This window comes from Acipenser ruthenus, chromosome 8 (assembly GCF_902713425.1).
Source record: "Acipenser ruthenus chromosome 8, fAciRut3.2 maternal haplotype, whole genome shotgun sequence".
Classification (NCBI taxonomy): domain Eukaryota; kingdom Metazoa; phylum Chordata; class Actinopteri; order Acipenseriformes; family Acipenseridae; genus Acipenser; species Acipenser ruthenus.
The window spans coordinates 15,251,935-15,370,938 of record NC_081196.1 but is presented as its reverse complement, the minus strand read 5'-3'; the positions used below and the strand labels follow the sequence as shown (position 1 = coordinate 15,370,938).

Below are 119,004 nucleotides of genomic sequence, written 5' to 3'. Positions count from 1 at the left end.
ATTCAGTAGTGCCACAACGTTTCACTACTTGTGTATTTATCCAAATACTAATTGCCTAGTCTAACATTTGGAATGTGTAACTTCTAAAATGGTCTGTGCAGGGCATTTTGTGAAAGTGCAGTTAATTTGTTTTTATTTCATTAAAACGTTTGACGTCACCCTTTGATCTTTCAGTGGATTATATCTACAAATCGTCTAACTAAAGTGGCAGTGTGGCTTTGAAGAGAAGGGGAGTGCGGGGCAGATGTATTGTTGATAAAGAAATCCACACTGAGCTACGAATCCACAGAAAAATGGATTAGTTAACAAACCAGTCACAAACAAATCATAAAAAACTGTCTTTTTAATAAGCAGCAATTATAATAACAATTAGCTATACTTTTATACTGTTTAAACATAATTGATTTCCAATTTCAGCACACAGTACAGTACAATATATTTTCTTGTGCTTCGGAAATAACTTAGCTTTCTTTTTATGCAAACCAACTCCTGATTTGGCCAAAAGTTTCATTTTCCCATCAAGAACACTGCGAAAACTTTCAAACTCTGGGTCATTTAACAAACTTAAAGTGCGTCTCTCAGTCTTGGAAAATGCTGTATACACATTACAAGTTTGTATAGTGAATTACCACAGTACTCCTCTCAGTTACATGTTCTTACTTATGTCACAAAACAGCTAAGGCTGTATGACAAAGTAGCATTATCCATATTGACTAAATCTCCACTAATTACACATCTCAGATTTAAAGTCAGCTTTTGAATTCCTTTCATTTAACCAAATTTCAAACAGATTAACAGCCCATTTACATTTTGCGGGAGTACTTCCAGAAAATCGATCCCTTGCACAAATATTAACTTCATCCATTTTAGGTGCAGCAAAACTCAAAACCTAAGGTTCATGGGGTATTAAGGTCACGTGGTAGGGGTGTGAGGGTCAATGAAGACAAGTTACGCACGCAGCACTACCTTGCGAGAGCTACGCTGTGGGAGCCTTTGTTCTGCAGCAATATACTCTTGGAAGTCGCCACTAGAACAAAATAAACATTTTGAATACTATTGACTGGAACATACGAGCACTGTAAAAAAAAAAATAATAATAATAAATACATTTAAATAACTATTTTAGGTGGCTCATCTGGCAAAGTAACCGGCTGCCAGCTGGAAATGAGAAGACTGTGTATTGATTTATGTATTGATTTATTTCAATGTTTATTAATGTTTTAATTTTACCAAATATATAATTTTCAGAAAAATGTATGTTGCTTTTTGTCCAGTGGGGACCACAAATAGCGTTACTCTCATCAACCAGTATCGTGAGGAACTGTACTTCCTTGCGCCAATAGGGACCACCATGAGAGTTACACTAACGAGTAACCAAAAATTTTCAGAGCTCAAGATCAGACTCGGAATGATAAAGAGGAGTCGAAAAATCTCCAAATATAACAAAGTCCCGAGACTTCTCAGCTGGCTGACTTAATCTTTCAAAATACTGCTTGTCTTAATTAATCCTGCAGCATATATATGCATATATATATATATATATACAGTACTGTGCAAAAGTTTTAGGCAGGTGTGAAAAAATGTTGTAAAGTAAGAATGCTTTCAAAAATAGACATGTTAATAGTTTATATTTATCAATTGACAAAATGCAAAGTGAGTGAACAGAAGAAAAACCTACATCAAATCAATATTTGGTGTGACCACCCTTTGCCTTCAAAACAGCATCAATTCTTCTAGGTACACTTGCACACAGTTTTTGAAGGAACTCAGCAGGTAGGTTGGCCCAAACATCTTAGAGAACTAACCACAGTTCTTCTGTGGATTTAGGCAGCCTCAGTTGCTTCTGTCTCTTCATGTAATCCCAGACAGACTCGATGATGTTGAGATCAGGGCTCTGTGGGGGCCATACCATCACTTCCAGGACTCCTTGTTCTTCTTTACGCTGAAGATAGTTCTTCATGACTTTCGCTGTATGTTTGGGGTCGTTGTCATGCTGCAGAATAAATTTGGGGCCAATCGGATGCCTCCCTGATGGTATTGCATGATGGATAAGTATCTGCCTGTACTTCTCAGCATTGAGGAGACCATTAATTCTGACCAAATCCCCAACTCCATTTGCAGAAATGCAGCCCCAAACTTGCAAGGAACCTCCACCATGCTTCACTGTTGCCTGCAGACACTCATTCGTGTACCGCTCTCCAACCTTCGGCGAACAAACTGCCTTCTGCTACAGCCAAATATTTAAAATTTTGACTAATCAGTCCAGAGCACCTGCTGCCATTTTTCTGCACCCCAGTTCCTGTGTTTTCGTGCATAGTTGAGTCGCTTGGCCTTGTTTCCACGTCGGAGGTATGGCTTTTTGGCCGCAAGTCTTCCATGAAGGCCACTTCTGACCAGACTTCTCCGGACAGTAGATGGGTGTACCAGGGTCCCACTGTTTTCTGCCAATTCTGAGCTGATGGCACTGCTGGACATCTTCCGATTGCGAAGGCAAGTAAGCATGATGTGTCTTTCATCTGCTGCAGTAAGTTTCCTTGGCCGACCACTGCGTCTGCAGTCCTCAACGTTGCCCGTTTCTTTGTGCTTCTTCAAAAGAGCTTGGACAGCACATCTGGAAACCCCTGTCTGCCTTGAAATTTCTGCCTGGGAGAGACCTTGCTGATGCAATATAACTACCTTGTGTCTTGTTGCTGTGCTCAGTCTTGCCATGGTGTATGACTTTTGACAGTAAACTGTCTTCAGCAACCTCACCTTGTTAGCTGAGTTTGGCTGTTCCTCACCCAGTTTTATTCCTCCTACACAGCTGTTTCTGTTTCAGTTAATGATTGTGTTTCAACCTACATATTGAATTGATGATCATTAGCACCTGTTTGGTATAATTGTTTAATCATCACCTGACTATATGCCTACAAAATCCCTGACTTTGTGCAAGTGTACCTAGAAGAATTGATGCTGTTTTGAAGGCAAAGGGTGGTCACGCCAAATATGGATTTGATTTAGATTTTTCTTCTGTTCACTTTAGTTAATTGATAAATATCATCTATTAACATGTCTATTTTTGAAAGCATTCTTACTTTACAGCATTTTTTCACACCTGCCTAAAACTTTGGCACAGTAATATATATATATATATATATATATATATATATATATATATATATAATTATATAGGGATTTTGGGTGAAAGGGCTCAGTGATTCACGAGGCTTCTCTTTTCCAATCACTAGAAATCTGTAACTTACCAACATTTACCTGCACTGCACAGGACAAGCCATATACAATTGGTCGCGGGACTCTTGTGGTTCACTGATGTTCGCGTGGCGAGGCTTCATATTTTGCTTGCTTCATATGAAGATCAAACACTAACCATTTGAATAACCTGAAGCCTCAAACAAGCACTGAACCATGTGACTCAGCTGAAGCCTGAATAAAACACCAAACCATTTGAATCATGCGAAGCTTGAATCGAACACTAAAGCACTGGAATCACTTGAATCATGAATCAAACACGGAATCGTGTGGAATCTTAATCAAACACTGAATCATGTAAATGTAATCATTTGAGGCTTTACGTACCAGCAGGGAATTGAACCCTGTTTGCACACTGAGCAGCGGTGCTATCTCTAAAGCAGATTACAATTTACCCCTCCACTAACTGGGTAAGTAATGCTTCCTAGTAGTAGTCCACGTCATGTTAAAATTGATTGTGAGAGGACATCATTTCAGGCTATAATTATATCAATAAAAAAATTGCAAGCATTGTTATTTTCATACTGCCTGAAACAGTGTACTGTATAAATTGGACAGTGTCAGTAAAACCTTCCTAAAAGGAACCAAATGAACCCGCCTTGCTTTGTGATGCTATTTGCCTCATTTGATTCATGTAGGGCCGAGCCTATCATTCACATCACTAACATATACATAAATCCCATATAGGAAATACATGAATTCTGCATTTCTCAATTTATTATGATGATATTATTACACTGAAATATTATGTTAGTTCTGTTACATTTTAGTAATGCCTTGACTTTAAAGACACTGGGTTGCGCAGGTCTACCATTAGATGGCACTAAAGAGCATGAAGCGCTGCGTGTGATTTGGATCAGTGAACATTTTAGTTAAGCAATGGTTCAAAGGGCTCAGTGATTTACAAGGCTTCCCTTTTCCCATCACTAGTTTATATACACCTGTGGTTACAGCTTAACCAGCTGCACCTGTCCAATTGTTTGGAAACTGGTGTCCATTTTGACTCCCGACTTCCTCTGTGGGTCCAAAATGGCAGCCAGCAAACACTCATCGCGGTCCTAAAGTTGTGGTAGTGCAGGTACACCCCATCACAAACACTGAACAATATATTTAAAGTAAATAGGTTATACCCTGATTAATACGTCTAATACTGTTTTATAATCCTATTTAGAATTCCTCTTCATATTTATTGGGGGGGGGGGGATGATCTATAACAAGAATTATAAAAACTGCCGAGCTCCATTTTTTTTTAGGGCTTGAATTGCAGGTAAGTGCTTGCTGCTCAGATGTATTTCTTTGTTTTTGTCTAAAATAACACTTTGGGTGTAGGGCTGGGGTTCCCAAACTATTTTTTATTTATTTTTTAACCTGAGGCCAACCTGTTCAGCTGCATTAGACAAAATCTGTAACACTGTAAATAAACTTAATCTAAATTTGTTCTTTTTCATTTTAATCTTAGTTTCTCTTCATCAGACAAATCCTTAACATGAATTTCTCATGCGTGAATTATAATTTTATTTACAGTCCCCTTCTAGTTTTGCATTGAAAATACAAATTGTTTGGTATTGGAATTGTTCTGAGAGCATTTTTTTGTTTGATGCTACAGCGAGCCTGGTGTTTACAAGAAACTGCACAGATTTTCTACAGGTTCCAAAATGAAAAAAGCTGATAGCAGATCAGAAGACCAGGTGGGATGAGCTTCTCAGCACTTATTGTGTCCACCCACCCATCTGCTTCATCTGAGATCTTTATTCAAGACTAATTAGTGTCTTGAAAATGCCAACACGCTTTTATTTTTAGAGTTCACTTCCTACTGAGGAAGCAACAGCTAATTGTTTATGAAACAGTCGCAGACGAAGGAAAACTTTCATCCTTCATTAAATCCGACCAGACTGCCTCTGTCAGGAAGGCTTTTTTGGCATGTAAGTACTGTATCACTTTAATGCTAACTTTTTCTCCAGAATGTTCTGGTTGTAGCTGTTCAAAGCTGCAGCTGCAATCAGGTTCCATTTTACACTGAAATATATAACAGTCCTTGGGATCTGTTCACTGTATTCTTTCATTCTTTTGCCATCTGTGTGTCTGCTTAATAACATACTTGACAACATTTGGAAACTGTTCAGCGGGACGCTTGTCTCCAGGAGGGGAGGGGTCATACGCATCATACACACGTGAGGTGTCATATGCAAAAAAACACTCATTATCATATAATAGACGTATCCCCCCAACTCAACACGACACGACCATCATGACAGTAAAAATAGACTTAATGAAGACTTCTTAACTTTGTATAAGTTAGTGATCAGCAGATGTGTCAGCCGCACGAAGAGCACAGCGTGTGGTTTTTACTAACTCTACTGTGCAGAATAATTTTTTTTTTTTCTATGGGTAAATATCGGGACTTTCTTCCTATGCATCGGGACGTGGGACATTTGCTAGGAAATTGGGACTGTCCCAACCATATAGGGACTGTTGGCATGTATGTAATAAGGACCACAACATTTTTTTAACTCAATAGATGCAACAACTGTCACTTTAGACCCTGGAACTGCAAATAAAAATCAAATTTTATCAGAAAATCGAACTGTTGTGCACTACACAGATGAACCTGTGAAATCCCTGTACAGTCCCAAGAGATTTGACACCTTGTATGTGCTGGGGTGTGAGGAGTTCAACTTTGGACGGCACTACTGGGAACTGGTTGTAAAAAGACAGACTGGGAGATTGGAGTTGCATGTTCTTCACTGCCCAGGAAAGGGAAAACCTGGCTGGGGAGAAATAACATTTCATGGTCTCTGGATTGCAGCGGAGGCCAGTGCACAGGATGGCATAATAATCCGATTTAAAATTGAACATGAACTCCAAATTAGAAAATTGGTGTGTATTTGGATGTTGGCTTTTTATGATGCTGAAAAGATGACTCTTTTACTGTATTATAAAAAAGACATTCACAGAAGCAGTTTATTCTGTGCTCAACCCGTGTAACTGCAAGGGAGGGAATTGTGCATTTTTAATAGCTCTCTAGCGCAACGGTATTCTGAAAAATTTGAATTAACATAAGATAGATGTATAATGCAATGCATGTGTACCAATGCATTTCACTATGACGATACAAAATAAAAAGGCAGTAATATTGTCCCTGAGGTGTGTGTTTGCTTTTTGTTTTGTTTTGTTTTGTTTTGTTTTGTTTTGTTTCTTGGTCTGAAAGTGCAAAATGATGACATGATACTGTAGCGGTTCACAGGCAGTAGAAAGGAAGAAGACAATATGCTTGATTCAAGTTCAATTGCTTTAATTGCTCAGACCACTGCTCTGTCTGCTTCATTGCAATCCTGGAACAGTAACCAGTTTTGAGAACACACACACACACACACACACAATTGGCGGTGCAGCGCCCTCTTATAACGTAGCTCTGCACTTGTATTATAATCGGGTTCCGGAGCTTACACACATCCCATTGGTCCTCAGCCGCACACCAGGACCAATGGGCACAGACAAACAATAGCCAATAACCGGGGACACAGAAAGCACCACACGCGCAGGCTACATTTACACATAGACACAGACAGTCGACCAGCAACTTCAGGGAATACAGAGGGGGAAAGGAACACAATACAACGGGAATTACAGTACAGTACACAATACACAATTACATAGATGCATGGAACGCTACATTGCCCCCACCTTAGTCTCTTTTTGTCCCCAAAAAGTCTACAGGGCGCAATGCCCAAGAGTCCAGCTCCGTAGTTGGGGCGACGCCATGAAATGCATTTCCAAGCATTCAGAACAACCCCTTAAAATGGGCCCAGCACATCAATGGCCACCCTCTCCATTGGTTCACATAGAAAAAATCCAGGAAGGAAATAGGAAATCCAATAGAAAAATCCTATAGAGTTTTGGAACCTTTCCAGTTGGATTTTCTACTGCATTCTAATAGGATTCCTACAGGAATTTCTACTGGATTCCAATAGGATTCCTATAGGATTTTCTACTGGATTCCAAAAGTAGTGCTATAGGATTTTCCACTGGATTCCTTATTGGATTTCCAACTGGGTTTTTTCTATGGGATTCCAACAGGATTTTTTTTATTGGATTTTTATCAAGATTCCTATTAGATTTTCTGTAAATAATAATAATATAATAATAAAAAAAATAATAATATAATTCATTAGGTTCTCTATAAATCAAACAGTATTACACATCTTCAGAGCAAAAACATATATTGCACCAGTTGACTTTCACATTTCTAATGTTATTTGCAAACATTTTTTCTGGAGAACTTCATTTAAACACGCACAGAAAACACACAAGAAAATCCTACAAAAAGTGTATTATTAATATTATTTATTAATTTATTAATTTAATCTTCAGAACTCAGTTTCCTTTTTGATATTTTTTCTTCATCACTACATTTTTGAGAGATGGCTTGTTTGTTTATCTTTTTTCCATTCCTGTTTTTGCATTTATGAAATCTGCAAAAAAAAAAAAAAAAAAGTCAGCACAGGGCAAAGTGGAAGTTCTTGGGCAAAGTTATATATATGTTTTCATTCCGTTTTGGAAATAGGGCTTTTTCTTTCATTTAGTACTAACACATACATTTTGTATGATTTGTATCAAAATTATATCTTAGTTTTTTTAATAACATTTTCACATTGAAGCACAAGTTGAGATATATGAGAAATGTTATATTAAACATAATTACAGAGGTGCTGTGTGATTTCTCTGTAAATAAAAGTAAGCACACTACTAAGCAGTTAAAAAAAGGTTTAACTCACGAATGATGTCTGCAGTTTTCCCTGAATCCAGTGGTGGCTTGGCTTCTTTGCTTCTAAAAGCATCAGAAGTCTTTCCTGTCAAGCTGTGTGTTGCTAGATTTTTCCGTCCAAAGACTGCGCAACACAGCTCTTTGGCCGTCTTCTTGGGATCCCCCCAGGAGTACTGCTCCAACGTGATACTTGTAGACTTATCTTCACCTAGAAGTAAAACAACACTGTTATTTAAAGTGACATTCCTTGTATTTGCAATTACTATTTTATTGATTTTTAAGCAATAAAATAACAATAAATATTTGTCCATCTGCTTGAATGGGATTCATAATGTTATAGTATTTCATAGTGTTTTACAAATGTCATAGTTATTGGTCATATGAGATTTTTTTTATTTTATATGCTTGATATTGTTTTTTTTTTTTTTTAATATGCATTAAATTAGAATAAGGAAAATTGTTAACAGCTAATATATATTATAATCGTAAAATAATCAGTGCATACATACTGTTTTATTGCTGATTTTGATTCAAGATATCTAGATTGTCCAGATTCTGGAACCGTCTTTTGGTTGCACTTTCCAACTCCTTCTCCAGGAGCTCTTCAGGTTCTTCTTCCATTAGTGCAGGCAATCCTGCAATGAATAAGAGTAAATACATAGCAAAGCATGTAATCCCACAAGTACTACTCCAAAAGTACTTAATATTGATATTTTCCTATGAACGCATGTCATGTAACAACCTGCTGAACTGTGATATACAAAGTGTGCCAGTAAGTTTAATAAATAATAGGTACAGAAGTGTATAAGTAGTAAATTAAAGAATACATCTTATTTACATTCTCTCATTATACATTCCACTGTTGTTTATGTTTTAAAACATGTCAGAAATTAAATATTAGGAATATAGTAATGCATTAGTTTATTATGCCGCTAAACTCAGATTGACTTACCTTGTTGTTTATTGATTTTGTTATCAAGTGCACCAATTTTTTTTATAAAGGCGGTTAACTAAATCTTTCAGTTCCGCTATTTCAGATCCCATCTTTTTTTGTTTTCAGTTTTAAATCTTAAAATGTTCTTTTTTGGTGCATTCATCACACTGAGTAGCAGATCTCTAGCATGAGAAAAGAAAATATGGCTTAAACCCTCTTTTAATGCTTTGCTTTTGCCCACAAACTCTTTAAAGTATTATAAAAACATTTATTTTCATTACAAATACTGAAAAAATGTCTCCTGCAAACTCTCTGAGGGTAAACATTTTCTCTCAGTTTTGTAAAATATTGATATTGATGATAAGCTGGACCATTTTACAAAAGTGGTAACTGTGTCATATTGGTAATCAGAAGTTAAGGAAGGGCCACAATAACACTGACACATGTTTAAATTAGAAGTTGAGTGGTTATTTTGAAATCAACCAATAAATATACACTTAAAAACACAAAACAAACAAAAAAATAATTTGATTATTAAAACAGTTCTCTGTAACTCATCCTACTTGTGTATTAATTGTGTCCTCCTTAGGTTTTTGTACAATCTTCTTTGCATTCTTGCTCTTTGTATTCATAGCATTTGCAATCTTGCAACTCCTAAAGAAAAATTGGTTGATATTAGTATAAGTTGATAAACCTTGACCTTAAAAAAAGTAATAAATCAAAACATGTACCAACCAGTATTGGACATCACAAAAAACATATCTGTCCAAAATAATTGCATATGTTTCTTAGTTTTAGATGTTCAGATTTATTCACTTGTAAATTAAAATTATTTTGGACAGACATGTTTTTGCGATATACAATACTGACAGTTTTACGATGTTTCAGTTTTACAGGGTTTTTTTTTTTAAACTAATATATTGCCTATAGTAAAACTGAAAAAGATGAAAAAATCCAACTAACAAGAGAGATATTGGAATGCATATAGACACACTTACTATTAAAGACATTTTAAAAGAACAGATTAAAACTAAAGTGCGAGAAGAAGAAACAGAAAGGAGCGATTTCCAGGTAATTTATGTATATTATTAAATATATCAAATGTCTCATTTGAATGAGTTTCTTTTGTTTTCTTTTTTTTTTTTGTGCTGTGGCATATGCACAAGACAAAGATAAATAATTACTGTCTATCTTCTAATATGTGTTGTGCAGGTAAAAGCAAAAGTTAGTCAAAGGCCTGGACCAAATCAAGGTTTGACACACCCGCTAATCGCAAATTACAAACGTGGTATTGATGGCGCCTTTTTTTTTTATTTGTCTGAAGGTTATTCCTTCTACCTCAGAGGGAACCCGCCATTAATACTGGGTTTGTAATTTGCGATTGTGCGAGTCAGTATTAGCTCATCTTCATCTTCTTTAAATATGTTTACCATCCCCAAACATTATACATGGTTTCAAACCTATACACCGTAGTTTAAGATACAACGGTGTTAATTGAAACCGCAGGATGCACTCCAGTAGATACAAAGTCGCTATTCAAACAGCAGATTATCATAACTCAGGTACCACAGTGACGCCTAGCTGCAGTACGCGCAGACAATAAAACTGTAACGACTTTTTTTTAAAGGGATTCAAAACATTAAGGGGTATCGGTAGGTTTTTATACACGTGTATGTAATTAGCCTATACATTTGTACCGTCCGTATTGTATGTATTTAGCCTATACATTTGTACCGTTGGATAACAAATATTTTTTTTCCAGGCCCCGTTAAGGAACATCTCTATAATTATAGACAGTCAGTAGCAGTAGGAAAGTTAATTATTATTATTTTTTTTAATAAAAAATACATTATATATAAAAAAAATTATTATGATTTCCATTACACGAGAGTAGATGTTAAAACCTCATGCTGATTTGAACTCGGCTCTCGCCAAGATAAGCACCAACTAAGACGTAGGTTTACAATAAACTAATGTGATCCATATGTGTCTCCATCCATTTACGTTTCCTTCCATATGATGATGTAGAATATATATATAATTTTATGTTAAACAAGATGTGTATGTGTACAGTAACGTTACAATGTGTAGATGTGTTTAGCATTGTTTCACACACACACTATATTATTATTTGTTTATTTAGCAGACGCCTTTATCCAAGGCGACTTACAGAGCCTAGGGTGTGTGAACTATGCATCAGCTGCAGAGTCACTTACAATTACGTCTCACCCGAAAGACGGAGCACAAGGAGGTTAAGTGATTTGCTCAAGGTCACACAATGAGTCAGTGGCTGTGCCGGGATTTGAACCGAAGACCTTCTGGTTACAAGCCCTTTTCTTTAGCCACTGGACCACACAGCCTCCATACACATATAATATACACATATATACATACACACACTCTCACTAGATTAGAACAGAAGCAATATTTGCACAATCGATAGTGGAACTTCTAAAACATGAAGACTGACCCGCTATCTAATTTAAATCTATACCTTTAAATCTAATGTTTAAATAATACTCCACTCAATTTAAATAATAATATGGATATAAATAGATCTTAAAGTAACCTTACAGCAAATCCAACAGAAACTAAAAGAATCCAATAGGATTATAGATATTGGAAAAACATGAAATCCTATAGGATTTTTTGACTAGGGCGAGGCCGCGCACAGTGATCAATTTTTCAGATTTATATCGAAAAATGTAGCTGCACGCCAACACAAACAAGTCGCATTCCTTCTCAGCGCCAGACAAATCTCTCGAATGCATAAAATCAGGAAGTTTTATACCAGGTGCTCAGCTTCTTCAAATTATCCAATTTAAACCTATGGGGGCTGAGAACAGGAGAGCTTCAACGTGCCAGTGGAATCTGTGCTGAAACTACAATGTACAATACAAAATAAACGTGCTTTACACAGGTGTTCAAATAAAAAGAAACTAACATTAAATCAAAGGTGATGAATCAAAACATGATTAATATAATCTAAACTGTTCACAAACAGTGCCTAAATAAAGTGACTAAAGTTTTCAATTGTTCCTTTATTATATACATGGATGATGTTCGTTTTCCTATATAATAATATCATAATGTTTAGCTAACTGTGTTGCAAAATTAATTAAGCAGCGTTTTGTTCAACAAGTTAATTAAGATATAAATCATATAGCAATATGTACTATTCCAACTGCTAAATACAAATGTGGCGCTGCATATATTTTTTAAAATTATTTTTAACCTGTCTTCTGTGATCACTTGCCCTTGTCATGGACACAGGATCCACTGACAACCTCATCCTTCCGTAGTCCTAAAGATTTTAACAGGGTCACCACCTTGCCAAGTCTTTGCAACCCCCCATAAATGGTGCCCCTGGCTAACAGTATACCTTTTCATGAACTGATTTATGTGGGGTACTGTATAATAAACAGCGATCTATTTATTTTAACAAATACAATAATATGGAGGTGAGAATGCAACAGACTCAGTTGATCTCTACCAACAGTTACTGTTAGTCATGGAACAAAATAGGACACTACTGAACCGTATTATTCTTAATTTCCACGTGAAGCTTATTTTTTCGGTCTTATTTTTTTTAAGAGAATGTGAATAAATACACAAATACTAAATTTAGTTTACTTGTTATGTTATACAAGTGCATTCATTGATTGCCGTTTACAGGAATCATAGGTACTTCATTTTTATTGTTTCTTTCATTACCTTAATTCCTATTTCTAATGCAATGCTATGTTTTTATTCTCAGTATAGGTCACATTTACACACGTTTCTCAGAACAAAAATCAAACCAGGTGATTTTTTCTCGTGCAGAATTCATTCTAGCAGTGATTTACTAATGATCTGAGAATGCTGATAATTCATCGGCGTCGATTGGCTTGCTAAATACAACTTCAACTAAAACGCTTGAAGCGTCACAGTTTAAATACCCGCGCCTCTAAACCACAGACATATGGCTTGATTTTTTTGTTATCGTAGTTGTAGTTTGGTATACTAGTGATGTTACGGAGAGGGCGGGCAATGCTGCCTTTCTTCTTATTGATCTGGGTCTTGAGGCTCACACAAGCTCTTGCCACAGCTCATGATCGCCTGCAGGATGAAGCGGCTGCAAATTCCATGTCAGGAACAGGAAACTTGGATCGTGGAGGGAACTTGAGTTTAGCTACTGATTTAGCCATTCCTTCTGCTGATCTTTTGTCTGAACATGATTACTTTTCAACAAATAGAAAAGGTGAACTTTCTGAGATTGCCACTGTTGATCTGCAGAATAACCAGCAGTCTCATGATCATGTGTTTGCTGAGACTGAATCTGATGCTGCAAACCATGGGCTTTTTGATTTCAGCCAACATTATAGGTATGATGAGGATGCACTTGAACAGCCTATCTTTTCCAGTCCAGATAGTGATGACTTCAATTCTGATCGGACCAAGTATGTTGTCCCTTTTGTTGCTGATGAATACCCTATGGCTTCAGAATCTGAAGGCGATGTGGAACATGCACTCTTTACTGATCAGAGTAATGACCCTGATGTTGACTTCCCAGAAGTCTTTGCATATGCTGATTTAGTTACTTCACCTAAAGAGAATGTGTCCAATACACTTGTGACAGAAATGGGTATAGGTGAACTTGGCAATGAAGAGTTTGATTCTGACAACTATACATCTGGTACCTACTCTGAAACCCTAGGCTATGATTTTGCCTTGTTTTTAGATCTTGAAAAGGAAGGTAATGATTCTTTGCCTCCTGAAGATGTAGTCAATGGTGACCTTCCTGGCATGCATGCTTCTTTTGACCGCTCTGTGCTTACTGATATAAATCAGGAGTTGTATGAAGCTCTTTCTCCAGCTTTCAAGATTACCAGTGCACGCAACTCTCCTGATCTCTCTGGAGGTCACATGTTGCCAAGCAGCGTCTATGATGCCTCTATAGGACCCTACGGTGTCTTCAATCTACCTATTAAGAACCCAGGAAACTCTTCTCGCCATAGCACAGTGGCACCGGCAGATACTTCAACAAGTGAAGGAGGGCTGACCACCCTGGTTTCGGCAACTACATGCGGTGTCGCCGACATGGCCGTCAAATTGTTTGGTGGAAGGTTGACAGACCTCAAATTGCGAGGTAAGGGTTTTGCTTAGCCTGGTATCAGTTTAATTCTGGAAGAGGCATGGTTATCAAGTCTCATTAACTACTTTCTTCACCCTTCAACCCCCCCCCCCCCCCCCCCCCAGTCGCCTTTATACTTGTTGAAGTCAGCAAGATTGCTCGGAGATGCAGGTACACGGTATTGGAGAAAAAAGGAATTGTCATCTTTACAACTGCCTTCAAAGGTTGCAGTGTGAAGGCACGGGTAAGATTTAGATTCTTAACTTAGTCTGGTGATACTATGCCTTAACACATGAACTTGTTGGCCTTTGTACAGTATAAATGAAAGTGAGGAAGTAAATGCCAGTGCACTGCTGTTAAGCCTTGTAAATATACAACTAATTCAACTTCTTAAATGTTAATCTCTTTTGGGGTAATTGTGTTTTATATTAGAACTAATACTATAGTCTAGTCTAACTACAGAGCATCTACTTTAAACTCCATTGGTCTTTATTGAAACTATCTGTGCTGTGGTTGAAAGATGCAATCATACAGATGTTGGCTAGAACATTCCCATTCAACTTGACGTTTTACCTTTGCTTGCAGGGTGGGCAATATGTGTTGACCCTGATGTGGAGAAACCACTATGTGCATATGTCCTGTCCAATTTCTACACCTGATAAACCTATTACAATCTGTGGTAAGAGTAGCATGACCATCAAACTCCCAGCAGGACCAATAGAAGCGCTTCGTGTAAAAAGTGAGTTGTTTCTGCCTGTCACTAAATGGCATCTTACTTTGGAATGTATGGGTGTATTTGCTTTACAATATAGCTTGTTACAACTCCTTACTTGTATTTGGAACTGGTACATGTAGGCTACTTCTTTCAAGCAGTACATGGTCTTGAACATAAGGATTATAGCACCCCTGTCCAAAAGTACAAGTATTGACTTGTGTTGTGGTCAATCGTAAGATCTGTGGGTAAGATGAAGTAATATATATATATATATATATATATATATATATATATAATTTTTTTTTGCAAATGCTTGGTAGCAATTCTGAGTAATTGAACACACGATTTATTCTAGTCTGATTCCTTACACTGTTAATGTGAGTGGGTGTACCCATAGAAGAAGCTGCGCAATACAGGAAGATCAGGAGATCTCACCAAATTTCTTCCAATTGTAGATAAATTCAACAAATGGGTATCCATTTACGGAGTTGCTGTTAAATGCAAATATCAACTGTTGAGTGATTCAGAGGGAAGGATCACTTTCACTACTTCCTACAATGGATGTCACGTGAGGAGATCGGTACGTGTATCCTGCTTTCCACCAGTATAGAAAACATTATGCTCTGTATACAGGCTGCATTGTAACCTAAGAAGAATGGACCAATACAGTATTTCACCTGTGTGCCCATACAAAATGATGGTGAAATATAAAATGGGTTTATTTTCATTCTTTAAATATTGCAACTAGAATAGCCTTCCTACCCGTAGGAACAGGATAATGTGAAGATTTTATAACTCCAGAACAACGCCAGTGTTTCTGTTTTGTTTTCTCCCCCTCCTAGATGGATCGTTATTTCTATAACATCTACTATCAAATGGCTCCAGGGAAGCTAGGACAGGCACTCATGTCTTGTAGGACAGGAATTAATGTTACAGTCCCACCTGAAGAGTCCTTGCCATCAGTGTTTTGTGCCAAGTCTGGCATGATGATCAAATTGCCTAAAGGAAGTCTTAACACAGTCAAAGTGAGAGGTGAGTAGCATCTATGTTCCTGTGATGGTAATTCTGATAGTCACCCCTCCCTCCTTACCAATCTAGACCTGTGGAAAGTGACGTTGTAAACCATTCACATCTTCTATTGCATACAGTGCTTGGCTTATTGGCTATAACTGGAGTAATGCATCATTTCTGAATTCTGTAACCATTAGAATTTCTAGTAGTCACGTGTATTAGTTCCAACACCGTAATCCTCCAGCAGTCCTTGTCTTGTATAATATGTGTTTTATAAAAACTTCCTGTTCCATGAACTTTTCATGTAATTGCTTGTCTTCTGCAGATGGGTCTGGCAAGACAATACCTGTGGATAGTGTTGCCAAGAACTGCAATTATCAACTCTTTCAAATGAAGACTGGACACATCATCTTGATTGCTTCCTTCCAAAGCTGTCAAATTGCATTTGTGGTAAGAATATTAAGTCCCCCCCCCCCCTCCCCTTAAAGAGTAAGTAACAGTGTTCTGAAATATAGCATTCTACATCCCACGTGTTGCTACAACCGTTTAAAAAAAAAAAACATACCTGTAATCCGTGGCAGTTCTAGGCATAAGCATACTAAGCAATTGCTTAGGACCCCAAGCAGTTCAAGGGGAAGGGGGAAGGGGGAGGGCCTTAATTCGGGTGGATTTTTTTTTTTTTTTTTAATCGCAACTTTTGTATTTTAGTCCTTTTAGAAAAGAGCACTGATTCAGACCAGTACATGAACCAGTCAGAAAACAAATATCAATCGGCACTTAAATTTGAGACATTGGCGGTGTTTACATGCGTTTTAATTGTGCTACTATAGATAGTATAGTGCATTCATGACGTGTCACGCGCAAATGACGCATGATTGTGCTCGTTCCAAAAGTGCACGGCAAAAAGTGTGCGACTTAATTGTCATTACACTTTGGCCTAATTAGTCCAATAAGCAGTAAATTAATGCATTGTGTATTACCATGACATGTCTGACATGCTAATATTTATTATTTTTTTTACACTTGCGTTTTCATAATTTAAACCCCCGTGCTTTTCTCCAGTCCAGTAGACTGCGCTCACACCCTCCCTGGTTACAGTAAATTGTGGACGACAACTGGCTTGTTAACAACATGGCCCGGCGCAAATATAACCTCGTATCCCAGTTACATCCGACCATTACTTCTGGAAGAATAAGTAATCTATTCGGCAGTGACTGTTTAAATGTAGGCTATTATATTTGTGCTTGAATACTGTGAAATCCATCCGATGTAAACTTAACTGTTTGCTAGACAAAATATCTCTGTTTGGACATATGGAGTGACCTAGCAAGTGAATGGGAGAAATGTGTACTTCTGAATACTGCAGTACAGTTTATAGACAATGTGCGGTAGATTTGTGAAACGAAAACCGCATCGTTTATTTTAAATAGCCTACGGTAACGTTATAAAATATGTGAAACTTGTTTTTTCTTTTTTTTTTTTTTTTTTTTTTTAAATTCAGGGCCAAAATAATTCAGTATGGTGTTAAGCACCAACCGTCTCTTGGCCATTTCGCCAGTAGTAGGCCTATAACGACATGATACAAATATATATGTATACAGCACTGTGTAGAAATACATCTTGCATTGAGAACACCACTGGAATCGGAATAGTTAATTATGCCATACAGTTCACGTGCAGTCAAGGTTTTGGTAAGTAGCATTTTTCAAAACCATATCGTGTGCAGTATTAAAATATAGTATATTGTGTATTTGACATTTTTATTTATATTATGTGTAACACGGGCCATCGTTTAACCTTGAAAAAATAACAGTACCTGAAGCAGATATACGCGTTTATCATATGCACAACAAAGTGTTATAAAAAAAACGCATTGTTTTCAAAACTGTCCAAAATATTTAGTACCACTTGCCAATCTAAAACTTGTCATGTAATCAACGTTTAATCGCGAACAGTGCGTTCAATGCACACATGACTAATTTACATATTCAATAGATACGTTAAATAAGCCCTGTTTTAAGTGTCATACAGTTGGGCGGTTACTGCAGTCTGTCTTTGGGATACAAAAGTACATATATAAAAACAAAAAAACCTAAAAGCCCAGTCTTTAACTCGTTTTATTTCCTGTGTGCGTTCGTGCCTGAAAATCGATATTTATTTTTCAGTGATCCGATTTAAAGTGTTTGTGTTACTCAAGTACTATTGGTTCATTTCAAAATACAGAATGTCTGGCCAATCACGAACCGAAGTATTGCCATGCGGTCTAATTTGACAAGCTGTTCCGTCTGGTGTGAATAAGTTTTTAGCTTTCAATGCAGTGAAATACGGATTGTTGGCTCAATACTAGTACATTCCTAGCAAAGGGCTATCGAGATGAAATACCGTCAGATTAAAAACGCAAAAAATGTCTTGCGACTGAGCTCTCTCCAATTTCCCTGCCATCAGTGATCTGGGTGGTAACAAATGGACATCAATCACACTGATACTAGGTAGTAAGCGTTTTATTGTTTGTTTAATTCGCACCCGCACTGTACGTTTGTCACCAAGAGTTGGTAAAAATACATGATTTGCCATTTGGTATCACGGAATAGTCCTATGTCACTTGAGTGATTGATGCTAGCACTGAGGCTTCGTTGATTTTAATTAATTGGTAATTATAATAAAATGATTCCAACAACTAGAAACCTGTTTGAGGGACTATTTTTATCCAAAAGTAAATATATTTTTCCCGTTATAATACTGTAGCTTTTATGATTGTATCCATCACACACTCCAAGGCTTGTGCGTTTTGTTGTATTATGTTATTGTACAGACTGTTTGTTTGTTTTTATGGTTTCATTTTATTATGACCGTCTCAGATGGGGGTACGCGGTCTACTTTTACCTTTTTGTGTTTTTTGGTTCTTTTTTGGAAAGAGGTATGCAGCTTAAAGATTGAAAACCTCGGCTCTAATGTGATTTGGTACAATGAATAGCCTCTACTCGGTGATACACCAGCATGACTGACACATTTCCCAATATTTTCCCCAAACGTTAGTGAGTATTGTAGATACACCTTGGTTGTATCTACAGCTTTACATTTATTATTTTTTTGTTCAGAAACAAAAGGTCAGTAAACTCTGGCAACAAACAAAAATAAGAAATGGTAGTTGGTTCTGAGTCAATTATATTGATCCCTTCACTGAAGAAAAATGTCCCCCTAATGATAGGGGGCCACATTGACCCTCCGTCTGAGTCCTGGAGCATACACTGGATGAATGTTCCGCTGACGCTTTTGACGCAGCACTCTTGGTGTGAAAAGCCCTTTATTGTAATCTACATACTTGAACATGCTGCTTACAGGATGTAAGTCGCATAGCAGGTGCATGCTGAGCTGACGTTTTTTTGTTGTGATGCGCATCAGTGGGCTCTTGTGACCAACATCATTTTGAGAAGCGCTTTGAAACCTACTTTAAAGTTCTTGAAGTGTAAAGTTGTCTGGATGCTCACCATGAAAAGAGAAATTACAGGTATGTTATTTAAACTGTTGTAGCAACAGGTGGAGATGTGTAATGTTGTATTTTCAATGAATATTAAATATTGCTGTATACTTCCAGCAAAGTACTTCAGTACAAGCAATAATGAATATGCAAATAACTACATTTCCTTAAACATTTCTAATACTTGAATAGAATTTGGTAGCCAAGTGTTTGGGTGGTTCACTGATGCATAAGCTTAGATGGGCTAAATGGCCTCGCCTCCTTTGCAATTGTCTAATGCATGCTTTTAATATGCCGCTGTCTCATCCTTCTCTTGTACATGTAGAATGGAAACTATGTCCTGGCCATTATCTATACAACTTATTCTGGAGGCTTTGCATCAGTGCAGATAGAATGCCCTACCAGTGGAGAACCAACAAAACCCCCTCCCTCTACAAAACCCATTCCTCCAACTCCTGTCTGCGGAGCTTCCAGCATGATGGTGGAGCTGCCTGAGGGGCCTCTGGAACAAGTCAAGATAATGAGTGAGGATTATTTAGATTTTATATGAAATACATACATTGTTCTGGTAATCTCATGGAAACTTGTCTACTTTGCAGATAACTCTAATGGGCTATGGGTAGTTGTCAAGGATGTCCCAAAGAACTGCAACTACACACTGATGAAGGCAAGAGGAGGAAACCTCTTCATAACCTCCTACAAGGCCTGTCATGTCAGGATACTGGTAATGACTAACCCCAATTTGATCTGGGAAATGAGATATAAATAAGTAGGGCCCATAATATTGGGTTCCATGTTCTGTGCATATTTAATGTATAAAGGCATTAAGATTATGGAGGCTTTTTAATGGTTAACTTGTCTTTTAGATATTATTTAAGCATCCAGATCTGCTGTAAAGCAAATGAAAGAATAATCAATGCTGGGTGATTTGACTTCTTATTTATGATTCACAGTTTGGTACAATGCATCAGATTGATTCTGGTGTTGTACCCTGAAATATTGGGCCTTCTAAATTCTGCCTAATTCTGCTAGTTCCTGTTTGCTTGACTCTAGGCTATGTGTGCTTCTTCTCCTTGCTCTAGACTAAAAACTATGTCTTGAATATACGCTACATGAGGATGGGAAGTGCATTCTTTGTGAATATGAGATGCCCAGTAACAGAAACCACTACAGGGGAGTCAACAAAACCTGCTGTAGTCTGCAGAAACACCAGCATGATGGTGGAACTGCCCAAGGGATCTCTGAAGCCAGTGCAGGTCATTGGTGAGTTGGATAGTGATGGAACAAATCCTTTTTGAGGGTGGAGTCTGATCAATATAGAACACTTCTCTCAAACCTTTGTTTTTTTAGATGAAAACAGGTTGGTGGCTGTCGGTGATGCACTCAAATGTGGGTATCTCGTGGTAGAGAGAGGAGGAAAGATCATCTTTACAGCTGTTTATGCAGCCTGTGATGTAAAGATTGTGGTAAGGCATGGTTTAATTGAACTTAATTTGTATATAGGGGTATTCATTTCTAAATGTCCCGAACAGTGGAATTGTAAGAATGAGCAGCAGTCAAGTTATTTCATACCTCAAATAGCAGTGTTTTAGCTCGGAGCCAGTTGCCCAACGTTTCGATATGTTGTCCATGTCTTTCTCACGGGAGCATGTGTTTCGATCAAAACATTGGAGGTATTTATAGATCTTTGGCATGACAACTACTTGTTTATTCAAATCCATGATTTCATCTTGCATGATGTAATGGTGTTCTATATATGATCTAGTTGAATATATAGATGTAAATAAAAACAAGTCATTTGTACACTACAATGCTTGATATTGACGAGGTGCTGACCCAGTATAAGGTAATTACATGTAATGAAAGTAGAGTCTCTATAGCAATGCAAAAGTTCAAAACTCTTTCAGCCAAACTTTGTTTAGATGGCTTACCAAAAGCTTCTGTAGAGACATTCATGGTTGCACTCGTGTCCTCTTGCTTCAAAGGGATTAATTATTCAACTCCTGGCTCTTTTGTTTTAATTCTGTATATACAACTCCAAACTACTCCACACAATAGAACTTGCAACATCACTCCTCTCGCACAGCATACAAGCAGGCAGCACTGCAGAAGAGCCCAACCAGCGCAACACCAACTGATCTCTAGGAAATGCTATTATATTTGAGTGACTTGGTACCCAACTAATATATATATATGTATGTCTTGGTATATGTGCTGATTTCACAATGTAGAAGTGGATTACAGTCCTTCCAGTCTTCAACTAGTTCTGTGTCTTACACTTTTTTTGTTTTTTTCAGGATGGAAGTTACATCTTGACCTTACTCTACACAACCACCGCTGGTAAACGAGGGTATGTGCACATGAGATGTCCAACAAAGGCCACTACAACCACTAATACGAAGCCAACAAAGACTACTAAAACCAGTGCTGGGGAATCGAGCAGGAGAGCTAGAAGAAGTGCTGGGGATGCAACCAAGACGACGCGAAGAGGCTCTGGGGATGCAACCAAGACGACGCGAAGAGGCTCTGGGGATGCAACCAACACAACACGAAGAGGCTCTGGGGATGTAACCAGGACGACACGAAGAGGCTCTGGGGATGCAACTAGGCCAACGCGCACTCCTGGGCCTGCAACTAGGCCAACGCGCACTCCTGGGCCTGCAACTAGGCCAACGCGCACTCCTGGGCCTGCAACTAGGCCAACGCGCACTCCTGGGCCTGCAACTAGGCCAACGCGCACTCCTGGGCCTGCAACTAGGCCAACGCGCACTCCTGGGCCTGCAACTAGGCCAACGCGCACTCCTGGGCCTGCAACTAGGCCAACGCGCACTCCTGGGCCTGCAACTAGGCCAACGCGCACTCCTGGGCCTGCAACTAGGCCAACGCGCACTCCTGGGCCTGCAACTAGGCCAACGCGCACTCCTGGGCCTGCAACTAGGCCAACGCGCACTCCTGGGCCTGCAACTAGGCCAACGCGCACTCCTGGGCCTGCAACTAGGCCAACGCGCACTCCTGGGCCTGCAACTAGGCCAACGCGCACTCCTGGGCCTGCAACTAGGCCAACGCGCACTCCTGGGCCTGCAACTAGGCCAACGCGCACTCCTGGGCCTGCAACTAGGCCAACGCGCACTCCTGGGCCTGCAACTAGGCCAACGCGCACTCCTGGGCCTGCAACTAGGCCAACGCGCACTCCTGGGCCTGCAACTAGGCCAACGCGCACTCCTGGGCCTGCAACTAGGCCAACGCGCACTCCTGGGCCTGCAACTAGGCCAACGCGCACTCCTGGGCCTGCAACTAGGCCAACGCGCACTCCTGGGCCTGCAACTAGGCCAACGCGCACTCCTGGGCCTGCAACTAAGACGACGAGAAGGGGCTCTGGGCATGTAACCAGGACAACACGAAGAGGCTCTGGGGATGCAACCAAGACGACGAGAAGGGGCTCTGGGCATGTAACCAGGACAACACGAAGAGGCTCTGGGGATGCAACCAAGACGACGAGAAGGGGCTCTGGGCATGTAACCAGGACAACACGAAGAGGCTCTGGGGATGCAACCAAGACGACGAGAAGGGGCTCTGGGCATGCAACCAGGACAACACGAAGAGGCTCTGGGGATGCAACCAAGACGACGAGAAGGGGCTCTGGGCATGCAACCAGGACAACACGAAGAGGCTCTGGGGATGCAACCAAGACGACGAGAAGGGGCTCTGGGCATGCAACCAGGACAACACGAAGGGGCTCTGGGGATGCAACCAAGACGACGAGAAGGGGCTCTGGGCATGCAACCAGGACAACACGAAGGGGCTCTGGGGATGCAACCAAGACGACGAGAAGGGGCTCTGGGCATGCAACCAGGACAACACGAAGGGGCTCTGGGGATGCAACCAGGACGACGAGAAGGGGCTCTGGGCATGCAACCAGGACAACACGAAGGGGCTCTGGGGATGCAACCAGGACGACGAGAAGGGGCTCTGGGCATGTAACCAGGACAACACGAAGGGGCTCTGGGGATGCAACCAGGACGACGAGAAGGGGCTCTGGGCATGTAACCAGGACAACACGAAGAGGCTCTGGGGATGCAACCAGGACGACGAGAAGGGGCTCTGGGCATGTAACCAGGACAACACGAAGAGGCTCTGGGGATGCAACCAGGACGACGAGAAGGGGCTCTGGGCATGTAACCAGGACGACACGAAGAGGCTCTGGGCATGCAACCAGGACGACGAGAAGGGGCTCTGGGCATGCAACCAGGACGACACGAAGAGGCTCTGGGGATGCAACCAGGACGACGAGAAGGGGCTCTGGGCATGTAACCAGGACAACACGAAGAGGCTCTGGGGATGCAACCAGGACGACGAGAAGGGGCTCTGGGCATGTAACCAGGACGACACGAAGAGGCTCTGGGCATGCAACCAGGACGACGAGAAGGGGCTCTGGGCATGCAACCAGGACGACACGAAGAGGCTCTGGGCATGCAACCAGGACGACACGAAGGGGCTCTGGGCATGCAACCAAGACGACGAGAAGGGGCTCTGGGCATGTAACCAGGACGACACGCTCTCCTGGGAATGCAACCAGGACAACACGAAGAGGCTCTGGGGATGCAACCAGGACAACACGAAGAGGCTCTGGGGATGCAACGAGAACCATCACTAGGAAGCCAACTGAGAAGACTGAAACCAGTGCTGCGGAGGGAACAAAGGCCCCTACATCTGTTGTCTGCAGAGCTTCTAGTATGGTGTTGGAGCTGCCTAAGGAACCTCTAAAACGTGTCCTGTTTCTAGGTGAGCTAAACTTTTGGTAGATATTGGAGAGGCATAATGTCTGACACCTAGGGGTCCTTCTGGCAACCTTCCCTTTTCTTTGTAGATAAATCCAACCAGTGGGTAGCTGTCATTGATGCTCGCAAGTACTGCAACTACACCTTGTCTCAGGGAATCGGAAGGAACTTCTTCATAACGCCCTACACAGCCTGTGATGTCAGGATACTGGTAATCCTTTTGATCAGATATCCAGCATCTTGTGTGATGCCAATTAAAAGCATGACAATCCATTGGGTATACTAATAATGTTTTCTTTGTTGTAGAATAAAAACTATGTTTTGAAGCTATGGTATCTGACAACTGGTGGAGAAAAAGGGTATGTGCTGATGAAATGTCCCACCAGTGCTGGAGAACCAACAGAGGCCCCTTCACCTACAACCACCACTAGGAAGCCAACAGAACCAGTGCCTATTGCAACTACTATCTGCAGAGCCTCTACCATGATGGTGGTGCTCCCTCCGGGACCCCTGGAAGAAGTCTTACTAATGGGTAGGTTGTGTGTGTTTGGTGGGGGGTATTTCTTTTAATTAGGGAGATTAATGTGTGGTACCATCTCTTTTGTAGATAAATCCAATAATCTGGTTCCTGTGAAAGATGCCCCCAAGTACTGTAACTATAGTTTGGTAGAGGGAGAAGGAAGGAACATCTTCATAACGCCCTACGTAACAACCTGTGATGTCCAAATACTGGTAAGATTCCTTGTCCTAATGTGTACATTTCTTTTAAACATGATTATTTATTACTTTGTCAAGATGGCCTAGCACAGAAATGACCATAATTTCTCATCGTGGCAGTAACGTACATCAAGTTCCCCACTATTTAGCTGCCTATTTACAGTACAGAATGCTGCCCATGCCCTCCTATAAAAAATACAATGAGAAATATATATTTATATTACTCTAATTGTGGGGCTGTCATAATTGCACAGGCTGTGTGGTCCAGTGGCTAAAGAAAAAAGGGCTTGTAACCAGGAGGTCCCCGGTTCAAATCCCACCTCGGCCACTGCCTCATTGTGTGACCCTGAGCAAGTCACTTAACCTCCTTGTGCTCTGTCTTTTGGGTGAGATGCAAGTGACTCTGCAGCTGATGCATAGTTCACACACCCTAGTCTCCTGTAAGTCCGCCTTGGATAAAGGCATCTGCTAAATAAACAAATAATACAAACTACCCATTAAAGATAGGAATTGATTTCAATCCTGTTGCACTGAAGCAGGGCTCCAGTATACAACAAGCTTGAAGTTTCTCAGTATTTAAACCACCAAGCAAAGCAGATTCATTCATTTCAAAACCAAAACAGCATTTGCTTCAGTGCGGTTTGCACCATTTGAAATAAAACAAAGAATTGGCGTACTAATAGAAAATACAAGCAAGCCATATTTTTGCCCAGAAGGAATAAACGGCTAATGCTTAACAACGGTATATTTCGAATCCCACTCCAGCCGTCAGTTGCAAAATCTGCACGTTGTTTTGTCAGTCGGCTGCCTACATCCCCTCTAACTGTAGAGTGACAAAACTATTAATGTTGAGGTCTTTTCAGCAAATGCACTGAAACGTTGGTGTTTTCTTGTAGCTCTGGATTCCAAAACTATGAAAAGGCAAGTGTAGAGATACCTTTTGGTGAGGGTTCCTTGTAGTGAGTTTTTTAAGTCGGTTTTACAAGCAGTGTAGATTAGTCCACAGTTAATTCTGTGTAGATACCTCTGCAGTGAATTTAAAGTGGGACGGACATGGTCTTCCCAAATTCTCTAATCGCACAGGAGCCTTTCATTGACTTATTCCCAGTCCTTGGTCAATGATTTGATCCAAGTAAAGGCTTAACATTTCATAGGTTCATAGCTCCACCCGTTTCCTGTTGCAATGAGCTTGCATTTAGTATACTTTTCAAAAGAATGGTTTGCCTCCTCGGAACTCTTGCAGAATTTTTTATTGTCATTAATTGTTCTCCCCAAGCCATTTCTCAAATTCATCCCAAATGTATGTATATTTAAATATTTGCCAATTTTATATACACCTTTTTATTTTATTCCTTTAACTGAAATTCTTGTAATGCTATTGTACAAAATGTAATTGGTCACAAGCATGTTCTCCTCAATTAAATTTGCATCTTCATGCATAGCTAGTTTCAGTGTGACATACCCTCCATTATCCACAAGAGGGCAGTTACTCCACATTGGACAGTTTTGAAAATGATGTGGGAGACGGCAAGTCTGATCACTTTGTATTCAGTCCTAATCCGGAATATTGTATGTTCCCTTGTAAACAAAGGACGACTGTTCTGATGAGTCTGCATTTGTTTAGTTTTAAGTAGCTGACCCTCCCAGCAGGGGTTTTTGTTCAGATTGTAAAACTGCTCGTCCCCAGATTGTAATCAAATTAAGTCCATTTCTTTTCAGATGGGGTCATTCTCTTCAAAGAATGGATCTGGGAAGGGGTTGAATCTCACACAGATTCTCGTAACACTCGAACTGCCGCGGTTATACTAGTACTTGAAACCACCACCGGCATTCATTGACAGTTGCATTTGAAACTTCAATATTGAAATGAAACTATCGGATACAACTCCAGTTTTATTCGAAACGCCATACTTAACTGAACAATTCAACAAGTTCTCAATTGCCACAAAGCACTAAAAAAAACAACTATATAATTTAAAAACTCGTGTGTAAACAGGTCTGTGTACATAAACGGTAAAAATGGAAGTAGTTTAATTTTTATGACGGTAACGTATGTTCTCTTGCATGTGTCAGTCGGTGCAGTAGCCTGCTTTGCAGTTTTCTGATCGATGTTTCTGCGGAAGCGCTGTGGCGAGCTTAAAGATTAATTCCCTATTGATTTTATTTTCCAAGGTGCATTCCTTGTAGAAAGTGAAGGAATTGATGGCTGCCAGGTCTGGTAGAGAGAACAGACTTGTATACAAAATATTGCAGGTTATATTCAAAATAAAAACATGCATTGTAAAAGGCAATCAAAATGACAGCTTTGGCGGTTCTATGTGGGTGGGATTATAACTTCCTTATTTTTGTGCTCCTGCCTTTCAAATGCCATCAGGGTATTTTAATACATGTATTTTGGAAAAGTCAAACGGACGACTGCATAACTTTGACACAGTAATTTCTATTGGTGGGGGGGTGGAAACCTCAAACTGGCAATGACTGCCGTGGCGGTTCTTGTGTTCGGGTGTGGGTTTTTAGGAAGTTTAGAATCCTGATAGTCACAGACCAATGTATTAACGAAAGGAATTGTATTGTATACTTTCTCCACCATGCGAGTACTCTAGCATCTTGTCCAAACTCCTCCCTTTCCTCTACAGAATAATTCTTATGTCCTGACCCTACACTATACCACCACTGAGGGGGTATTTGTCTCTGTGGGTATGAAATGTCCCACCAGTGCTGGAGAACCAACAGAGTCCCCTTCACCTACAACCACCACTAAGAAGCCAACAGAACCAGTGCCTATTGCAACTACTATCTGCAGAGCCTCTACCATGATGGTGGTGCTCCCTCCGGGACCCCTGGAAGAAGTCTTAGTAATAGGTAGGTTGTGTGTGGGTTATTTCTTTGTTTTGAATTGAGGGGAGTTTTAATGTGTGGTACCATCTTTGTAGATCAATCCAATGATCTGGTTCCTGTCAATGATGCCCCCAAGTACTGCAACTATAGTCTGGTAGAGGGTGAAGGAAGGAACATCTTCATAACCCCCTACACAACTTGTGATGTTAAAATATTGGTAAGATTCCTTTTCAGAACAAACTTCAGTTTCTCTATTGGTGATAAGAGGCCCCTTGTTTTATAGTTGTCAGCAGATTAGGTGATGCATCATGTTTTAGATATGCTTGAATAACTTTCTTGTGACTTACTCCTAGCATCTTGTCCAAACTCCTCCCTCCTTCCTCTGCAGAATAAGAATTATGTCCTGACCCTACACTATACCACCACTGAGGGGGTGTTTGGCTATGTGGGCATGAAGTGTCCAACCAGCGCAGCCCTACCAACAAGATCTCCACTCCCTCCCTTTGGGGTGTCTGTCATCTGCAGTGATACTTGCATGACAGTGGAGCTTCCTGGGGGACTTCTGGAAGAGATCCAATTAATGGGTGAGTGGGATTGTTACTTGGTCATTTGGATGCTTGAAATGGGGAAACATGCTCCTAAATGTGGCATTTGTTGTAGATGAATCCAATAACTTGGTAGCTGTTGCCAGTGCTCCCAAGACTTGTGGCTACAGTTTGGTGAGGGGAAATGACAAGAACATCTTGACTGCCCCCTACAATGCTTGTAATGTCAAGATACTGGTAAGCTGAGGGCAATTGCAGATTTCATACCCATTTGTATTACAAGTGATCAAAATCCTGTCAATGGTCCATTTCTGTTTGTAGAACAACTTCTATATCCTGAGAGTCCTTTACACCACTCTTACTGGGCAGCATGGAGATATACATGCCAAGTGTCCTGTTCCTGGTCTAGTACCACGTGAGGGTAGGTTTTTTTTTTTTTTTATTCCCGGGACAGTTTTTTAAGCCATTCCTAATGCAGGAGTGCTATGCTGTTGCTGCACCATTTTGCATTGACTTGACTACAATATGTGCCTCCTTGTAAATTGAGGATTTACCTACCAGAGATATCACAACCTAAACTACAGGGTCTCCCCTATACAACAAACCTTTTAAGTTTAATGTTTTTGCAGGTTGCAAGATACCAAGAAGTCAGCAGGTTGCTTGTGGTCCACCTAATGCTGATCCACAACTCTGTGTGGCCAATGGATGTTGTGTGGATGCAACAACTTCCCAGTGTTACTATCCTTTGGATGGTATGGCTTGGTTTTACTTTGATATAGCACTGCTCTTCTAATGAGCAGGACAATGGTCCTTCAACTAAACAGATTTCCTACAAGTTTCACTATTGCATGTTTTTTTGTATTTAATATAGCCTTTTCTCTGCTTCTACTTTTTCAGCATGCACAGCAGATGGGCATTTTGTGTTTGCAGTTTACCGCACCTCAACCAAGCCTGAAATAGATCCTGGTAGTCTAGTAATTGCAGGAAACCAATCCTGTGCCCCTGTAATCTGTACTCCAGACTTTGCTGTCTTCAAATTCCCAGTGACTGGCTGTGGGACACATGTCTTTGTAAGTTAATGCTCCTATGGGTATTGCAATTTTGACACTGCTTTTGTTACTACAAACGTAGCATTAGGACTTCGGGGCTTTACAGTCCATATTTAAGCCAGATGTTTAAGGGGTGGTGTGATAATCTGATGGAATACCAGTGGTTTTGGGCTGACCCACTTGATTGCATTACTTTTATCGGCTACAGTGTTCTCACCTCCACGCTTTCTTGTGCAGATGGTGGCAGAGACTACAATCTATCTTGCTGAAGTTCATGGCATGGTTCGAGGGACCGGGCAGGTGTATGGAGAAATTACCAGAGACAGCTCTTACCGGTAATATCTTTCAGTGGCTGGGAACAGGCAGCCAGCTAACCCTCTTGCTGAAAAGGAAACTTATTTTGCAGCATACATTGCTGGTTGCACTGAAATGAGGAACTCTGTGCTAACGGTCAACTAAATTGATTCTTTGTCTTCACTGTCTCCTCTCTGCACTGCAGCCTCCAGGTGGAATGTCGCTATTCTAAAGGAAGTTTGGCCAGCACTGGTTACTTGGTGGTGAACCCACTGCCTCCATCAGCAGCCTTGGCTTTTGGCTCACTTGGGGTTAGGTTAAGGATTGCCACAGGTAATTGAACTAAATTCTTGCTGCTCTTGCATTTTATTTTATAAATGTTGAGAAGGTTATGGTATACATGATGTGACAATGGTAATGTCTTTTGGTATAACTTCTCCCATTTAATCTTGTGGAACTAGGCCTATGTTGAGCATCAGTCCCATGACTGCCAGATGTGGATCTGGCTGTGGAGTCTCTTTTCTTTCAATGGGTTGTGTTGACACTGAAGTACATGCAATACCAGGAGTCCTGGTTATTCTACCGCACTTACCTCTCTTACAGACGCCAGCTACACAACTTTCCACCCACTGTCCCATCTGCCCCTGAGCTTCTTGCTTGGAAGCAAGGTGTATCTGGAAGTGCAGCTTATGAACCCTCCTGACCCCAATGTAGTTCTGCTGGTCCACTACTGCATCGCCTATCCCCAGTCCTCTCAAGCTGCCTGGGTGATCCTCTATGAAGGGTGAGTATCCTGCATCATTGATAGTGTTAATCCTGATTTTCTCCATTGTGACAAAGCAACATTTCTAGGGCTTTGTCCAACAGCATCTGCCAGATTATGACCAGTAACCAAATTGCTGATCTTATTTCTCTTTCCTTCTGAACTCAACCCTTCAGACACTTACCCACTCACCAGCTACACCATAACGTTTTGTATTTGAGATGTTCATGTAGGATTGTAATTTTAGCAACTGCTTAAGTGAATGGCCCATTAACCAGAGATTAAAAGATGGGAGTCTTTTTTTGCAAGTTGCTGTAACAAATGCCAGCTTTTTAGGTTGTCGCAGATAATCAGTTATAATACGGCTGTCATTAACTTAAATCCTCCCAGTTGGCAAGTGTCTGACTCCTCCATTCTGAAATACCTACCCCACAGTTGTCCAAACATCCTGGATTACAGCAGTGCTGCTGGCCTCCATGTCGAATACGATAACATGCCTGTATCCAAGCACACTCGACGCTTTGAAATACAAAGCTTCCAGTTCCTGGACTACAAGACCAAGCAGCATTTGGATGAGGATGTGAGTATCTTTGTTTTTTTTGGTCTAATTTTATACTCAAGCTTGCCTCCAAATGCGGATTCACAAATAGTATATTTTAGACTTGCAGACTTACAGTTGCTCTATCTAACTTTATTTTTTTTACTATTTAGATCTATTTTATGTGTTCAACTGAAGTCTGTTCTCCTGAACGCCGTGTTTGTAATGAAGGATGCTTTGATGGGAGAGGTATGTTCCATTTTAGGTCAAGCCTTCAATTATTGCAGCATGAAGTCTTCAATCGTATGCATTTCAGAGACTTTCCCTGAAGTATTTAAATTCTGCTCCCCTGGTTAACTAATTTGGACAATAGTTATACCACTTGATAAAATGCTGTTTTAGTTATTCCAGATGACTCCTTCCACAGATATGCCTGTTCCAGTAGATCTTGGTGTGGGAGGGCGCTGTGCAGGAAAGCCTTGTCCTGGGAATGTAGTCAAGCGAGCTGCTCATGGTGAAGGAACCTTCATTTTGGATGAGAATGTGCTCCATGAACAAACGGGTAAGTGATTTCTGAGATGGTGTGTTAAAGCAGTAATAATCCTTTTATGTATAGTTTATTTTTTTATTTATTTCTTAGACTCCCTTATCCAGGGCGACTTAATTGTTACAAGGTATCACGTTATACATTATTTCACATTGTACAGATATCACATTATTTTTACATACAATTACCCATTTATACAGTTGGGTTTTTACTGGAGCAATCTAGGTAAAGTACCTTGCTCAAGGGTACAACAGCAGTTTTCCCCCACTGGGGATTGAACACACGACCCTCCGGTCAAGAGTCCAGAGCCCTAACCACTACTCCACACTGCTGCCCTTTAAAGATGGAGATTATCTTGTTTTTGGCTTGGGCCAAAGTTCAAAAGCAACTCCAAATTGACTGGTATCTAGGTCTGGGCAAAGTGCCTGACCCCTCATTTGAGCACCAAAATCTCTTGCTTGCCACCAAATATCTCTTTCTTCCTCTTGCAGAGAAGCACTGGACACACTTCCATGGTCTCCTGGGGCTGCTTGGTTTGCTGGTCCCGGTATCTGTTGTAATGCTCTTCCTCAAAAAATGGGTTGTCTGGAAACTGTCAGATCCTGGAGAAGCAGTCTAACTTGAATAAACATAACTTGTTTAAAATTCTGTCTTGTGTTATTCACATGGGGGGGGGGGGGGGGGGGGCATTGACAATAGAGTAGAATTGGAGAAACTTCACTATTCACTTCCTGAGGGGCCATTCATTAATTGTAAACTGCTTTTGTACAGTTCATGTACTTGCTGGAATACCAGGAACTTTGGCTTGCTATGCAATTCAGCAGTGTCATATGGTGAAATCATCTGTATATGGGCACCTTCAACTGGAGTGTGGGGTTTCTCAGGTCTGTTTTGGGTGTTAGTGAATTTGTCAAAAGGAACAATGACCTGACACTTTCTGGCTACTTCATATACCTGAGTCTTTAAGTTATTCCAGTAAAAGTTTGTCAAAACAAGATGGTGGCATACACATGTAGTACACTCCACGGTGTGACACCAGATGGTGTAGAAAGGGGCAAAGCTCATCTTGACACTGGTGTGGTGTCGGGTTAATAAACTTGCACTCAATGACAGGGATGTGGAGACGGGCGCTGTGCTGCTAAAGACTAAAGAACAGAAGTTGTGGCTGTTTAACTGTACCAGTTTAGCGCCTGCACAGTGGCGTTTGAGTAGTGACCTGAAGCAGACTGCCGGTGTTGCAGGATTGTCTACAACGTGCACCGGTTCACGTACTGGTAGTGGTACTACATTGTTCTGCAGTAGATGAGATTTCAACTACGAACTACTGGTCTGTCTGCAGAGGCCTGCGTTTCCAAAAAATGTAGCCATCAGCTACAGACTGTAGACTGCTCTGCAGCTCCTCCTTTTATAATGAATCTCTTAAATCCTGTTTATTTTGAAATAGTAAAAGCTTTGTAGCTCTCTTTAGCCTATTCTGTCTTTTGTTTAATGCTTGCATTCTGATACGTATTCAAGTGTTCCATGTCTGGTCCTATTGGCTAGCGCTAATGTGTGTGACTCGGATCAGCTCTGTACGTGCATGCTTTAACTATAATAGGCAATGCAGGAGTTGTTACCTTCCAGATAACTGAACCTGATGACTGGTGTCCTGAGCTAAAAATATGTTCATATTGGATTTAATATTTACAAAGTCTTTTCCATATAAATCAATTATGTACTTCTTTTAGTCTTGTACATGTATACAAATACTGCAGTAGTTCATAAAAAGTGATTGGAAATGGAAACTGTTTAATGCTAACTAGAACACCCCTAGCAGAAATCCACAACTGCTTTAAAGAGTCATTCTGGCAATTGAGAGAACCTTTTCCCAACAACATACAATTGTCAATGATTGGCAACTTGCCAAAAGTGGGGGGGGGTGGGTACACACGAGTTCTGTTCAAATTATTTATTTTAGAAGAGGAGCCTCCCTGCTCACAACTTATTAGCTTATTTTAAATCACAAAAAACAAAGATTGTACTCATAATAGTATTAAACAAGTGTTGTGCCATATGTTCTATGCACAGGGTGACTTCTGTACACAAGATGTACTGGAATTGATGAATCCTTAACATTAATTTCTCATGCGTGAATTATTTACAGTACACTGGGAGCATTCTTTTGTTTGTTGGTACAGCGAGCCTGGTCTTTAAAAGAAACCGCAGATTTTCTGCAGGTTCCAAAATGAAAAAGTGAATTGTAGATCAGAAGACTGGGTGGGATGAGGCTGTCTTCTCAGCACTTATTGTGTCCACCCACCCATCTGCTTCATCTGAGATATTTATTCAAGAATAATTAGTGTCTTGAAAATGCCAACACGCTTTTATTTTTAGAGTTCACTCCATACTGAGGAAGCAACAGCTGATTGTTCATGAAACAGTCGCAGACGAAGGAAAACTTTCATCCTTCATTAAATCCGACCAGACTGCATCTGTCAGGAAGGCCCTTTTGTCATGCAAGTACTGTATCACCTTAATGCTCACTTTTTTTCAGGAATGTTCTGGTTGTAGCTGTTTAAAGCTGCAGTTGCAATCAGGTTCCATTTTGCACAGTGCCTTGCATAAGTATTCACCCCCCTTGGACTTTTCCACATTTTGTAGTGTTACAACCTGGAATTAAAATGGATTTAATTGGGATTTTTACCATTTGATTTACACAACATACTTAACACTTTGAAGGTGTAAACTATTTTTTATTGTGACACAAAAGTTAATTAAACACAAAAAAGGACATTTGTTGGTTGCATAAGTATTCACCCCCCTGAGTCAATACTTGGTAGAAGCACCTTTGCCAGCAATTACAGCTGTGAGTCTTTTTGGGTAAGTCTCTACCAGCTTTGCACATCTGGATCCTGCAATTTTTGCCCATTCTTCTTGGCAAAATTGCTCAGTCTCTGTCAAGTTGGATGGGGGACCGTTGGTGAACAGCAATTTTCAAGTCTTGCCACAGATTCCCAGTCGGATTGAGGTCTGGGCTTTGACTGGGCCATTCTAAGACATTCAGGTTCTTGTTTTTAAACCACTCCAGTGTAGCTTTGGCTGTGTGTTTAGGGTCATTGTCCTGCTGGAAGGTGAACCCCCGCCCCAGTCCCAGGTCTCTTGCAGACTGAAACAGGTTTTCCTCTAGAATGTCCCTGTATTTGGCTCCATTCGTCTTGCCCTCAATCGTGACCAGTTTCCCAGTCCCTGCCGATGAATCCCCATAACATGATACTGCCACCACATGCTTCACCGTGGGGATGGTGTTCTCAGGGTGATGAGCAGTGTTGGCTTTGCGCCACACATAGCGTTTTGCGCTAAGGCCAAAAAGTTCAATTTTGGTCTCATCAGACCAGAGAACCTTTTTCCACATGTTTGCTGTGTCTCCCACATGCCTTTTGGCAAAATCCAAATGGGATTTGATATGGGTTTTTTCCAGCAATGGCTTTCTTCTCGCCACTCTTCCATAAAGCCCAGCTTTGTGGAGCGTCCGGGTTATAGTTGTCCCATGGATGGTTTCTCCCATCTCAGCTGTGGATCTCTCCAGCTCCTTCAGAGTTACCATTGGCCTCTTGGTTGCTTCTCTGACTAATGACCTCCTTACCTGGTCACTGAGTTTTGGTGAACGGCCTTCTCTAGGCAGAGTCACGGTTGTGCCATATTCATTCCATTTTTTAATAATGGATTTAACGGTGCTCCGGGGGATGTTCAAAGTTTGGGATATTTTTTTATAACCCAACCCTGATTGGTGCTTCTCCAGAACTTTATCCTGGCCTTGTTTTGATAGCTCCTTGGTCTTCATGGTGCTGTTTGTTTAGATATGCTCTCTAACAAACACTGGGGCCTTCCAGAAACAGGTGTATTTAATCTGAGATCATGTGACACTTTAATTGCACACAGGTGGACTCCATTCAACTAATTATGTGGCTTCTGAAGGCAATTGGTTGCACCAGAGCTTATTTAGGGGTGACACAGCAAAGGAGGTGAATACTTATGCAATCAAGACTTTTCAGTTTTTTATTTGTAAATAATTTTCCTCACTTGGACATTATGGACTCTTTTGTGTAGATCAGTGACAAAAAAATCCTAATTAAATCAATTTTAATTCCAGGTTGTAACACCATAAAATGTGGAAAAGTCCAATGGAGGCTAATACTTATGCAAGGCACTGTATATCTGAACATAAGAAAGTTTACAAATGAGAGGAGGCCATTCGGCCCATCTTGCTCGTTTGGTTGTTAGTAGCTTATTGAACCCAGAATCTCATCAAGCAGCTTCTTGAAGGATCCCAGGGTGTCATCTTCAACAGCATTACTGGGGAGTTGGTTCCAGGCCCTCACAATTCTCTGCGTAAAAAAAAATGCCTCCTATTTTCTATTCTGAATACCCCTTAATCTAATCTCCATTTGTGACCCCTGGTCCTTGTTTCTTTTTTTCAGGTCAAAAAAGTTCCCTGGGTCGACATTTTCAATACCTTTTAGAATATAATAGTCCTAGGGATCTGTTTACTGTATTCTTTCATTGTTTAGTCATCTGTGTGCCCTGCTTAATAAGAAAGCAGGCCTTGTGGACACTGACAGTGTCCCATACAGATTAAAAAGCAGTTTTACTGGGTGTCCATTTATCCTTGTTGTTACATTCCGTAAATTCAGTTTTTTGCTTCCTCATTAAACATACACAAGATCACCCAAGAGTTAGACCTACTCCTGCTGCTCCTTGCAACAGTATGAAACATAAATACATTTAAGCTCTGCTATAGTTACGGAAGGGGGGGCACATGGAGTGCTGCATTGGCCTTTCTACAGGGTACAATTCATAAATAAAATAGACATTCACATAATCAGTTATTTTTATATGTATACAACTATATGTGGTGCATATTAAGCTACTACACTTACAGTATTGCTTCATAAATGGAGCTTCTGGGAAGTGGTTGTAAAAACCAAGACAGACTGGGAGATTGGAGTTGCATATTTTTCACAGCCCAGGAAAGGGAAAACCTGGCTGGGGAGAAATAACATTTCATGGTCTCTGGATGGCAGCGGAGGCCAGTGCACAGGATAACATAATAACCAGATTTAAAATTGAACATGAACTCCAAATTAGAAAGAGTTGGTGTGTATTTGGATTACACAGGGGAGATGTTGTCTTTTATGATGCTGAAAAGACGACTCTTTCACTGTCTTGAATACAGGCTGAGCACAGGCTGTTTTTATTACTTATGCCCCTACATCAATATAATCAATCTTCTACAAAAAATGATTCCATTTACATTGAGTAATTGGACAGTGAGATACTTTATACTGTACACAATTACATATTATCTTTCTAAATTAAAGTTTACAAAAGGTACAGTAGTAAGAACAAAACTACAGATCACAATAACAATTCTTACAAAAAAATATGTGCTCAAATTATTTGGGTTACATGTGTCTATGGTGAAAGACAATCTGGCAACTAGAGATAGGGTTGCCACCTGGCCCCATAATTCCAGAGCACTGCGAGACAGAACAGGATTTTGAAGTTGCCTTTAAACTGAAGGAAGTCAACATGTGAATTGAGCGCTAAACCTTTGCTAAATTGATTCTGTTGATTTGATTATCTCGAGGCATCATGACTGTAAGAAAAACATCAATAAAAAGTACTATGTAGACTAGAGCAATAAAGTGTATTTGTTTATATCCACTAGGAGCACTAGGAGTGTTGCAAGGGGACAGATCAATGGTACATTGTGGTGTGCCAGATGAATCAGTGAGAAGACATGTTAGAGAGCTAAATTGAGGCATACCTAGAACAAGCTGCTTTTTAATAAGGCTTTAATTCTACTACTTGTTTGTTTTGCACTAGTTTTGAAAAATTAACGGTGTGTTTCACACATTAAAAAAAATAGGATAAAATTACAAGAGGGGGTTGAAAATGACTGAAACAATGCTATTTAACTTTAAATCCATATTTTAAGGATACAAATAAATAACATTCTTAATATGGCATTATTAAAAGTGCTGTACATTCCTTAGTTCAAATTGTTAAACAAGCTATACATCTATACATTTTTTTAGTACTTCAGCTAAAATGCTACTGCTTAGATTCTACAAAGGACAATATTCACCAAGTATGTTAGCAATATCATTCATACGCTACTACTTTTTCAATTAAATTCCTAGTTAAACAGCTACTTAAGTAGGTAATGAATGGTGACTTTACAGTATTGTCCAAGTTAGATGGTAAATAATATGTGTCTGTGTGTTTTTCTAAATCTGTGTATATTTCAGTTGGCTGTTTGCTTTAAATATCCTCAATCTACTCTTGCCTAAAGCCAAATGTCAATATTTGTAACATAATTACTGCCTGACATATTATGGTGCTGAGAATATTTTAGGTCTTTCCTTGCTTTTTTACATTCATTGAGGATATGCAAATATTCTGAATAGAAGGAATCCTGCTGTAGGTCAGGTGATTGCAGCAGGACCATTGGAGTGAGTTCCTGCTACTACACATGGAATGATTAGATACTAGGAAGCACAAACAGTATATAGGGTTGCCATTGAAATATAAATTACAAGCAAAGACAAAAGATCTTCAAGACTGGTGATAATAATGCTAGTGCTAATACATGTTAATATTGGATTTGGTTAGCAACACTCTTTTAATGTAAGAATTAGCAGCATGCCTGTGGTTCATTTACATGACCATTATTAACATATACACATTAATAACAGAATAAATGTACATGCAATGTTAATATTACAGGTGTAGTTTGAGGTCCCTTTTTCCTGAGATTTTGACCATCTAAATCCTGGTTGGGATTAATATCTGGCTGTTGCACAGGCCCAGTCCCTGACTCCTCTAGTTCAATGGGGAAGAGCACTGTCAGCTTGATAGTACCCATCCCAGTCAGACACAGTGGCATCTGAAGTGATATGCAACACATGCACTTGAACATGTCCAATTGTAGACTTTAACCTACAAAACTACTCTGTTTGAGGCTTGGGAGCAGACTCCAAGCTCGGCCTGGTCAAAATATATTGAAAACAACAAGACTTCAAGTACCTCAAATATAATATGATACCTTTCACACAATAGGGCACACTGATTCAGAATATATATTAACACGTATATTTTAAACTAGGAAGTTATTCTACCTTTGTAACAAGAAATATGAATTATTTTTGAGAATACACAAAAATGATATCCAGAAAGATTCAACTTATTTTATGAATACGATATCCCTATCGATGGACAAGACCTAAACTTCTTAAAAGAACCATTCAAATGGTTTTTAAAAATGATAGAATACTTGCTTAATTTACCACCAGGTGGTGTCATTCATTAAACGAATGCCATTAGGGGTGTACCACAAGGGTATCAGAAAACATATTGCATTTAAAGGGGAGGTCAGGTGATTGTTAAATATAACGTATATCTAAATACATGTGATGGTCTTAATAGACTACTTTTATTATTAATAATGGAATAATTTGTTAAAAGGCAAAACTAGGTGGCACGAGTATGGCATAAATCAGATTTAGTCATCATTCAAACACCATTTGGACAAGTAGCTATAGTGCTTTTGGTGACAGTTTTTCACGAAACAATACTGTACACCTAACAGGCAAATGTATATAACATACAATTTATTAATATTAGTAGTAGTATGTAATTGTAGTCTTCTTAATACAGTACATCAGTGTATTTAGCCACAATACCTTACATTGAAACAAAATCTGACCTAAAAAATAAAACAAAGCCAAATGTTAAAACACACACATCTATATTTATCTTCTGTTAAAGATAAATATATTTTAAAAAGTCTTATTTTCTTCATTGCTTTCTTATACATTCACAGGTAGTGCACTTGCTTGAACTTCCTTAATGTGAATTTAAAGATAAAAAGGCAATATACAAATTCACAGATCAATTTTGTTTTAAAACCGATAAAAGCGCTAGTCAATTTTGAAATAAATTTAAAAAATAAAGTATAAAATCATAACATGTACGAAACCACCCAAAGCAGCCGCCGACATTATTACTCCGAAGCAAAAGGGCTGATTCCTTCCTGTTGCATGTCAATGTTATTGTTGCACGGTTAAAGTCATGTGATCGAGCTCTCCAATGAAAAGGGCCGGTGTGTCTTTGTACTGTATTGTTGGATTGCACTGTAGTACCGGTGTTTGAGTAGGAGCGTTTCAGCAAATTGTGTGGCTGTATTTGCGGATTGTGGCAACATTTTTATTGTAGCGAAACCAATTAGTCATGATATATGACACTGGCATTAGTAGTTGCTGATGAATAAGCGCCTAAAAACGGGCTTTGTTTCCCCAAATAGAATTCCCTTTGCAGACTGTGAATGAAATGCTCAGAAAGATGCTGCTTTGATGACTTCTCCACCTCTGAAAAGAAACTTCGTGCACCGAAAGTAACACAATGAGTACAAAGAGATGTTGCATTCTGCTTTGCACAAATAAGGTACGTGTACTTAACTAATATGTTATTGTTATTCGTTTGACTTAAGCTTAAGCGTTTATCTCTTATCCGGTATATTCCTTAACTGGCATGTATTTTAAACCTCTGGTTGAAAACCTTGTTACTAAGGCAGTGCATTTTCTTTGTACTGTTTGGTGCAGGAACTGTAGCCCGCATGTCACAACTTGTAACGTTATTGTTTGACACACCTGTCTGTCTGTCTGGCTGTTTTGCTTTTTAAACGTCGAGTCTTACGGCAAGATACATTTGGGTGCATCCAAATTTCATGATTACAGTAGGCCGGGGCACTGTGCTCGTTTTTATGTCCAATGAGTCTGATCACCAGCTAAATATATGTATCCGGCAGAAAAGTCGATTGGTGACATCAGTTTTTCATTTACTCAATATCGGTGTCCTACCGCCCCCTAAAGGCCAAAAAACACAAATCACGCGTATATTCGTATTCGAACATTGATAAAAAAATAATAATAATAATAAAAAAAAAGTAACTGTAGTGTGATAGATGCTCAGTTGGAAAACGTTTCTTTATTTAAATAAATAATGATTCACAAAGGCAGCTAAGAACCATATGTAACTAACATGCATCCCCGGCTGTAAATTCAAAATAAAAAAAAACACTATTTCATAATAGTATGGAATAACAATGCAATTTGTAATCAATTTTGATCAACAATTCTTCGTCTTAATGCAATAACTTAAGCTAAAAATGTTACTACCATGTTTCATGACGATTGGACAAGCAGTTCTCCAGATTGATGCACAAATGAAGTGTGACAGCCTCCACTTTATCCCTTTGGCAGGGGATTTAGTCCCCAGCAGGGGACAATAAGGGAAATAAAGTGATGATTCTATGAGGCATTTTGGACAACAGACTGTAGATTTGCTGCTGCCCATGGCGACCTTAACCTACTGACCGTCTTATAGCAGTTCTTATTTTTTCTTTGGCAAAATCTGTATAGATGTAATGATTCGTGTTCACAGATGAGGTGTCATTAGTTCACAGTTCAAAATCAGTCTTTCTGTACCGTTTTGTTCACGGAAATTGGTTAAATTGTTCACATCGGAGAAGGAATGACAATTGGGCCTTTGAGTTACTCCAGAAAGGGAAGTTCTCAATCAGATCCAGGTATCCAATGAGGGTGGGGTTGCGTGATATCCGATGACAAAGCACATGGAATGTATTGTGTGAAATAAGGTTTGAACTTTTGAGATGAGAGCAGATTGTCTTATAGGATTGTCTTTTAAGATTGATACTTTCAATCCAATCTATGTTGTTTGCTGTGAGGATACAGGGTGTGGCCACTTACAGGGTGTTCCTAATAAAGTGCTTACAATGTCAAGTAATATGAACTCAGTGCTTTGTTCTTGTTGATGCAGCTTGCTTGCTTGCTACCTGTATTCAGAGAGAGCATTATTGTGTGAATTGGTTGACATCATTACATGCTTCTGACCACACTGAACAGGAGTTGTCCTTTTCTTGAGCACCCATGACTTTTTGATGTCCTCGGATAAAGGTTATCAGACTGGAAAAAGCCAGATCTTTTCTTCATCTAACTACTAACTGTTGTGCAGTCAGTTTCATGTGATATTGTGCGGTCGAGTGGTGTTCTTTTTTTTTTAAATATAATTTTAGTCCTCGCCAATTATTTTTACCCCGGTTTTCACCCCAATTTAGCATGCCCAATTATTATCTGTATCCCCGGCTCACCGCTCGCAACCCCCCCGCCGACTCAGGAAACGGAGGCTGAAACACGCGTCCTCCGAAACGTGCTCCTTCCAAGCCGTCATTTTTCGCACTGCAGATCCACAGCAATGCTACCAGACCTATAGTGCCGGAGGACAACACAGATCTGGCGGCTCCGCTGCAGAGCCACAGGCGCCCTATCGGCCACAGGGGTCGCTGATGCGCGGTGAGCCGTGGATTCCCCTGCCGACCTAAGCCCTCCCTACCCGGGCAGCGCTCAGCCAATTGTGCGCCGCCCCCTAGGAACTCTCGGTCACGGTCAGCTGTGACATAGCCTGGATTCGAACCTGCGATCTCCAGGCTATAGGGCACATCCTGCGAGGAGCGCCTTTACTGGATGCGCCACTCGGGAGCCCCGAGTGGTGTTCTTAAAAAATTGTTTGGACACCCTGGGTAATCCTGCTCAGGTCTCGGGCAGTTAGCAGGACCAAAAGCAGGACCAATCAGAGGATGCCACATGGTTTCCCGTTCGGGTACCGTAGCTCCGCCCTTTTTCTAGCCGGCTGACTTCCACCTACCCACGGGAATAAATTGTCCTGCCTTTTAGTCCAGGGTACTCTGTTCCCTTTACCTAGTGCCCTCACAGGTCGGGAGGGAGATCTGACACCAAGCGTAATTCGATCTCTGTCACAGTCACATCCAGTTGTGATGATACTGTACTTGTCTTGGTGGAGTTTAAGGCTAATAATTCAGGATATCTTGGAGCCACCGATTTTAATTAACCAACTCAGGTGCATTTAAGTTTTTTCGATTAAATTTCACATTGTGCTTGTAGGTTGTGCTGATCTACTGTACTTTTTCATGGTACACATGTCAAACTTCTTATAGTAGTAATGCACTAATTACAGTAGTAATCTGGCACATATCCGCCCGTCACATATCCGCCATTATCAATGTTAGTTTATTATTGAACAGAGAAGATTAGTTCAGAGATTGTAGATCCCACCAAAGTTTATTGTCTGATAGTGTCCTGTGAGGTGTTCAGTGTGTTGATACGTATATAAATTCTGTTCGCCTGCGGGAAGCGTATCAACTTCAACCTTTGCCTCGATCCCTTGCCTGTCACTCAGCAGCAAATGCACACATCCACACAGCAGAGGGCTTCTCTGTCACAAGCATTAATACCCTGTATCTTTCTAAACAAGGGATTTAGGGGAGCGCCCTAATAAAAACTGAATCTCAAAACAATAATTGTGTGCATATAGCAATTGTTACAGATGTGTTTAATGGTATTTAAAACAGGATTCAGTCATCTGACTTTTTACATATCCACCCTTAGTCTGGTCCCACCGCAGTCAGATGTGCGACGGATTACTGTAAGAAAAAAAATAACACTAAAATCTAAATGACATTTTACAAACTTGCAAATGTTTTAAAAAAGAAATAAATAAAAGGTAGCTTTTAGTTTGCACTTAAAGCAGAGACCCAATCACAGGAGATTTTGTATTTAAGAATGAGCAAGAGTTCTGTTCCTGCCCCATTGTACAGCGACAGTGATTTGTGCAGGTGCATCATCTTAGAAATTGGATTTACTTTTGTTGTAACTGCAGATGAACCTTGTCCTCCGTGTGTTGTCTGTGGTAATGTACTGGCTAATGACATCTTGAAGCCTTGCAAACTTGTACGCCATTTGGAGATGAGACATACTGGACTAAAGGATAAACCACTCAACATTTTCAAAAGAAAATTTGAGGCATTAAATCAGCAAAAAGCGCTATAAGCCAGGATTCTACAATGTCTGCCAGGCGTCTTAAAGCTTCTTATGCTGTGTCATACCGCGTGACTAAACTTTGTAAGCCTCACAGCAAACCATGACAGCAGTGCTAAATGGACACACTGTGTGATACACAGAGGAGCCTTGTCCATGAAGAAAATGCCCCAGTCTTTGAAGTCAGTTATGCAGCAAGCAGGGCAGGTAATCAATTTTAGTTCTCTGCCTCTGCCTGCTGCACTTGTGTTCTTTCGAGTTTCAACAGCCATCCGCAGTAAATAACAAGGTCTGATTAATTAATGAAGGCTCTTTCTTTTTAAATTCACACCACACTCTGGTGAGCCTATTTATATACTCTTCTCAGTAAATCTCATGCTTCAGGTGACAAATCATTGCCTGTCTGATGTTCATTAGATAGAATGAGGACTTGATGTTCCGATGAAAATTCTCTGCCTTCTTAACTTATGATGGCAACTGTCAGTAGGCCAACAGCTGATAATGATCAAGTGGAACTGTTGCTTCTTTTAAAAAATACATAAATAAAAGTATAGAAGATATGTTATGTCAACCACTTTGCCACCAATTTACTAGCATGTTTTAGTCCTAGAAATATAATGAAGGAAATGCTTCTTAATGTTCTGGTATAAAGCAGGTCTGGATTTTAACCCCAGTCATCCAGAGACACACTACCCATTTTCTTCTCTGTAGAGTGACCCTCAACTCGGTATTCCGTTCCTGGTATTCCCTTCCTTGTTGGAACTCCATTCATTGCATAGTGATTCGACTCAACTGAAACTCACTGAATTGATGCAGTGTGTTCTCTGTCTGTAGTGTTATACTGGAGGAGAGGTTTGTTCAATATTGTTGTACTTTCAAAGGTGTTTCAATTTTATACTATGAAAAACACTTTAGATCAACACTTTTCAGGATATCGCTTTAAAAGTCAACAGATTTGTGTTTTTGTCAAAGCAAGTTTTTTGGGGGTTATCAATAAAAGAGAATCGCACCGATCGTGTTGCTTGATTTAAAACTGTTGCTAAAAAATGTGTGGTTTGAGAATTAAGGAAACAATACTTTTTTTTATGTGTGCATGGTTCCGTCGGAACGGGCCAAAATAAAATAATCAGATATGTGTCACACTCGTTTTAATCGTCACTGAAGTCAAAATGTTATAGGGCTGGATATGTGAGTGCTGACCAAAAAGCGGTTCCCACTTATATAATTGTATGACTTTGGTTCAGGAACACAGAAATGATAATTCTACAAGTTGTGTATTTCCTTGAACTGATGAACATGTATTGTTTTGAGTATGATATCAGCAGAATAGGAGGTTGAGGTTATTTGTACTGCTCTATTAGTATTGTTTGCAGTTGTTTAGGGGCAATTCCACGGGAAGGTCAACCCAGGGGTTAATTTTTTTTCATCATCCTATCATGATGAACTTACACTCATTTTACAGGAAATTGTCAACTTTTAGGATCTATAAGGCATTACCAAAAAAAGTTTGGATTATAGGAGTAATTCGGCAGTTGGATTATTCGGCAGTTACAAAACTTGATGTGAAACGTATGGAGTCATTAAAATTTGTACAGGTTACTAAAGAATAATACATTCATTTTAATATTTCTTTCTAACGCATACTGTGTTAGCTTAATGATGAGGGCAAACTGCAAATTTCATCATCACTCAATTTTGTAAAATTAATAATGTTAATAACGGCACTGACTCCCAGTACGTCCGACACCGAAATTTCATATTTATTTAGTTTGCTCCCGCTTTGAGTTTTGAAATTATTTCATACCATAGTTTCTCTGCACATGGGGTCCCCCTAACATATTTACCAGATTGATTGCTCACCGCAATCTACAGTTTAGCAGAAATCCTGGTGTCGGACACCTGTACGTCCAACACCATGTTTTAAGTGCTGCCACCTGTTGGTCATATGCAATCATTACTTCCTATTGTATCATAACAGCAATCATAACTTCCTGGTTTAAGCACATGGTTGAACAGGTGGTGTGATAATCCCCATTCATCCAAGAATACACCTTCATGACCCATATCCTTGAATCATTGAAGAACAAATTCCCTGCAATCACAGAAGTTAAGATCTGTTCAGATGGAGCCAGCTCACAATTCAAACAGCGGTTCCTCTTCTCAAACCTGCATTTGTGGGAGGAGAAGTTCAGCTTCAAAGTTAGCTGGCATTTTTTTGCAACATCACATGGCAAAGGAGTTGTTGACGGGATTGGAGGAACAGTTAAAAGATCAGTTTGGCGGTATGTTTGTAGTGGAAAGGATCAAACAGCAACACCATTTGACTTCTACAGAGTAGCTAAGGAGAGAAATCCAGGAATAAATATCCTGTATGTCTCAAGAGAACAAACTGAAAAGGAGAGGAATATGCTTGCGACTCACTGGGAAGGCACACTAGCAATTCCAGATACACACCAAGTTCACAGCGTTAGGCCAAAGGGAAAGTTTGCTTTGATTGTAGCTGAAACTTCTACAAGCAAGTTATGTCAGTTAAGAAGCTACAGATCTTCAAAGTGTCCAAAGCGTACCTTAGGGTATTTGTTTGAAAAGTTAGTGTTAAGTCAATAACTACGCCTGGCATTAACATATACATACATCTTAAAGTCAAATAAATCTCTGTTGCCAAAATACAGTGGTAGCCGTGGGAGACTTGTGGTGCACTAACGCAAAAATGTCAGATCTTTGCAATCCTTTTTTTTTTTTTTGACCAGCTTTGAATCTGCTGCACTTCATTAGTCCTGCCACTGAGGTGGCAAAATTAAATGGAAAATGCATGAAACAAAACAGCAGGAAGTGCTGTGGATTTACAGACTAAGCTTTAAAGACAACCATGCATTTTATCAGAGAGCAGTTAAACTGCAAATGGTTTGGAGTTATGCTGTGATGTTAATGGATTCGTTCATGCTCGTTCAGGCGGGAGAGTTTTATAGTTATTGCATTCAAATCAATATAGCAGGCTGTATACATACTCCCCATTTAAGTGAACAGGAGATGATCAATCCAGCAAGATTCTGAAGTAATCTGAATAATCAGCATGCTGAGCCAAGGCTTTCAGTTTTGTTTGTTTCCTTTTTAATGAACAGGATAACCTGCATGAAATGTCATTTTGTAAAGACGATGTTTCCATTATTGTTTTAATTTTGTTTTCATTTATTGAATAGCTACAATAGCAGACTATTTATACGTTATACTTGCCAAAAAAGGATTATTGCAACATAAGCATAAACCTTTACAAAATACCTGGATGTGAGCGAGGTCAGAGGCAGTGTTAATTCAGACTGCAAAACGTTCCTTATTTACTCTTCATGTGTATTGAATCACTTGCCGTTTCCAATTGTGCCTGAATCACCCAGGGATTCACAATCCGGAGGGAGAGGTGTAGTGTTTGCTGTAGAAAGCAGGGTGAGTGGGGGAAGGGTAGTGTAGTTACTGTGCTCCAAGAGAGAAAAATGCATTTTTAACTGTGTTGGTAATTATTATTTATTAATAATGAAGACCTAAAAACACAGTTCAAGCAATCCGTCAGACCACCTTTGATTCCAGTGCAATAGAAGTACTGATATTATTTTTGTTTTGCCAATCTTAATGATAAAGCATTAAATTGCAGTATATTAAAAGTGATCTCGTTTGCCACAAACAGAAATGTTTACTTGGAGCTTCCTGTGCATTGGTCCACATCTGCTGTACTGTATTTCATTAGATTTAGTTTAATTTCCTGTTTGATCAAATTATAACGTGTAGTATTTGGTTTTAAAAGATGGTCTTCTATAGTGACCTGATATTGGGTGTGTGACACTTGCTGGTGAAACATTGTATTTCAGTAGTAATCTGTGTCAAACCACTTTCTAGTCAGATAATTTAAGTATTGTGCATGTTTTACACTAACAATTTTACTAGTTTGGTAGCCAGCTGATTTGGCATGCATGTTTAGTGCTTTAGGAACACTAATTTGCTGTGAAAAATATGGTGTTTTTGAAAAATAGTGACTTCCTTCTGCTTTTTAATTTATTTTTAAAGAAGCAAAGGTTTTATAAAATAAACAGCTTAACAATCATGTGGACAAATGGTCTAATTAAGTGTGTGAAACCCAAGTAAAAACATAATTGAGTTTACTTGAGCATTACAACATTTCAATTGGTGTTGAACCACCTCCCACCCCTTAAGGGTTTCCTGGTTGTATCCAGCACAGCCATGCCAGCCGGTATTTTTTGTAAAGAAAAGGGGCAGCTGCACACAGGAGACATGATTGTTCAAATGAGACTAAATCCTGTTCATGCTTCTTTTGTTTCCAGCTCTGAAATGCTTTAGACTGATTCATGAAGGCTCCAGGGCTGTCACAATGGAGAAGGAGGCCAGCCAGCTGGAAAGAGACCATGTCCACAGCGTATACGAGAAAATCGCTCCCCACTTCAATGACCGCCGTTACAAGGCCTGGCCAAAAGTGCGCCAGTTCCTTTTGGACCAGGAGCCTGGCAGCATAATTGCGGATATTGGTGGGTGTCTTCTGTTTTATTTATTTACCAAAAAAGGCCTGATTTTTCACATTCTGCTTAGTTTTTTTTAATTTGTTCTACATGTAGCGGAAGACTGCTCTATAGTGTAGTACGTACAGGAGCTTTTTCCAGGTGAATAAAGCAAGTTGGAAATTAAAAGTTCAGCTGCACAATACTGGGAGCAGTGAAAATGTCACTGAAGCAACAAGAGTAGAGAGATAACATTCAGATATACGGTGAAGAGATAGTTTAGTAAATTACTATTAAGAGATAAGCCACATTTACTATGATAGTGCCCTTTAGAAAAGTATCACTGCCATTTTTGTTAAACTCTCAGTACAAAAGCATGTCGGCAGTGATGTAGCAGCATGTCTCAGGCAAAACATGAAATGGGTGAAGGTGAGCCTCTTTTAATACCATTTAGTGGATTGTTTCACTAAAACTACATTATTATTAAGCGGGAAAAACATACACTATTTTTAATCAGTTGTAGGTGTTTGTCTACAGTAAACGCTAATAAGAACACAATTTAAAGAATAAGAAAAGTAGAGAATAATAGCAGGATCATTAAAAAAAACTGACCCATTTCTCACTTGAAATGAGTAACTCAATGTACGGGCAGTTGCATTTCACAACAGGGAAAACGAGTACAATTGAAGACACAGCGTGATCCATAAATTACAGGGTGTCTCCTAAGACAGGCATCATAGGCAAGTATCATATATCATTCTAATTCGGATGTTCTCTGTTGAATCCAGTGGCGACACCCTTTGCAGCACACACCAACATATAAATCTATTTGTCTACCATTATTAACAATTATGCCTATGATTTCTGACGAATGGGAATTGTAAACACCATAAATAATAAACCTAATTATTCTCTAGAAAAGTTTTTGTGTCATGGCTGCCAGGTCACTTGTTCAATGTCTCCAATTTAACTTGTCATTACACTCTCTTTGGAGTAAATTAGTATGGTTACCATTTCATCAGAGGTTGTATCACTTAATGAGCACTTTTTGTAAAGTTTATATAAACTTTATTAAGTGTGTTAACATTGCATTTCATATTCCATCGACCTATGCTTTAGAAGTGTCGAGTAGAAATTCTGTTTTTCCTTGCATGAAGATGTTGCCAGATTTTCAAGATGTGGCTGATTTCAGCATTCTTAAAACTATTGTATTTAATTCTGCAGGTTGTGGCAATGGCAAATATCTCCATATTAACCGTGAAAGCTTCAAGATGGGCTGTGACTACTGCCTGCCTCTCGTAGACTTGGCCAGAGGTCATGGCCACGAGGTGCAGGTGTGCGACGGCCTGCGGCTCCCATATCGAGACGGCTGTTTTGATGCCATTCTTTCCATTGCAGGTACTTTTTGTTTTATTCATTTTCTTTCTCTTGCACTTCTGTGGCAGCAGCAACACAACTTTTCCCAATGGCAGCCTATTTGTTCACAGGCAAGGATCTTCTTTAGATCACAACACAACGGTGATGACACCCAGGTGAGGGTCAATGATGTCGATTTGGCTAACTTGCCATTCCAGTTCTGCACACACATTCAAGCAGCTGTTTTGTCGGTTGTTTCAATTGGAATGGCATATATGTCTATTTAGGTATCCACTTCTTATTTTTCAGATAACACAATAAAAAAAAATATATATATATGCATTTTATTTTGAAAATGTAAGTTTTTGGACTCTGTTTGAATGGGTTATGTTACATTTTGTTTTTGCTGTTTATCATTCATCTGAGGAACGTTCTTGGAGCAAATTTTCATGTACTGTGCTGTAATTGAGTAGCAAATGATTGCCTTGTACTCAATTGGCAACATACCTTTCACGTAATGCTTGCACTGAGTTACCAGGCTACATAGGATAAGCAATCTGTTCAAAGTCATCTGGCCATCGATGGCTGCAGGTCACCTAGCAACAGTTTACAGAAAATGCGTCTTTTATCAGGGAAGATATCATCTTGGTGTGCTTAACCGAAGAGCAATGGCAAAAGTAATCAGTTCTGTCTGCATGGGACATCTAATTAAGGAAATGGCAGGCAGAATGAACAGGGATTTAAACATTGTAGTACAGCAGAACCTTGGAGTTCCAACCACTTTGGGAATGGAGGTGGTTCATATGTCTCAAATATCTGCAACTCTGAAAATGGGTTTTCAATGGTTTTAATAAGAAATGTACACCTGCTGTCTGCACCCTAAATTTGGAGAATAATACAAGGATACAGCACAGTAATGCAATGCTCAGATTGTTATGGTTCTAAAGTCTTTAAAACAGTACTATAAATGGAAAAAGGCAACATTTAGGTTACCCTTGAAATTGTAACTGTAGCAGAAACAGATTTAAATGTCCTGGAAAACCTGGCTTTGCATAATGCTTGTTTTTAAGCATGTGCTTTGTTTTAAAATTCAAATGTTCAGAGTGAAATTCCCCAGTACTTGCTTTGAAATCTTCTTCACCTTTGTCTGGAAACATTTGTTGGTACAGTGATTTTGCCGCCTTCATGACCAGCATGGTGTTTTATAGGAGTGTCTATCTGTTGCATTGTACGCATGGCTGAGTGATTTGCATACTTGTGGTTGAAAGTGGGATGTTGGGTAGACCGGGCAGTTAACAAATCTGGTGTTTGTAACTCTGAGGCTGTACTGTATTGCATACTACAGTAAGGTTATATGACTCGCATTTATATTAGTGGATGTTATGTTTGCTCAATTCACTGTGTCTTATCTTCATAATGGACCAGTGATTTAATATTACCCTGCTTTCCATATTAAACAAGAGTCATGCATTTAGTAATTTTAAAATTGGGATCAGTTTGCATCATGGAAAAGCAAATTAACCTCCTGTGTATGCAGTTTGTTGATAAACCTAAATAGCTTAAATATTGTTTAGTTTCTTAAAAGGCTTTATGCTATTATGTGATTTCAGTTAATTGTGACTTAAAATATTTATTGTTTGCCAAAATAAACATGAAAAGATAAAAAGATACTTGGTCAATTTGAGGAGTGGCTGCTGAATAAAATAACAGTACAGGCTTTTTTATTAATTTGAAATGAAGGCAAGCTGCCTGAATTAAAAGCTACTCTGAGATAGTTTGGTTTTCATCAAACCACCATTGCTAGGCTACAGCAAAGATTCAACAACACAAGTAGCATCACTAATGGCATGACCCATATAAGATCATGACATCTTCTCACTCTGTGAGAGCTGAGGCATTACTGCAGATGGATTTATGGTTCGTTAGCAGAGCCAGAGATTATACTGCATGCATATTTTAGGTTGCTTTTTCAAAAGCCAGGAATATAAAGCCTTGTGCGCAAATATTTCTAGAAATTGTTTACCTTATTCTGATTTATTTATTTATTTATTTATTTATGTATGTATGTATGTATGTATTTAACTTTTTTGTTACAGTGTGTAAATAATCAAATTGATGCTATTATTTGCTGTTCCGTTGTCTAAAAAAGTGGTGGTGATTTTCTAAATTAAACTGAAAGTACCAGCAGTGTGGAGTAGTGGTTAGGGCTCTGGACTGTTGACCGGAGGGTCGTGGGTTCAGTCCCAGGTGGGGGACGCTGCTGCTGTACCCTTGAGCAAGGTACTTTACCTAGATTGCTCCAGTAAAAACCCAACTCTATAAATGGGTAATTGTATGTAAAAATAATGTGTAAAAAATAATGTAATTGTATGTAAAAATAATGTGATATCATGTAACAATTGTAAGTCGCCCTGGATAAGAGTGTCTGCTAAGAAATAATAATAATAAAAAAAATTCTAAAACAGTACAATACTTGTAAGAGAAAGCTGCTCTTTGAGGAGCTATTCAAGCATTAGAACCCTGATTCTGAGGCATTGCAATCTGGAAGTTGACTGCCTCTACAGTATTGGTACTTAACAGACAGACTAGTAAACTGCCATAAATACTACCCAGTTCTAACATACTGAATATCAGCATTTTGAATGTCCGGTAGATCCTGCAAATGGAGTTTCCTGATGGCTTGATGGAAGTTCTGAAGTTTACAGATAAAACTGGAGTCTTGCTTACTTACTCTGTGGGCCAAATTGTTTTATATTAATGGGTATCTTGGAGCAAAGGGTTTTATGAAAAATCTGTCAATCTGTTGTACATTACACCGTAGATGTAGATGAGGTGTATTCATGTTTAAGTGAATGCAGTTCTTACATTTTCTTAAGCTAATGCTGCATCTTTGGAACAGTTACTGTCTTGATCTTTAATGTCATAGATCCACAAAACCCTGGTTTTAAAACAAGAGTGTTAAAGGTGGCTTCAGGGTCGGCCCTTGCAGCATAAACATAGAAGTGAGTTCTCCCTCAATTTTTTAGCCCTAGCGATTAGTACTGGGGTTCCTTATGGTAACGCGCAAGGTGGCCTTGGCCAGGCCTTGTGGCCTTCCAGTTGGTCTGTAATATTGCCTTGCGACAGCTTTGCTATTTCTACCCATAAGGTAATGGTTACATTTCGTACTTGATAGGGAACGTTAGGTTATTATCATAACCCTGGTTCCCTGAAATAGAAATGCAACCATTAACCTTCACGGTCGCTGCATCCATGATTGCAGAAGTCTTGAAGGAACAATGATGAGATCTGTGTGTACAATCTGTCTATGCCCTCGGGGGCGGGCATGACTGCGTCACAGGCTCTGACAAGCAGTCTTTGTTATATCCATTCAGGTTACAGGGTCTTTAGGGATAAATACCCATGAGGTAATGGTTACATTTTTATTTCAGGGAACCAGTGTTATGTTTTCTGGGACGTGTCCTATTTTGTTTGATTAATTGACTCTGGATGTAGAGTGTAATGTAAGAGTAACGTTATTGTAAATGGGCGTACTAAGTGTTGCAGAGGGATATGACAAAGCTTATTCAACAAATCATTGAAAATAAGGCTGTAACCATTTTTCTCTTTTCCAGTAATCCACCACTTCTCCACAAAGGAGCGACGCATCCGGGCAATCCAGGAGATGGCACGCACTCTTCGAGTGGGAGGCCGCATAATGATCTATGTGTGGGCAATGGAGCAGAAGAGACGCAAGTTTGAAAAGCAAGATATCTTTGTCCCCTGGAATCCCAAACCCCCATCCACTCCGTCACCCGAAGATGTTCTGAAGAAACGGGAACAGGAAGAATTCAGTTCCTCCGGCTTCTCTAGCAGTGGCAATGACCACAAAGATGTGCACAGGAAAATCAAAAGTACATCCTCCGTGGGCAATAACGAGGACACAGTGTACACTTCGTTTGAGAAATCCTTAAAGTTGTGGCTCTTTTCTAGGTCGCTGGATTCAGTATTAGATTTTGGCTGCAACAGCCATTCAAGATCCCCTAAAGAGCTGAACGCATTGACTAATTACAGCCCTCAGTTGAATAAAGTGAGTCAACTCAAATCTGGGGGTCTGATGAAACAGGTTTCTAGCTTGTTTTGCTCAAGGCAGAATTCAGAAGACGACGAAGTCTTCCGTTTTCTGGGAGAGATCCAGCCTCCAAATCCTTCGGGGGACAGAGAATCGCAACATTTTCAGAGTGGCAACCCTGCAACAGAAGAAAAACAAGCCCTTTCTGCAGCTATTGTTCACGGATGTGGCAGAATACCCTTGCCTGATCTTGTCTCTCATAGGAAAGGTTCTGCATGTGAGAGAGAAATCTGTGGTAACACCCACAGTAACACATCAAAATGTAGCGAGCAGAACCACAGGCTTCAATTACTTAACCACACAGAAAGCCCTCAAGAGGATGGTGTTTTACCAGAGAATAAATGGAAACAAATGGACGGCTCTTTCCTTCGATATTATCATGTATTTAAGGAAGGAGAGCTTCTGGAACTCATTAAAAAGCACTTTGAGGAGCTTCATGTTATTCATACTTATTTTGATCACGCTAATTGGTGTGTGATAGCCGAAAAGGTTCAGGTTTGGAAAATTTAGGGTATTTTGAAAGTCTAGTTTTTATTTGTAATTTTTAATATTTTGAATCAAGCGGAATGCACTTGAATTTCACGTGCTATAATACAGCATTTTAAGTTGGTGCCCATCTTTTTGTTTTTATAAAATTGCTGCCTGTTCATTTAAATGTATAATTGTAATGTGGCACAGCCTTTTAGCAGTCAACATTTCATTTTACTTTTTTTAACATTGGGTTCTGTTGAAGCTTAATGTTTTGCATGAATCATGAAGCAAACCATTTCTGTTTGTTTTAAAAATGTTTTGTGATTTATTCCTATTGGCTGCTACCAAAAGTAAATAGCTGCGAATATTGTATAGGTATGAGTACATGTTACAGCATTGTCAAAACTTGAATAATTTATTTACATCTGTCATGCATACAACTTTGTTAAATAAACATGGATAGAAAGTTACTGTTTTTACTGTATAAAACTGATGGTGTTCAGATACTTTCTCCATTTGCTCTGTAGACATTTATTAGATTGTGTTTTTTAAAATCAGGAAGGCTTTTTATAAAAGTATTTATTATTAAACTAACTGTTAGTGATGTGAAGATAGAAACTCTAGGGTTCAGAAAGAAAAGTGCTGCTCTTATGTAGTCAAAAGTGTGGTCCAACTGTTTTTGTAAATTTTAAGTACTAGATGTATGTTTGTAACCATGTCCTTAATAAATATTTTTCTTGAATAACATGCCCAATGTCTGATGTTGAGGCCCCCCACCCCCCAATTGTGAATTCTCTAGAACGGTCAATGGAGTAATCTTGTGAAGACAGGAGTATAGTTCCAGGTCAAATAATGATGGAGCACTGGAAACACTTGCATAACACATTAACTAAGTCATGTGAATTACGCAAGCAGCACTAGTTACCCAGAACATCATTAAACCAGTACTAAGGGCTGAGCTAGGGTCTCACCTTGGCACTGACTTTCACATACACAGCAAGAGACAGATATCGTAACTGCTTAATAAATCACTGAGTACAGACAATACAATAAACATAAGGATAGAGAAGGAACATGAAGGTTAATAGATTTAATTTTTATTCGTTTGCAAGTGTTACATATTCTAATTTCAATTATGGAAAGTGTATTTCTTACATTTCAGAACATCATGGCTTCAAGGCCGTCCTCCATAAATTTCTTATAAATAGCCATAAATTTGGCTACAAAGGCTTCCAGGTGATAAATGGCTTTGTTGCCCAGCTGCAAACGATGCTCATAATAAGCTGCCATCTGTGCAACTTCAGCTTTCAGCTGTCCATCGCAGTTGCTCAAAAGTTCAGACAGCAGGCCCTGAAACAAGAGAGAACTTATATTTCTGGGACCATTGCAAGTAGAAAAGTATATCAAATTAATTATCCAGACCACAGTCCCAAATAAATGGTATTCTTCATCAAACAGAAACATGCAGTAGATTCCACCATTGATGCCATCTCACCATGAGGACCTCCACTAGACACCTTTATTACCACCAGTCAGTTTCATGGTTAAGTTATTTTATGTTTGTGTTCTTTAAAAAAAAATAATGCATAGCTTATTTCCTGATATTTGCCATTACAGTGTACTAGCATTCACTTCTGTGGGCTCTGATGACTGACTATAGCACTTGCTGTCTCTCTGAGGTACAAATCCCAGTCTGTCTCATGTACTGTGTATCCTGGTCCACAGTAAATGGATACCTACAATTTACTTCAGTCCCCTTAGTTACATGGCTGGTCAAAGGGTGTTATCTTTCATGCATGTCTGGTTTTCACTTGCCTGCTTTAATGAGCTTAAGGAAAAAATGACACCTGCCTTGTAAGGGTATTTTGGCCTATCAACCAATAAAATGAAAAATGCAACCCCTACTAATTAATACAGACATTTTGCACATGGCTGCAAAATGGGTTCAGCAGAATAGCCCATGTAATGTCCTGTCCTGCTTACCGTATGTACGTATTTCCTGGACCCCAAACAAAGCCCGATTCTTGTACTTGCCGAGAAACTTTGGAGTCCAAACGGTATGCTTGTTTCAAAGACCCTGATCAGCACTAATCTTGGATTACTTTACCTACAATACAGGCAACTCATTTGACAGCCATGTTTACCATAGCAGTGTCTGTTGTGTAATGTGTGACATCACTACTGGTTTATGGGCCAAATACAGCCCTAAAAGGTGGGTGTTCTTTTTGCACACAAATATAGTGCATAACAGGATTTCCATACCAATAAACTGCAAAAGATTTTGTTGAGCGTAAATGGTATGGAAACTATTTTTATATTAAATTAAGACTTTATAGCAAAGTCAGGGTTATATTGGTGCCTAAATGGTCATGATTACAATGAAGGATTGTCAAAAGGGTCTGTGACTTGTAGTTACTACTACAAAAAGGTTAGAAGGATTGGTCTAGGAATAACTGTTTAAACACACTTTTTTAAACATACCTTCATTATGATCTCTGGTGGAATGCAGTGGGTAAGAAGTTCATAAAGTCTTCCACGAACTTCAAGCAGCCTAAAAAAATAGAAACGTGTATCAAAAAGAATAACCCTTACCACTGTTGCCAATTAAAATGGTGCTTTTCAGAAGCATTTATACAATACTTTTTAACTAGCTCACCATTAAGACTACCCTGTATCAGTCCTTTTTAATTTAATGTAATGATCTGAAGAGCTATCTCTATTAGGACCAGCTTTCTATGATCCATTTTACCCAGTCCACTTGATGGTTTTTATATATTTTACTTAAAAATGTGTAGCCTTTTTTTTTCTCGTTTGTTTCCATTACAGTTGTACTTACTTCTGTGGGCTCTGCTGACTGACTATAGCATTTGCTGTCTCTCGGAGGTACACCTCCCAGTCTGTCTCAGGTATATCCTGGTCCACAGCAAATGGATACCTACAACAGTTAGTATGTTGTCAATAATTTAAGTGTGCCGGTATAACAAACTAATTGAATGGCTTGAGAAAATATTACCCATCATAAGACTAATTATGGAAAATCCCTGCATGTACACTGACAACATGCATGAGACTAAGATTCAGTGGGGAAACCTGCGAGCAAACAAAACATACAGATATTTATTTAATACACTATACAGTGAATATGTATTTTGAGTCAGCGTCTCCTTTACATTTTTTCTTGTTGGGTATCATTAGGTGTAATACCATATTTCTTATACAAAGACATAACTAAGTACAAATACCCATCAGAGATGGACTACAGGTAAGATTCTGATTTAGAGTTATTTATTTTCCATGCACAGATGGCTTTCCTGTAGACATGGAATTGAAAACATACTGGTATGTATTCTGCTGTCATGCCAAGTTTATTTGAAATACATATTTTGCATACCTGTATTCCTCATATTAGTCTTTGCATATAAACAGTCAATTGTTGCATTTTTTCTGGTGTGTGTCTGCCACCTTGTGGACACACATAAAACTAGACGATTAAATCATACTAGGATTAGCAATGCTGTGCAGTTACGGTATGAACATCTGTACAGTCACCTAACCTGTCTGGTGTTTTTATTATTCTTGCTCCATACAATTCATTTGCTTTTGTTTCTTATTAATATCTAGGCAATACCAAACAATTGTTTAATTCATCCCTCATTTTTTCAATGAATGTTTGCAATATATTTTTTATAGACTTTTAAAATGTACAGTTTTTAAAATAAAGTATTTCACTTCAGGAAGAAAGTTATAATGAACAGTTCTGAAAAAAGCCTCAACGAGTAAACCATAGAATAGATAATCTGTTACACAAATTTCTCCCTGTTTTAATGACTTGTCATTACAAAGTACAATTTATCATTTGAAATATGAAGAAGCAGACTATTCATTTTTTGGTTAGTTAGCTGTGACTTAATGAACCTATACGAAAACAGTATTTCAAACCTAAAATATATTTCAATGTTAAAAAAGAAACATTTCTGTTGTTATCTTCTTTTAAAAATAATAAATAAAGAATGGAAATTTGATCTACGATAAGATAAGGGCGTCTGCTAAGAAATAAATAATAATAATAAATAATAATAATAATAATAATAATAATAATAATAATATTATGGTGTTGCATCTCTACTTGTATTAATCGTTAAAAAATAAACCATGCAAATGCTTTTTTGTCTACCTTAATATACTAATCCACAGGCCAAGTTGGCAGTAAACATTAACATTCTGAGTTTCCTCCAGTTTTTTTTTGTTTGTTTGTTTGAACCACGTCTGACTTACTGCTGCACTCTGCATGCCTCACACATGAGCAAAGCTTTGCGAAGATTCCTGCCAGACTTCTCAGCAATTATTTTTGCCAGCTCCCCTGGGAGAGTCAAGCCTTCCTTTCTACAGACGCTAGACAGCACGGTGCAGACCTGAAAGGAAAAAGTGCAAGCCATGTTCCAAACCTTAGATTACAAGTACACTTTAAAACAATGGTTTCGTGGGCTCCCGGGTGGCGCATCCAGTAAAGGCGCTCTGTGTGGAGTGCAGGATGCGTCCTATAGCCTGGAGGTTGCAAGTTCGAATCCAGGCTATGTCATTGCCAACCATGACTGGGGATTCCCACGGGGGGATGCACAATTGGCTGAGCGCCGCGGCAGGGGAATCCACGGTTCACCACGCACCAGCGACCCCTGTGGCTGATAGGGCGCCTGCAGATCTGCAGTGGAGCCATTCAGATCTGTGTTGTCCTCCGGCATTATAGGTCTGGTTGCTTCGCTGTGACTCCACAGTGCGAAAAATGACGGATTGGCAGGAATACGTTTCGGAGGACGCGTGTTTCAGCCTCCGTTTCCCGAGTCGCCGGGGGGTTGCAGCGGTGAACTGGGATAAAAACAATAATTGGGCATTCCAAACTGGGGAGGAAACCGGGGTAAAATCCATTGGCGACGACTAAATTTATAGAAAGAAAACAAGAGTTTCATTCTGCTGTGTTATGTGTAATAGTTATTTACCCATTTCCGATTTAAAAGCTTGCCTGTAATCCACCACCATTTGGTTCATAGGTCTCAACTGTCCAGTTTTAAAATAAACACGTGCTACAGTAAACATGTCTATTTATTTTAAACCATATCTGGTACTGCAGTTGGTTACAGATATGTGTTTGGCAGCCATGCTTTCAGTTAGTGCTGCACTTACTTGGGGGTGAAATTGTCCACACCCCTTCAATGGCTTACTTTCTGTTAATAACTAACCAGCTGCTTCCCCTATTGACTGACATTCTTTGAGCCAGTAACATGCTTTGACCCAGAAGATACTGCTGAGGTGAAATGAACCAGGTAGTGCAAGTGTAACAGGTTTCCAATGAATAAGGCATATAAACTTTAATTTACCTACCATAGTAACAGAGAAATGAAAACACATGTTTGCTATAAAATGTGTTTCTTTTTAAACTGCACATCTGAGACCTATGCAGATAAAGGAAGTGCACAACGGGTTCATGGAATTATATTATTAGCTACAATTAATTAAAGCAGATGTCTTCACTCATATGAATAGGGCTTGATACAGTACTATCTTTCCCAGTCTACTTTCAACTACCAGAGAACACTATTTGCTCATTGCCATCCTAATCATTATTTGGTGTACATATTTGTTTCCCCCAGTAATAAATCATTCACCTTTTAGGAATGTATTTGTCTTGAGTGATCCTTCATTGAAACATCCTGAAACCTGTTAACTGCAACACGTTTAAGAGGCTTTTGTACTTGTGATAACTCTCAATATACTCATTTTTAACTGCATAAAACTGTACCTGACTGAGTGGGCAGAGATGCATGCAAGTTGGATGTCGATCATGTCCAACAAGGATCTAAAGCAGGGGGCTTGTGTTATATTAGCAAATCAAAAATACTTACAGGTTAGGCATCAGCTCTCAGACTAGTTCCTTATTGGACAATTGTGCTGAAAGGTGGGTTTTCATTTTTGCCACATTACTGACACCCAACTTGCATGTCTCAGAAAGCAATAACACATTAGGGTGTTCAATTATGGTCCAATATCTGCATGCCTAGGGATGTTGTTGGATTGGCTTTTTCATGCATTTAAACAGCAAAAGTGTGCAGATTTTGGACCATATTTGAATACCATGTACTATATTGCACTTATAAAATGGCGCTGCACAAGCCACCCCACCCCTACCATAGGGAATTGGTTGTCAAGAGAATCTGTCATAGCAGTTCTAAAAGTGCCAAGCCGTGCTGGCATGGCAATATATTTGCACAGGTTCTAACATTTGTTAGTCAATGATATTGCTTCCTTTATTCTTGCCATTTTATAAGCATTGCAAGCATTTATAAGCTGATCTGAAACTAACAACAAATAGCAATTTATCACACAAGTAGCAAAGCCTCTGAAACCTTTAATGATATGTCAATGAAGAATCTGTTCGCTCAAACTTTCCGCTACAATGTAAGTGATTTATTACAGCATTTTCTTGTTAAATATAGGATGAAACATGAAAGCCATGTTTATAATGTTCTGTATGCACAATGATATTAGTCTCAGGCAGGAACTAAACTGCGGTTACCACAGCAATAGTATTTAAGCAGCAGACAGCAAAAGGAAAATGGAACACTATGTAATGCTTGTAATGGCTGCAAAAAGCGACTTGATCAAAGGAGACTTGTTTTCTCCAGTGTTAGAGGACCCTACAACTAAACCAAGCACAGTTTTCTATCACTTTGTATTCACTGTAGTTCACACCCGGTCTGGTCAGACCCCATTATTAACACCTTAATGACCAAAACTGTTACAATTACAGATTGTTTAAACAAAGTGTTCCACAAAAGCTCAGAAAACTTACCTTCTGCTATACATAGATATAGAAGCAGAATATTTGGGTGTGCACATTGATATTATTTATTTGTATTGCTATTACCGTCCTGTTTGTGATGCATACACAAAGCTGTTAAAAAGCCCATGATAGTCTTGTATAATTTACTTACCTCCTCCACACTTGGCAACGGTACTCGCACAGCCAAACATCGGCTTCTAATGGGAGGGATGACTTTGGAGGTGGAATTGCAGCACAAAATCAGCCTGCAGTTAGACATGTACTTTTCCATCGTCCTTCTCAAAGCATGCTGGGCATCTTTGGTAAGTCTGTCAACTTCTGTCAGGAGCACCACTACAAATTTAAAAGATAAAACAGAAGGAAAATACACACTGTAAACAGTCTTAAAGAGAGAGGGAACACCATGCATACTTTAGAACAAACGAATTACTTAAAATTGGGGTTTTCAGTACAACAATCCTATAATATTGTATTTCAGCATAATCAAAGTGCTGATTTTGTTTTTTATGTAAAGGATTTTGGACAAAGACATTTGACAGAGTTGGGACTGTGAGCCCCCAAAATGTGTATTCTTATCACAACCAATTTGTACAGTAATATGGTTTATAAAATCTTTCTAGAACACTAACAGGATCATTTTGCACAGAGTTTGACACAAATACCAATTGTTTATAGGCTCTTGAGCTCTATAAAAAAGGGCTTTATAAAAGCATGACAATTGTATTGTTGTAACTCAACAAATTAAAAAAAGTTTTTTGACACTCATGTACTATTTTCTGTTGAACTGCCCGAATAAGGATTTTAAAATTGATTTCCAAAATTACCAGCCACATACAAGCTCCCTCTGTCGACCACCTGTATGACTATCTGATTTAATGCAGTATTGTTTTTACCTTTAAAGTCCCTTTGGGTGCTTGACTGGATCTGCTGAGACTGTGCGACTGTTTTTAGTAGTTCCTGAATAACCACAAGGTCGCTGTTACCAGCATCACTGCAAGACAAATTTAATCAGTTTACATGTCAAGTTAGCAATTCTGGTGGCATTTGTCAATTGTTACTGTCCTCATCTAAATCATTTTTTTTCTTCTATAGTTTAGAAGTAAAGAAGAAATCAAAACAACAGCGGTTACACTGGAAAAACAAAGAAAAATAACCATTGGAAAAATGCCTGGTTGCACTAATCACACACAAGTAGCATACAGTTAAAATACAACATACAAATGTCTTTACCTCGGATTGACTTCAAGGTGGTAGTTGCTTGCTATTGTGCTGATCTCAATTTTCTTTTTTGACGGCGCCTGTACAGAAAAGCAGAGTAAGGGTAACATTACACACACTGCAAACAAACAAACAAAACATAAAAATGACTCTGATGTGAACCTGGTCAATTACTGTTCAATCACAGGAGGTTAGGTCTCTGATGGCTCGTTAGTTTGCATTGCAAAACAATTTTAGCAAGTTCAGCTGAAAAATTCTTCAGCCATTCCAATTATTGAAACCCCCAATATATTTTATTTTTTAAATAAAAAATTACATCTGAAAGACATAAAATATGAACCGTGTTTTTCGTGTAGTGGCATTCTTCATTCAGCAGCTGTAAGTGCCATTCTGGGTGGCAAGTGCACTATTATTATTATTTGTTTATTTAGCAGACGCCTTTATCCAAGGCGACTTACAGAGACTAGGGTGTGTGAACTATGCATCAGCTGCAGAGTCACTTACAATTACGTCTCACCTGAAAGACAGAGCACAAGGAGGTTAAGTGACTTGCTCAGGGTCACACAATGAGTCAGTGGCTGAGGTGGGATTTGAACCAGGGACCTCCTGGTTACAAGCCCTTTTCTTTAACCACTGGACCACACAGCCTCCACTAAATGAGGCAGTGGAATGACGTTACTGGATTGCTTCCGAGCATCTCTTGCCTAAAGATTTTCTTACAGATTGAACAAACAGAGTATGATAAAAACACACGTCCAGGCAGATTTGGCTATGCAAGTGCAAGGATGATGTCCTGATTTTTTTTTTTTTTCTTTTTATGAAACTTGAGTAATTAGATTCATATCTTTCTGTCTCACTGAAGAACAAACAAGGCATACCAGTTATTTGACAGGGTTTAGATTGATGAGGTTTATAACATTTCCCCCTGGCATTAGAGACCACCTGAGCAAGTTAAATGAAACCACTCAAGATGATGAAGCTATTCCTAGACCAAAACTGAATCTTAAACTAACAGTAATTTAGCTTTAAAATACAATAAAACTGTGGTAACTATTTAGGCAAAATTAATTTTAAAAAAGTACTTCCATCAGGGTTCAAAGATGATTTTTTGATTAAATGTTTGTAATTGAACAGATTATACCGAGAACAGCTTGAAAAGGGGGCAATTTGGGGCCGGTCTTCCTAAACAATGCCCTTTCACATTCAGACCATCCTTACCATATAAAATATCAGTATTCTAGTCTACTCTCATTCTACAGTCTACAGGGGGTCCCATACATCAGACTTTATAGGCATAGCTGTTAATGTTGTTTCCGGTGTGAAATGTACTTAGAAGGAATTCAGGTCACTGCTTTATTTAACAAAGAAGATCCTAATCAACATAATATGATATTGCCTACGATGTCTGACTTTAATGGGACACCCTGTATTGAAAACAATGAAGTCTATTAGTAATGTACATTCTTCTGCAAAGCTGTAAATGCAAAACTGATCAATCTAATAAAGAAAGTTGCTCACCGCGTCCTAGGCTACAACCCCAGTATGTACATATAAAAATGTAAGTACACTACGGACAGACGGACAGGTTCTGACATAGACTATATGTCCATATTTACTCACAATAACTGGTGGTAATGATGCTATAATCACCACTTTCATCACTAGTGGATAGGGTTCTCCAAAGGAAAATGTAACCGTACCTATATAAACGTGTGATAATAAATGTTGTCATCCTTACTATTATGGACTGATGTTCGATCCTAAGTTTTTCCACCCCTGCACCATACAGCTCCCGCAGCAAACACATAATCCTGGTCTTCTTGCCAGCTCCAGATGGACCATACACAAGCAAGTGAGGAAAGTCTCCACATTGTACCTACAATAAATAAACCATGACACAGGTATTTAAAAATCTACATTTAATACATTATGGTTTAAAACCTTTTTGTGGATGTTTTTCTTCTATCAATAAACGCAACACATTTTCAACAAAATAAGTAGTAAAGTTGCCACATAATTGTAATGGGTATAGTTTTACAGGCAAATTAACAGCAAGAGCCACGTTCTCGATCGGTATTTTTTAATCACAAAGTTAAAAGTACTGTATCCTGAGTAATAATAATCTACTGACCCATAGGGTGTTATGTGTTTATTTCTTCTTGTTTAAAGTATATTCTGAATTTTGTCGTGTACAAATTAAATAATATGCTATTATATTTTTTACTGACTTGGGACACTGTACAGTGCTAATCGGCAGTTTAGAAATGAAAAACTGTCTTTAAAAAGAAAGAAAACAAATACCCGGGGCGGACTACTTAATTCTATTCCGTGTGTTAATTTATATTCATCTAATTCTATTTTGGACGGGACATTAAACTTTAATGGCATTCACTTCAACACATGAAGGTTTTAATTATTTTAATTTTTTTTTTTTTTTTTTTTACTTACCAGATTTTTTAGCTGGCTGGCCTGGTCTTTATGGTAATCCAGTTTGCCAAGAGAAGTCGGTCTGTATTTGTCCACCCACAGACTCATTGCAACGAATTAAAATAATAAAGTTAGAAATTATATCTCTACTCTGACACAAAATGCCAAGCTGCCTGCTGCTTACTTAACTTCTCTCTCCCGCGAACAGAAACCAACCCGCGCTGTCAAATTTCCTCCAAGTACGGAGCGTCGCTGAGGACAAACTTCCTTTCAGGACCTGCCCTAACATGAAAAAACGCACTGCAGAGTCTTGCTTGTGGCAATCACTACAGCACTCTTCTCCACACCGTCAAACTTGCAGCTTGTTGCTCACATTTCCAGTGTTGTACGATTGAACGGTTTTTGCGTTTCAGAAGGCTGTTTTGACAGGTGGTAGAAATATATACTGTAAATCCATAAAACTTAAGTTTGCTCTAAAAAATATCGGTGACCGGTTACATACGAAGTATGAATTGTTAGTAGAATTTGATTTCGTGCCAAAAATGTTTGCGGGTTGTTTTTTTTCATACGCAAAAAACGCATAATAAAAGGCTCGTTGATATTTATAGCTTTTATACAGAATTTAAATTGTACTTTTAATGTTGACACTGTTTTCGAAAGTCACTGCGCAAAAATAATAATAGAAACAACATGTCTGTAATGTGTTGTCTCACTGCGTTGTGTTTTGATTGGTTGTTTGAGCCCGTGCAAAAGTGCGCAACAAATAAAACAACGTAACCTTTCATTTCCATTAGTAATATTCACTGGCATGAGAAAAATGGGATAAAATGAAATAGCGTAATGTGGTGCATTCATTTTACAAGGGCATCATGACATCATCAATGACAGAACCATGTATATGCTTTTGTCCTACTGATAATGCTGACCCCTGCTGGAGAGACAAAGAAAATGTAATATTCACAAAGTCTGAAAGTGATCTTTTTGTCTAACAGTTTACACGTAATATCGGCATTTCTGGAGAAAAAAAAAGACACTGACATGGGGAGGATATTAAATATTAAAGTTTTACTAGAGCGGAGTTTAACTAAGTAGAGAAGTTTGATAAAACCCCTACTTGTGAACTAGAATTATTGCAGACAGACAGCCTCGTTGGATACCTCTGCAGTAGTACTGGTAATTATTTGAGGATGATCTCATCTCTAATACAGGATCACTGTCAGAAATGGTGACAATGATGACTTTAAAATTGAAGACAGGTGTTTTGCATACAATGTGTCAGAGAGGTAGTTGCTCCAACATACACTCATAGTATACAATAGGGGGGTGTACCAGTATTGCCAGACTTAAAATAGAAAACTACAATTCCTTGAAGTAATTCCAAAATCTGTGGTGTACAATATATTTGGTATGTACAAATGGGTAGAATTCAGTCAGGAAAGTACTGAGCACAGTGTCATTTATAGCAGTGTCTGGGAGCTAGATCACCCATTGTCCAGACCATATATAAATTAGAATGTCAATTTAAAAAAAATAAATAAATAAATGTGTACAGAATAAGCAGGCATTCGGAGGGGGGGGGGGGTTGAGAATGTCCATGTTTTAGAAATTTCGAATATAAATACCTGAAGTCCGTTGTTCACCAAAGACAAAAATTGTAATAAAAGATGAAAAGATAAAAAAATAAACCAAAAAAAATATTTAAAAGATTTCCTCTTCAGTCAGGAATCAAAAACAGGACTCTGGTATATACCATGTCTTTGGACTGTGGGAGGAAACCGGAGTACCCGGAGAAAACCCATGCAAACATGGGAAGAACATGCAAACTCCACACAGACAGTACCCTAGGCCAGATTCGAACCTAGGACCCTGGCGCTGTGAGGCAGTAGGGCTAACCAGCACTGTGCCGCCCATTATGCAAAGTTATGCAGTTGTGAAATATCCATTTATCTGTATTTGGATTGCTACATTATTTGTGATTCGGTGTTATTCATTTTTAAAATATGGTTTTTAGTATTTTTTTAAATTAGTCGTAGATTTTTTTTGTTAGCTAAATTTAAAGTGGTATAACATAACAATACTGTGAAAGTTCTGCCAGTGACAAACAAACACACATAAATGATAAATATTTTATATATAAAACACCAAAAAAATGTATCATAATATCGTAATAAATGTCAGAAATGATACCAGTAGATTTGAATAGGATTGTCTGCTGCACGTTAGGTCAGAGGTTAAAGGTAAAAGGTTGACTTCAGACTTGTTAATTATTATTTTTTTTTATTAACAAACATCACTAGTACAGAAATCTTTGCCACACAAGCAAAGGGGATGTATTGGTACATTTAAGCAAGTTATGGAGAAAAGAGCAGGGACAGCTCGATCCTCGCCATGTCCCCCCTGACAGCTGTGGGCCCCTAGGCCAGCAGTGGTGTGCAAACTTTTTATATGCCGCCCCTTCATACATTTTTTACTTGTGCAACTTTTGTCTTGTTTGTCGTGATTTTTTTTTTTTTTTAGAGAAATTGATTTCTGTTTCCAGTTTAAGTTTGCAAAAAAATACTGTGTTAATGGTAAATGACAATAGGGAAACACCCATCAGATCGCAATTGAATGCACCGGTACCACTTTCAAAGTGACAACATCAAAAGTCGCTTTCTGACATTACACGGGTCACCGGTATACCTGGTATACCTGAAGCTAACATGTAATCCCACTCGACATCTTTTGGTTAAATCTAGGAAAAAATCCGTGATTTACATTAAATCCGGTAAAAACACCTTTTGAAATATTAGTGTTTTTTTTATTATTATTATTTTTTACACTTGGTGGTGGATTTCGGCTCTGTTCACTGCAGTTTCACTGACACTCGCCGCTTCAAACATAATTTCTCCTGTTCTACAAGTCCTAGAGTTTATTTAGCAGGTTCTATCCTTGTTTTAAATATATATATATATGTGTGTGTGTGTGTGTGTGTGTGTGTGTGTGTGTGTGTGTGTGTGTATATGTATATATGTATATATGTATATATATACATATATATATATATGTATATATATATATATATATATATATATATATATATATATATATATATATATATATTTATATATTTACAGAACTGCCCCTTTAATCTTAGTCGCAGCCCCCTTACTTATTGCCTAATACCTGTTTAATCTGGCCCTGGTGGGGATATAGAAGTACAGTACCTGATGTATGTTAGTACCTGGGTCACACTTTTTCTTGAGAACCCCTCAAAAATTGCTAGGAATAAACCAATTAAAATAAACATTATTTTTCATTTTGAAAGATACAGTGCCTTGCGAAAGTATTCGGCCCCCTTGAACTTTGCGACCTTTTGCCACATTTCAGGCTTCAAACATAAAGATATGAAACTGTAATTTTTTGTGAAGAATCAACAACAAGTGGGACACAATCATGAAGTGGAACGAAATTTATTGGATATTTCAAACTTTTTTAACAAATAAAAAACTGAAAAATTGGGCGTGCAAAATTATTCAGCCCCCTTAAGTTAATACTTTGTAGCGCCACCTTTTGCTGCGATTACAGCTGTAAGTCGCTTGGGGTATGTCTCTATCAGTTTTGCACATCGAGAGACTGAAATTTTTGCCCATTCCTCCTTGCAAAACAGCTCGAGCTCAGTGAGGTTGGATGGAGAGCATTTGTGAACAGCAGTTTTCAGTTCTTTCCACAGATTCTCGATTGGATTCAGGTCTGGACTTTGACTTGGCCATTCTAACACCTGGATATGTTTATTTGTGAACCATTCCATTGTAGATTTTGCTTTATGTTTTGGATCATTGTCTTGTTGGAAGACAAATCTCCGTCCCAGTCTCAGGTCTTTTTCAGACTCCATCAGGTTTTCTTCCAGAATGGTCCTGTATTTGGCTCCATCCATCTTCCCATCAATTTTAACCATCTTCCCTGTCCCTGCTGAAGAAAAGCAGGCCCAAACCATGATGCTGCCACCACCATGTTTGACAGTGGGGATGGTGTGTTCAGGGTGATGAGCTGTGTTGCTTTTACGCAAAACATAACGTTTTGCATTGTTGCCAAAAAGTTCGATTTTGGTTTCATCTGACCAGAGCACCTTCTTCCACATGTTTGGTGTGTCTCCCAGGTGGCTTGTGGCAAACTGTAAACGACACTTTTTATGGATATCTTTAAGAAATGGCTTTCTTCTTGCCACTCTTCCATAAAGGCCAGATTTGTGCAGTATACGACTGATTGTTGTCCTATGGACAGAGTCTCCCACCTCAGCTGTAGATCTCTGCAGTTCATCCAGAGTGATCATGGGCCTCTTGGCTGCATCTCTGATCAGTCTTCTCCTTGTATGAGCTGAAAGTTTAGAGGGACGGCCAGGTCTTGGTAGATTTGCAGTGGTCTGATACTCCTTCCATTTCAATATTATCGCTTGCACAGTGCTCCTTGGGATGTTTAAAGCTTGGGAAATCTTTTTGTATCCAAATCCAGCTTTAAACTTCTCCACAACAGTATCTCGGACCTGCCTGGTGTGTTCCTTGTTCTTCATGATGCTCTCTGCGCTTTAAACGGACCTCTGAGACTATCACAGTGCAGGTGCATTTATATGGAGACTTGATTACACACAGGTGGATTCTATTTATCATCATTAGTCATTTAGGTCAACATTGGATCATTCAGAGATCCTCACTGAACTTCTGGAGAGAGTTTGCTGCACTGAAAGTAAAGGGGCTGAATAATTTTGCACGCCCAATTTTTCAGTTTTTTATTTGTTAAAAAAGTTTGAAATATCCAATAAATTTCATTCCACTTCATGATTGTGTCCCACTTGTTGTTGATTCTTCACAAAAAATTACAGTTTCATATCTTTATGTTTGAAGCCTGAAATGTGGCAAAAGGTCGCAAAGTTCAAGGGGGCCGAATACTTTCGCAAGGCACTGTATATCCCGGAACACACACATGCATATTGAACACATAGAGCAAGCACCATCTTGTACCCAGGTATGAAAGATAACATTTATTTTTGTATTGCTGGCAATACACAACTGTGCACTAGATGGCGCTGGTGTTTATCTAACCTGGCTTACAGATGTCTGTGGCAGGTAAATAATGTAGAACTGAAGAGCAGCTTCAGTTTTTGTAATTGCAATAAGAACCTTCCCCAAAGATTACACACATTAAAAGTCTGAAAATGTCATTTAAAGCTAAATATTCTTTTGATTAGTAGTTTTGCAAGAACATTTGACAGTGTATGAATAAAATAAACCTTAGATTTGGAATATACAATGAGTGAGTTGTGCTGCTGAATTGAAATTGTACTGATTTTACTGTTTAAAACTATTTAAACTCTTTCAACATTACTTGGATTTAATTTCTGTCATGACATTTCATTTAAAAACAGACATTGCATTCTGTTAAAAACACACCAACACTTACACACACATTTATCGACTTCGTATTGCTTTTCAAAATCTTGATTGTGATAATTAAGTTTTGTTACAATTGGAACACAGTTTTAAATACATTTCATATTATACTTGTTTGATATGCCATTGTATTTAACTGCAAAATGGAATTTAATTTTCGACATTTAGATTATTGTTTTTATGGTACAAATAGTTGATAGATGTATTTATTCTCCACGTATCTGACAGCACTGCTAATCTGCCATAATATATCTCAGTTAACTACAATAAAGATTAAACACAAAAAAAGTTCCAGAATATAGCCTGGAGATGGATTTAAATTTTAAGAAGTGTTGTTGAATACATTCTGAGTGTTCAAGACTCCTATAGAATAAAGAATTTCTAACGTCATCCGCGTCAAAATCAAATCTAAAAATAAACATGTACCAGAGCAAAATGCATTATTTAATGCAAAGCTATTCAATTCATGTACTTCCATTTGACAAGCATTTCCTGAAAATAATTCAATATTATTATTATTTCTTGTATATGTAGCCTAGAGTACAGTTTCTGTTTGTTACCACCAGGGGGAGCTGGTTTAATTGAGACCCCCTGTGGAAATGTCTTATTGTACCCTCTATTCTATTGTGACTTCCCACATGTCAGAGGTCAATGTTTTTGTTTTCTGTTGTGAAGGTAAGCCACATGGAATGATACTCCCTTTTTATCTATGTTCAAATCTTACTTTAAAATTGCCATCCGTTGTTATTATCATTTGATATTAATTAATAAGTACCTGTTAAACACCTTTTGATTTATATTTGTTGTCAAAACATGTTATTTTATGATTTGTGATTTATGATGCAGTGATATGAAGTAGTTTTGATTTATGGTTATACAGGAGTGGTGAGCATTTGTATTTTATTTTGGAAGATCTCTTTTAAATACATTTTAGTGTTTTACATCTGTTGCATAAGCAATGTTTTTGTTTTCTGTTGTGAAGACTGGATGACTGTCTGGATGTGACTGCACCAACAAAAGAAGGAAAAACAATAAAACTGTGTTTGATCACCCGCAAAATATCAAAAGGTTGAATTAGTTTTATTTTAAAACTAAATTAAGAAATAAGAAAATAACACAACGCAAAGTCACTAGCCTATAATAACTACTGTAGGGTCTGAATATTATTTTAAAAGAGTTTTGCTTGTACTGGTATCGTTCTGTAGTAAATGTTGGTTTTGTTTTGCTTTGCTACAGGCAGAGTTAGTGTGTCTGTAGTAATATAGTAGGACTACGTAAGGTGGTCTTACATCTGGTGCCGTGACCTAACTGTATGCGGGTTCAAATAAATAAAATAATATATATATATTAAAAAAATTATATATATAAAAAAAAAAAAAAAAAAAAAAAAAAAAAAAAAAAAGATCAACACAGTTTTATGTTGTTACAACGATGGACCGTGGTGTCAGAGGGAGCCTAACCAAGCCAGCATTCCCCACATCACTGCTTTACCTTTGAGGGATCCCTTCACAACCTGGACTTCAACGCCAACACCTCGTTGCTGGAATCCCAGAAGCTGAATGGTGCAATTGTCAGGTTTGAGTGTCAAACCCACCTTACAAACACATAAACCTATATCTGCTTACTGTATAGTTGCAAAGATTATCACACAATTGCAATAGCAATATCTCTCTTTATTAATAGAATATAGCAAGCCTTGTATCTGTATAATATTTAGAGGTCTGATATTGAGTGTGGCACACATTACCTAAACTGATTTTAAAGTTGGGGCAATTAAGTACGGTATTAAATATATGCATACTATATACTAATCTATATACTTCAGTAATTGTAATCATAATCATACTGTACTGTTTATTTCTCCTGTGTAATCGTGTAATACAGTGTAAGATATGCAGCACCCTGAGGTTAGCTCTACTTTTAACCCACAAGGAGTGGGGCAGCAAATGCCTGGTACCCCATGGCTACCTCAAGGCTATGCACAAACACCTCAAGGTCAGGCAAGCAATGACCATGAACAGGGTAGGGGATTAGAGACAAGAGCCAGGGATGATATTTCGGTGGCCGTGGAGCACTTGTATGTTGGTAGTCCCTTTCCTCAGAGTGCAGTTAGGCCCAAGGTGGTAAACTTTTTGCCAAATGCCAATATTACTTCCACAGTAGGCTACTCACCCACAACAAGGCCAGCAATTGCCCAAGATGCCCATGATCAACACCGCACCAACTGGATCAGAGCAGAGGATGTCAAACCCGAACAGCATCAGGAGTTACATTATGATCCAAGAATTCCAGCCTATCCCTGTCAGTTTCCCATGAACCCCAGTGGAAGCCAGCAGCGGGCGTCCCCATTGGTTAACACCCCTGTAATGAATGCTTCTTTTCATTCACCTGCCCCACTTTACACTCTTACATCATCGCATCAAGTGAAAAATGTACCAGTCTTTAGTGGAAATGCAGACAGTAAAGTGTTAATTGAAGATTGGATCAGGGATATACAGTACCTTCTTGATGCAGGAGCAATGCCTCCCAATCTTCGTTTTGCAACTGTAGTGAGGCATCTGAGTGGGGAAGCCAGAAAGCTTGTCCTGAACATACCAGTGAGCGAGCAGACGCCAAGCAGAGCATTTGAAGAGCTCAGAGCGGAATACAGCGAGACTCAGCTGTCACTAGACCCTCTGGCAGACTTCTATGAACGAAGTCAGAAACCGGGAGAGTCAGCCTGCTCTTATGCCATAGCATTGGATGCTGTGTTACGCTCAGTGGAAGAAACACAGAATAGGAACAACCCCTTTCCAGACCGGGATGGTAAATTAACACGTCAATTCCTGAGAGGACTGCACGATGAAGAAGTCTATTTGAGAGTTGCACCAATGAAGCCCAGACTGCTTAGCTTCCGAGAGCTGCAAGCTGAACTCCGAAACTTATCTCGGGAGTCTAAAAAATTTTCTCAGACAAAACCAAAGAAAACCCTAAACCAGGTTCATGCTGCAGCATTCAGTGAGACATCACAGTGCAACAGCAAGGGTACTCCAATCACACAATCTAGGCACAACTCGGAACTGTCTGAATTGACTGAGCTTGTGAAAAGACTGGCACTAAGTCAAGAAGAGCAAATGGCAAGGCTGTCAAGACTGGAAACCAACGTGACTGTGAGCTCTCCTGTTACAGCACAAATGCCACCGCCATTCCTGAAGAGCAAAGACAATGCACACAAGAGTGCTGGATTAGTCTGTTACCGCTGTGGAAAACCCGGACATGTTTCACGTTTATGTAGAACCATCTTACCTGAGGATGGTGGCAATAAGGCTGACAATGTAGAGCAGGGTGTGCATCCTTTAAACTCCTAGAGCCTGTGGCAGACGGGGCATCTACAGGCAACCAGCGAAGTCCTCATACTGAGAAACCAATGCAAAGCTTTATACAGGATACAAGTAGCACACCATTGATAGGGCCTAGTAATGAAGGAAATGTAAAAGTCAATGGAACTGTGTGTAGAGCTCTTATTGATTCTGGTTCACAAGTGTCTACCATTACAGATGAGTTTTGTCGCCAGCATTCATATCTGTGCAAGCAGAAGAGGGAGTCCTCAGACGTTCCCATTGAAGGAGCTGGAGGACAGCAGGTTCCTCACTATGGTGTGTTGCTGCTCACACTTAAATTCTTGGATAAAGTGTATGAAAATGTACCTGCTTTTGTTGTTCCTGCCACAGAGTATCGAATGGAGGTTCCACTGCTCATCGGAACGAATGTCATTCGGGCCAGTAGGAGGCACTTGCAGGCTAGCCATGGGAGACATTATCTTGCTGCGGTGAAGCAACAGCACCCAGAATGGTACTCCGCCTTCCTGGAGGTTGGTAAGACGGAGCAAGGAGGAGTTGAAGGCAGGGTAGGCTCGGTGAGATACGCCAGTCACAGAGTATGCGTCATTCCAGCCGGAGAAGAAGCACATGTGGTGTGCAAAGCTCCAAAAGGACCTAGCAGGGCTCCTTATACAGCGCTCATTGAAGGCCAAAATGCACTGAAAACTCCAGGGGGACTCGCCATTGGCCGTGTACTGATGAATATAAAGAATGGATATGTGCCTGTTCGAGTGTTAAACCTGTCTGCAAAGCCAGCGGTTATTAAACCTAACACCTACCTTGCTGATGTCTTTTTAATACAAGACATCCAGGAGACCACAGGCGTTGGTAAGATGACCAGCCAGATTGAACCCCAGCAACAAGCCCTACGAGGTCCGAGGGATAAGGGCCCACACAAAGAGGTCAAGTCATTTGGGGCTTGCCAAAGTCAAACTGCAGCCAACAGTGGAATGAGGGAAGATTGGATGCTCTCTGTTGATCTAAGCCGGTCCGTGACGGATAATGAAGGGCAGCTTACCCAGCTTGAGGGTCTCCTAAGGAAGAACTCTGATGTCTTCTCCCAGCACCCATTTGACTATGGCCACACCAAGACAGTGCAGCATGAGATCCCCTTAGTCGACCCAGAACCATTCCGTCTACCATACCGGAAAATACCTCCCTCACAGTATCAGGAGGTAAGGAAGACCATCACTGATATGGAGGCGGCAGGAGTGATTCGCCCGAGCAAAAGCCCATTTGCATCCCCCATTGTTGTGGTCACCAAAAAGGATGGGTCTTTGAGGATCTGTGTCGACTACAGGAAGCTAAATTTGCGTAGTACCAGAGATGCATTTCCTCTCCCTAGGATTGAGGAGGCACTGGAGGCTTTGGGACAGGCTAAATACTTTTCCACGCTGGACCTAATCTCAGGCTATTGGCAGGTGGAAGTTGCAGAGAAGGACAAATATAAAACTGCATTCAGTACCCCAATGGGACTATATGAAGCAAATAGAATGCCCTTCGGTTTGCAAAACGCTCCCTCAACTTTCCAACGGCTAATGATGTGTTGTCTGGGTGATATGAATTTTGCTAGTCTACTTATTTACCTCGATGATATCGTAGTGTTTTCTAAGACCTTTGAAGAACACCTGGAAAGACTTCAGTTGGTATTTGATAGACTACGTGAGCATGGTCTAAAGCTAAAACCCCAAAAATGCCATCTGCTTAGAAAAGAAGTGCAGTATTTAGGTCATGTAGTATCTGCTAAAGGGATTATGACTGATCCAGAAAAAATTAGTAAGGTGAGAGACTGGAAGAGGCCAGCCAACCGTAGAGAAGTCCTGCAGTTCCTAGGTTTCTGTGGCTACTACAGAAGATTTATGGAGGGATATGCAGCGGCTGCTGCACCACTGTACCGCCTGACGTCTGGGGATCCCCGCAGAAAGAAAAGAGGGCCTAAGAAGCCTGCTGTCCCTGAACCCCTTTTCTGTTGGAGAGAGGAACACGAGAAAGCCTTTCAGATGTTGAAGGAAAAGCTTACCACAGCACCAGTGCTTGGCTATGCTGACTACAACTTACCTTTTTTACTCCAGGTCGATGCTTCGGGAGAAGGTCTTGGTGCGGTACTAGCTCAAATCCAGTATGGTTGTGAAAGAGTGATCGCTTATGCAAGTAGGGGTCTGAGTCCAGCTGAAACTCGCTATCCCGCACACAAACTTGAGTTTCTGGCCCTAAAGTGGGCAGTAACAGATAAGTTTTATGACCATCTTTATGGACACAAATTCTCTGTTCTTACAGATAACAATCCACTTAAGTATGTCATGACCTCTGCCAAACTGGATGCCACTGGCCAACGCTGGGTTTCACAACTAGCCATGTTTGATTTTGACATTCAGTATAGACGTGGGAATTCTAATGCAAACGCGGATGGTCTGTCTAGAATGCCAAGGCAGGATGTAGCTGAAGTTCTTCGTACCTCTTTGCAACACACTTATATGCAAACCGTGAAGACATGTGTAACTTCTCCACAAAACCTGTCAGCAGATGCGGCTGGATCTCCTGAACTGAAGGCCCCTGACTCGGAAGCAGAGTCTGAACAGTCACCGGTCTGTCCTCCTGAGGCCTTTATGGGTTCTGGAACTGATGTTTTACCAGCAATGACTAAACAGGAGGTAAGGGTAGCCCAGAGAGAAGATCCCGTGATAGGAAGAGCGCTATACTACAAGACACAGGGCATCAAGCCTAGACGAAGTGAAAGACTGGTTGAGGGAGAGCGGATCCGCTTGCTCCTAAAAGAGTGGAGGAGGTTAGTGGTAAAGGATGGAATCTTGTACCGCAAAATTAGGGATGTACAGAGAAATGCAGTAGACCAGTTAGTTCTGCCAGAGAAACTGAGAGTGGTTGCAAAGAAGGCTCTGCATGATGATTCAGGCCATCTGGGCTTGGACAGAACATTTGCTTTAATTCGCGCAAGATTCTACTGGCCTCGAATGCACACTGAGATCAAAGACTGGTGTGAACGATGTGAGAGGTGTTGTCTTCGAAAAACTCCCACTGCAGGTCCCAGAGCACCTTTAGTGAGTATCCATACAAATGCCCCTATGGAGCTCATCTGCATTGATTTTTTAACATTAGAGAAATCTAGAGGTGGAATTGAAAACCTGCTTGTAGTCACAGATCACTTCTCCCGGTTTGCGCAAGCATATCCCACGAAAGACCAAAAAACAAGTACGGTTGCCAAAGTGCTGTGGCGAAATTTCCTGTGTAGATTTGGGTTTCCGGCCAGAATTCATGCTGACCAAGGTCGCAACTTTGAGAGCGCGGTAGTGGGAGAGTTATGCAAGATCACCGGCATCTCCAAGACACGGACCTCTCCCTATCACCCTCAAGGTAACGGGACTACAGAACGATTTAATCGAACCATCATGAATATGTTAGGCACACTGGCTCCAAATCTCAAAACCAATTGGCACGACTATGTTGATGCCATGACACATGCGTATAACTGCACACAGCATGATTCAACAGGATACGCACCTTACTTTTTGATGTTTGGAAGGCACCCTAGACTCCCAATTGATGTGATTTTTGGATTGTCCTCTGGTGAAGAGCCTGTGGAATACAGTGAGTTTGTACAAAACCTTCATGATTGCTTGTCCTTTGCTTTCGATCAGGCTAACCAGATGTCTAGGCATGCAAAAGAACAACAGAAGGAGCAATATGATCGCAAGGCCAGAGATTGCCAATTTCAGCGAGGGGATAGAGTGCTAATCAAAAATTGCCATGTTGAAGGGAGGCAGAAATTGGCTGATAGATGGGAGTCCCAGCCCTATGTGGTTGTAAAAAAACAGCCTGGCATCCCAGTGTACGTTGTGCGCTCTGAAGATGGTGAGAAGGAACGTGTGGTACACCGCAACCTTCTGACCCAGTGTATGTTCTTCCCAATGGAGCGAGAGCGAACACAAAATGATGGAGTCAGACCATCAGAAAGTGAAGTCTCTGAGAGTGATGCGTCTGACAGTGAGTCTGATGTTGATGTAGAGGTCATTACAAGTCCACCAAGTTCTCCTCAGCCTAGCAGACCCTCTGAAGAACTGACTGACCTGGCTGATGATCAGAAAGAAGCTTACAAATCTGATGTTGATTCTGATGAAAGCACAGAGGGAACACCTGGAAAGGAAATCCTTGATGGAGATACCACAGTGAGCACCCCACTCACTCAAGATGTTGAAGAAACTGTGTCCAACCTGACCACACAGAAAAGACAGATTGAGTTTAGACTGCAGCAGTCTACAAATTTAGATCAGGCCCCAGTGAGTGCTACCCGCTCACAGCCACTTGAACCCCTGAGAAGGTATCCCTTAAGAGAAAGACACCCCCCAAAGAAATTAGCATATAGGCAAGCAATCCCCGTTTTTGAGACCAACACACAAAAAATAGAGAGAGGGCGGAAAATATGGCATAAAGTTAGACAAAGGGTGCTTAGAAAAGAAACAGCTGTTTAACTGAAATGAACACCATTTATGTGACTGACATGTTGTACAAAGTTGTGTTACTTAACTCAAGTTAATTTGATGTCGAGGACGCCATCACCCAAAGAGGGGGTGGATGTAGCCTAGAGTACAGTTTCTGTTTGTTACCACCAGGGGGAGCTGGTTTAATTGAGACCCCCTGTGGAAATGTCTTATTGTACCCTCTATTCTATTGTGACTTCCCACATGTCAGAGGTCAATGTTTTTGTTTTCTGTTGTGAAGGTAAGCCACATGGAATGATACTCCCTTTTTATCTATGTTCAAATCTTACTTTAAAATTGCCATCCGTTGTTATTATCATTTGATATTAATTAATAAGTACCTGTTAAACACCTTTTGATTTATATTTGTTGTCAAAACATGTTATTTTATGATTTGTGATTTATGATGCAGTGATATGAAGTAGTTTTGATTTATGGTTATACAGGAGTGGTGAGCATTTGTATTTTATTTTGGAAGATCTCTTTTAAATACATTTTAGTGTTTTACATCTGTTGCATAAGCAATGTTTTTGTTTTCTGTTGTGAAGACTGGATGACTGTCTGGATGTGACTGCACCAACAAAAGAAGGAAAAACAATAAAACTGTGTTTGATCACCCGCAAAATATCAAAAGGTTGAATTAGTTTTATTTTAAAACTAAATTAAGAAATAAGAAAATAACACAACGCAAAGTCACTAGCCTATAATAACTACTGTAGGGTCTGAATATTATTTTAAAAGAGTTTTGCTTGTACTGGTATCGTTCTGTAGTAAATGTTGGTTTTGTTTTGCTTTGCTACAGGCAGAGTTAGTGTGTCTGTAGTAATATAGTAGGACTACGTAAGGTGGTCTTACATATACAAAATGTCCCAGTCTCACTTATAAATAACACATTTTTTGTCTCTTGTGCATTTACAGTTCATAGCTTTATCTAATTATAGAAAATATAACTATTATTTTACTAAAATAATAATTGTTAAAAGATAATTTGTGGATTTAGGTTCCAGCTATAGTCTTTGATTATTAAGAGCAGAATACTTTTATTGTATAGAATATAGACTAAAAGTGGAAACAGTTGCTTCATTTTCTGTTTTTAATAAACTCAAAACTAAGTCAAGTAGAAAGGTGTTTCGGCTAACACTGATTAGTAGCAAATTCGTCAAGTTAAATGCTGTACACTATACTGTTCACAACATACAGATTCTTAAAACATAGGTTCACAATATAAATGTATTAATACTGGTACCAATACAATTAGACAAAAAATCTGTTGGGCTGCAAGCTATAATTTTAAACCCTGAATGCGTCTGGTGAAAAAGATCTGCATTTTAGGATAATAAAGATTATAAAACTTAGAAATAGTCTGATGTCAATAATAACATCACTGGCAAATAACGGCATTGTAATGTATCATGTCATTATTTTATACTTTCAAACGAAGAAAAAAAATGATACCTCAGGGACAATAAGAACTACAACGTCCTGAAGTATGACATTACTGCTGTTTTATTTTTTTAATATTATCATAGTCAAATGCATTAGTACACATGCATTGCATTATACATCTATCTTATGTTAATTCTAATTTTTCAGAATACGTTTGCACTAGAGAACTATTAAAGGTGCAAAGTTTCCTCCTTTGCTGTTACACGGGTTGAGCACAGGATGGACTGCTTCAGTGAATTTACTATAAAAAGACAGTAACAGAGTCATCTTTTCAGCATCATAAAAAGACAACATGCCCCCTGTGTAATCCAAATACACACCAACTCTTTCTAAATTGGATTTCATGTTCAGTTTTGTGGATCTATTATTATGCCATCCTGTGCACTGGCCTCCGCTGCAATCCAGAGACCATGAAATGTTATTTCTCCCCAGCCAGGTTTTCCCTTTCCTGGGCAGTGAAGAATATGCAACGCCAATCTCCCAGTCTGTCTTGCTTTTTACAACCACTTCCCAGTAGTGCCGTCCAAAGTTGAACCCCTCGCACCCCAGCACGTACAAGGTGTCATCAAACCTCTTGGGATTGTACGGAGATTTCACAGGTTCATCTGTGTAGCGCACAATGGTTCGATTTTCTGATAAAATTAGATTTTCATTTGCAGTTCCAGGGTCCAAAGTGACAGTTGTTGCATCTATTGAGATAAAAAAAAAAAGTTGTGGTCAAGAGATCCAACATACATCCATGTAACAGGGCGAGCAGCCCTGTACATTGCTTTGTTTATTTTAGTTTAGAACGGAGTCCCCTCCACCCCTGTGCAGATTATTGTTTTTGTTTATTATGATTTAGTTGTATTTATATGACGGCGAGCGCCGTATGTTTTGTTATTGTTTGTATTTTGACGGCGTCAAATTACAGATGTCTGTGGCAGGTAAATAATGTAGAACTGTATTTTGACGGCGTAGCCGGTTTGTTTTGTTTTGAGTGGATGGGTAGCCCCATCCACAACATAATTAAAACTCGTGCAGAAGGTCACCTGTTATAAAAAGCCTGCAGCTCTCCAACTCAGTGTGGGTGTTAGTGAGGAGCGAGAGTGGAGAGTGGAGAGTGGAGAGTGGAGAGTGGAGAGTGGAGAGTGGAGAGTGGAGAGTGGAGAGTGGAGAGTGGAGAGTGGAGAGTGGAGAGTAACGTAACGTAACGTAACGTAACAAGATTCCAGGAACAGTGACAGCAACTGCCCAGCCTGACCTGGGATCGTATTATTTTGTGGTCATGATTTGTTTTTGTTTACCTTTTTTATTTTGCTCTGTGAACAAGTGTTTTAAAAAAAAAAAAAAAAAAAAAAAAAATCACCTAATTAATTCGGGAGATGGCCACCTTCTGCACGAGTTTTAATTATGTTGTGGATGGGGCTACCCATCCACGCTAAACAAAACAAACCGGCTACGCCGTCAAAATAGATACAAATAACAAAACATACGGTGCTCGCTGTCATATAAATACAACTAAATCATAATAAACAAAAACAATAATCTGCACAGGGGCGGAGGGGACTCCGTTCTAAACTAAAATAAACAAAACAATGTACAGGGCTGCTCGCCCTGTTACAATCCAATTCACAAAGAAGCTACATTTATAAAGCAATATTGTAAGTGAAGTAGCTTAACATGAACCACATATGGTGGTATATGTAGTGTAGCAGCTCCATTCCATTGGTTAATGCACAGTCCAGAGTTTGTAGGATACACAGACCGCCAGAGAGGGTCAAAGGTTAGCGTATATAGGAAGTAGAGGTTCGTTCAACGTTTGTATCAGAAGCAGCAAGAACAAATACAAGTTGCTTGAGAAATCACTACAGTGCGTGTTTCTTTACAACCCTGGATCCCTTGATACTACAGTATACATATAAAAATAACTGATTATGTGAATGTCTATTTTATTTATGAATTGTACCCTGTAGAAAGGCCAATGCAGCACTCCATGTGCACCCCCCTTCCGTAACTATAGCAGAGCTTAAATGTATTTATGTTTCATACTGTTGCAAGGAGCAGCAGGAGTATGTCTAAATCTTGAGTGATCTTGTGCATGTTTTTAAGGAGGAAGCAAAAACTGGATTTGGGAATGTAACAACAAGGATGACTGGAGACAGTCCACAAGACCTGCTTTCTTATTAAAAGCAGGGCACACAGATGACTAAAGAATGAAAGAATACAGTGAACAGATCCCAAGGACTATTATATATTTCAGTGTAAAATGGAACCTGATTGCAGCTGCAGCTGCAGCTCTGAACAACCAGAACATCCCTGAAAAAAGTGAGCATTAAAGTGATACAGTACTTACATGCCAAAAAGGCCTTCCTGACAGAGGCAGTCTGTTTTGTTAAACTGTTTGAAAGCTTAGTAATGGATTTAATTAAGGATGAAAGTTTTTCTTCGTCGACGACTGTTTCATGAACAATTAGCTGTTGCTTCCTCAGTATGGAGTGAATTCTAAAAATGAAAGCATGTTAGCATTTTCAAGACATAATTATTCTTGAATAAAGATCTCAGATGAAGCAGGTGGGTGGGTGAACACAATAAGTGCTGAGAAGACACTCATCCCACCTGGTCTTCTGATCTGCTATTAACTTTTTTCATTTTAGAACCTGCAGAAAATCTGTGCAGTTTCTTGTAAGCACTAGGCTCGCTGTAGCATCAAACAAAAGAATGCTCCCAGAACAATTCCAATACTGAAGAATCGATATTTTAAATGAAAAACTGGACGTGTACTGTAAATAGAATTATAATTCATAATTTTGGTGTACAGAAGTCTCCCTGTGCATAGAACATATGGCACAACACAAATGATTAATATTATTATGAGTACAATCTTTGTTTTTTGTGATTTAAAATAAGATAATATGTTGTGTGCAGGGAGGCTCCTCTTCTAAAATAAATAATTTGAACAGACAGAACGTCTCTTCCCCCCCCCCCTCTCCTTTCCCCTCCGCCCCCCTCCGCTCTCCCCCTCCGCCCCCTTTCCCCCCTCCCCTCTGCCTCCTCCTCCCCACTCCCCTCTCCCCCCTCTCTCCTCTCTCCCCTCTCTCCCCTCTCCCCTCTCCCCAACTGCACAGCATGACATCTCTTCATAAGAGACACTCATATCAGGGGTTCCCAAACTGAGGACGCAGTCCCAAGTGGGCCGCGGGAGCAACGACATTCTATGTGTTGTTTATATATAATAATGAAAAGCAACAATAAAATACTAATGAAGGAAAAAATTGATTCAAATGAAAAAAAGAACAATTTAGATTAAGTTTATTTAGTGTTTTAGGTTTTGTCATTTTTCTTAAGTGCTAATAACTGGGCAGGTAAAGAGGTGGGAAAAAAAAAAAAAGTTTGAGAACCCCTGCCCTACAACCAAGGTGTTATCTTTCCTTGAAAGAAAAAAAGAAAGAAAGAAAGAAAGAAAGAAAGAAATACATTTGAGCAACCAGCACTTACCTATATTCATTGCAGTTCACACCCTGAAAAAGAAAATTGATGATGCACTATTTATTATTTATCTGACATGCCTAGGACTGAGACATTTGTATCTTTAATTCATCCAGAACTCCTCTGCTCGCCTGGTGTTCTCTCTGTCTCGCTTCTCCCACGCTACTCCACTGGCTCCCGATCACTGCTCTTACCCAGTTCAAGACTCTTGTACTCGTCTACCGATGCCTTGACCAGACTGCACCCAGCTACCTCCGGACCCTCATCTCTCCCTACACCTCCACCCGACTTCTCCGCTCCTCCTGCACTAGAAGACTGGCTGTACCTCCTCTACCCTCCCCTGCCACCCTCGCCCCGCAGTGGTGGAACGACCTTTCTACGGATGTCAGGACTGCCCAGTCCCTGACCACCTTCCAGCTCCTCCTCAAGACACACCTCTTCAGATAACACCTGTAAAACTCAACTCTTCCCTTCTGGACAATATAGCACTCTGCCTTTAATGTACTTTAACTTGCACTTACCTGCTCCCTATTTTACTGTATTTAATCCTGCACTTAACCCAATCTGTAGTATTTTGTATTTCACTTGCACTCGTATCTAACTCTGATGTAACTATCAACACTGTTATCTGCTCTTGAACTGCCCCAATATCAAATCGTACTGTGTTTTGTATTTGCTCTTATTAGGACTGAAGTCATATGTATTTTGTATGTTGCTCTTAATTGTAATGTAATTTTGTATTTTTTGTATACAACTGTAAGTCGCCCTGGGTAAGGGCATCTGCTAAATAATTAATAATAATAATAATAATAATAATAATAATAATAATAATAATGATAATGATAATGATAATGATAATGATAATGATAATGATAATAATAATAATTCTAAATAGGATTGTAAAACAGCAACAGATGTATTATCAGGATATAACATTTAAATTAAATATATTGTACAGTGGTTTACTCAATATTCAATTATGGCATGGTGGACAATATCCAAGGAAAATACAGTTCTTGTTCTTCATAGATGGTTTGGGGGGAAAACATGGTTTACCTTAAGGAATCTTACAGTGTCAGTCTGGTTTAAAAGGGTGTGAATCTGTTGGATAGTTCTTTCCATATCATCTAGCTCCTCCACCTGCTCCTTGGTCTGGGATTCAATGTGTGAAATGGCAACCTGCCTTTCGGACTCAATGAACTGCAGAGCCTGTAGTTCATCTTCTTCAATGAGGGCTTTTATCTGTTTGTAGTGATGAACTGCTTTTTCATGGAAGGCTGAATATGCATCCTGCAAAAACAGTAATCCACATCGAGCTGTTATGACCAGTTTAATAGGTTCAAGAAGTACTTTACCATTTTATGCCTAACTGCGGAATAAAACCATGCCATACTATACAGCTATATCATCACTCTGTTTTGGAGCCATAGTAAGGGCGGATATTATAAAAAGGAAAGGGTTTGGCAATTGACTCCAAGTAGCTTTTCTAATTGGTGCAACAGAAAGATTTGACACTGGGGCGGGTTTTATTCTCGGTCGATCTGGCGCTTCATTGGTGCATTCTGTTTTTCATTCGGATGTGGGTGTGGTATGGTATCAACTCCACGGTGTAATAAAGTTTATGACAAGTATGAAGTTTGTTATATATATTTTTAATAAAGTGGAAACGAGGAATAAAAAAGGAACGAAGCGAAGCCACATTTGGAAGTATTTTGAGGAACCAGACGAGAAAACCGTGGAATGTAAATAATTATGCAAAACAAAATTGCTTCACCATTTGAAAAGAAAACATTCAGAAATTAATGTGGATGGAGTTACTGATGGCAGTAAATACCAAACATCCGGAATAAACAAAACGCTCCAGATGGCGACTGACATTTATTTAGACCTGAACAGTAGCGTTAATATAACTATGTATTGGAATCTGTGATAGATTTTGTAACATATGCAACTGTGTTTTTTTTGTATTATTATTGGTTTTGTTCTTTGATATAATATAATGTAAAAAAAGAGAAAGGTTTATTTATTTTATTCACTTTGTGCCCACAGGGCCAGCACAGGTACATCTCAATAGTGCTGTATTAATACAAAGAGATACATTTGCTAAGATAACAATAATACAAATGCTTTAAAAAAAGACCAAATTCCTATTGGTCTTATATAAAGTTTTTTAATTCTCTTGATTGCTTAGTATTATATGCAGGACACCCGCTATAAGATCGTTACCATTATTAAAAATGTGCACGGATTAATCTACCGGTTAATCAACTAATGTCCATAAATTGACTGATCAAAAATCTGAATTGAGTGACAGCCCTAATTTCAATATATACTTGGGTGTGTATGTGTTTTTACTTTGTAGTTAAGTCTTTGCAATGTTAAAACGTTATTTGCTTATTTAGGGTTTCTTTGCTTAGAAAATACTAACCAGGGCTGTCAGTATACATAATATGTAATATACATAGAGAGTGTGTGTGTAGATATGGTTTAAATGCTGACACCTGCATAGCATTTAAATATTCATAAAAAATGTACCAAAAGCACATCCCTAGCCATTCTGTGCCTACTCAACCAAAACGGAATATGCTTCCAAATTTCCCCCCATAATTTTGGCATGAAATTAAATACAAGGTTGGCATATAATTCTTTAAGGTTTTAGGGTCTTAGATATCTGTATACCCATTTCCCAACCCACTTTGAAATTCCCAATTCAAAAGTTGCCTTAACCTCTTAAATCCTCTTACTGATCAGAAGGACTAAACAGGCAACCGCCATTTCTCCATGTCAAACCAATCGCCTTTTTTCACCAACTGAACCTAAGCAACCTGATGTCAAGTCTTTGAGTCCCTACCTGGCTAGCCTCCACCTGGCCTGGTGGGTGCCTGACCAGCAGAGGTTGCTGAAGTGTGATGTGGTAAACTAACCTCAGACAATTCTCCTCCCAAACCCATTGGGTTCCCAGCCATAAAACAACCTTGTTCTTCACACGGCAGAGATTTAAGCAGACGAGTCACTGTGCCGCCAAACCAGCTCAGAATATGTTACACCTTTTAACATTGGCCTGTATGGACTAAACGTGGAAAAAGTTGAGCAAGAGCTCTTGGCTGCGTGATATGGATTGGCCTTACAGTAAAACAAAAAAAAAAGTTGCTTACCTGTGAATGAGAGTGTATTTCTCGAAGCTGTTTTATTGCATCCTTTATTTTAATCTTCTTTGTATTAAGGTCCTGTAATTTCTCAACAAGGGAATCCTGGTAGAAAAAGACATCTGACATTGGCAATGGGATGTGAAGTTGTTTTATAGGATGTTTAAGTGAGAGGGACGCTCCGATTGCCACTGCCCCTGCTGTACCTGCTTTGTAGATAGGGAGGCCTTCAATTTTCAGTGCCATGAATAGAGCACCTTACACAAACATTTATAAATAAAATAAAAAGTGAAGACATTTTAGCAACATCACCAGAGGTATCAGTTAACTGATAGACAGCTTTGCGATAACACTGTAAGAAAACTGACGTATGGATAAGGGGGTGGTGCATGCAACCCTAATGATTAGTCTTGTGTCTGCATCAAATGTTAGGTGAATAACTTTTTCTGAACCTAAGCATTTTAGTTGGATAAAAGTATGGAACCTGTGGAATTAGCCAGGAAGTAGGAAGTTTATATTGGAATAGTATGCATAGTGCATTTTACGTGGAAATTCAAGGTTACCAAGGCAACAATACAAATAAAAGCTTGATGTTTATTTGGTAATAAAACAATCCTCCATTCAAGGCTTTACTTGGCTTTAGCAGTCACACATGAGCTTACGGTTTGTCTGTAAAGTGATTCAGCTCATAGTAAAAGCCTGGAATTGTTTGAAACCACTAATATTCAACAGCCACATCCCCAATCCTATTCAAACATCTGCCCTCTTTATTCAAACCTCCTTACCTCTGCTTCTTTTTTTGCTTCCTCTATGGTACACACCGGGTGCTGCTTGTGCTGGCCCACGATACAGCAGAGCATGCAGATGCAAGTGCCATGGTCTCTGCAGAAGAGCTTCAGGATTTCCTTGTGCTCGGGGCACTTTCTCAAGGACATTGCCTCTGCAGGCTCCACCAGGACGTGGTCTTTCAGGTACATCTTCTCGCTGTGGGGTCGGAGATGGGTCATGCAGAAGAAGGCTTCACACTGAAGGCAGCTCATCACGGCGGGGGACTCTTCTTCCAGACAGTAATCACAGATAATGCCGTTCTCATGACACCGCGCATGCTGCTGCACCTTGTCAGACAGCTCTCCATTTTTCACTAGTCTTGGCTTCACCTCAAACTCAGCGTGGCATTCAGGGCAACTGTACTTGTCAGCTGCTGCTTTGTGCTTCAGATGATCCTGAATGCATTTGAGGCAGAAACTGTGTGAGCAATTGAGCGAAACTGGATATGTAAATACCTGAAGGCACATAAAACAAGTTAATTCATCTTTAAAGGTATTCACGGGTTTCATAAAACCAGCCATCACAAGCAAAAGGTCCTCTTCTTGACAGGTCTCACTTGTAAGAGAATAAACCAGTCTGTATAATATTTCTTTCCTGACTCATTGACAGATGCTGTTTAACCTGCATAAATAATACATTCAAGTTTTAATCACTTCTGAGAAACATGACCCATCACCGTGGACTTACGTTTCAAGCAGACTGCCATCACAGTCATTTTGATGATTGTAAGTTGTTGGGGAAAACGTTTCCTCAGTTGCCAGAATTACTGTATTTACAGCAGTAAAGCAGTTGTGGATTTCTGTTAGGGGTGTTCTAGTTCAAACTTTAGCATTAAACAGTTTCCATTTAATTTCTGAGCACTTTTTATGAATTACTGCAACATTTGTATACATGTACAAGACTAAAGGTGTACAGAATGGATTTGTATATGGAAAAGACTTTGTAGAAATATTTAATACAATATGAAGACAAAGATTACCTGTAATATAGTTTCTTTGTAGTATGATGAATTCCACACACCAGTTGAACTCCCAGTCTCCATAATGCTTGGTCAGGAGATAATAAAAACTGATCTCTTTCCCAGAGATCCTCTTTATAATCTTTTCCGGCGCCAAATCCCATATCACTTCCTCCATAAAAGCCCTCGTCACAACCAGTTCATTGTCCAAATTTCAAAATAAGAACAGTAAAGAAAAGAGGGAAAAAGTAGGGTGGGATATAGGTGTGTGGAGTTCATCATACTATGAAGAAACCACATTACAGGTAATCTTTGTCTTCTTACCACGTATAATGAACTCCACACACCAGCTGAGTAAAAGTAGGCTGAAAACAAGACACATTCAAGTTTTAACGCTAATAAAAGGCCTCCGAGGAGGCCCCGGTAGCAGCCTGTCAATATCCTATATTGGGCATATTTTATTTTTGCTCCTATATTTACCATACCCCCGAGTTGTAATGGATCCTGAAAATAGTTTCATTCTAAGGTTACAACCAAACTTGATGCACTGGACGGCATCCCAAGACAGGAGTGTGTTGTATACCTGGATAACTGCTGGTGCACGCCCCGACCTTCTCCCAGGCTCTGTCCCACCTGCACTTGCCGCCCCCTCTGTGACAGCCCCTTCCATCTGGACATTGATGCAAGCAGCGAGTCTTTTTGGCAGCGGTGGATTACTTCACCAAGTGGCCAGAATCCTACGCGCTGCCAAACCAGGAGGCACAGATGGTAGCGGACTACTCATCAGTGGGTTCTTCTCCCGGTTTGGGGTCCTACAAGAGCTCCACTCTGACCAGGGCCACAACTTTGAAAACAAGGTCTTCAGTGACATCTGCAAGTTGCTAGGGATCAGTAAGAACTGCACCACCCCCTTCACCCACAAAGCGATGGTTTGGTTTCAACTGCAAGCTCGGCACCCAACTGGCCATTGCCACCAGTGAACACCAGTGGGAATGGGATCAGCACCTGCCGCTCAGCCTGCTCACCTGTCGCACCGCAGTACAGGAGTCGACACGCTGCACCCCTGCTCTGCTAATGATGGGACTGGAACTGCGGATGCCACCTGCAATCCCCTATGGACAAACCCCAGGGATAAAGGAGCCACCAGGGATGGAGTACGCCCAGCGCCTGCAGGATCACCTGAATAGCGACCATTCCTTTCCCCGGGAGCAGCTCCAAGCTGCCGGAGTCTGACAACGGCGGAACTATGACCTGTGAGATAGAGGCCGCCACTTCCAGCTGGGTGAGTTGGTCTAGATATATAGCCCTCGCCGAAAGAAAAGGCGCTGTCTGAAACTGGACGCACCCTGGGTGGGACCCTGTACAGTCCTGGCTCATGTGAGAGAGGTCGTCTCCCGAGTCCAGCTGCTCGTCCGGAACCAGAAAGCGGTACTCCACTGTGACCGCCTTGCCCCTTATCATGGACCGGGGCCAAACAGCCATCACCCAGGGCGCCACCGGTTTCACCACCGGTGCCACAGACCCCCTTTGCCAGTTCGAGACCTGCAAGGGACTCTCCCCAAGGCAAAGCGTGGCGCCATGACACCGCCGACTCTATACAAGGACTTCTTGTCCTACGCTGCTCAGCCCTGTTGGGCAATCGAACCATACTGGTTCTAAGCACCTTCTGCTACAGTCACTCGGGGGGTTAAGGGGTTGTTCTGAACGCTTGGAAACACATTTCATGGCGTCGCCCCAACTACGGAGCTGGACTCTTGGGCATTGCGCCCTGTAGACTTTTTGGGGACAAAAAGAGACTAAGGTGGGGGCAATGTAGCGTTCCATGCATCTATGTAATTGTGTATTGTGTACTGTACTGTAATTCCCATTGTATTGTGTTCCTTTCCCCCTCTGTATTCCCTGAAGTTGCTGGTCGACTGTCTGTGTCTATGTGTAAATGTAGCCTGCGCGTGTGGTGCTTTCTGTGTCCCCGGTTATTGGCTATTGTTTGTCTGTGCCCATTGGTCCTGGTGTGCGGCTGAGGACCAATGGGATGTGTGTAAGCTCCGGAACCCGATTATAATACAAGTGCAGAGCTACGTTATAAGAGGGCGCTGCAATTGTGTGTGTGTGTGTTCTCAAAGCTGGTTACTGTTCCAGGATTGCAATGAAGCAGACAGAGCAGTGGTCTGAGTAATTAAAGCAATTGAACTTGAATCAAGCATATTGTCTTCTTCCTTTCTACTGCCTGTGAACCGCTACAGTATCATGTCATCATTTTGCACTTTCAGACCAAGAAAAAAAAACAAAACAAAACAAAACAAAACAAAAAGCAAACACACACCTCAGGGACAATATTACTGCCATTTTATTTTGTATCGTCATAGTAAAATGCATTGGTACACATGCATTGCATTATACATCTATCTTCTGTTAATTAAAATTTTTCAGAATACCGTTGTGCTAGAGAGCTATTAAAGATGCACAATTCCCTCCCTTGCAGTTACACGTCTTGAGCACAGAATAAACTGCTTCTATGAATGTATTATAAAAAGACAGTAAAAGAGTCATCTTTTCAGCTTCATAAAAAGCCAACATCCAAATACACACCAATTTTCTAATTTGGAGTTCATGTTCAATTTTAAATCGGATTATTATGCCATCCTGTGCACTGGCCTCCGCTGCAATCCAGAGACCATGAAATGTTATTTCTCCCCAGCCAGGTTTTCCCTTTCCTGGGCAGTGAAGAATATGCAACTCCAATCTCCCAGTCTGTCTTTTTACAACCAGTTCCCAGTAGTGCCGTCCAAAGTTGAACCCCTCACACCCCAGCACATACAAGGTGTCAAATCTCTTGGGACTGTACAGGGATTTCACAGGTTCATCTGTGTAGTGCACAACAGTTCGATTTTCTGATAAAATTAGATTTTTATTTGCAGTTCCAGGGTCTAAAGTGACAGTTGTTGCATCTATTGAGATAAAAAAAAAAAGTTGTGGTCAAGAGATCCAACATACATCCAATACACAAAGAAGCTACATTTATGAAGCAATATTGTAAGTGAAGTAGCTTAACATGAACCACATATGGTGGTATATGGAGTGTAACAGCTCCATTCCATTGGTTAATGCACAGTCCAGAGTTTGTAGGATACACAGACCGCCAGAGAGGGTCAAAGGTTAGCGTATATAGGAAGTAGAGGTTCGTTCAACGTTTGTATCAGAAGCAGCAAGAACAAATACAAGTTGCTTGAGAAATAACTACAGTGCGTGTTTCTTTACAACCCTGGAACCCTTGACACTACAGTATACATATAAAAATAACTGATTATGTGAATGTCTATTTTATTTATGAATTGTACCCTGTAGAAAGGCCAATGCAGCACTCCATGTGCGCCCCCGTAACTATAGCAGAGCTTAAATGTATTTATGTTTCATACTGTTGTAAGGAGCAGCAGGAGTAGGTCTAACTCTTGGGTGATCTTGTGTATGTTTAATGAGGAAGCAAAAAACTGAACTTACGGAATGTAACAACAAGGATAAATGGATACCCAGTAAAAATGCTTTTTAATCTGTATGGGACACTACCAGTGTCCACAAGGCCTGCTTTCTTATTAAGCAGGGCATACAGATGACTAAACAATGAAAGAATACAGTAAACAGATCCCTAGGACTATTATATTCTAAAAGGTATTGACAATGTCAACCCAGGGAACTTTTTTGACCTGAAAAAAGAAACAAGGACCAGGGGTCACAAATGGAGATTAGATAAAGGGGTATTCAGAACAGAAAATAGGAGGCATTTTTTTACACAGAGAATTGTGAGGGCCTGGAACCAACTCCCCAGTAATGTTGTTGAAGATGACACCCTGGGATCCTTCAAGAAGCTGCTTGATGAGATTCTGGGTTCAATAAGCTACTAACAACCAAACGAGCAAGATGGGCCGAATGGCCTCCTCTCATTTGTAAACTTTCTTATGTTCAGATATACAGTGCCTTGCATAAGTATTAACCTCCCTTGGACTTTTCCACATTTTGTAGTGTTACAACCTGGAATTAAAATGGATTTAATTAGGATTTTTTGTCACTGATCTACACAAAAGAGTCCATAATGTCCAAGTGAGGAAAATTATTTACAAATAAAAAACTGAAAAGTCTTGATTGCTTAAGTATTCACCTCCTTTGCTGTGTCACCCCTAAATAAGCTCTGGTGCAACCAATTGCCTTCAGAAGCCACATAATTAGTTGAATGAAGTCCACCTGTGTGCAATTAAAGTGTCACATGATCTCAGATTAAATACACCTGTTTCTGGAAGGCCCCAGTGTTTGTTAGAGAGCATATCTAAACAAACAGCATCATGAAGACCAAGGAGCTATCAAAACAAGGCCAGGATAAAGTTCTGGAGAAGCACCAATCAGGGTTGGGTTATAAAAAAATATCCCAAACTTTGAACATCCCCCGGAGCACCGTTAAATCCATTATTAAAAAATGGAAATAATATGGCACAACCGTGACTCTGCCTAGAGAAGGCCGTCCACCAAAACTCAGTGACAAGGTAAGGAGGGCATTAGTCAGAGAAGCAACCAAGAGGCCAATGGTAACTCTGAAGGAGCTTGAGAGATCCAAAGCTGAGATGGGAGAAACCATCCATGGGACAACTATAACCCGGACGCTCCACAAAGCTGGGCTTTATGGAAGAGTGGCGAGAAGAAAGCCATTGCTGGAAAAAACCCATATCAAATCCCGTTTGGATTTTGCCAAAAGGCATGTGGGAGACACAGCAAACATGTGGAAAAAGGTTCTCTGGTCTGATGAGACCAAAATTGAACTTTTTGGCCTTAGTGCAAAACACTACGTGTGGCGCAAAGCCAACACTGCTCATCACCCTGAGAACACCATCCCCACGGTGAAGCATGTGGTGGCAGTATCATGTTATGGGGATTCATCGGCAGGGACTGGGAAACTGGTCACGATTGAGGGCAAGACGAATGGAGCCAAATACAGGGACATTCTAGAGGAAAACCTGTTTCAGTCTGCAAGAGACCTGGGACTGGGGCGGGGGTTCACCTTCCAGCAGGACAATGACCCTAAACACACAGCCAAAGCTACACTGGAGTGGTTTAAAAACAAGAACCTGAATGTCTTAGAATGGCCCAGTCAAAGCACAGACCTCAATCCGATTGGGAATCTGTGGCAAGACTTGAAAATTGCTGTTCACCAACGGTCCCCATCCAACTTGACAGAGCTTGAGCAATTTTGCCAAGAAGAATGGGCAAAAATTGCAGGATCCAGATGTGCAAAGCTGGTAGAGACTTACCCAAAAAGACTCACAGCTGTAATTGCTGGCAAAGGTGCTTCTACCAAGTATTGACTCAGGGGGGTGAATACTTATGCAACCAACAAATGTCCTTTTTTTGTGTTTAATTAACTTTTGTGTCACAATAAAAAATATTTTGCACCTTCAAAGTGTTAAGTATGTTGTGTAAATCAAATGGTAAAAATCCCAATTAAATCCATTTTAATTCCAGGTTGTAACACTACAAAATGTGGAAAAGTCCAAGGGGGGTGAATACTTATGCAAGGCACTGTATTTCAGTGCAAAATGGAACCTGATTGCAACTGCAGCTTTAAACAGCTACAACCAGAACATTCCTGAAAAAAAGTGAGCATTAAAGTGATACAGTACTTGCATGACAAAAGGGCCTTCCTGACAGATGCAGTCGGGTCGGATTTAATGAAGGATGAAAGTTTTCCTTCGTCTGCGACTGTTTCATGAACAATCAGCTGTTGCTTCCTCAGTATGGAGTGAACTCTAAAAATAAAAGCGTGTTGGCATTTTCAAGACACTAATTATTCTTGAATAAAGATCTCAGATGAAGCAGATGGGTGGGTGAACACAATAAGTGCTGAGAAGACAGCCTCATCCCACCCAGTCTTCTGATCTACAATTCACTTTTTCATTTTGGAACCTGCAGAAAATCTGCGGTTTCTTTTAAAGACCAGGCTCGCTGTACCACCAAACAAAAGAATGCTCCCAGTGTACTGTAAATAATTATAATTCATGCATGAGAAATTAATGTTAAGGATTCTTCAATTCCAGTACATCTTGTGTACAGAAGTCACCCTGTGCATAGAACATATGGCACAACTCTTGTTTAATACTATTATTAGTACAATCTTTGTTTTTTGTGATTTAAAATAAGCTAATAAGTTGTGTGCAGGGAGGCTCATCTTCTAAAATAAATAATTTGAACAGAACTCGTGTGTACCGACCCCCCCCCCCCCCCCACACTTTTGGCAAGTTGCCAGACGAGGGGTAAGTGACAAGTTTTATTTGAACTTCAGCCCAACCCTTTACGCTGTAGGGGACGCGGATCCAAAAATGTTAGTATTGCTGTAAAGAACCTTAAGGACCAGTCTTCCAAATTTTGTGAAAAACTTTTGGTTTGAAGTCCCGCCCCTACTTGTCATTAACCCTTTCTGAAATTTGAGTTTTTGGTATTTCTATCGAGTGGGGGGGCTACCAAAAAAAATATCACCCAAAGATATTTTTGAATAGATGTTGAGATCTGCAAGAATCAAACAAAACATTTTGGTATCTGCAGATTTTGGATTTTTGAAGTTGCATTTGAGCATTGCTTATGGCCACTTTGGTGAGGCTAAAGTACCATAGTTCTAACCGAGCAGCTGTTATTCTTCAACATCGCATTGTCTGGGGTTAGATCTAGAGAAAAGTGACAGGGTGTGCTTCCAGTGGCACTAGCGACAAATTTGAAACTAGCAAAACTTCACTTGGACCACCAGAGATATTAGTTAAGTGATAATCAGCGTTGCAATAAAATTGTAAGAATTGACGTATGGATAGGGGGTGGTGCATACAACCCCAATGATTAATCTTGTAATTTCATCAAATGTTAGAACATTCTGATCTTAAGCATTTTAGTAAGATAAAAGTATGGAGCCAGTTTCCAGAAATAACAGTATCCAAATTTAATATTCAAAATAGTGCTCTATAAAGGCCCTAATGTCACAGTTCACTTCCAAATGAATTTACAACAGCAACCAAAGATCAGATTAACTTTTACATTACCATAGCTTTAATCATTTGCTTTGTTTTGGGAGAAAGCACTGTGTAACTGCACAATAATAAAGACTGACTGATTTGCCATGCAATTTGTCATTGACAATTGTATGTTGTTGGGAAAAGGTTCTCTCAATTGCCAGAATGACTATTTAAAGCAGTTGTGTTTGAAACTTTAGCATTAAACAGTTTCCATTTCCAATCACTTTTTATGAACTACTGCAATATTTGTATACATGTACAAGACTAAAGGAGTACATAATTGATTTATATGGAAAACTCTGTAAATATTAAATCCAATATGAACATATTTTTAGCTCAGGACACCCGTCATCAGGTTGTGTTATCTGGAAGGTAACAACTCCTGCATTGCCTATTATAGTTAAAGCATGCACGTACAGAGCTGATCCGAGTCACACACATTAGCGCTAGCCAATAGGACCAGACATGGAACACTTGAATACGTATCAGAATGCAAGCATTAAACAAAAGACAGAAAATGGGCTAGAGAGCTACAAAGCTTTTACCATTTCAAAATAAACAGGATTTAAGAGATTCATTATAAAAGGAGGAGCTGCAGAGCAGTCTACATGGATACTTCAGTCTACACCAAATTCCGCCGATGGCTACATTTTTTGGAAACGCAGGCCTCGGCAGACAGACCAGTAGTTCGTAGTTGAAATCTCATCTACTGCAGAACAATGTAGTACCACTACCAGTAAGTGAACCGGTGCACGTTGTAGACAATCCTGCAACTCCGGCAGTCTGCTTCAGGTCACTACTCAAGCGCCACTGTGCAGGCGCTAAACTGGTACAGTTCAACAGCCACAACTTGTTCTTTACAGTCTTCAGCAGCACAGTGCCCATCTCCACATTCCTGTCATTGAGTGCAAGTTTATTAACCTGACACCACACCAGTGTCAAGATGAGCTTTGCCCCTTTCTACACCATCTGGTGTCACACCGTGGAGTATACTACATGTGTATGCCACCATCTTGTTTTGACAAACTTTGACTGGAATAACTTTGTTAACTTAAAGACTCAGGTATATGAAGTAGCCAGAAAGTGTCAGGTCATTGTTCCTTTTGACAAATTCACCTACACCCAAAACAGACCTGAGAAACCCCACACTCCAGTTGAAGGTGCCCATATACAGATGATTTCACCATATGACACTGCTGAATTGCATAGCAAGCCAAAGTTTCTGGTATTCCAGCAAGTACATGAACTGTACAAAAGCAGTTTACAATTAATGAATGGCCCCTCAGGAAGTGAATAGTGAAGTTTCTCCAATTCTACTCGATTGTCAATGCCTCCTCCCCCCATGTGAATAACACAAGACAGAATTTCAAACAAGTTATGTTTATTCAAGTTAGACTGCTTCTCCAGGATCTGACAATTTCCAGACAACCCATTTCTTGAGGAAGAGTATTACAACAGATACCGAGACCAGCAAACCAAGCAGCCCCAGGAGACCATGGAAGTGCGTCCAGTGCTTCTCTGCAAGAGGAAGAAAAAGATAGATTTGGTGGCAAGCAAGAGATTTTGGTGCTCAAATGAGGTGTCAGGCACTTTACCCAGACCTAGATACCAGTCAATTTGGAGTTGCTTTTGAACTTTGGCCCAAGCCAAAAACAAGATAACCTCCATCTTTAAGGGAACGATACATGAAAGGATTAGTACTGCTTTAACACACCATCTCAGAAATCACTTACCCGTTTGTTCATGGAGCACATTCTCATCCAAAATGAAGGTTCCTTCACCATGAGCAGCTCGCTTGACTACATTCCCAGGACAAGGCTGTCCTGCACAGCGCCCTCCCACACCAAGATCTACTGGAACAGGCATATCTGTGGAAGGAGTCATCTGGAATAACTAAAACAGCATTTTATCAAGTGGTATAACTATTGTCCAAATTAGTTAACCAGGGGAGCAGAATTTAAATACTCCAGGGAAAGTCTCTGAAATGCATACGATGGAAGACTTCATGCTGCAATAATTGAAGGTTTAACCTAAAATGGAACATACCTCTCCCATCAAAGCATCCTTCATTACAAACACTGCGTTTTGGGGAACACACTTCAGTTGAACACATAAAATAGATCTAAATAGTAAAAAAAAAATTAAAAAAAAGTTAGATAGAGCAACTGTAGATCTGCAAGTCTAAAATATACTATTTGTGACTCAGCATTTGGAGGCAAGCTTGAGTATAAAATTAGACCAAAAAAAACAAAAAAAAAACAAAAAAGATACTCACATCCTCATCCAAATGCTGCTTGGTCTTGTAGTCCAGGAACTGGAAGCTTTGTATTTCAAAGCGTCGAGTGTGCTTGGATACAGGCATGTTATCGTATTCGACATGGAGGCCAGCAGCACTGCTGTAATCCAGGATGTTTGGACAACTGTGGGGTAGGTATTTCAGAATGGAGGAGTCAGACACTTGCCAACTGGGAGGATTTAAGTTAAATGACAGCCGTACTATAACTGATTATCTGTGACAACCTAAAAAGCTGGCATTTGTTACAGCAACTTGCAAAAAAAGATTTCCATCTTTTAATCTCTGGTTAATGGGCCATTCACTGAAGCAGTTGCTAAAATTACAATCCTACATGAACATCTCAAATACAAAACGTTATGGTGTAGCTGGTGAGTGGGTAAGTGTCTGAAGGGTTGAGTTCAGAAGGAAAGAGAAAAAGGTCAGCCATTTGGTTACTGGTCATATCTGGCAGAAGCTGTTGGACAAAGCCCTGGAAATGTTGCTTTGTCACAAAATAGAGAAAATCAGGATTAACACCATCAATGATGCAGGATACTCACCCTTCATAGAGGATCACCCAGGCAGCTTGAGAGGACTGGGGATAGGCGATGCAGTAGTGGACCAGCAGAACTACATTGGGGTCAGGAGGGTTCATAAGCTGCACTTCCAGATACACCTTGCTTCCAAGCAAGAAGCTCAGGGGCAGATGGGACAGTGGGTGGAAAGTTGTGTAGCTGGCATCTGTAAGAGAGATAAGTGCGGTAGAATAACCAGGACTCCAGGTATTGCATGTACTTCAGTGTCAACACAACCCATTGAAAGAAAAAGAGACTCCACAGCCAGATCCACATCTGGCAGTCATGGGACTGATGCTCAACATAGGCCTAGTTCCACAAGACTAAATGGGAGAAGTTATACCAAAAGACATTACCATTGTCACATCATGTATACCATAACCTTTTCTCAACATTTATAAAATTAGTTCAATTACCTGCGGCAATCCTTAACCTAACCCCAAGTGAGCCAAAAGCCAAGGCTGCTGATGGAGGCGGTGGATTCACCACCAAGTAACCAGTGCTGGCCAAACTTCCTTTAGAATAGCGACATTCCACCTGGAGGCTGCAGTGCAGAGAGGAGACAGTGAAGACAAAGAATCAATTGAGTTGACCGTTAGCACAGAGTTCCCCATTTCAGTGCAACCAGCAATGTATGCTGCAAAATAAGTTTCCTTTTCAGCAAGAGGGTTAGCTGGCTGCCTGTTCCCAGCCACTGAAAGATATTACCGGTAAGAGCGGTCTCTGGTAATTTCTCCATACACCTGCCCGGTCCCTCGAACCATGCCATGAACTTCAGCAAGATAGATTGTAGTCTCTGCCACCATCTGCACAAGAAAGCGTGGAGGTGAGAACACTGTAGCCGATAAAAGTAATGCAATCCAGTGGGTCAGCCCAAAACCACTGGTATTCCATCAGATTACCACACCACCCCTTAAACATCTGGCTATAAAATATGGACTGTAATGCCCCAAAGTCCTAATACTACGTTTGTAGTAACAAAAGCAGCGTCAAAATTGCAATACCCATAGGAGAATTAACTTACAAAGACATGTGTCCCACAGCCAGTCACTGGGAATTTGAAGATAGCAAAGTCTGGAGTACAGATTACAGGGGCACAGGATTGGTTTCCTGCAATTACTAGACTACCAGGATCTATTTCAGGCTTGGTTGAGGTGCGGTAAACTGCAAATACAAAATGCCCATCTGCTGTGCATGCTGAAAAAGTAGAAGCAGAGAAATGGCTATATTAAATACAAAAAACATGCAATAGTGAAACTTGTAGGAAATCTGTTGAGTTGAAGGACCATTGTCCTTCTCATTAGATGAGCAGTGCTATATCAAAGTAAAACCAAGCCATACCATCCAAAGGATAGTAACACTGGGAAGTTGTTGCATCCACACAACATCCATTGGCCACACAGAGTTGTGGATCAGCATTAGGTGGACCACAAGCAACCTGCTGACTTCTTGGTATCTTGCAACCTGCAAAACATTAAACTTAAAAGGTTTGTTGTATAGGGGAGACCCTGTAGTTTAGGTTGTGATATCTCTGGTAGGTAAATCCTCAATTTACAAGGAGGCACATATTGTAGTCAAGTCAATGCAAAATGGTGCAGCAACAGCATAGCACTCCTGCATTAGGAATGGCTTAAAGAACTGTCCCGTGAATAAAAACTTACCCTCACGTGGTACTAGACCAGGAACAGGACACTTGGCATGTATATCTCCATGCTGCCCAGTAAGAGTGGTGTAAAGGACTCTCAGGATATAGAAGTTGTTCTACAAACAGAAATGGATCATTGACAGGATTTTGATCACTTTTAATACAAATGGGTATGAAATCTGCAATTGCCCTCAGCTTACCAGTATCTTGACATTACAGGCATTGTAGGGGGCAGTCAAGATGTTCTTGCCATTTCCCCTCACCAAACTGTAGCCACAAATCTTGGGAGCACTGGCAACAGCTACCAAGTTATTGGATTCATCTACAACAAATGCCACATTTAGGAGCATGTTTCCCCATTTCAAGCATCCAAATGACCAAGTAACAATCCCACTCACCCATTAATTGGATATCTTCTAGAAGTCCCCCAGGAAGCTCCACTGTCATGCAAGTATCACTGCAGATGACAGACACCCCAAAGGGAGGGAGTGGCGATATTGTTGGTAGGGCTGAGCTGGTTGGACATTTCATGCACACATAGCCAAACACCCCCTCAGTGGTGGTATAGTGTAGGGTCAGGACATAATTCTTATTCTGCAGAGGAAGGAGGGAGGAGTTTGGACAAGATGCTAGGAGTAAGTCACCAGAAAATAATTATTCAAGCATATCTAAAATATGATGCATCAGATAATCTGCTGACAACTATAAAACAAGGGGCCTCTTATCACCAATAGAGAAACTGAAGTTTTTTCTGAAAAGGAATCTTACCAATATTTTAACATCACAGGTTGTGTAGGGGGTTATGAAGATGTTCCTTCCTTCACCCTCTACCAGACTATAGTTGCAGTACTTGGGGGCATCTTTGACAGGAACCAGCTTATTGGATTGATCTACATAGAGATGGTACCACACATTAAAACTCCCCTCAATTCAAACAAAGAAATAACCCACACACAACCTACCTATTAGTAAGACTTCTTCCAGGGGTCCCGGAGGGAGCACCACCATCATGGTAGAGGCTCTGCAGATAGTAGTTGCAATAGGCACTGGTTCTGTTGGCTTCCTAGTGGTGGAAGTAGGTGAAGGGGCCTCTGTTGGTTCTCCAGCACTGGTGGGACATTTCATCAGCACATACCCTTTTTCTCCACCAGTTGTCAGATACCATAGCTTCAAAACATAGTTTTTATTCTACAACAAAGAAAACATTATTATAGTATACCCAATGGATTGTCATGCTTTTAATTGGCATCACACAAGATGCTGGATATCTGATCAAAAGGATTACCAGTATCCTGACATCACAGGCTGTGTAGGGTGTTATGAAGAAGTTCCTTCCGATTCCCTGAAACAAGGTGTAGTTGCAGTACTCAGGAGCATCAATGACAGCTACCCACTGGTTGGATTTATCTACAAAGAAAAAGGGAAGGCTGTAATAAGGACCCCTAGGTGTCAGACATTATGCCTCTCCAATATCTACCAAAAGTTTAGCTCACCTAGAAACAGGACACGTTTTAGAAGTTCCTTAGGCAGCTCCAACACCATACTAGAAGCTCTGCAGACAACAGATGTAGGGGCCTTTGTTACCTCCGAAGCACTGGTTTCAGTCTTCTCAGTTGGCTTCCTAGTGATGGTTCTTGTCGTCCTGGTTGCATCCCCAGAGCCTCTTCTCGTCGTCCTGGTTGCATCCCCAGAGCCTCTTCTCGTCGTCCTGGTTGCATTCCCAGGAGTGCGTGTCGTCCTGGTTGCATCCCCAGAGCCCCTGCGTGTCGTCCTGGTTGCATCCCCAGAGCCCCTTCGTGTTGTTCTGGTTGCATCCCCAGAGCCTCTTCTCGTCGTCCTGGTTGCATCCCCAGAGCCCCTTCGTGTCGATCTGGTTGCATTCCCAGAGCCTCTTCTCGTCGTCCTGGTTGCATCCCCAGAGCCTCTTCTCGTCGTCCTGGTTGCATCCCCGGAGCCTCTTCTCGTCGTCCTGGTTGTATGCCCAGAGCCTCTTCTCGTCGTCCTGGTTGCATGCCCAGGAGTGCGTGTCGTCCTGGTTGCATCCCCAGAGCCCCTGCGTGTCGTCCTGGTTGCATCCCCAGAGCCCCTTCGTGTCGTCCTGGTTGCATTCCCAGAGCCTCTTCTCGTCGTCCTGGTTGCATCCCCAGAGCCTCTTCTCGTCGTCCTGGTTGCATGCCCAGAGCCTCTTCTCGTCGTCCTGGTTGCATGCCCAGAGCCTCTTCTCGTCGTCCTGGTTGCATGCCCAGAGCCTCTTCTCGTCGTCCTGGTTGCATGCCCAGAGCCCCTGCGTGTCGTCCTGGTTGCATCCCCAGAGCCCCTTCGTGTCGATCTGGTTGCATCCCCAGAGCCCCTTCTCGTCGTCCTGGTTGCATCCCCAGAGCCCCTTCTCGTCGTCCTGGTTGCATCCCCAGAGCCCCTTCTCGTCGTCCTGGTTGCATCCCCAGAGCCTCTTCTCGTCGTCCTGGTTGCATCCCCAGAGCCTCTTCTCGTCGTCCTGGTTGCATTCCCAGGAGTGTGTGTCGTCCTGGTTGCATCCCCAGAGCCCCTGCGTGTCGTCCTGGTTGCATCCCCAGAGCCCCTTCGTGTCGTCCTGGTTGCATCCCCAGAGCCTCTTCGTGTTGTCCTGGTTGCATTCCCAGGAGTGCGTGTCGTCCAGGTTGCATCCCCAGAGCCCCTGCGTGTCGTCCTGGTTGTATCCCCAGAGCCCCTTCGTGTCGTCCTGGTTGCAATCCCAGAGCCCCTTCTCGTCGTCCTGGTTGCATCCCCAGAGCCTCTTCTCGTCGTCCTGGTTGCATGCCCAGAGCCTCTTCTCGTCGTCCTGGTTGCATGCCCAGAGCCTCTTCTCGTCGTCCTGGTTGCATGCCCAGAGCCTCTTCTCGTCGTCCTGGTTGCATGCCCAGAGCCTCTTCTCGTCGTCCTGGTTGCATGCCCAGAGCCCCTGCGTGTCGTCCTGGTTGCATCCCCAGAGCCCCTTCGTGTCGATCTGGTTGCATCCCCAGAGCCTCTTCTCGTCGTCCTGGTTGCATGCCCAGAGCCTCTTCTCGTCGTCCTGGTTGCATGCCCAGAGCCTCTTCTCGTCGTCCTGGTTGCATGCCCAGAGCCCCTGCGTGTCGTCCTGGTTGCATCCCCAGAGCCCCTTCGTGTCGTCCTGGTTGCATCCCCAGAGCCTCTTCGTGTTGTCCTGGTTGCATTCCCAGGAGTGTGCGTCGTCCTGGTTGCATCCCCAGAGCCCCTTCTCGTCGTCCTGGTTGCATCCCCAGAGCCTCTTCTCGTCGTGTCGGTTGCATCCCTAGAGCCTCTTCTCGTCGTCCTGGTTGCATCCCCAGAGCCTCTTCTCGTCGTCCTGGTTGCATTCCCAGAGCCTCTTCGTGTTGACCTGGTTGCATCCCCAGAGCCTCTTCTCGTCGTCCTGGTTGCATCCCCAGAGCCTCTTCGTGTTGTCCTGGTTGCATTCCCAGGAGTGCGTGTCGTCCTGGTTGCATCCCCAGAGCCTCTTCTCGTCGTCCTGGTTGCATCCCCAGAGCCTCTTCTCGTTGTCCTGGTTGCATCCCCAGAGCGTCTTAGTGTTGTCCTGGTTGCATCCCCAGAGCGTCTTAGTGTTGTCCTGGTTGCATCCCCAGAGCGTCTTCGTGTTGTCCTGGTTGCATTCCCAGGAGTGCGTGTCGTCCTGGTTGCATCCCCAGAGCCTCTTCTCGTCGTCCTGGTTGCATCCCCAGAGCCTCTTCTCGTCGTCCTGATTGCATCCCCAGAGCCTCTTCTCGTCGTCCTGGTTGCATCCCCAGAGCCTCTTCGTGTTGTCCTGGTTGCATTCCCAGGAGTGCGTGTCATCCTGGTTGCATCCCCAGAGCCCCTTCTCGTCGTCCTGGTTGCATCCCCAGAGCCTCTTCTCGTCGTCCTGGTTGCATCCCCAGAGCGTCTTAGTGTTGTCCTGGTTGCATCCCCAAAGCGTCTTCGTGTTGTCCTGGTTGCATTCCCAGGAGTGCGTGTCGTCCTGGTTGCATCCCCAGAGCCTCTTCTCGTCGTCCTGGTTGCATCCCCAGAGCCTCTTCTCGTCGTCCTGATTGCATCCCCAGAGCCTCTTCTCGTCGTCCTGGTTGCATCCCCAGAGCCTCTTCGTGTTGTCCTGGTTGCATTCCCAGGAGTGCGTGTCGTCCTGGTTGCATCCCCAGAGCCTCTTCTCGTCGTCCTGGTTGCATCCCCAGAGCCTCTTCTCGTCGTCCTGGTTGCATCCCCAGAGCCCCTTCTCGTCGTCCTGGTTGCATCCCCAGAGCCTCTTCTCGTCGTCCTGGTTGCATCCCCAGAGCCTCTTCTCGTCGTCCTGGTTGCATCCCCAGAGCCTCTTCTCGTCGTCCTGGTTGCATCCCCAGAGCCTCTTCGTGTTGTCCTGGTTGCATTCCCAGGAGTGCGTGTCGTCCTGGTTGCATCCCCAGAGCCCCTTCTCGTCGTCCCGGTTGCATCCCCAGAGCCCCTGCGTGTCGTCCCGGTTGCATCCCCAGAGCCCCTTCGTGTCGTCCCGGTTGCATCCCCAGAGCCCCTTCTCGTCGTGTCGGTTGCATCCCCAGAGCCTCTTCTCGTCGTGTCGGTTGCATCCCCAGAGCCTCTTCTCGTCGTGTCGGTTGCATCCCCAGAGCCTCTGCGGGTCGTGTCGGTTGCATCCCCAGAGCCCCTGCGGGTCGTGTCGGTTGCATCCCCAGAGCCTCTGCGGGTTGTGTCAGTTGCATCCCCAGAGCCTCTTCTCGTCGTGTCGGTTGCATCCCCAGAGCCTCTGCGGGTCGTGTCGGTTGCATCCCAAGAGCCCCTGCGGGTCGTGTCGGTTGCATCCCCAGAGCCTCTTCTCGTCGTCCTGGTTGCATCCCCAGAGCCTCTTCTCGTTGTCCTGGTTGCATCCCCAGAGCGTCTTAGTGTTGTCCTGGTTGCATCCCCAGAGTGTCTTAGTGTTGTCCTGGTTGCATCCCCAGAGCGTCTTCGTGTTGTCCTGGTTGCATTCCCAGGAGTGTGTGTCGTCCTGGTTGCATCCCCAGAGCCCCTTCTCGTCGTCCTGGTTGCATCCCCAGAGCCTCTTCGTGTTGTCCTGGTTGCATTCCCAGGAGTGCGTGTCGTCCTGGTTGCATCCCCAGAGCCTCTTCTCGTCGTCCTGGTTGCATCCCCAGAGCCTCTTCTCGTCGTCCTGGTTGCATCCCCAGAGCCTCTTCGTGTTGTCCTGGTTGCATTCCCAGGAGTGCGTGTCATCCTGGTTGCATCCCCAGAGCCCCTTCTCGTCGTCCTGGTTGCATCCCCAGAGCCTCTTCTCGTCGTCCTGGTTGCATCCCCAGAGCCTCTTCGTGTTGTCCTGGTTGCATTCCCAGGAGTGCGTGTCATCCTGGTTGCATCCCCAGAGCCCCTTCTCGTCGTCCCGGTTGCATCCTCAGAGCCCCTGCGTGTCGTCCCGGTTCCATCCCCAGAGCCCCTTCGTGTCGTCCCGGTTGCATCCCCAGAGCCCCTTCTCGTCGTGTCGGTTGCATCCCCAGAGCCTCTTCTCGTCGTGTCGGTTGCATCCCCAGAGCCTCTGCGGGTCGTGTCGGTTGCATCCCCAGAGCCCCTGCGGGTCGTGTCGTTTGCATCCCCAGAGCCTCTGCGGGTTGTGTCAGTTGCATCCCCAGAGCCTCTTCTCGTCGTGTCGGTTGCATCCCCAGAGCCTCTGCGGGTCGTGTCGGTTGCATCACCAGAGCCCCTGCGGGTCGTGTCGGTTGCATCCCCAGAGCCTCTTCTCGTCGTGTCGGTTGCATCCCCAGAGCCTCTTCTCGTCGTGTCGGTTGCATCCCCAGAGCCTCTTCTCGTCGTGTCGGTTGGATCCCCAGAGCCCCTGCGGGTCGTGTCGGTTGCATCCCCAGAGCCCCTGCGGGTCGTGTCGGTTGCATCCCCAGAGCCTCTGCGGGTCGTGTCGGTTGCATCCCCAGAGCCCCTGCGGGTCGTGTCGGTTGCATCCCCAGAGCCCCTGCGGGTCGTGTAGGTTGCATCCCCAGAGCCCCTGCGGGTCATGTCGGTTGCATCCCCAGAGCCTCTTCTCGTCGTGTCGGTTGCATCCCCAGAGCCCCTGCGGGTCGTGTCGGTTGCATCCCCAGAGCCCCTTCTCGTCGTGTCGGTTGCATCCCCAGAGCCCCTGCGGGTCGTGTCGGTTGCATCCCCAGAGCCTCTTCTCGTCGTGTCGGTTGCATCCCCAGAGCCTCTTCTCGTCGTGTCGGTTGCATCCCCAGAGCCCCTGCGCGTCGTGTCGGTTGCATCCCCAGAGCCCCTGCGGGTCGTGTCGGTTGCATCCCCAGAGCCCCTGCGGGTCGTGTCGGTTGCATCCCCAGAGCCCCTGCGGGTCGTGTCGGTTGCATCCCCAGAGCCCCTGCGGGTCGTGTCGGTTGCATCCCCAGAGCCTCTTCTCGTCGTGTCGGTTGCATCCCCAGAGCCTCTTCTCGTCGTGTCGGTTGCATCCCCAGAGCCCCTGCGGGTCGTGTCGGTTGCATCCCCAGAGCCCCTGCGGGTCGTGTCGGTTGCATCCCCAGAGCCCCTGCGGGTCGTGTCGGTTGCATCCCCAGAGCCCCTGCGGGTCGTGTCGGTTGCATCCCCAGAGCCCCTGCGGGTCGTGTCGGTTGCATCCCCAGAGCCTATTCGGGTCGTGTCGGTTGCATCCCCAGAGCCTCTGCGGGTCGTGTCGGTTGCATCCCCAGAGCCTCTTCTCGTCGTGTCGGTTGCATCCCCAGAGCCCCTGCGGGTCGTGTCGGTTGCATCCCCAGAGCCCCTGCGGGTCGTGTCGGTTGCATCCCCAGAGCCTCTTCTCGTCGTGTCGGTTGCATCCCCAGAGCCTCTTCTCGTCGTGTCGGTTGCATCCCCAGAGCCCCTGCGGGTCGTGTCGGTTGCATCCCCAGAGCCCCTGCGGGTCGTGTCGGTTGCATCCCCAGAGCCCCTGCGGGTCGTGTCGGTTGGATCCCCAGAGCCCCTGCGGGTCGTGTCGGTTGCATCCCCAGAGCCTCTTCTCGTTGTGTCGGTTGCATCCCCAGAGCCCCTGCGGGTCGTGTCGGTTGCATCCCCAGAGCCCCTGCGGGTCGTGTCGGTTGCATCCCCAGAGCCCCTGCGGGTCGTGTCGGTTGCATCCCCAGAGCCCCTGCGGGTCGTGTCGGTTGCATCCCCAGAGCCTCTTCTCGTTGTGTCGGTTGCATCCCCAGAGCCCCTGCGGGTCGTGTCGGTTGCATCCCCAGAGCCCCTGCGGGTCGTGTCGGTTGCATCCCCAGAGCCCCTGCGGGTCGTGTCGGTTGCATCCCCAGAGCCTCTTCTCGTCGTGTCGGTTGCATCCCCAGAGCCTCTGCGGGTCGTGTCAGTTGCATCCCCAGAGCCTCTTCTCGTCGTGTCGGTTGCATCCCCAGAGCCCCTGCGGGTCGTGTCGGTTGCATCCCCAGAGCCAATGCGGGTCGTGTCGGTTGCATCCCCAGAGCCCCTGCGGGTCGTGTCGGTTGCATCCCCAGAGCCCCTGCGGGTCGTGTCGGTTGCATCCCCAGAGCCTCTTCGGGTCGTGTCGGTTGCATCCCCAGAGCCTCTTCGGGTCGTGTCGGTTGCATCCCCAGAGCCTCTTCTCGTCGTGTCGGTTGCATCCCCAGAGCCCCTTCTCGTCGTGTCGGTTGCATCCCCAGAGCCCCTTCTCGTCGTGTCGGTTGCATCCCCAGAGCCCCTACTCGTCGTGTCGGTTGCATCCCCAGAGCCCCTTCTCGTCGTGTCGGTTGCATCCCCAGAGCCTCTTCTCGTCGTGTCGGTTGCATCCCCAGAGCCCCTGCGGGTCGTGTCGGTTGCATCCCCAGAGCCCCTGCGGGTCGTGTCGGTTGCATCCCCAGAGCCCCTGCGGGTCGTGTCGGTTGCATCCCCAGAGCCCCTGCGGGTCGTGTCGGTTGCATCCCCAGAGCCCCTGCGGGTCGTGTCGGTTGGATCCCCAGAGCCCCTGCGGGTCGTGTCGGTTGCATCCCCAGAGCCTCTTCTCGTTGTGTCGGTTGCATCCCCAGAGCCCCTGCGGGTCGTGTCGGTTGCATCCCCAGAGCCCCTGCGGGTCGTGTCGGTTGCATCCCCAGAGCCCCTGCGGGTCGTGTCGGTTGCATCCCCAGAGCCTCTTCTCGTTGTGTCGGTTGCATCCCCAGAGCCCCTGCGGGTCGTGTCGGTTGCATCCCCAGAGCCCCTGCGGGTCGTGTCGGTTGCATCCCCAGAGCCCCTGCGGGTCGTGTCGGTTGCATCCCCAGAGCCCCTGCGGGTCGTGTCGGTTGCATCCCCAGAGCCTCTTCGGGTCGTGTCGGTTGCATCCCCAGAGCCTCTTCTCGTCGTGTCGGTTGCATCCCCAGAGCCTCTTCGTGTTGTGTCGGTTGCATCCCCAGCACTTCTTCTAGCTCTCCTGCTCGATTCCCCAGCACTGGTTCTAGTAGTTTTTGTTGGCTTCGTATTAGTGGTTGTAGTGGCCTTTGTTGGACATCTCATGTGCACATACCCCCGTTTACCAGCAGTGGTTGTGTAGAGTAAGGTCAAGATGTAATTTCCATCCTGAAAAAAAAAAAAAAAAAAAAGTGTAAATGACACAGAACTAGTTGAAGACTGGAAGGACTTTTATCCACTTCTACATTGTGAAATCAGCACATATACCAAGACATACATATATATATATATATATATATATATTAATTGGGTACCAAGTCACTCAAATATTATAGCATTTCCTGGAGATCAGTTGGTGTTGCGCTGGTTGGGCTCTTCTGCAGTGCTGCCTGCTTGTATGCTGTGCGAGAGGAGTGATGTTGCGAGTTCTATTGTGTGGAGTAGTATGGAGTTGTAATTAATAATTAATCCCTTTGAAGCAAGAGGACACGAGTGCAACCATGAATGTCTCTACAGAAACTTTTGGTAAGCCACCTAAACTGAAAGTTTGGCTGAAAGAGTTTTGAACTTTTGCATTGCTGTAGAGACTCTACTTTCATTACATGTAATTACCTTATACTGGGTCAGCACCTCGTCAATATCAAGCATTGTAGTGCACAAATGACTTGTTTTTATTTACATCTATATATTCAACTAGTTCATATATACAGTGCCTTGCGAAAGTATTCGGCCCCCTTGAACTTTGCGACCTTTTGCCACATTTCAGGCTTCAAACAAAGATATGAAACTGTAATTTTTTGTGAAGAAATCAACAACAAGTGGGACACAATCATGAAGTGGAACGAAATTTATTGGATATTTCAAACTTTAACAAATAAAAAACTGAAAAATTAAACAGTCACTGCCGAATAGATTACTTATTCTTCCAGAAGTAATGGTCGGATGTAACTGGGATACGAGGTTATGTTTGCGCCGGGCCATGTTGTCGTCCACGCTTTACTGTAACCAGGGAGGGTGTGAGCGCAGTCTACTGGACTGGAGAAAAGCACGGGAGTTTAAATTATGAAAACGCAAGTGTAAACAAACAAGTAAAAAAATAAATAAATAAAGAAAGATTAGCATGTCGTCAGACATGTCATGGTAATACACAATGCATTAATTTACTGCTTATTGGACTAATTAGGCCAAAGTGTAATGACAATTAAGTCGCACACTTTTTGCCGTGCACTTTTGGAACGAGCACAATCATGCGTCATTTGCGCGTGACACGTCATGAATGCACTATAGTAGCACAATTAAAACTTGCATGTAAACACCGCCAATGTCTCAAATTTAAGTGCCGATTGATATTTGTTTTCTGACTAGTTCATGTAAACTGGTCTGAATCAGTGCTCTTTTCTAAAGGACTAAAATTCAAAAGAAGTTGCGATTAAAATAAATAAAACAAATCCACCCTAATTAAGGCCCCCCTCCCTCCCCCTCCCCTTGAACTGCTTGGGGTCCTAAGCAATTGCTTAGTATGCTTATGCCTAGAACTGCCACGGATTACAGGTATGTTATTTAAACAGTTGTAGCAACACGTGGGATGTAGAATGCAATATTTTTCAGAACACCGTTACTTACTCTTTAAGGGGGGAATGACTTAATATTCTTACCACAAATGCAATTTGACAGCTTTGGAAGGAAGCAATCAAGATGATGTGTCCAGTCTTCATTTGAAAGAGTTGATAATTGCAGTTCTTGGCAACACTATCCACAGGTATTGTCTTGCCAGACCCATCTGCAGAAGACAAGCAATTACATGAAAAGTTCATGGCACAGGAAGTTTTTATAAAACACATTATACAAGACAAGGACTGCTGGAGGATTACGGTTTTGGAACTAATACATGCGACTACTAGAAATTCTAATGGTTACAGAATTCAGAAATGATGCATTACTCCAGTTATAGCCAATAAGCCAAGCACTGTATGCAATAGAAGATGTGAATGGTTTACAACGTCACTTTCCACAGGTCTAGATTGGTAAGGAGGGAGGGGTGACATTATCAGAATTACCATCACAGGAACATAGATGCTACTCACCTCTCACTTTGACTGTGTTAAGACTTCCTTTAGGCAATTTGATCATCATGCCAGACTTGGCACAAAACACTGATGGCAAGGACTCTTCAGTTGGGACTGTAACATTAATTCCTGTCCTACAAGACATGAGTGCTTGTCCTAGCTTCCCTGGAGCCATTTGATAGTAGATGTTATAGAAATAACGACCCACCTAGGAGGGGGAGAAAACAAAACAGAAACACTGGCGTTGTTCTGGAGTTTTAAAATCTTCACATTATCCTGTTCCTACGGGTAGGAAGGCTATTCTAGTTGCAATATTTAAAGAATGAAAATAAACCCATTTTATATTTCACCATCATTTTGTAAGGGCACACAGGTGAAATACTGTATTGGTCCATTCTTTCTAGGTTACAATGCAGGCTGTATACAGAGCATAATGTTTCCTATACTGGTGGAAAAGCAGGATACACGTACCAATCGCCTCACGTGACATCCATTGTAGGAAGTAGTGAAAGTGATCCTTCCCGCTGAATCACTCAACAGTTGATATTTGCATTTAACAGCAACTTCGTAAATGGATACCCATTTGTTGAATTTATCTACAATTGGAAGAAATTTAGTGAGATCTCCTGATCTTCCTGTATTGTGCAGCTTTTTCAATGGGTACACCCACTCACATTAACAGTTTAATGAAACAGACTAGAATAAATCTTGTGTTCAATTACTCAGAATTGCTACCAAGCATTTGCAAAAAAAAAAAAAAAAAATTACTTCATCTTGCCCACAGAACTCATGATTGACCACAACACAATACTTGTACTTTTGGACAGGGGTGCTATAGACCTTATGTTCAAGACCATGTACTGCTTGAAAGTAGCCTACATGTACCAGTTTCAAATACAAGTAAGGAGTTGTAACAAGCTATATTGTAAAGCAAATACACCCATACATTCCAAAGTAAAATGTCATTTAGTGACAGGCAGAAACAACTCACTTTTTACACAAAGTGCTTCTATTGGTCCTGCTGGGAGTTTGATGGTCATGCTACTCTTACCACAGATTGTAATAGGTCTATCAGGTGTGGGAATTGGACAGGACATATGCACATAGTGGTTTCTCCACATCAGGGTCAAGACATATTGCCCACCCTGCAAGCAAAGGTAAAAAAATCAAGTTGAATGGGAATGTTCTAACCAACATCTGTATGATTGCATCTTTCAACCACAGCAGAGAGTTTCAATAAAGACCAATGGAGTTTAAAGTAATGCTCTGTAGTTAGACTATAGTATTAGTTCTAATATAAAACACAATTACCCCAAAAGAGATTAACATTTAAGAAGTTTAATTAGTTGTATATTTACAAGGCTTAACAGCAGTGCACTGGCATTTACTTCCTCAGTTTCATTTGTACTGTACAAAGGCCAACAAGTTCATGTGTTAAGGTATAGTATCACCAGACTAAGTTATGAATCTAAATCTTACCCGTGTCTTCACATTGCAACCTTTGAAGGCAGTTGTAAAGATGACAATTCCTTTTTTCTCCAACACCGTGTACCTGCATCTCCGAGCAATCTTGCTTACTTCAACAAGTATAATGGCGACTGGGGGGGTTGAAGGGTGAAGAAAGTAGTTAATGAGACTTGATAACCATACCTCTTCCAGAATTAAACTGATACCAGGCTAAGCAAAACCCTTACCTCGCAATTTGAGGTCTGTCAACCTTCCACCAAACAATTTGATGGTCATGTCTGCGACACCGCATGTAGTTGCCGAAACCAGGGTGGTCAGCCCTCCTTCACTTGTTGATTTATCTGCCGGTGCCACTGTGCTATGGCGAGAAGGGTTTCCTGAGTTCTTAATAGGTAGATTGAAGACACCGTAGGGTCCTATAGAGGCATCATAGACGCTGCTGGGCAACATGTGACCTCCGGAGAGATCAGGAGAGTTGCGTGCACTGGCAATCTTAAAAGCTGGAGAAAGAGCTTCATACAACTCCTGATTTATATCAGTAAGCACAGAGCAGTCAAAAGAAGCATGCATGCCAGGAAGGTCACCATTAACTACATCTTCAGGAGGCAAAGAATCATTACCTTCCTTTTCAAGATCTAAAAACAAGGCAAAATCATAGCCTAGGGTTTCAGAGTAGGTACCAGATGTATAGTTGTCAGAGTCAAACTCTTCATTGCCAAGTTCACCTATACCCATTTCTGTCACAAGTGTATTGGACACATTCTCTTTAGGTGAAGTAACTAAATCAGCATATGCAAAGACTTCTGGGAAGTCAACATCAGGGTTATTATTCAAGTCAGTAAAGAGCACATGTTCCACATCGCCTTCAGATTCTGAAGCCACAGGGTATTCATCAGCAACAAAAGGGACAACATACTTGGTCAGATCAGAATTGAAGTCATCACTATCTGGACTGGAAAAGATAGGCTGTTCAAGTGCATCCTCATCATACCTATAATGCTGGCTGAAATCAAAAAGCCCATGGTTTGCAGCATCAGATTCAGTCTCAGCAAACACATGATCATGAGACTGCTGGTTATTCTGCAGATCAACAGTGGCAATCTCAGAAAGTTCACCTTTTCTATTTGTTGAAAAGTAATCATGTTCAGACAAAAGATCATCAGCAGAAGGAATGGCTAAATCAGTAGCTAAGCTCAAGTTCCCTCCACGATCCAAGTTTCCTGTTCCTGACATGGAATTTGCAGCCGCTTCTTCCTGCAGGCGATCATGAGCTGTGGCAAGAGCTTGTGTGAGCCCCAAGACCCAGGCCATTAAGAAGAAAGGCAGCATTGCCCGCCCTCTCTGTAACATCACTAGTATAACAAAATACAACCACAAACCATAAACTGTGACGCTTCAAACGTTTTAGTTGAAGTTGTATTTAGCAAGCCAATCGACGCCGATGAATTATCAGCATTCTCAGATCATTAGTAAATCACTGCTAGAATGAATTCTGCACGAGAAAAAATCACCTGGTTTGATTTTTATTCTGAGAAACGTGTGTAAATGTGACCTATACTGAGAATAAAAACATAGCATTGCATTAGAAATAGGAATTAACGTAATGAAAGAAACAATAAAAATGAAGTACCTATGATTCCTGTAAACGGCAATCAATGAATGCCCTTGTATAACATAACAAGTAAACTAAATTTAGTATTTGTGTATTTATTCACATTCTCTTAAAAAAAATAAGACCGAAAAAATAAGCTTCACATGGAAATTAAGAATAATACGGTTCAGTAGTGTCCTATTTTGTTCCATGACTTACAGTAACTGTTGGTAGAAATCAACTGAGTCTGTTGCATTCTCACCTCCATATTATTGTATTTGTTAAAATAAATAGATTCGTGTTTATTATACAGTACCCCACATAAATCAGTTCATGAAAAGGTATACTGTTAGCCAGGGGCACCATTTATGGGGGGTTGCAAAGACTTGGCAAAGTGGTGACGCTGTTAAAATCTTTAGGACTACGGAAGGATGAGGTTGTCAGTGGAGCCTGTGTCCATGACAAGGGCAAGTGATCACAGAAGACAGGTTAAAAATAATTAAAAAAAATATATGCAGCGCCACATTTGTATTTAGCAGTTGGAATAGTACATATTGCTATATGATTTATGTCTTAATTAACTTGTTGAACAAAACGCTGCTTAATTAATTTTGCAACACAGTTAGCTAAACATTATGGTATTATTATATAGGAAAACGAACATCATCCATGTATATAATAAAGGAACAATTGAAAGCTTTAGTCACTTTATTTAGGCACTGTTTGTGAACAGTTTAGATTATATTAATCATGTTTTGATTCATCACCTTTGATTTAACGTTAGTTTCTTTTTATTTGAACACCTGTGTAAAGCACGTTTATTTTGTTTTGCACATTGTAGTTTCAGCACAGATTCCACTGGCACGTTGAAGCTCTCCTGTTCTCAGCCCCCATAGGTTTAAACTGGATCATTTGAAGAAGCTGAGCACCTGGTATAAAACTTCCTGATTTTATGCATTCGAGAGATTGGATTTTGTTGTTGATGTGAACCCAGGTTTGTCTGGAGTGGAGGCTGGACGCACAGCCAGCAGCGCTGAGAAGGAATGCGACTTGTTTGTGTTGGCGTGCAGCTACATTTTTCGATATTAATCTGAAAAATTGATCACTGTGCGCGGCCTCGCCCTAGTCAAAAAATCCTATAGGATTTCATGTTTTTCCAATATCTATAATCCTATTGGATTCTTTTAGTTTCTTTTGGATTTGCTGTAAGGTTACTTTAAGATCTATTTATATCCATATTATTATTTAAATGGAGTGGAGTATTATTTAAACATTAGATTTAAAGGTATAGATTTAAATTAGATAGCGGGTCAATCTTCATGTTTTAGAAGTTCCACTATCGATTGTGCAAATATTGCTTCTGTTCTAATCTAGTGAGAGTGTGTGTATGTATATATGTGTATATTATATGTGCATGGAGGCTGTGTGGTCCAGTGGTTAAACATAAAATTATATATATATATATATATATATATATATATATATATATATATATATATATATATATAATGTATTTTTTATTTTAAAAAAATAATAATAATTAACTTTCCTACTGCTACTGACTCTCTATAATTATAGAGATGTTCCTTAACGGGGCCTGGAAAAAAAAAAATTGTTATCCAACGGTACAAATGTATAGGCTAAATACATACAATACGGACGGTACAAATGTATAGGCTAATTACATACACGTGTATAAAAACCTACCGATACCCCTTAATGTTTTGAATCCTTTTAAAAAAAGTCGTTACAGTTTTATTGTCTGCGCGTGCTGCAGCTAGGCGTCACTGTGGTACCTGAGTTATGATAATCTGCTGTTCTGAATAGCGACTTTGTATTGGAGTGCATCCTGCGGTTTCAATTAACACCGTATCTTAAACTGCGGTGTATAGGTTTGAAACAATGTATAATGTTTGGGGATGGTAAACATATTTAAAGAAGATGAATGAGCTAATACTGACTCGCACAATCGCAAATTACAAACCCAGTATTAATGGCGGGTTCCCTCTGGGGTAGAAGGAATAACCTTCAGACAAATAAAAAAAGGCGCCATCAATACCACGTTTGTAATTTGCGATTAGCGGGTGTGTCAAACCTTGATTTGGTCCAGGCCTTTGACTAACTTTTGCTTTTACCTGCACAACACATATTAGAAGATAGACAGTAATTATTTATCTTTGTCTTGTGCATATGCCACAGCACAAAAAAAAAAAAGAAAACAAAAGAAACTCATTCAAATGAGACATTTGATATATTTAATAATATACATAAATTACCTGGAAATCGCTCCTTTCTGTTTCTTCTTCTTGCACTTTAGTTTTAATCTGTTCTTTTAAAGTGTCTTTAAAATTGTATTTTGTTTAAATAGTAAGTGTGTCTATATGCATTCCAATATCTCTCTTGTTAGTTGGATTTTTTCATCTTTTTCAGTTTTACTATAGGCAATATATTAGTTTAAAAAAAAAACCTGTAAAACTGAAAAATCGTAAAACTATCAGTATTGTATATCGCAAAAACATGTCTGTCCAAAATAATTTTAATTTACAAGTGAATAAATCTGAACATCTAAAACTAAGAAACATATGCAATTATTTTGGACAGATATGTTTTTTGTGATGTCCAATACTGGTTGGTACATGTTTTGATTTATTACTTTTTTTAAGATCAAGGTTTATCAACTTATACTAATATCAACCAATTTTTCTTTAGGAGTTGCAAGATTGCAAATGCTATGAATACAAAGAGCAAGAATGCAAAGAAGATTGTACAAAAACATAAGGAGGACACAATTAATACACAAGTAGGATGAGTTACAGAGAACTGTTTTAATAATCAAATTTTTGTTTTGTTTTGTGTTTTTAAGTGTATATTTATTGGTTGATTTATAAATAACCACTCAACTTCTAATTTAAGCATGTGTCAGTGTTATTGTGGCCCTTCCTTAACTTCTGATTACCAATATGACACAGTAACCACTTTTGTAAAATGGTCCAGCTTATCATCAATATCAATATTTTACAAAACTGAGAGAAAATGTTTACCCTCAGAGAGTTTGCAGGAGACATTTTTCAGTATTTGTAATGAAGATAAATGTTTTTATAATACTTTAAAGAGTTTGTGGGCAAAAGCAAAGCATTAAAAGAGGGTTTAAGCCATATTTTCTTTTCTCATGCTAGAGATCTGCTACTCAGTGTGATGAATGCACCAAAAAAGAACATTTTAAGATTTAAAACTGAAAACAAAAAAAGATGGGTTCTGAAATAGCGGAACTGAAAGATTTAGTTAACCGCCTTTATAAAAAAAAATTGGTGCACTTGATAACAAAATCAATAAACAACAAGGTAAGTCAATCTGAGTTTAGCGGCATAATAAACTAATGCATTACTATATTCCTAATATTTAATTTCTGACATGTTTTCAAACATAAACAACAGTGGAATGTATAATGAGAGAATGTAAATAAGATGTATTCTTTAATTTACTACTTATACACTTCTGTACCTATCATTTATTAAACTTACTGGCACACTTTGTATATCACAGTTCAGCAGGTTGTTACATGACATACGTTCATAGGAAAATATCAATATTAAGTACTTTTGGAGTAGTACTTGTGGGATTACATGCTTTGCTTTGTATTTACTCTTATTCATTGCAGGATTGCCTGCACTAATGGAAGAAGAACCTGAAGAGCTCCTGGAGAAGGAGTTGGAAAGTGCAACCAAAAGACGGTTCCAGAATCTGGACAATCTAGATATCTTGAATCAAAATCAGCAATAAAACAGTATGTATGCACTGATTATTTTACGATTATAATATATATTAGCTGTTAACAATTGTCCTTATTCTAATTTAATGCATATTAAAAAAAAACAATATAAAGCATATCAAATAAAAAAAAATCTCATATAACCAATAACTATGACATTTGTAAAACACTATGAAATACTATAACATTATGAATCCCATTCAAGCAGATGGACAAATATTTCTTGTTATTTTATTGCTTAAAAATCAATAAAATATTAATTGCATATACAAGGAATGTCACTTTAAATAACAGTGTTGTTTTACTTCTAGTTGAAGATAAGTCTACAAGTATCACGTTGGAGCAGTACTCCTACATAAACTGGGGGGATCCCAAGAAGACGGCCAAAGAGCTGTGTTGCGCAGTCTTTGGACGGAAAACTCACACACAGCTTGACAGGAAAGACTTCTGATGCTTTTAGAAGCAAAGATACCAAGCCACCACTGGATTCAGGGAAAACTGCAGACATCATTCGTGAGTTAAACCTTTTTTTAACTGCTTAGTAGTGTGCTTACTTTTATTTACAGAGAAATCACACAGCACCTCTGTAATTATGTTTAATATAACATTTCTCATATGAGTATCTAAACTTGTGCTTCAATGTGAAAATGTTATTAAAAAAACTAAGATATAATTTTGATACAAATCATACAAAATGTATGTGTTAGTACTAAATGAAAGAAAAAGCCCTATTTCCAAAACGGAATGAAAACAAATATATAACTTTGCCCAAGAACTTCCACTTTGCCCTGTGCTGACTTTTTTTTTTTTTTTTTTTTTTTTTGCAGATTTCATAAATGCAAAAACAGGAATGGAAAAAAGATAAACAAACAAGCCATCTCTCAAAAATGTAGTGATGAAGAAAAAATATCAAAAAGGAAACTGAGTTCTGAAGATTAAATTAATAAATTAATAAATAATATTAATAATACACTTTTTGTAGTATTTTCTTGTGTGTTTTCTGTGCGTGTTTAAATGAAGTTCTCCAGAAAAAATGTTTGCAAATAACATTAGAAATGTGAAAGTCAACTGGTGAAATATATGTTTTTCTCTGAAGATGTGTAATACTGTTTGATTTATAAAGAACCTAAAGAATTATATTATTATTATTTTTATTATTATATTATTATTATTTACAGAAAATCTAATAGGAATCTTGATAAAAATCCAATAAAAAAAATCCTGTTGGAATCCCATAGAAAAAACCCAGTTGGAAATCCAATAAGGAATCCAGTGGAAAATCCTATAGCACTACTATTGGAATCCAGTAGAAAATCCTATAGGAATCCTATTGGAATCCAGTAGAAATTCCTGTAGGAATCCTATTAGAATGCAGTAGAAAATCCTACTGGAAAGGTTCCAAAACTCTATAGGATTTTTCTATTGGATTTCCTATTGGATTTTTTTCTATGTGAACCAATGGAGAGGGTGGCCATTGATGTGCTGGGCCCAATTTCCCAGCTCAGACCGCGGGAACCAGTTTGTTTTGGCATCTGTGGGTTACTTCACCAAGTGGCCAGAAGCCTATGCAGGAGGCACAGGTGGCACAGGTGGCACAGATGGTAGCGGACACACTCATCGGCGGGTTCTTCTCCCAGTTTGGGGTCCCACAAGAGCTCCACTCCGAAACTGGACGCACCCTGGGTGGGACCCTGTACAGTCCTGGCTCACGTGAGAGAGGTCGTCTCCCGAGTCCAGCTGCTCGTCCGGAACCGGAAAGCGGTACTCCACTGTGACCGCCTTGCCCCTTATCATGGACCGGGGCCAAACAGCCATCACCCAGGGCGCCACCGGTTTCACCACCGGTGCCACAGACCCCCTTTGCCAGTTCGGGACCTGCAAGGGACTCTCCCCAAGGCGAAGCGCGGGCGCCACGACACCGCCGACTCGCTACAAGAACTTCTTGTTTTCTGCCACTCAGCCCAGTTGGGCTATCGAACCATACTGGTTCTAAGCACCTCATGCTACAGTCACTCGGGGGGTTAAGGGGTTGTTCTGAACGCTTGGAAACGCATTTCATGGCGTCGCCCCAACTACGGAGCTGGACTCTTGGGCATTGCGCCCTGTAGACTTTTTGGGGACAAAAAGAGACTAAGGTGGGGGCAATGTAGCGTTCCATGCATCTATGTAATTGTGTCTTGTGTACTGTACTGTAATTCCCGTTGTATTGTGTTCCTTTCCCCCTCTGTATTCCCTGCAGTTGCTGGTCGACTGTCTGTGTCTATGTGTAAATGTAGCCTGCGCGTGTGGTGCTTTCTGTGTCCCCGGTTATTGGCTATTGTTTTGTCTGTGCCCATTGGTCCTGGTGTGCGGCTGAGGACCAATGGGATGTGTGTAAGCTCTGGAACCCGATTATAATACAGGGGAGGAGCTACGTTATAAGAGGGCGCTGCACTGCCAATTTTGTGTGTGTGTGTTCTCAAAGCTGGTTACTGTTCCAGGATTGCAATGAAGCAGACAGAGCAGTGGTCTGAGTAATTAAAGCAATTGAACTTGAATCAAGCATATTGTCTTCTTCCTTTCTACTGCCTGTGAACCGCTACAGTATCATGTCATCATTTTGCACTTTCAGACCAAGAAAAAAAACAAAACAAAACAAAACAAAAAACAAACATACACCTCAGGGACAATATTACTGCCATTTTATTTTGTATCGTTATAGTGAAATGCATTGGTACACATGCATTGCATTATACATCTATCTTCTGTTAATTAAAATTTTTCAGAATACCGTTGTGCTAGAGAGCTATTAAAGATGCACAATTCCCTCCCTTGCAGTTACACGTCTTGAGCACAGAATAAACTGCTTCTGTGAATGTATTTAAAAAGACA

The 119,004-nt window shown here is 40.9% G+C and overlaps 5 protein-coding genes across 5 annotated transcripts; 2 read left to right on the top strand and 3 right to left on the bottom strand.

The window, feature by feature from the left end:
• The first annotated feature begins 12,890 nt into the window (after nucleotides 1-12,890).
• On the top strand, nucleotides 12,891-31,987 carry LOC117407194 (uncharacterized). Its single transcript, XM_034011897.3, has 28 exons — nucleotides 12,891-14,076; nucleotides 14,187-14,305; nucleotides 14,647-14,800; nucleotides 15,232-15,356; nucleotides 15,619-15,808; nucleotides 16,113-16,237; nucleotides 19,591-19,789; nucleotides 19,865-19,989; nucleotides 20,348-20,528; nucleotides 20,616-20,731; nucleotides 21,563-24,047; nucleotides 24,133-24,254; nucleotides 24,350-24,575; nucleotides 24,651-24,775; nucleotides 27,397-27,622; nucleotides 27,694-27,815; nucleotides 27,987-28,182; nucleotides 28,259-28,380; nucleotides 28,465-28,564; nucleotides 28,773-28,895; nucleotides 29,041-29,213; nucleotides 29,430-29,527; nucleotides 29,692-29,819; nucleotides 30,090-30,270; nucleotides 30,685-30,829; nucleotides 30,961-31,036; nucleotides 31,215-31,349; nucleotides 31,826-31,987. Exons 1-28 carry the CDS (start codon nucleotides 12,957-12,959, stop codon nucleotides 31,951-31,953), a joined length of 7,365 nt encoding a protein of 2,454 aa, XP_033867788.3. The 5' UTR covers nucleotides 12,891-12,956; the 3' UTR covers nucleotides 31,954-31,987.
• A 7,492-nt stretch (nucleotides 31,988-39,479) lies between these two features.
• LOC117407390 (probable tRNA methyltransferase 9B) lies at nucleotides 39,480-54,473 on the top strand. Its single transcript, XM_034012366.3, has 4 exons — nucleotides 39,480-39,818; nucleotides 47,620-47,820; nucleotides 49,015-49,188; nucleotides 52,761-54,473. Exons 2-4 carry the CDS (start codon nucleotides 47,667-47,669, stop codon nucleotides 53,765-53,767), a joined length of 1,335 nt encoding a protein of 444 aa, XP_033868257.3. The 5' UTR covers nucleotides 39,480-39,818; nucleotides 47,620-47,666; the 3' UTR covers nucleotides 53,768-54,473.
• A 330-nt stretch (nucleotides 54,474-54,803) lies between these two features.
• Nucleotides 54,804-64,577, bottom strand: LOC117407391 (replication factor C subunit 3). Its single transcript, XM_034012368.3, has 9 exons — nucleotides 64,230-64,577; nucleotides 63,520-63,657; nucleotides 61,794-61,861; nucleotides 61,457-61,554; nucleotides 60,715-60,896; nucleotides 58,004-58,140; nucleotides 56,565-56,663; nucleotides 56,210-56,279; nucleotides 54,804-55,078 (listed from the first exon to the last, which is right to left on the bottom strand). The coding sequence occupies exons 1-9, from the start codon at nucleotides 64,314-64,316 to the stop codon at nucleotides 54,887-54,889; spliced, it is 1,071 nt and encodes a 356-aa protein (XP_033868259.1). The 5' UTR covers nucleotides 64,317-64,577; the 3' UTR covers nucleotides 54,804-54,886.
• Nucleotides 64,578-78,360: 13,783 nt separating this feature from the next.
• LOC117407187 (zinc-binding protein A33-like) lies at nucleotides 78,361-86,952 on the bottom strand. Its single transcript, XM_059029606.1, has 6 exons — nucleotides 86,332-86,952; nucleotides 85,556-85,651; nucleotides 83,457-83,690; nucleotides 82,410-82,432; nucleotides 81,268-81,416; nucleotides 78,361-79,621 (listed from the first exon to the last, which is right to left on the bottom strand). Exons 1-6 carry the CDS (start codon nucleotides 86,893-86,895, stop codon nucleotides 79,092-79,094), a joined length of 1,596 nt encoding a protein of 531 aa, XP_058885589.1. The 5' UTR covers nucleotides 86,896-86,952; the 3' UTR covers nucleotides 78,361-79,091.
• Nucleotides 86,953-95,736: 8,784 nt separating this feature from the next.
• LOC117406245 (filaggrin-like) lies at nucleotides 95,737-105,134 on the bottom strand. Its single transcript, XM_059029603.1, has 16 exons — nucleotides 100,361-105,134; nucleotides 100,153-100,274; nucleotides 99,830-100,055; nucleotides 99,636-99,757; nucleotides 99,266-99,461; nucleotides 99,068-99,189; nucleotides 98,884-98,983; nucleotides 98,564-98,686; nucleotides 98,247-98,419; nucleotides 97,931-98,028; nucleotides 97,639-97,766; nucleotides 97,208-97,388; nucleotides 96,648-96,792; nucleotides 96,419-96,494; nucleotides 96,106-96,240; nucleotides 95,737-95,890 (listed from the first exon to the last, which is right to left on the bottom strand). Exons 1-16 carry the CDS (start codon nucleotides 104,883-104,885, stop codon nucleotides 95,763-95,765), a joined length of 6,600 nt encoding a protein of 2,199 aa, XP_058885586.1. The 5' UTR covers nucleotides 104,886-105,134; the 3' UTR covers nucleotides 95,737-95,762.
• Nucleotides 105,135-119,004: the final 13,870 nt, after the last annotated feature.

What these genes read in the sequence shown, in the direction of transcription:
- LOC117407194 (XM_034011897.3), top strand. Translation starts at nt 12,957, where the DNA reads ATGTTACGGAGAGGGCGGGCAATGCTGCCTTTCTTCTTATTGATCTGG. An exon ending in GTTGCAGTGTGAAGGCACGG is followed by an intron (nt 14,306 to 14,646) that starts GTAAGATTTAGA and finishes CTTTGCTTGCAG; the next exon opens with GGTGGGCAATATGTGTTGAC. An exon ending in ACCAGAGACAGCTCTTACCG is followed by an intron (nt 29,528 to 29,691) that starts GTAATATCTTTC and finishes TCTGCACTGCAG; the next exon opens with CCTCCAGGTGGAATGTCGCT.
- LOC117407390 (XM_034012366.3), top strand. Translation starts at nt 47,667, where the DNA reads ATGGAGAAGGAGGCCAGCCAGCTGGAAAGAGACCATGTCCACAGCGTA. An exon ending in CAGCATAATTGCGGATATTG is followed by an intron (nt 47,821 to 49,014) that starts GTGGGTGTCTTC and finishes TTAATTCTGCAG; the next exon opens with GTTGTGGCAATGGCAAATAT. An exon ending in TGCCATTCTTTCCATTGCAG is followed by an intron (nt 49,189 to 52,760) that starts GTACTTTTTGTT and finishes TCTCTTTTCCAG; the next exon opens with TAATCCACCACTTCTCCACA.
- LOC117407391 (XM_034012368.3), bottom strand. Translation starts at nt 64,316, where the DNA reads ATGAGTCTGTGGGTGGACAAATACAGACCGACTTCTCTTGGCAAACTG. An exon ending in CCAGCCAGCTAAAAAATCTG is followed by an intron (nt 63,658 to 64,229) that starts GTAAGTAAAAAA and finishes TATTTATTGTAG; the next exon opens with GTACAATGTGGAGACTTTCC. An exon ending in CACCAGAGATCATAATGAAG is followed by an intron (nt 55,079 to 56,209) that starts GTATGTTTAAAA and finishes CTCTTGTTTCAG; the next exon opens with GGCCTGCTGTCTGAACTTTT.
- LOC117407187 (XM_059029606.1), bottom strand. Translation starts at nt 86,895, where the DNA reads ATGGCTGGTTTTATGAAACCCGTGAATACCTTTAAAGATGAATTAACT. An exon ending in GTGAACTGCAATGAATATAG is followed by an intron (nt 81,417 to 82,409) that starts GTAAGTGCTGGT and finishes TTTCATTTTTAG; the next exon opens with AATTCACTCCATACTGAGGA. An exon ending in CAGGAAGGCCTTTTTGGCAT is followed by an intron (nt 79,622 to 81,267) that starts GTAAGTACTGTA and finishes TTATCTCAATAG; the next exon opens with ATGCAACAACTGTCACTTTG.
- LOC117406245 (XM_059029603.1), bottom strand. Translation starts at nt 104,885, where the DNA reads ATGACCCGCAGGGGCTCTGGGGATGCAACCTACACGACCCGCAGGGGC. An exon ending in AGCAGCATTTGGATGAGGAT is followed by an intron (nt 96,495 to 96,647) that starts GTGAGTATCTTT and finishes TTTACTATTTAG; the next exon opens with ATCTATTTTATGTGTTCAAC. An exon ending in TGTGCTCCATGAACAAACGG is followed by an intron (nt 95,891 to 96,105) that starts GTAAGTGATTTC and finishes TTCCTCTTGCAG; the next exon opens with AGAAGCACTGGACGCACTTC.